The 144179-nt window shown below is 42.0% G+C and overlaps 1 protein-coding gene across 3 annotated transcripts; it reads right to left on the reverse strand.

Moving 5' to 3' along the window:
* Positions 1-30005: 30005 nt before the first annotated feature.
* On the reverse strand, positions 30006-118637 carry ELP2 (elongator acetyltransferase complex subunit 2). Of its 3 annotated transcripts, XM_075828492.1 has the most exons (22): positions 118441-118637; positions 116545-116623; positions 110078-110148; positions 108079-108229; positions 103485-103562; positions 101088-101152; positions 99774-99840; positions 94378-94527; positions 82104-82199; positions 81476-81576; positions 74194-74325; positions 65621-65770; positions 63314-63502; positions 56387-56456; positions 53877-53969; positions 50219-50276; positions 47980-48052; positions 47656-47848; positions 41438-41559; positions 36731-36873; positions 36130-36234; positions 30006-31025 (listed from the first exon to the last, which is right to left on the reverse strand). In XM_075828492.1, the coding sequence occupies exons 1-22, from the start codon at positions 118570-118572 to the stop codon at positions 30860-30862; spliced, it is 2484 nt and encodes an 827-aa protein (XP_075684607.1). In that variant the 5' UTR covers positions 118573-118637; the 3' UTR covers positions 30006-30859. The 3 variants fall into 3 exon arrangements, with proteins under 3 accessions (XP_075684607.1, XP_075684608.1, XP_075684609.1); XM_075828493.1 differs by lacking the exon at positions 53877-53969; XM_075828494.1 differs by lacking the exons at positions 116545-116623; positions 118441-118637 and having other exon boundaries at positions 110049-110126.
* Positions 118638-144179: the final 25542 nt, after the last annotated feature.

The following is a 144179-nucleotide window of genomic DNA, read 5'->3' on the forward strand; positions in this document are numbered from 1 at the left end:
TTATACTTTAAGTTAGTTCTAAAATTTTGTCGATACATTCAGTATTTTATTGTGAAAAACACCAACATTTTGCGAAAAACTGCAAAAACGTGCATTTTTCTAAATTTAAATGTATCTTTTTCTAAGACAGATCGTAATACCGCATAAAATAAATGCTAATTAACATCAATTTTTGTGCATCCTTTTATTTTTCTAGGACGTTTCAAGACTTAGAACTTTAGCAGAAATTTCTCACATTTTCAAGAAAATGTCAAAAGGCTATTTTTACAGGGATGAGTTCAGTTGTGAAGTGGTTTTGAGGGGCCCATACAATGCAAACCCCCATAAATCACCCCATTTTAAAAACTGAGCCCCTCAATGTATTCAAAACAGCATTTAGAAAGTTTATTAATCCTTTAGGAGTTCCACAAGAATTACAGCAAATTTTTTTTGCAGAAATTCATTTTTAATCCTTTTTTTCTGTAACACAGAAAGTTTTTGCAGAAAAACGCAACTCAATATTTATTGCCCGGATTCTGTAGTTTTTAGAAATATCCAACATGTGGCCCTAGTGTGCTAATTCACTGAAACACAGACCTCAGAGGCAAAGGAGCACCTAGAGGATTTTGGGGCCTCCTTTTTATTAGAATATATTTTAGGCACCATGTCAAGTGCAAACACCCCCAAAAAGACACAATTTGGCAAACTACACCCCTCAAGGAATTTATCAAGGGGTATAGTGGACATTTTGACCCCACGTTTTTTTTTTTGCTGAATTTCGTGGAATGAAGGCGTGAAAATGAAATGTTCTATTTTTACAAGGCACAAAAGGAGAAAAAGCACCCCAACATTTGAAAAGCAATTTCTCCCGATTACGGCCACACCCCATATGTGGTAATAAACTGCTGTTTGGACACACGGCAGAGCTCAGAAAGGAAGGAGAACCATTTGGCTTTTTGAGCTCAAGTTTTGCAGCAATGATTTTCAAGTGCCATGTTGCATTAGCAAAGCCCCTGAAGGACCAAATCAGTGGAAACCTCACAAAAGTGACCCCATTTGGGAAACTACACCCCTTAAGGAATTTATCGAGGGGTATTGTGAGCATTTTGACCCCACAGGTTTTTTGCTTTAGTGGAATTAGGCCATGAAAATGAAAATCTACATTTTTTTTCTAATAAAATGTTGACATTTTTAATTTTTACAAGGCATAAAGGAGAAAAAGTACCCCAACATTTGAAAATAAATTTCTCCCAATTACGGCAATACCCCATAAGTGGTCATAAACTGCTGTTTGGACACACGGCAGGGGTCAAAAGGGAAGGGTCACCGTTTGCAGCTCAAATTTAGCTGGAATGGTTTTCGGGTGCCATGTCACATTTGCAAAGTGCCTGCGGGACCAAAACCGTAGGAACCCCCCAAAAGTGACCCCATTTTGGAAACTACACCTCTTAAGGAATCTATCTAGGGGTATAGTAAGCATTTAGACCCCACTGGTCTTTTGCAAAATGTATTGGAATTAGGCCGTAAAAATTAATATCAGCATTTTTTTCAACTAAAAAGTTGAATTTTTTCATTTTCACAAGGGATAAAGAGGAAAAAGCCGCACAACATTTGTAAAGCAATTTCTCCAGAGTACGACAATACCCCACACGTGGTCATAAACTGCTGTTTGGACACACGACAGGGCTCAGAAAGGCAGGAGCACTATTTGGCATGCAGATTTTGCTGGATTGGTTTTTGGGTGCCATGTCGCATTTGCAAAACCCTGGAGGTACCAGAGTACAGTGGAAGCCCCCAAGAAGTGACCCCATTTTGGAAACTACACCCCTCAAGGCAGAGGCGTAGTTAGGTTCTCCAGCACCCAGGGCAAAGTTTCAGTTTGGTGCCCCCCCCCCCCCGGAACCTCTTTCCCGACATATCCTTCCCCCTCGCCGTGTTTATTTTCTCTACCAATCAATGACGTGTAATTTATTTTTATGTAACCCGAGCATAAAAACATTTGTACATTTTACAAGCAATATAGTTCTATACACAGCCCCAGAACCAAGCTCAGTACATATATACAGCACCAGCATAAATACAGCTCAATTTAGTGCAACCCCTGCCGTATAGGTGTGTACGGCGTAAAACTACAGCTCCCAGCATGGCCCGAACAATGGTAAGGATATGCTGGGAGATGCCGTTTCACAAAAAATAAATCATATCATAATCACACCACCCATCATCTCACTGCAGATCACACAGTGACTACAGTGCTGATTAGAGGCAGAATAAACATTTACATTAAGTGACTCACCGGTGGCATCTCAGATTCTAGTTCTTTTTCTCCATCCGGTCCAGACCTCTATGATGACTTCTCTCGGTCACAGCCCATTTCTGCAGTTTGCCGCTCAGATGTCTTCAGCTTCTCACTTTCAAACATTTCTACAGCTATAAACAAAGATAAAGTTCTCATTATACCACACACTACGCCCCTAAATATAATAGCACCATACACTGCACCTCTAATTATAATAGCACCATACACCATGTCCCACACACACACCATGCTCCCTGTAGATAGTGCCCCATATAGCCCACCCCTGTATATAGTGTCCCACAAATAGCTCCCCCTATAGTGCTCCACAAATAGCCCACCCCTGTATATAGCCCCCCTGTAGATATAGCCCACCCCTGTAGATAGTGCTCCACATATAGTCCACCCCTGTATATAGTGCTCCACATATAGTCCACCCCTGTATATAGTGCTCCACAGATAGCCCACCCCTGTATATAGTGCTCCACAGATAGCCCACCCTGTAGATATAGCCCCCCCCCCGTAGATAAAGCCTCCCCCTGTAGATAAAGCCCCCCGTAGATAAAGCCCCCCCGTAGAGAAAGAACCCCCCCCCTTCCGTTAAGCCCCCCTTGTAGATAAAGCCCCCCTTGTAGATAAAGCCCTCCCCCATAGATAAAGCCCCCTTTTTGGATAATGCCACACACTTTTTATTACAATAAAACAAACAATTTAAACTCACCTTAATTCCGCTCCCACGCCGTCCGGCAGCCATGGAGACCTGCTCTCTTCTGCGCAGGTCTCCTGGGGGTTGAACGAAGCGTCTATGAAATGCACTGATTGGCTGGGCAGGATGACTTTCCCTGTCACTCAGCGTCTTTCATCTTCGGAAGCGCGATGTCAATGTTTGTGAAAACCTCTGTAACAGTGATCATAATATAGTTATATTTTACCTATACTGTAAGAAACAAACACAGGCTGGGAGGGCAAAAACACTTAATTTTAAGAAGGCCAATTTCCCCAGGATGAGGGCTGCAATTCAGGATATAGACTGGGAAGAACTAATGTTAAATAATGGGACAAATGATAAATGGGAGATTTTCAAATCTACTTTGGGTAATTATAGTGCAAAATTTATTCCTACAGGTAACAAGTATAAACGACTAAAATTAAACCCCACATGGCTTACACCTTCGGTAAAAAGGGCAATACGTGACAAAAAAAGGGCATTTCAAAAATACAAATCTGAGGGTACAGCTGTAGCGATGCCGATGCCGATCGTGTCGATGCCGATCACTACAAACCAGTAAGATGCCACGATCGTGACATCTGAGAGGTTAATGGCAGGGATCGGAGCTAGCTCCGTTCCCTGCCGTTACTGCACGGTGTCAGCTGTAACATACAGCTGACATCAACGGCTGATGTCGCAGGCTCAGCTTCTGAGCCTGCGCCATCTTCAAACTGCGGCCGGACACCTTTTAGGCCCCGCCTCTGGGTGGGGCCTAGCAGGCTTCCGTTCTAGGCAGACAGGAGGCCATTGTTAGGTCTGCCGGAGCAGTCATCGGAAACTCGCAATTTCATTGCAGGGTTCCGATCGGCTTGTAAACACCATAGATGCAGCTCTCGGTTTTGAGGGCTGAATCTAAGGGGTTAATCGGCCGGATCGGAGGCTAGCTCCAGTCCTGGCCTTGAAGCAGTGATAGCGTTAAGCTATCACTGCTTTAAAACTGTGTCTGCCGACACAGTGCTCTTAATGCTGTGACGTAATTGTTCGTCAGTTTGCATTAACAGGACAACTCCTGTGACGGACTATTACGTCACATAGCGGGAAGGGGTTAAAACTGTAAAAATAAAAGTCATAAGTTACATAAACAAAAAATGCTTTTTTTCCCTATATATATCTCATATTATAGGAAAAACAAATGAACACGTTAAAAAAGTACACATATTTGGTATCACCGCGTTCGTAACGACCCAAACTATAAAATTATTTTTCCCGCACGTTGAACACCGCAAAATAAAAAGTAAGAAACAATGCTAGAATCGCTATTTCTTGGTCACCACCCCTCACAAAATAAATAAAAAGTGATCAAAAAGTCGCATGTACCCCAAAATAGTACTAATGAAAACCACAACCTGTCCGGAAAAAAAAAAGAAGCCCTTACTCAGCTTTTTACCTGAAAAATAAAAAAGTTATGGTGATACAGAAAATAAATTATTTTATAAAAAAAGAGATGTTATTGTGCGAACGCTGCAAAACATAAAAAAAACTATATACATATGGTATCGCCGTAATCATACCGACCCACAGAATAATGTAATATTGTCATTCGTACCCCAAAAAAAAAAAAGAATAAAAAACATTGTCAGAATTAATGGTTTTTGGTCACCTTGCTTGCCAAAGAATGTAATAAAAAGTGATCAAAAAAACTTGTATGGTCCTCAAAATGGTAACAATGAAAACTACAGATTGTCCTGCAACAAATAAGCCCTCACACAGCTCCGTTGGCAAAAAAAAATCAAGTTCTAGCTCTCAGAATATAGCGATGCAAAATGTGCAGTGTTCCAAAAGCGCACAAGATTGGGCACCATTTATCAGTGCCACACTGGCCACATATCTAGGAATTATTATTTATTTTACCCCATTATTATACCCTCTTAGTATGCCTTGATGTACTCTGCCCAGCTTACATATGCCCTCACATTATAAACTGAAATACCAGTAAAACTCCAAACAAAAACAACCACCAACCAAAATCTGAGCTCCAAAAGCCAAATGGCGCTCCCTCCCTTCTGAGCCTGGCAGTGTGCCGAAACAGCAGTTTACGTCCACAGATATGGCATCGCCATACCCAGGAGAACCCGGTTAATATTTTATGAGGTATTTGTCTTCAGTGGCACAAACTGGGCACAACATATTGTGCACTAAAATGGCATATCTGTGGAAAACTGTAATTTTCACCCCACACCATCCCCTGTGCATTAACTCTTTTGCACACCACGACTTAATATCATGTCGTAGTGCAGTGGGTGGTGTATGGAGCGGGCTCACGTGCTGAGCCCGTGCCATACGTTGAAGATGTCAGCTGTGTATTACAGCTGACACCCGGGACCAACGGACAGGAGAAGCCTGTAAAAATGACAATATACTGCAATATACTGCAATTGCAGTGTATTGTACCAGCGATCTAATGAACGCTAATAAAATGTGTAAAAAAAAAAGTTAATAAAGTTATTATTAGTGAAATTAAATAAATATTTAAAGTTCAAAAAACAACCCTTTTCAAATTTTTTCTCTAAAGTAATGTAAAAAATTTAAAAATACACAAAATTGGTATTGCTGCGTCCGTAAAAGTCTGAACTATTACAATAAACCATTATTTAACTCACACAGTGAACGCCGTAAAAAATAAAAAATTTACCTCACCCAAAATCGCAGTTTTTTTGGTCACCTTAGCTCTAAAAATATTTTTCTATAAAAAGTGCTCAAAACGTTGTATGTTCGTGGCTGTCATGGGGTGGGGTGTGGACCCACTTGGCCGCTCCTCGTAGCGGGATAGCAGCTGGCCAAACAGGTACGATGCAATGTCTATAGTTCAGAGAAGGTACCTGAGGCAATGTAGACAGTAGCGGTGGATTCAGGCTAAGACAGGTGCCACGAGCTTGATCTCTGAGGAGAGAGAGGAGTGTTTTGGGTGTGGTGCACTGTGCTTGGAGCAACTACCATCCCAGGGACTCTGCCTTTTTCACCTGCCCAGGTTTATTACACCTGCCTGGACTAGCAGAGTGCCACGAGTGGGGGCTCCATCTGGAGATGTAGTCCCGGTCCTCCACCCTCCGGAGAAGGCCGGTGGGGGGTGGAGGGACATCCCAGCCGGCTGGGAAAGTGGAGCCAGCCCTGGGGGAAAGAAGGACATCTCGAGGCAGTAACAGCGTGGCCTCGTCCTCTCCCAGGGTTGGGGCATCGCAGCATGCGGTGAGGGGAGGAGGAGAAGGACAACTGGGAATGGATCAACAAGGCTGCAGGGTCCCGTCCGAGTGGGGGTCAATGAGGCCAGGAGAAGACGCCGCCACGTTTGGCTCCCGCCTGGTGGCCCACATGGAGGAGTATAAAGACCTGGGGACCTGACCGTGGCCCGGCAGAGGGCGGCCAAGTCATCGGGCAGCAAGCGGGCGAAATTCACTGCACAGGTCCGTGCCCTGCTAAGGGAAGTGAAGGAGGTGGAGGAGCGGAGAGGAACGATAATGACCGGAGGGGGAGTCTTCGCCGAAAAACGAAGAAAGATTCCAGGCAATGGCTGACGCAAGCCAGAGAGGGGGGAAGCAGCAAGAGGAGGCAGCTGAGACCAGCATGGAGATCGCCGTGGGAGACACCCCTGACATGCCGGTGCCGATCCCTGACAGTGAGTCAGACTCTGGGGCACCGCGTGAGTCAGGGGAGCTCACGGTGAGGGAGGAGATCTCTCCCAACATGGCGCGCCTGCCAGAGTCCAGTTCCGGGTCGGAGGGAGAGCATCCCACCGGGATACTAACACAGATCTGGGATCAGGAGTCCCCCGTGTCTTTGGAGAATTTCAGCTTTGGCTCGGATCTGCCCCCGGAGGAGGAAGCACGGAGTGTAGCAGAAGAAGCGCAGAAGGAAGAAGCTGAGACAGAAGCAGAGGGAGGAGAGACGGCTAAAACAAGAGGTGAGGCTCGTATATGTTCATGGGTCTCCCCTGCACTCCGGGTCAGAAGAGATTCTGGTCCAGAGTGCAGGTCCCGCAAGCCCCCCAGCCCCGGCTTCTGCAGTGGAGTCGGGGCGGGAAAGCAGGAAGATTGAAACGAGGACGGGCAAAATGGCGCCGGACGCTGCTTACTGTGAAGTGGGCGGCGCTGGCAGCCAGAGCACAGCAGGGGGCGTGGTCCCAGACCCGGCTGATGGCAAGCCCCGGAGACCGGTGTGAGCCGTGCATCGGAGGAGGGGGTGGACCGGAAGTCGGCTGCAGCGCGGTCCCGTGGGTCGGGTGCCTGTAACGTGGCCGGTCCTGTCACACCGGGACCGGCCAGCGTGATAGGTCTGCAGGCACCCGATGCCTCGGATAAGGGCGGAGTCAGAGCCTCTGTGAGGGGCGGAGCCAGCCACTCCGGAGCGGAGGAGGGGAGTGGCCTGGCAAGAATAAGCGCAGAACAGCTGCTGCAAAGCAGCCCTGAAAAAGGAAAAATCGCTGATAACGTTAATGAAGAAAGTAAAAGAAAAATAAAGATACAGGAAAAAATGTTTCTGCAAATGAAGGAGTGTCTTTTCCTGCCCTGGCAAGCGATATGGACACCGATGATGCGGAGGGTCGCGTGGAGGTGCCGCTTATGTCAGCTGGCGGCCCCTCCATAGCTGCACCTGATGATGCAGAGGTGGGGGTTGGAGTCAGGGCAGGAAAGGTAACGGAAAAACAAAAAAATAAAGAACCTGGCTTGGCCAAGAATATGGTAGGATCGCGGGTGAATGTATCAGCTGGTGATGTGGGGGGGCCTGGTGCTCCTCTACCCAGTGCCCCAAGCAGGACTTATGCTGGGGTAGTGGGGGGGGACCATAAGCCCACCCATCCTCGTCCTCTGGCCCTGGGGAAGGTCACTTGCAACAGTGCCTCCAGCAGGCCTTAAGGGAGTGGAAGCAGTCCCTAACTGTAGGGGGTGTGCAGAGGAACCTATCTTTCTGGATAGATAGGTATGGGTTAGAGGCCTTCCGAGAGAAAAGAGGGGATCAGTGGTCACTCCCGACAACCAGGCAGGCTGTGGTCAGGAGGAATGTGGTCCGTCTCCGGTGGCGTGGCAATGAGATCTGTCCCCACAGAAAAACGGTGGTGGAGCTGCTGCTGGGGATGGGCTTCAGGGCACGTGACATCTTTGCCCTGATACACCCTCATGGCTTAGCTGAGTTTGACATCAGCTTTGTTCAACCAGGAGGCCTGGAGGTCTTCTGGGGGAATTATGGGCTGTGAAGGACGAGCCCGGCTGGCGGGATTTTGCTGCACAAGCAATATCCCGCCAGAATGGTCCCAAGAAGGTGACCGTTCTCACTCGTAACGAGTCACTTTCTTGTGTTGGCATCATGACCTGGTTAAGTCGGTTTGGAGAGGTAGCGGAGATGCCCAGGAAAAATCTGGATGAGTTTGGCATCTGGTCGGGGGCCTGGACGTTTATGGTGAAACTTAAGCGTCTGGGGCAAACTGTGTCCCACATTCCATCCTCTGCTTTCCTTGGGAGGGATCGCATCCTGGTCTTCTACCAGGGACAGCCGAGGCTGTGTCACCGATGTGGCGACCCCTCACACTTGAGCTCGGCCTGCACGGTGCAGAAATGCGCTCATTGTGGGGGGGTAGGTCATCTGGCTACATCGTGTGGTCAGATTAGGTGTCACCTGTGTGGTGACTTAGGTCACCCATTCAGTAGGTGTCCTCGCTCCGTGGTCAATGCTGTCGCCAAGCCTACAGGAGAAGAGAGTGGGGAGGCTCCTGTGGGTGAGGAGGCATGCAGAGATGGCGGGGCAAAAGGGAAAGTGAAGACATCAAGGAAAGGGCTCCAGCCTTGCTACCATTGAAGGCTGGAGAAGAGGCAAAAGGAGAGGGAGCTGAGGGAAGCCCAGGTAACTGGGGGGACCTCTGGCCCGAACCCGGAGCCTGCCCTGGAGACGGATGCCCTTGGGGATGCTGAACTGGATGAGGAGGTCAGGAGGATCCAGAGGGAGCAAGTGGCTGAGGACTCTCAATCCTCCCAATATGAAAGTGTTGGTGAGGAAGAGAGGGTACAGCCTAAAAAAACATCTGGGAACTAGGATAAGATCTTGAGGGGGCCAAAATAATCTGGCCAAGCCCCGGCCACGGAAGGTAAAATCTGCACCCCTCTGGTGCTCTCCCCCAACCGCTACCAAGCCCTCATGGATCTTCCAGCTCCTCAGCAAAGTGAGGAGGAGGGTGAGGTAGGGGTCTTAGGGGGTGCTGGGCCCCTTCCCCCGAGAGGTACAAGGGCCTCTGGGGCAGGGGTCAACCTGGGACAAGGGGACGAGGATGGGAGTGTGGGTGAGGGGGGGGGGAGGTCTGCCAAGAGGAGATGGACTCCACTACCTATAAAAAAAGAACTAAAGAGAAAGGGTCTGGAGGGTCCTCTTCAGATCATGACAGGGGAGGGAAGAAGAAAGCCGTCTAATTTTATCATCCAGGATGGCGGTACCCGCACCGTTGACGCTGGCTTCCATTAATGTTGCCAGCATTAAGTCAGATATGGCTAAATTTGCAGCCTTTGATTTTCTCAGCCGAGTTGAAGCTGACGTTTTGTTTTTGCAAGAGACCAGACTGTCACTTTTGGCAGATGTCGTAAAAGCCAGGAGGGATTGGCGACGTGGACCCTCCTACTGGTCTCTTGCGGCTGAGCCATATAGCGGTGTGGCGGTTCTTTTCACCGCACCGGTAAAATGCCGACGGATGATAGAATTAGAAATGGGGAGGTGCCTGATTTTAGATGTTCTCATGAAGGGACAAGAATTAAGACTAATTAACATCTATGGTCCCCAAACAAAGTGGGACCGAAAAAGTCTCTTTATGAGGATTAAGCCTTTCCTTTTTTCTAGTCGACAGGTCATCTTTGGAGGGGATTTTAACCCCTTCCCTCTTTAGCCACTTTTGACCTTCCTGACCGAGCCTCATTTTTCAAATCTGACATGTGTCACTTTATGTGGTAATAACTCCGGAATGCTTTCACCTATCCAAGCGATTCTGAGATTGTTTTCTCGTGACACATTGGACTTTAAGTTACTGGCAAAATTTGCTCGATATGTTCAGTATTTAATTGTGAAAAACAACAAAATTTAGCGAAAAATTGCAAAAATTTACATTTTTCTCAATTTAAATGTATCTGCTTGTAAGACAGGCAGTTATACCACACAAAATTGTTGCTAATTAACATCACCCATATGTCTACTTTAGATTGGCATCGTTTTTTGAACATCCTTTTATTTTTCTATGACGTTACAAGGCTTAGAACTTTAGCAGCAATTTCTCACATTTTCAAGAAAATTTCAAAAGGCTATTTTTACAGGGGCCAGTTCAGTTGTGAAGTGGCTTTGAGGGCCTTATATATTAGAAACGCCCAAAAAGTCACCCCATTTTAAAAACTTCACCCCTCAAAGTATTCAAAACAACATTTAGAAAATGTCTTAACCCTTTACACATGTCACAGGAATTAAAGCAAAGTAGAGGTGAAATTTACAAATTTCATATTTTTTTGCAGAAATAAATTTTTAGTACAATTTTTTTTATAACACAGAAGGTTTTACCAGAGAAATGCAACTCAATATTTGTTGCCCAGTTTCTGCAGTTTTAGGAAATATCCCACATGTGGCCGTAGCGTGCTACTGGACTGAAGCACCGGCCTCAGAAGCAAAGGAGCACCTAGTGGATTTTGGGGCCTTATTTTTGTTAGAATATATTGTCAGGTTTGAAGGGCTCTTGCGGTGCCAAAACAGTCAAAATCCCCCAAAAGTGACCCCATTTGGGAAACGACACACTTCAAGGAAATTATCTAGGGGTATAGTGAGCATTTTGACAGCACAGGTTTTTTACAGAAATTATTGTAAGTATGCCGTGAAAATTGAAATCAACATTTCTTCAAAGAAAATGTAGGTTTAGCGATTTTTTTTCTCATTTCCACAAGGACTAAAGGAGAAAAAGCACCGTAAAATTTGTAAAGCAATTTCTCCCGAGTAAAACAATACCCCACATGTGGTAATAAACGGTTGTTTGGAGACACGGCAGGGCTGAGAAGGGAAAGAGCGCCATTTGGCTTTTGGAGCTCAAGTTTAGCAGGAATGGTTTGCGGAGGCCATGTCACATTTACGAAGTCCCTGAGGAGACAAAACAGTGGAAACCCCCCACAAGTGACCCCATTTTGGAGACTACACTCATTGAGGAAATTATCTAGGGGTATAGTGAGCGTTTTGACCCAACAGGTTTTTTGCATAAATTATTGGAAATAGGCCCTGAAAATGACAATCTAAATTTTTTCAAAGAAAATGTAGGTTTAGCTTATTTTTACTCATTTCCACAAGGACTGAAGGAGAAAAAGCACAACAAAATTTGTAAAGCAATTTCTCCCGAGTAAAACAATGCCCCACATGTGGTAATAAACGGCTGTTTGGAGACACGGCTTGGCTTAGAAGGGAAAGAGCGCTATTTGGCTTTTGGAGATCACATTGAGCAGGAATGGTTTGCGGCGGCCATGTCACATTTGCAAAGCCCCTGAGGGGAAAAAACAATGAAAACGCCCAAAAAGTGACACCATTTAGGAAACTACACCTCTTGAGGAATTCATCTAGGGGCGTAGTGAGCATTTTGACCCCACAGATGTTTCATAGAATTTATTAGAATTGGGCAGTGAAAATAAAAACAATCCTTTTTCTTCAATAAGACGTAGCTTTAGCGCAAATTTTTTCAATTTCGCAACAAATAAAGGAAAAAAAAGAACCCAACATTTGTAAAGCAATTTCTACCGAGTACGGCAATACCCCATATGTGGTCATAAACTGCTGTTTGGGCAGACGGCAGGGCTCAGAAGGGAAGGACCGCCATTTGGAGTGCAGATGTTGCTGGATTGGTTTCTGGGCGCCTGTGGGCCCAAAACAGTGGAAACCCCCCAGAAGTGAACCAATTTTGGAAACTACACCCCTCAATGCATTTACCTAGGGGTGTAGTGAGCATGTTAACCCTGCAGGTGTTTTGTAGAAATTAGTGTGAACTCGATGTTGCAGAGTGAAAATGGGATTTTTTTCCATAGATATGCCAATATGTGGTACACAGCTTGTGCCACCATAACAAGACAGCTCTCTAATTATTATGCTGGGTTTCCTGGTTTTAGAAACACCCTACATGTGGCCCTAATCTCTTGCCTGGACAGTCGACCAGGCTCAGGAGTGAAAGCGTACCATGTAAAATTGAGGCCTAATTTGGCGGTAGACACTCTACCCTTACGAGAGACTCCGTATATGTCGACCTACATTAAGGAGAATCTTGAGGGGCTTCATACAGAAATCCTCATCCCCGTCAAGAAAAAAGATGGATCCCTGTGACCCTGTATTGACTACGCGGGTCTCAACCAGATCTCGGTAAAGAACAGACACCCATTGCCTTTAATCTCTGAACTCTGATCGCATTCGGGGGTCAAATTTTTTTTCTAAACTAGACCAGCGTGGGGCCTACAATTTAATCCGGCTTCATCAGTGTGACAAGTGGAAGACTGCGTTTAATACACGTGATGGGCACTACGAATACATGGTTATGCCCTTAGGCCCGTGTAACGCCCCCGCAGTGTTTCAAGAATTTGTCAATGACATTTTTCGTGATCTCCTCTATGTCTGTGTTGTATCTCGGTGACATTTAGATTTTTTCCCCAGATCCAGTAACTCATCAGAGTAATTTCCGCCAGGTTCTGCTGCGATTAAGGGAGAATCATCTTTATGCCAAGCTAGAGAAGTGCGTATTTATAAGAAAGTCTCTACCCTTCCTGGGCTATATCATCTCCGATCAAGGCCTCAGGAATGGCTCCTGAGAAGGTAAAGGCTGTCCGGGAATGGCCACACCCCCAAGGCTTGAGGGCCATACAACTCTTCCTAGGATTCGCCAACTTCTACCAGCTGTTCATTCCCAACTTCTCTTCATTGACTGCTTCCATCTCTACTCTTACCAAAAAGGGCATGAATGCCAAGGTGTGGACTCCGGAGGAAGAGGACGCGTTCAAAACCTTAAAAAAAGGCCTTCACGTCAGCCTCTATTCTTCATCATGCCAATGTATCCCTACAGTTTTCGTTGGAGGTGGACGCCTCCTCTGTTTGTGCTGGCGCACTCTTGTTCCAGAAAGGTTCGAAAGGCAAGACTGTGGTATGTGGCTACTACTCCAAGCTGTTTTCTCCCGCAGAGCGCAACTACTCGATTGGGGATCGGGAGTTACTGGCCATCAAGCTGGCCCTGCAGGAATGGAAATACCTACTAGAAGGCGCAGCGCATCCTATCCTGGTCTTCACGGACCACAAGAACCTGACCTATCTTCAGACGGCCCCACGGCTGAATCCCCGTCAAACCAGCTGGTCACTGTTCTCTGCTCGGTTCCAGTTCGAGCTCCACTACCAACAAGAATGTAAGGGCCGATGCCTTGTCTAGGTCGTTTGAAACAGAGGACACTGTGGAGTCCCCACAGAATATTATAGACCCTTCCTGCATCTATTCTGTTAACCCTCTGCAAGTTAGTGGCATTCCTCCGGGAAGGACTTTTGTACGTCTGGCAGACAGAGGAAGAATCCTTCGCTGGGGTCATAGTTCTAAGCTGGCAGGCCACGCGGGTGCCCGTAAGACCCGAGACCTAATTGCCTGTCAGTTCTGGTGGCCTACGCTGCCCAAAGATGTCACGGACTTGGTCTCCTCCTGTACGGTATGCGCAGCAAATAAAGTTGCCCACTCCAGACCAGCTGGTCTGCTCCAACCACTGTCTGTGCCGGATGCCCCATTGCGACATATTGCAATGGACTTTGTTACTGATCTGCCTCTCTCTGTTGGATGCAGTGTGGTCTGGGTGGTGGTTGATCAATTTTCTAACATGGCTCATTTCGTTCCACTGACTGGCCTGCCTTCTGCTGCTCGACTGGCTGATCTCTTCATTCAACACATCTTCCGGCTGCACGGCTTGCCTCTGCATATTGTCTCGGATCAAGGGGTCCAGATCACCTCGAAGTTCTGGGGAGCACTCTGCGGCCTCCTCGGTGTAAAGTTGGACTTCTCCTCGGCTTATCATCCTCAGTCCAATGGACAAGTCGAAAGGGTTAACCAGATTATGGAGAACTATCTGCGGCACTTTGTCTCCAGATGGCATGATGACTGGGTGCAGCTGCTCCCGTGGGCTGAGTTCTCCTATAATAACCATACTAGTGAGTCCACCACCTCCAGTCCGTTCTTCATCCTCGTATAGCTCTTCCTGTCTCTACTATGTCCCAGGTGGCTGCAGCTGACTCTGCCTTCAGGGATTTTCTGAAGATATGGCAGCAGACACTATCTATTCTGCTGGCGGTGGACCGCATGAAGAGAAAGGCAGACACTAGAAGACGAGAACCTCCCCAGTTTCTTCCAGGTATGAAGGTCTGGTTGTCTTCCAGGAATATCCGGCTGAGGGTGCCGTCTTGCAAGTTTGCTCCCAGGTTCCTCGGACCCTTCGAGATTCTGCTACAAATCAATCCTGTGTCTTGCAAGCTTCGGCTGCCTCCTACCCTCAAGATTCCTAACTCCTTCCATGTCTCCTTGCTGAAGCCTGGGGTCCTGAACCTCCAGGGAGACGCCGGCACTCACTTCCGGGTTCGGAGACGGCTTCCAGCAGGGCGCACGCGCCCGTGCACGGCCTTAAAGGGCCAGTGCGCGTCCAGTTGTTAAAAATCAGTAATTAGCCAAGAACAGTGTTTTCCAGTTCCCAGTGTTACCCGTTCCTGCTGCCTGTACCCTGTATCCCATGCTACCGTGCCTCTGTGCCATCTACAGTGAAAGTCAAGTCATGTCTTCCGCTGCATCTACTGTGCCTTCTACAGTGAACGTCAAGTTGTGTCACCACTACTGTCTACATTGCATCAGGTACACTTTCTGGACTATTGACATTGTATTGTACCTAGTTGGCCAGCTGCTATCCCACTACACGGTACGGCCCAGTGGGTCCACACCCCTCGCCGTGACCCTTTTATTTCTCGAGGACGTTACAAGGCTTAGAACTTTAGAAACAATTTCTGACATTTTCAAGAAAATTTCAAAAGGCTATTTATACAGGAACCAGTTCAGTTGTGAAGTGGCTTTGAGGGGCCTATACAATACAAACCCCCATAATTCACCCCATTTTAAAAACTGCACTCCTCAAAGTATTAAAAATAGCATTTAGAAAGTTTCTTAACCCCTAGACGTTTCACAAGAATTAAAGCAAAGTAGAGGTGAAATTTACACATTTCATTTATTTATTTTTTGCAGAAATTCATATCTAATCCATTTTATTTGTAACACAGAAAGTTTTACCAGAGTAACGCAACTCAATATTTATTGCCCAGGTTTTGCAGTTTTAGGAAATATCCCACATGTGGCCCTAGTGTGCTAATGGACACAGGCCTCCGAAGCAATTTTGGGCCTTCTGGTCATAAACGGCTGTTTGGACACACTATAGGGCTCAGAAGCACCATTTGACTTTTGGAGCTAGGATTTAGCTGGATGTGTGTGTGGACGTAATGTTGCTTTTGATATAATAAAGGGGTAAATGAAGGATTACCTTCTCACTACTCACAGTTTGCGGATGTCTTCAGCAAGAAGGAGGCGGAGACGCTGCCTCCACACCGTATTGACTGCCCTATTGATCTGGTTCCTGACGCATCCCTTCCCCGTTGAAGGGTATACCCTCTCTCCTTTACAGAGACTCAGTCTATGTCCGCCTATATTTATTAGAATTTGGAGCGGGGTTTCATACGGACATCCTCCTCCCCGGCCGGGGCCGGGTTCTTCTTCGTCAAAAAGAGGGATGGATCTCTTCGACCCTGCCTCGACTACCGAGGTCTCAACCAGATCACGGTCAAAAATAGATATCCGTTGCAATTGATTTCAGAACTGTTTGATCACATACGAGGAGGCAAATTTTTTTCTAAATTAGACCTGCGTGGGGCTTACAACCTAATCCGGATTCGCCGGCGTGACGAATGGAAGACGGCATTTAACACTCGAGACGGGCACTATGAATAGCTGGTAATGCCCTTCAGTCTGTGTAATGCTCCCGCGGTCTTCCAAGAATTAGTCAAGGACGTCTTCCGAGACCACCTCTATGTCTGTGTTGTGGTCCATCTTGATGACATTCTGATTTTTTCCCCAGATCCAGTGACTCATCAGAGACATGTCCGTCAAGTTTTGCTGCGATTAAGGGAAAATTGTCTGTATGCCAAGCTGGAGAAGTGCGTGTTCAAGAGAAAGTCGCTACCCTTCCTGGGCTACATTATCTCGGATTAGGGTCTCAAGATGGATCCTGAGAAGGTAAAGGCCATCCTGGAATGGCCACGCCCGCAAGTCTTTAGGGCCATGCAGCGATTCTTGGGATTCGCCAGCTTTTATCGACAGTTCATCCCAAACTTCTCACTAACCGCTCCCATCTCTACCCTCACCAAAAAAAGCATGAACGCCAAGTTGTGGACTCCAGAGTTAGAGGCCACATTCAATAGCTTGAAGAGTGCCTTCACATCAACCTCAATTCTCCATCATCCCGATGTATCGCTACAGTTTTCGTTGGAGGTGGACACCTCCTCTGTTGGTGCTGGCGCACTTCTGCTTCAGAGAGGTCCTAAAGGCAAGACAATGGTATGTGGCTATTACTCCGGGGAGTACTTTTGTGCATCTGGCATACAGAAGAAGAATCCTCCGCTGGGGACATAGCTCTATACTGACAGGCCACGCGGGTATCCGTAAAACCCGAGACCTGATTGCCCGTCAGTTCTGGAGGCCCACGCTGTCCAAAGACATCATGGACTTCGTCTCTTCCTGCACGGTGTGCGTAGCAAACAAAGTTGCTCACTCCAAACTGGCTGGCCTGCTCCAGCCGCTGCCTGTGCCCAATGCTCCCTGGCAGCATATTGCAATGGGCTTCGTCATGGAGCTGCCTCCCTCTGTTGGATGCAGTACGGTCTGGGTGGTGGTGGACCGATTCTCAATGATGGCTCATTTGGTTCCGCGGACCGGCCTACCTTCTGCTTCTCGACTGGCCAACCTCTTCATCCAACACATCTTTCGCCTGCACGGCCTACCTCTGCATTTAGTGTCTGATCAGGGGGTTCAGTTCACCTCAAAGTTCTGGAAGGCCCTCGTAAACTCCTCGATATAAAGTTGGACTTTTCCTCAGCCTACCTCCTCCAGTCCAATGGCCAAGTTGAGAGGATCAATCAGTTCATGGAGAAATACTTACAACACTTCATCTCCAGGCAGCATTATGACTGGATGCAGCTTCTTCCTTGGGCCAGGTTCTCCTATAACAACCACATAAGTGAGTTCACCGCCTCCACACCATTATTCATAGTCTACGCCCAGCATCCATGTATTCCTCTCCGTGTCTGCTTCGTCCCAGGTGCCTGCAGCTGACTCTGCATTCCGGGACTTTCTACAGATCTGGCAGCAAACCCGGTCCTCTAATCTGCAGGCTGTCGGCCGCATGAAGCGAAAAGCAGATATGAGAAAAGAGCCGCCTCAGTTTCTGCCGGGTACCAAGGTCTGGCTGTCCTCCATAAATATTCAGCTGAGGGGGCCATCATGCAAGTTTGCTCCCAGGTTCCTAGGACCCTTTGAGATCTTGCAACAGATCAACTCTGTCTCCTACAAGCTTCGGCTGCCTCCTACCCTCAAGATCCCCAACTCCTTCCATGTCTTCCTCCTACACCAAAGATTCCAAGTCCTCCAGTTGCTCCCAGTGGTTCATCGGATACATTCGAGGTTAAGGAGATCCTGGACACCAAGAGAGTAGGAGGAAGAACTTTTTATTTGATGGATTGGAGCGGGTTTGGTCCAGAAGAGAGGTCCTGGGAGCCAGAAGAGAACCTCAATGCCACTACTTTCCTGAAGAGATTTCTCTCCTGCTCTCAAGAGGGGGCGTAAGAGGGGGTATACCATAACGTCCGCAGTCGCAGACTTCTATCTTCCTGCAGACGTCGTCCTCTCCAGAGATGCCAGCACATGCAGCCGTCCTGTAGTGACCACTAGGGTGCGTGCTCTAGCTCATTCCCGGCCTCAATGAGTCAGAGCACACACGTTTTAGATTTCAGCTGATTGCTTTCAGATCACCCTGGACTATAAGAAGGGCCCTGCCCCTTCCTGCATTGCCTGGGCGTTGTTTGTACCTACCCGTGTCTGTCTTTGCAAATGGTCCCTTGAGGGTTTCCCAGTTCTAGTGTTCCCGTTCCTGCTACCTGTACCCCATGCTATCTTGTTGGAGTCGTGTTGTGCTGTATACTACACCTGTCTTGTTACACCACGCCTGGTGTCTGCCTGTTGCGAAGGTCCCATCCGAGCCTATCCTGCTACTATCTGAAGTTACCACAGGTACACCTATACGAACTATAGACTTTGACTTGTATCCTGTTGGCCAACTGCCATTCCGTCAAGACGATACGGCCCAGTGGGTTCACAATACCCACAGATCGTGACACCCTTCTTTGCAGTTTGGGGCACTTCATTGGGGAAATATTACCCAGGTACCATACGTGGACTATCGCTACCAGTAGATGTGCTTGGGCCCTCCCGTGCCCGTTTCCCAAATAGAAGTGCCTTGATCACCACCTCTTGAAAGTTAAGGAATGTCCCTGTCCGGCCTGCACATCCGGATAGCACGTAAGCGTTATACAATGCCATCTGTATAATGTGCCCAGCCAGCTTTTTGTAGCATACCTTTGTTTTCCACAGGGCACTATACGGCTTCAGCATTTGATCAGAGCGATCAACCCCTCCCATGAACTTATTGTAGCTCAGGATGCAATATGGTTTGTGAGTCACTGTGGTGGTACATCGTACAGGGACGCTGCCGTCAATTGTGGTCAATATAAGGACATCTCTCTTGTCCTTATATTTGACGAACAACATGTTCTCGTTGCATAGTTCCCTACTCTCACTCCTTTTGAGGCTTCGGCTAAGCAGTGTTTTAGTAAGGCCTCTCTGATTTTTGTGCACAGTACTGCATGCTGCAGTACTTCTGGCAGAAAGGCACCTAAATAGTGGGATGCTGGTATAGAAGTTACCACGTAAAGGTGATAACCCTTGTCCAGCAATGGGTGTATTAAATCCCACACTATGTTCCCACTAACTCCCAGGACGGGGGCACATTTTTGGGGTTCAATAATAGAGTCCTTCCCTTCGTAAACCCTAAACCTGTGTGTATACCCAGATGTACTATCACACCATTTGTACAACTTAATTCCATACCTTGCCCACATATTGGGCAGGTATTGGTGGAATTTAAGCCTCCCCTTAAAATGAACAAGGGACTCGTCTACGGAACTATATTTATTGGGGGTGTACACTTGTGAAAATTTGCTTCTGAAATGATCAATGGCTGGCCTGATTTTAAATAAAATGTCAAATGTGGGGTCGTCCTTGGGCGGGCACTGTGCATTATCATTATAATGCAAGAATTTTAAAATCTCTTCGAAGTGTGTTCGGGTCATGGCCATGCGGTAAATTGGGGTGTTGTACAAAATATCTTTAGTCCCGTATTGCCTAATCTCTGGCTTCCTCACTAGTCCCATATGCAGCACAAGGCCCCAAAATGTCATCATCTCCGCTGCATCTACTGGGGTCCACCTAACAAATGATGAAGTGGGGTTTTGGGTTACAAATTGTTGGGCGTACAAATTAGTCTGGGCAACCATTAAATTAACAAAGTCCTGAGAGAAAAAAAGACCTTGAAGGGTGAATTTCTGTGACGCATGCAGTGTCAAACCGAATTCCTAAGCGGCCTATAAAATCTGGAATTTGAGGCTCAATCAATGGGGTTGCCTCAGCTGCTCTCCTGGGTCACCTTTGGGGGGGTTCCTCATCACTGGAGGAGGAAACAAAAAGGAGTGGGGCATATTCCTCGTCACCCTCGCTGGCCGTATCAGTGTCAGAGGCAGTGATGGCGTATGCCTCCTCGACTGAAAACATTCTTCTGGACGTTTGAGACATTTTGATTTATTACAGGGGAGTGTGTGGTGTTTTAACATGTGTAGTCAACTTTTATTGTGTGTGTGTGTGTGTGTGTGTGTGTGTGTGTGTGTGTGTGTAGTATTTTTACACATGTATAGTGAACAGAAATTCAAAGTTAAGATTAAAAAAAAAAAAAAAGAATGGGCTGATATAAAAAGTAAGACTAAAGAATAAAATTAAACTGTAACAGTAGAAAAATGACAAACAGTATATCTACGTTATGTAAATCTACTGTACAAACGTTAGTTAAAAAAAACCTGAACGTCCGTCAGTAATGGACGCTATCTATTACTATAAAAACTGTAGTCTAACTAATGTGCTACAGTAAAACTAGACTCTAAAAATCACTAACTGACGCTATCGAATACTAAAAAAAAAACTGTAGTCTAACAGTGAACTACAGTAAGTTTATACTAAAACGGCAGAAAAAAATTGCTAGATATATCTATCTATATCTAAAACTAAATTAATGTTTCTAACGCTAGCGTATGCTACCCTAACTCCCTACCTACACCTAACTACTATTATATTTTCTTTTTTACTGCTTTAGAAAAAAAACCTGCGCCAGAAAAGATGCTGATCAGTGATGTGAGTTACTGATCAGCACAGGACGCACACTACGCAAAAGTGCGGGTGAAAAAATATAAAAAGACCAAAAAAAAACCTGCGTCAACAAATTACCACAGATGCTGATAACTAATCAGCAGTCTGTGGCCAGGAGGGTGCACACAGGAAGATGGTGCAAATTTATAATGGACAAAAATAAAAAATTCCTGGAACAAAAATTTAGCACAAATGCCAATCAGTGATGGCGGTCAATGATTAGCGCTCAGCGGTCACAGGACACAGGTAATTTGTGAAAAAAGGCAAAAAAAAAAAGTAACAAAAAAGAACCTGCGGAAAAAAACAAACAGACGCTGATCAGTGATGGCGGTCACTAACAAGCACTTCGTGGCCGCAGGGCGCACACAGGGAGATGGTGCAAATTAAAAAAACATCCTGTGCCAAAACTTGAGCACAGATGCTGATCAGTGATGGTGGTCACTTAACAGTGCTCAGTGGGCACATGACTGACAGAGAGGGGGTGGGGTGGGAAACGGGGGATGGATTGGAAGAGGGACAAGGCAGGCCCAAGGACAGGGAAAGGGCCAAAAAATCTGTCGGATCACAAAAATCTGTCGGAAAAAAAAAAAAACTAAGACTGATGGTGATCAGACAGCAGCAGCAAAAAAAAGGACCTTATTTTTTACACAGTAGTGCGATCTGCACTACAAATCCCAGCAAAGCACACACAGTCTCTTAATCGTTCTTTTCGCTGCCTCAAACCGGAATGGCAGCGTGCAGAGCGGTGTCGGTAATCAAAACACCCGCCGGTGCGCTGATTGGTCGGTCATTACAGACCGACCAATCAGAGCGCTCCTAGAGGTGACATCACTGCCACCTCCCTAGATGACACTGGTGGTGACGGGTGCTGTCTCGGACAGAACCAATCACCACCGTTTTAACAAAATTGGCAGCGATTGGCCGGTCAGAATTGATCGACCAATAGCAGCGATCGTCAATGCGGGGGGGGGGGGCAAAATTACACACTGGGCAAGTAGTAGAGATGGCCTGCTGTCAGGGACAGCAGCCATCTTTACTTTGTCACAGCGCAATTAGCACCGGTGACCGCTTCCCGACAGCGCCGTATATATACAACGCATGTCAGGAAAGGGTTAATACTACAATTGGTACTAATCCTCCTAAAACGCCTTATGAATTGTACTTTCACCATTACCACAGAACTGCAAAGGGAGTTTCTAAGGCGTATTTAGCTATTTCGGAGATTCTACAGAATAAAGCTATATCCTGCCTATGACATTGGGAATATGATCTAAACCTGACCCAAGGCTCTATAGATTGGGACTCTACTTTCCTTCTGGCACCTAAGTTGTCTAGATCCACTCAACACTTGAAAGCTACAAGGAAACTGTTGTATAGATTGTATTTAACACCTTATCGTTTGTCTTTGATATACCTGAACTCTTCCAATATGTGTTGGAGATGTCGTACTTCTGTGGGTACTCTCAAATATGTTAACTACATTATGGAAAGAAAAATGTATTTTGTACAGAGTTATCGATTATCTCAAAACTTGACTTGGGACAAATGGCAATTATTATGTGGATTCTCTTCATACTTGACCTTTGATTTAATTTTTTCTTGTATCATCTATAGTAGTGAGCTTCTATTCTGTTTTGTTTATTTACTTATTTGATTTTATTTCTATAATATGCGTAAGTATTGTATTTTATGTATACACATTTTCCTATGCACAGAAATGTATAATGTAGCCTACTTCTGTATGCTTTATGGTGTATTTCAATGAAGAACTTTATCTCGCAATTGTTATTTATCGCTACACATCTTAAAATTTTATTTTGTATGATCCAATGAACGACCTCATTGCTCTCAAAGTGTGTTGATGCAAAAATTTTTTTTTTACTTTGTAAAAGTAGTAACATATATATAAAAAAATATATACATTTGGTATCACCGTAATTGTATTGAGTCGCAGAACAAATTTAAGTTGCCGTTTTTACTGCATGGTAAACAGATTAAAAACAAAACCCCAAAAACTGATAAATCACAATTTTTTCCAATTTCTGCCTGCAAAGAATTTTATTTTCAGTTTCCCAGGACATTAAATGGTACTTTATATGGTGTCAATAGAAACTACAACTCCTCCACAAGAAATAAGCCCTCACACCGCTCTATTCACGGAAACTAAAAAAGTTATGGCTCTTGGAATGCGGGGAGGGAAAAAAGAAAAAGAAAAAAAATGGATCGGAAAGGGTTAATTAATTTCTAATAAAAAAAATACATTTATGACCACATGTGGGGTATAGCCATACTCTGGAGAAATTGCTTTACAAATGCTCGGGTGCTTTTTCCTCCTATTCCTCTTATTCTTTGTAAAAACTGAAAAAATGCAACATTTTAGTGGAAATAATGTTGATATTCATTTTCACGGCCTAATTGTAATAAATTATGCAAAACAGCTGTGGGGTCTAAATGCTCACTATACCCCTAGATAGATTCCTTAAAGAGGCTCTGTCACCAGATTTTGCAGCCCCTATCTGCTATTGCAGCAGATAGGCGCTGCAATGTAGATTACAGTAACGTTTTTATTTTTTTTTAAACGAGCATTTTTGGCCAAGTTATGACCATTTTTTTATTTATGCAAATGAGGCTTGCAAAAGTACAAATGGGCGTGTTTATAGTAAAAGTACAACTGGGCGTGTATTATGTGTGTACATCGGGGCGTTTTTACTTCTTTTACTAGCTGGGCGTTAGGAATGGGAGTGTATGATGCTGACGAATCAGCATCATCCACTTCTGTTCGTTAACACCCAGCGTGTTCTCGAGAGATCACGCTGTGACGTCACTCACTTCCTGCCCCAGGTCCTGCATCGTGTCGGCCACATCGGCACCAGAGGCTACAGTTGATTCTGCAGCAGCATCAGCGTTTGCAGGTAAGTAGCTACATCGACTTACCTGCAAACGCCGATGCTGCTGCAGAATCAACTGTAGCCTCTGGTGCCGATGTGGCCGACACGATGCAGGACCTGGGGCAGGAAGTGAGTGACGACACAGCGTGATCTCTCGAGAACACGCTGTGTCTGCACTGCCAGAAGCTGGGCGTTCTGAAGAGAAGTGGATGATACTTCTCGTCAGAACGCCCAGCTAGTAAAAGAAGTAAACACGCCCAGATGTAACACACATAATACACGCCCAGTTGGACTTTTACTTTAAACACGCCCAGTTGGACTTTAGCAAGCCTCATTTGCATAAATACAAAAATGGTCATAACTTGGCCAAAAATGCTCGTTTTTAAAAAATAAAAACGTTACTCTTATCTACATTGCAGCGCCGATCTGCTGCAATAGCAGATAGGGGTTGCAAAATCTGTTGACAGAGCCTCTTTAAGTGGTGTAGTTTCCCAAAAGGGGTAACTTTTGGGAGGTTTCCACTGTTTTGGACCCTCAGGGGCTTTGCAAATGCGACATGGCACCCGAAAACCATTTTAGCTAAATTTGAGCTTCAAAAGCCAAATAGTGCTCCTTCCCTCCTAAGTCCTGCTGTGGGTTCAAACAGCAGTTTATTACCACATATGGGGTATTGCCGCAATCGTGAGAAAGTGCTTTACAAATGTTGGGGTGTTTTTTCTCCTTTATTCCTTGAAAAAATACAGAATTTTTAAGTTTTTTCAGTAAAAAAGTAGATTATCTTCACAGACCAATTCAAATACATTTAGCAAAAAAACTGTGGGGTCAAAATGCTAACTATACCCCTAGATTAATTTCTTGAGGGGTGTAGTTTCCAAAATGGGGTCACTTTTGGGGGGCTTTTACTGTTTTGGCACCACAAGACCTCTTCAAACCTGACATGGTGCCTAAAATATATACTAAAAAAAGGAGGCCCCAAAATCCACTAGGTGCTCCTTTGCTTCTGAGGCCTGTGTTTCAGTCCAGTAGCACACTAGGACCACATGTGGGATATTTCTAAAAAAATGCAGAACCTGGGCAATAAATATTGAGTTGCATTTCTCAGGTAAAACCTTCTGTGTTACAGAAAAAACTGTATTACAAATGAATTTTGGCCAAAAAATGTTATTTGTAAATTACACCTGTACTTTGCTTTAATTCCTGAAAAACGCCTAAAGGGTTAAAACACTTTCTGAATGCTGTTTTGAATACTTTGAGGGGTGCAGTTTTCAAAATGGAGTAAATTATTGGTGACTTTCTAATAAAGAAGGCCCTCAAAGCCACTTAAGAACTGAACTGGTCCCTGAAAAAATAGCCTTTTGAAATTTTCTTGAAAATATGAGAAACTGCTGCTAAAGTTCTAAACATTGTACATCCTATAAAAATAAAAGAATGTTCAAAAAACGGTGCAAACAAAGTAGACATATGGGATATAGGAAATAGTAACTATTTTGCGTGGTATTACTATCGGTCTTACAAGCAGATACATTTAAATTTAGAAAAATGCTAATTTTTGCAAATTTTCTCTAAGTTTTGGTGTTTTTCACACAAATATTGAATTTATCGACCACATTTTTTTACTAACAAATTACAATGTCATGAATCAACAGTCTCAATCACTTGGATACATCAAAGCATTCCTGTAAAGGATCTACCAGACACAGCTTCTGTGTCGACGCCCGTGGTTAATCAGTCTGCACCTGCTCCTATGTCTGATAGTGACTCGATCTGCTACCACTCAAGCTGGTAGGCTCAGGAGTGGGAGAACCGATCACAGCCTGGCCATACGGTTCTAGCTCCGTCCCTCGGTCTATTTATACCTTCATTTTCTGCTGGTCTTTGCCTGGGATTCTATCCCGTTTCCTGGCTCTGCTGCTCCTGCTATTATTCTATCCCGTTTCCTGGCTCTGCTGCTCCTGCTATTATTATTGACCTTGCTTCATTTTTACCCTGGCCTTACGGACTACGCTCCTGCTCTGCGTTTGGTACCTCGTTCACTCCTGGTTTGACTCGGCTCGTTCTCTACGCCTGTTGCTCACGGTGTTGCTGTGGGCAACTGCCCCATTTCCCTTAGCTTCTGTGTACCCTTGCCTGTTTGTCTGTCGTGCACATATTGAGTGTAGGGACCGTCGCCCAGTTGTACGCCGTCGCCTAGGACGGGCCGTGCAAGTAGGCAGGGACTGAGTGGCGGGTAGATTAGGGCTCACCTGTCTGTCTCCCTACCCCGTCATTACAATTCCAAAGTTATTACCACATAAATTGACGTCAGATTTGAAAAAATCGGCTTCGTCCTCAAGGCCAAAACAGGCTCAGTCCTGAAGGGGTTAAGGGTGGCACAATTAGTAAAATAAATAAAGACAAAACAAGATAAATAAAATAAAAGAAAGTATAAAAATAAAACATCACCATTGCTAGCCCAAACCGCAGCTTCTAGCCCAGTCCCCAACCATTTAAAACTGTTATTACCTATATAAAATTTACAGTAACGAAAAGGGGGACACAGTTTAAGAAATCTATTTCAGTGGCACTCCGTGCAATGGACGCCTTCAAGCACCAGGACATGTCGGTACGTCCTGATGCAGGGGTTGAAGTATGGAGCGGGCCATACGCTGCAGGCGTCAGCTGACACCCTGCAGCTACAACCAGGAACAGTGATCGCTCTATTCTTGACCGTTTAACCAGTTAGGTTGGCACTATCGCGGGGTGCCGATGGTTGTCATGGCAGCCCGGGAGCCTAATGAAGGCCCCCAGGCCTGCCTTCTTTCTGCTCTTGTTAAGCCCTACCTCTGGCAGGCCAAACAGAAGCCTGTAAAAATGACAATATACTGCAACACACTAGTATTGCAATGTATTGTACCAGTGATCTGATGATCGCTGGTTCAAATCCCTTAAAGGGACTAATGGAAAGTGTAAAAAAGAATTAAAGATTTCAGTAGTGTACCAAAAAAAAATATATAAAAAAAAAAACCTTTTCCAATTTTTTATCTAAAGAAACGTTTGTTGTTTTTCTAAAAGTTAACATATCTTGTATCACATCTGTAAAAGTCCAAACTATTACAATATAACAGTATTTAACCTGCTCTATGAACGGCGTAAAAAAAATAATTAATTAAAAACTCAACAATTGCGGTTTTTTGGTCACCTTAGGCCTCCCAAAAAATTGAATAGAAAGTGATCAAAAAGTCGCATGTACCCCAAAATGGTGCAATAAGACCTGCAGCTCACCCCGCAAAAAATAAGTTCTCACACCGCTGAATCGGTGGAAAAAGAAAAAAGTTATGGCTCTCAGAATATGGCGACAAATTTTTTTTTTCACCTAATCGGTTTTTTTATTTAGAAAAGTGGTAAAAAAAATAAAATAAATTTGGTATCGCCATAATCGTATCAACCCGTGGAATAAAGTGAACACGTAGTTATTACTGCACGATGAACGGCATGAAAACGAAACCCGCCAAAAAATGCACAATCGCTGTTTTTTGCCAGTTTTACTCCACAAATTTTTTTTGCAGTTTCCCACTACATTATATGGTATAAGAAATGGTGCGATGAAAAACGACAACTTCTCCCGCAAAAAACAAGGCCTCATATGGCTATGTTGATGTAAAAATAAAAAAAAAAAGTTATGGCTTTTGGAATGTGGGGAGGAAGAAACGTAAGTGAAAACCCGAAAAATGGATGCCGCGGGAAGGAGTTAACGGGGGAAGATAGCCTGGTCTTGAACTGGTTAATAGTGCCTCCTACAAGGTCAATTTTAACTATAAATACTTTACTAATTGCCAAAACGACCTCCAGCCAGCCATGCTGATGGGCTCCATCTGAATTATACTGTATTTTATGTGATCATGTAACACTATGGTTGTGTGAAGGGAAGCAGGGAATTTGGAGCTATGGATCAGCAAATTCAGTATGGGCCCATACAATTTTGTGGGTGCCATACTACGGATACACATAGCTCCCAACATTTGCAATCCCATGTGTGGGACACTTTTAAGCCCGGCTCTGATACACCCCAGAACGCCCACAAAACATCCAGAGAACACCCTTTTTTTGCACATTTGCAGAAGACGAGCCTAATTTTATGGCCTTTTGTAGGAAAATCCTGCAAAAAACGGGACGGTTGGCAGATTACAGATCTGTAATGTGGCCATGCATATGAGCACAAATAAACAAGAAGCCATTACTTTCTTCTCCTGTTTGAATTGGCAGTGTGGGCACCTATCTACAGGGGACACTGGAACTATCTACAGGTGGCAGCGTGTGGCACTATCTTCAGGGGACACTGGCACTATCTACAAGGGAGCAGTGTGGCCACTACAGGGGGCACTGGCACTATTGACATGGCACACTGTGGCACTATTTACAGGGCACACTGTGGCACTACCTTTAGGGGCCACTGTGGCACTACCTACAGGGGGCAGTGTGGCACTACCTACAGGGTGTAGTTTGGCACTATCTACAGGTGGCACTGGCACGATCTACAAGGGATACTGTGGCACTATCTACAGCGGGCAGTGTACTATCCACAGGGGGCTGTTACTATCTACAGGGGGCAGTGTGGGGATCTACAGGGGGCACCATCTACAGCGGGCAGTGTGGGGCACTATCTCCGCTGGTTTTTATGCTACCAGTAGTGGTCAGCACACATCAACTAGCTTAGCCCTTTTCTTTATTAGAGCTTGTAATATAAAGGGCTAGGCTACATAGTACAATAACACTGTTCTCCTTCAGCCTGCTGAAAGGTGAATAGACTCCTAGGGGCACCAACTAAAATATCGGAGCAGAGGTCACATATAAAATCATAATATACCAAGAGCTACTATATTCACTAGCCGCCACTAGATGGAGTTTCCAGCTGATATTGTCATCCTTGGTTGTTCTTGTAAACTCCTTCCAATTCTGTAGCTCTGCACCCTCCAGCAATTGGCAGCCGCCTCTGCGCTCCTCTCAGGTGTTCAGCAGCTCCAGCAATGGATGAACCGCTGGGTTACCATGACAACAACGGCTACAGCATCGTTTAGTCACTTATACCTAGGTGAAGTCTAATTGGTTGACAGTGTGCTCACATGACTAAAATTAATCCACAAAAAAAAAAGCATGGGGTTTCTATGTAGTTGCTGTATGTGTATGAAAAACCTGGACACACTACTAGGGACATCTACCAGGCAAAGCTTTATTTAACTAGAAATACTTCACTTCGCCTCTGGCATGGCCTAATAGGCAGTTGCTGAAAGCAGACCTGGGAGTCTTTGTTAGGTCCCCGGCTGCCATGAAAATCCAACGGCGGCCCGCGATTTCTTTGCGGGGCACCGATGGTGTGACAGAGGGAGCTCCCTCCCTCTGTCAAACACATAGATGCCGCTGTCGCTATTGACAGTGGCATCTAAAGGGTTAAACTGCCGGAATCGGAGCGCGCTTTGCTTATGGCAGTTGGGGCAAGAGCCAGGCTGTGTTTAACAGAAGTGCTCCCGCCGCTGATCGCGTGGGTACACTGGCAGTACCCACCCAATCAGAGTGACAGATATATCCGTCGCTATGCGGGAACGAATACCTGCTTGCGACAGATATATCAGTCGTTAAGGGGTTAAAACGCAGGAAAAAAAAAAAGTGTGTGAGAAGGAAGACTGTTCACGATCCGGGGGGGGGGGCACCACACTGACAAATGTCTCATGCTTCTCATTCACAGGCCGCAGGACTGGTTGTCCTAGATTGGCTGCTGCATTAGAGGTCAGCTGATAGGTATGTAGAAAATCAATGGCATCCTGTCCTGTGCACTGCTGTCTCCTGGCCACCTCCTCTTCTGTAGCTGCTGAGCAGGGCTATGTTCACATTACATTACTTTTGCCAGTGTTTGATGTATACGTTGGAAAAAAAAAACCTCCCAGCATATACATGTGGCCTTTAATAGGGGTGTATTCAGGCTTCGTGCTTAAAACAACATGAGATGTAAATATGGCCCTGTGTGTAAGCACCATTTATAATCCGGACTAATTGAATACTAGTTGAATGTACGTAATGGTTGAAAACCGATGGGCATAGTAAATGTTCTCTTTGAAGTTACTCATTCAGGGAAAAAAAAACCTGAAATCCTCTCATATAGAATTATTATTATCATCTCCTTCAAGTTACTTGAAAATCTGTCCTGTTCCCCACATCCATAAATGTTATTATTCAGACACTACCACGGTTAGTGAGAGATATTGGTAATAACGTTATACTAGGGATTTAGTACTTAGAAGAAATTCCCTGATACTTTCAGAACCGATTAACCATATAGGGTCCTCCATGGACATGCGGTGTACAACTTTACAGTGTGTTCACATAGGCAGCTATATAGAAACGTGTGTAAATGAACTCCGCATCAGCCTGTAGACAGGGGCCCTGAGATGTAAGCTCAATACAATACAATACAATAGCACATTTGCTGCCAAAAATCTGAAAGAAAAAGTTAGTAGTTTTCGTTATTGTATTTTTTTATTCTTTAAACATTTTGCTGAAAATATAAACTTCAGGCATATAATGGAAAAATGCATGTAAACTCCGATAAGTGTATCTCGAATTTTCAGGAAGTAAACGAAGGCTATAAAAGTAAATAACCATGACGTTTCCTTGTGAATTTCTAAAGTGGAAAATGTTACTTTATCTTTGTAGTTGCGTTTTACAACCACAGCGTACGCAGAGAAGTGATGGTCTGTGAGAGAAGCGGGCCTGCTCCTTGAATTCTCCCTGATGCCAGGCAACTGCCAATCATCTTCCCGGCTAACAATATTAGGAATAATTCATAAGATAGGTCAACTCTTAGGGTGCAGTCGCACGTTGCGTATTTTCCTTGTATTTCGCAGCGTAAAAATACGCTGCAGAAAACCGTACAACGTCCATTATCTCAGTTCTTGCATGCACGAATTATGTTTCCCATAGGCTTACATTGTAAAGTTTTCTGCAGCTGGCAAATAAGTCAAGTGTGACTGCACCATTACAGACTTTTACGTTTAAACCGTGAACAATGAAGAAATGATGGAAAAAGCGCATGCTCTCCATTTACGTGATCCATTCATCAGTATGATAAAAAATGTGGCACGATTTGAGCTTCCAGGACACGAACCGCCAAAAGTACGATTCCGGAGTTAGTTCTACTCCTTTGCTGGGAATGTTATATTTAAAGACAACATGCAAATGCCAGTTGTCCTATAGATTATTTATTTCTGCATTTTATAAAGTACGCACCAGACCTGCAATTGTAAGTAAAATGGCATTTAGCTTCTTTGAAGCCATGATCTATCAGCCCTGGCCGTGCCAGCTCATTTATAAGTTATGTCTGTTACTCCACGTAGCTTTTATAATGAGAATATACTCTTGTTAACATTGAATATCTTAACGCCATGATCTGCTCCGCAGCTTGCCAGCTGCAACCAGTCTCCATTGTCCGCATCATCATCATGTCCAGCACGACCTGGCTTACTCCTCCAGCAGAGCTGCTTGACAGTCAGGGTGTGACAAAGGCTGAAAGAGATAGAACAGAATAAAGGAAAAGGATCTGTGTGACAACAGGAAAATGTCAAACTCAGCTGGACTGCAAGATCCAAATACCATCTAACATCTAATTAGTGGACTTTATCTCACTACTGCCAACCGGGAGAAATTGACTTGTCACAACCGGCAGGTACTAAATATGCCGGAGATGCTAAGGTTATTAGCAACACTAATGACATTTTATCCCTTCGCTTGTCAATAATTGAAGCTGCAAACTCTTCATCATTTTTAAACATTCAACACATTAGTGTCAGGTCACACATTACAATTACCATTTAATGATTTTGGGGGGTAATGATCTTACGTCGCAAAAAAATAAAAAAATGTCATTTTCCTAGACATGATAACTATACTATAGTCAGTGCCGCAATTTTAAGCTTCACGTACACATTTTTACCAGCTAAAATTATTTTATTTTTTTTAGAATATTGAGTCACATACAATTAGAAGCTGCTTAAAGGGGGAAAAAAATACATCTAATTACTGAGAGTTCAGAAAAAATGTTTCAACGGGTTTTAAAAAACCTAGCAACAAGGGTTTTTGTTCCCTGCCCTTCATGTTTTTAGTGGCATGGTGCCTCGCCGGTGCTAGATGCGGTCACTAACAGCATGAGGCTCCTCCTCTGTGGCAGACCGTTCCTGTGGGAAGAGAAAGCACACAGCGCCTTTCAGATAATGTCAGCGCTGGGTGCTCCTCCTGCGTTGGTCTTTTAATAGAGACTGATGCTGAAAGCTACATATAGCAACTGGCAATGTGCTGCTCGTATGCAGCTACCTGCCAGCAGATGGTGCATCTCTTAGGTGTGCAGAAGTTGACTGTATAAGGGTGGTGATGTCTTGCATTGACTACTAGGAACTGAGGGGAGGGAATTCTGTAACTACCTGCTAAGGAATATGGGTTTGGAATAGGGGTTTGCTGTGAATATCGGGGAAGTGAGGGAGGCCGCTCTGTCTATTGGGGAAGTGGAAAGAAAGCGCGCTCTAATGACTGAGAAAATGGGTGGTGGGCGGGGGATGTGAACACAATTTTTAAATTACTAGAGGTAAAAGAGGAAGGGGGGGACACGACTATTGTGACTACCATTAACCCCCTCCCGCACCTTGGCGTAAATGCACATCCAGGTGAGCAGTAACTTCGTGTATCTGGGCGTGCAGTTACGTCCGCGCTTTAACAGTTAACCGCCGCGCGGCGCTACACCGCAGCGGCGGTTAACTGTGCAGGGTGTCTGCCCTGCTCTCCCCGTTGCCGATCAGCGGCCTGTCGCCGCTGAAATCGGCAATTAACCCCTTCGATACGGTGGTCGATTGCGATGACCACATTGAAGAGGTTTACAGCGGATCGGCAGCCCTCCACATGCATTTGCGAGGGCTGGCGATCCTTATCATGGCAACCAGAGGCCAGACAATGACCTCCGGGTTGCCATGTATGGAAGCCTCGGAGGAGCAGCCTCCGGCCGGTGCTCCGATGCTTCCTGTCAGTTACGTCACAATGACAGTTAGAACACATTACACTACGTGTGTAGTGTAATGTATTCCAGCAGCGATCAAAGCTGCAAGTCTAAGTGTCCCCTAGTGGGACAAGTAAAAAAAGTTAAAAAAATATAATAAAAATGTTTTTCAAAAGTGTAAAAATAAAAGTTAGAAGTGACATAAACAAAGAATGCTTTTTTTCCTATAAGTCTTTTGTTATAGGAAAAAAATTAACACGTTAAAAAAATTACACATATTTGGTATCACCGCGTTCGCAACGACCCCATCTATAAAACTGTAGTATTATTTTTCCCGCACGGTGAACACCGCGGAAAAAATAAACGAAAAACAGTGCCCGAATCACAATTTTTTGGTTACCACCCCTCCCAAAATATACAATAAAAAGTGATCAAAAAGTCGCATGTACACCAAAATGGTACCAATACAAACTACAACCCTGTCCCGCAAAAAACAAGCCCTTACACCGCTTTTTTGACTGAAAAATAAAAAAAAGTTATCGCTCTCAGAATATGGTGACACAAAAAATAATTTATTTTATAAATAAGTGATTTTATTGCACAAACACTGCAAAACATAAAAAAATTATATACATATGGTATCGCCGTAATCGGATCGACCCGCAGAATAAAGTAAAATGGTCATTTATAGCCCAGGGTGAAGGCCATAAAAAAAAGAATAAAAAACATTGCCAGAATTGATGGATTTTGGTCACCTTGCTTGCCAAAAAATGGAATAAAACGTGATCAAAAAAATTTCTGGTACCCCAAAATGGTACCAATGAAAACTACAGATTGTTCCGCAACGAATAAATCCTCACACAGCTCCGGTGGAGAAAAAATAAAAAAAGATCTGGCTCTCAGAATATGGCGATGCAAAATGTGCAGAGTGTTCCAAAAGCAGAAAAGATTGGGCGCCATTTATCAGTGCGACACCGGCCACACATCTGCGGATTATTATTTATTTACTGCATTATAATACCCTCTTATTATACGCTGATGTACCCCGCACAGATAACATATGTCCCCACATTATAAACTGAGACACCAGTAAAACCCCAAACAGAACAACTACCAAGCTACATCTGCGCCCCAAAAGCCAAATGGCGCTCCCTCCCTTCTGAGCCCTGCAGCGTGCCTAAACACCAGTTTGCGTCCACAGATATGGCATCGCCATACCCGGGAGAACCCGGTTAATATTTTATGAGGTATTTGTCTTCAGTGGCACAAACTGGGCATAACATGTAGTGCACTAAAATGACATATGAGTGGAAAATTAAAATTTTCACTCTGCACCATCCGCTGCACATTAACCCCTTCGCGCACCACGACATAGCATGTCTTAGTGTGGGGGGTGATGTATGGAGCGTCTCACGTGAAAAATAAAGAATTTAAAACGGCAAAATCGCTGTTTTTTGGTCACCTTCGCTCTACCTAAAAATGTAATAAAAAGTGCTCAGAAAGTTGTATGTACCAAAAAAATGGTACCAATAAAAACGACATCTCGTCCCTCAATAAATAAGCCCTCATACCGCTCTATTGACTGAAAAATAAAAAAAGTTATGGCTCTTGGAACGCGGGGAGGAAAAAACTAAAAAGGAAAAGAAAAAAATGGATCAGTCCAGAAAGGGTTAATTACTTTCTAATGAAAAACCATTTATGACCACACATGGGGGGGTATTGTCGTACTCGGGAGAAATTGCTTTACAAATGTTGGCCAGCTTTTTCCCCCTTTATCCTTTGTGAAATTGAAAAAATGCAACATTTTAGTGGAAGAAATGTTGATATTCATTTTCATGGCCTAATTCTAATAAATCCTGCAAAAGACTTGTGGGGTCTAAATGCCCACTATATCCCTAGATAGATTCTTTAAGTGGTGTAATTTCCACTTTTGGGGGGTTTCCACTGTTTTGGCCTCTCAGGGGCTTTGCAAATGCGACATGGCACCCAAAAACCATTTCAGCTAAAGTTGAGCTCCAAAAGCCAAATAGCGCTCCTTCCCTTCTGAGACTTGCTGTGGGTCCAAACAGCAGTTTATTACCACATATGGCATATTTCCGTAATCGGGAGAAATTGTTTTACAAATATTGGGGTGCTTTTTCTCCTTTATTCCTTGTAAAAATTAAAAATGGCTACCTTTTTTCAGAAAAAAAAGTAGATTTTTACCTTTACAGAATAATTCCAATGAATTCAGCAAAACAACTGTGGGGTCAAAATGCTAACTTTACCCCTAGAAAAATTCCTTGATGAGTGTAGTTTCCAAAATGGGGTCACTTTCCGGGGGTTTCCACTATTTTGTTCCCTCCAGTGCATTGCAAACGCGACACGGCACTGAAAACTATTCCAGCTGTGGGTCCAAACAGCAGTTTATTACCACATATGGGGTATTGCTATAATCGGGAGAAATTGCTTTACATATGTTAAGGTGTTTTTTCTCTTTTATTCCTTGAAAAAATGTCTAAGTTTTTTCAGAAAAAAAGTAGATTTTCATCTTCACATACTAATTCAAATAAATTTAGCAAAAAAACTATGGGTTCAAAATGCTGACTATACCCCTAGATAAATTCCCTGAGGGGTGTAGTTTCCAAAATGAGGTCACTTTTGGGGGTCTTTATTGTTTTGGCCCCATAAGACCTCTTCAAACCTGACATGGTACCTAAAATATATGCTAAAAAAAAAAAGGAGGCCCCAAAATCCACTAGGTGCTCCTTTGATTCTGAGGCCGGTGTTTCAGTAAATTAGCGCACTAGGGCCACATGTGGGATATTTCTAAAAACTGCAGAATCTGGGCAATAAATAAAAAGTTACATTTCTCGGGTAAAACCTTCTGTGGTATAGAACAAAAATGTATTACAAATGAATTTTGTAAAAAAAAAAAAATGAAATTTGTAACTTTCACCTCTACTTTGCTTTAATTCCTGTGAAACGCCTAAAGGGTTAAAACACTTTCTGAATGCTGTTTTGAATACTTTGAGGGGTGCAGTTTTCAAAATGGGGTGATTTATGGGGATTTCTTTCGAATATATAAGGCCCTCAAAGCCACTTCAGAACTGAACTGGTCCTTGTAAAAATCGCCTTTTGAAATTTTCTTTAAAATGTGAGAAATCGCTGCTAAAGTTCTAAGTCTTGTAACGTCCTAGAAAAATAAAAGAATGTTCAAAAAACGATGCAAACATAAAGTAGACATATGGGAAATGTTAACTAGTAACTATTTTGTGTGGTATTACTATCTGTTTCACAAGCAGATACATTTAAATTTAGAAAAATGCTAATTTTTGCAAATTTTCTCCAAATCTTGGTGTTTTTTACAAATAAATATTGAATTTATCAACCAAATTTTTTCACTAACATAAAGTACAATATGTCACGAGAAAACAATCTCAGAATCGCTTGGTTAGGTAAAAGCATTTCAGAGTTATTACCACATAAAGGGACACGTCAGATTTGAAAAATCGGCTTCGTCCTGAAGGCCAAAACAGGCTCAGTCCTGAAGGGGTTAAGCAGAACTCTATTCTGACTAATGGAGGATTAAAAAAAATGCAGATTGTGTGCAAAGTACTACAAAACCGCTAGAAAAGTCATACTCACCTTTGGTCTATCTCAAAAGCTTTTATCCAGTCATTAGGTTCAATGTTGTGTTCCCATTTGTACAAATTTATCTTGCCGCAGTCTAATCCAACAGCAATGATGTAGCTAGGACATGAGAGCAAATGTTGTAACTCCGCATTTCTCAAAGCAACATTGAAACCAACTAAATAACCCATAGCATACACAAAAAATTTAAATTATAAATACTAGAAAGGACTTAATTACTTATATTTATCATATAACTTAAAAAAGGTCTCATCACTGATAACACCTTAAATATGGAAACCACTTTGGCTTTCTGATTTTTCCAGAGGAAGCCACTGCAATCCAAACATTTACCATGCAGTGGAAAATCTAGTATTACAAGGCAGCCATTTAGAATGGGGTCTATGTTATACACGGACAGCTTGAGCCTGCCAGAGCGAGAGACTCTGCTGTTACAGGGCCCCCTTTTTGACGTCCAGATGTGCCAATAGGGCTGGGACTAAATCTTATATAAAAAAAAAAAAGTCTGCTTTATCTTTTATATCAATGATCCATATGGGAAGACAAGACACATATTTAGTTGCATGTTCATCAAATATTCTATTTGCATGATTACCTTCCCTGAGAAGCGATTACTTGGTTCACACTGACAGTAGTGACCGAATCTTCTGTATCCAGAAGTGTGGAGCAAGGTTTGACAGATGTGGCGCTCTTCTCACCCAAGAGATCATGCTTCTGACAGTCACCCCACACAATCACCTAAATAATGTATGCACAGAATGCAATTACTATTATTAACAGCACAAAAGAGTTTATACTTTGACGTGTAGTTCCACTTCCACACAAATTTATGTTAGATACCAGCAACATTTGTGTGTAGAGTGTTATCAATCAAACAATTAAATCGTTGTCTATGTAGGGAATTTGGAGCTCCGAATCCGAATAATGGAGCTCCAAATACCTATAAAGATATTGAAAGTAATTAATCGGCAAATAATGCTGTAACTTTAACCTCTTAATGACTGGACCTGAAAAGGCCTTAATGACCAACTAAATTTTGCTGTTTTTGCCTCTCTGCCTTTCAGCAGTCATAACTTTTACATTTTTTCTTTAATGCGGCTGTATGAGGCTTTGTTTTATGCGGGAGAAATAGTATTTTTTTTTTCTCTCGCAGTTTGGGGGTAGAAATATTTTTATTTTTATGGAGTGAGTATAGGAAAAAGCGATTCTCGGCATAGTTTTTCTTGTTTATTTTTTATCCCGTTCACATTTCACGCTGAATAACTTGTTAAATTAATTCTTCAAGTTATTACAGTCGTGCAGATACACAATATGTGTAGGTTTTTTGTTGTTAGGTAATGTAAGGGCAATAAATATTTGATACAAAATAATGAAATTTTTTTTGGGACATTTTTTTGATCTCATTAATGGATAACTTTATTTATAACTTTATTTTTTACTTGTAATGTATTAGCATACTCTTGTATGCGAAAACATCATACTGTGTTACTATGATACAGGCTGCTGTTAGGGCAGCACATAGTGTGCCCTAACAGCAGGCAAACTGAACAGACAGCCCTGGGGTCCTATTTAGGTCCCCAGGGCTGACTGCAGAGGGATTCCCTGGTCTTTGATCACGTCACCGAGTTTCCGGTGACGAGATCAAAGAGGGGAGTTCCCTTCGATCTTGCCGCGGTCACAAATGTTTTCTGACTCCAGCGGTGTTCAGCAGGCTGCTCTTAGATCAGGAGCTCTTAGTTACAGCTCCTGCTTAGCGGATGAGCGCTCATCAGCCTCTTCTACAGCGATGCCAAAAGACGTCGCTGTAGACAAAGTACTTGCACCGCCTGCCATCAAAGACGGTGGGCGGTCGTTAAGGAGTTAAACACATCCTCACATGATGATAAATCAAACATATAACCAGCGCTAATAAGCAGTGTATTTCCTATACAGACAAGGCCTAGCAGAGTTGGGACATGCTGTATACAGAGTCATAATTCAGGGCAAAATTAGAATTTTTAGTTTGTGCTCAAGGTTATTTCATATTTCCAGTGTTTTAGAGTGCCACTAAGTTATATGGAGTAAAAACAGTAAATTACTAGTATGTTTTTCAAAGAAAAACGTGAAATAAAGTTAAAATAAATCTGGATACACAATAGTATACATGGAACATTTTATGTGGTTTTTAAGTTATGGCTGAATGGTGTATATGTCAATACAGTCTAAGGCCCCATGCACACGACAGCAAAAAACCTCAGTTTTTGCGGACCGCAATTGTGGTCCGCAAAAACGGAGCCATTCACTTTCATTGAACACTGACACCTTTCTGTAGCACTACGGAAGGGTGTCAGTGCCGTGGAAATGTTCCGGGAATTATGGAACATGTCCGTTTTTTCGCATTTTGCGGGCCGTGCTCCCATACTTTGTATGGGAGCACGGCCCGAAAATGCGGCTGTCAGTCAGCGGCCGGCCGTGCCCGCAATCGCGAGCCGTGATTGCGGGCACGGTCGTGTGCATGGGGCCTAAGTGAATGGAGTGGGTGGGACAAGCTGGTGAAGTCACTAACCAGCATCTGCACATTCACTCAAATCTGAAGTGGCGCACCGGAAAAGTAGCTTCAGTGAACAGATGTTCCTGTGTTTATTTGTAAACACCAATCAAAGCTTTGCAATGTAACTGGGGGCCCAAAATAAGTCATTTTTACAGTGCTGCAAAACATAAAAAGTTATTGCCTCTCTCCCAATTTCTTTTATTTTTGCATATCTTTTACACTGAATGTTTCAGCTGATGAAACTATTTTTAATACAAGATAAAGATAACCCAAGTGAACACAAATGTTCGGAAACGTCCGTTACTTTAAGGTTGTCATGACTACTAGCCAAGTTTCTGGGTGGCCCTGGTTTTGAGATGCAGAGACAATCTCATTCCTCTGTCTGCAACCTATCAGAGCCAAGAGTGGAGTATTTGAATCTTTTCAGTTCTCATTGTTGCTTGTGATTTTCTTGTGAATACTTGTTACTGATCAAGCTCCTGGTTACACCCTGAATTACCTTGTCTGCTTTGACTCTTTGAACTGGACCGAATTTACCCTCTGCTCAGTGACTTTTAGTATCTCCTGGTTTTGTACTCTGCTGGCTGCTTACCCCTCTGGCTTGTCTGGTAATCCATTCTGGTATTGCCTGCAGTTGCACCTCCTGTCCAACACCGTATTCTGTAAAAGCAACCTGGGTTCCCTGCAGTCAAATCCAACCTGCCTGGCGGTGGGCTCTGGTGAAGACCATGGAGTAGCCTTAGACTCTGCTGACCAGAGTGGTGATGGACTTGAGGTAGCTGAATTACCTGCTCGCTTGATCCAGACAGTCTCCAGCTGTCTTTGGCGAATTGCTTGTATTACAATTACATAAACTTGCACTCTGGGAAATTGCTCAAGTAGTGATTCCTCGACAACAAAATGATGTTTTTATTTATTGAAGGAAAAATGTTGTTCAGCCCTACCTGGCCCTATGTGAAAAATAAATTGCCCCCTTAGCTACGAAGTCAACCATTTAAGCAAATTCAATGACAATTGGGTTCAATTTCACTAGCCACACCCAGGCATGATTACTGCCAGACCTGTTGAATCTAAACATCACTTAAATAGAACCTGTCTGGTAGTGTGGAGGAGACTAGAAGGTCTTAAAAAGCAGCACATGATGCCACGTGATAAAGAGATTCAAATACAGATGCCAAAGTCCTTATAACCTACCAGTCTGGAAATTGTTACAAAGCCGTTGCGAAGGCTCTGGGACTCCAGCAAACCACAGTGAGAGCCATCATCCACAAATGGAGAAAACTGAGGTGAACCTTTCCAGGATTGCCCGGCCTACCAAAATTTACCAAGAGATCATTAACGACTCATCCAGGAGGTCACAAAAGAACCCAGTCGAACATCTAAAGATCTGCAGGCCTCATTTTCCTAAGTTAAGGTCAATGTGGACGACTCCAGAATAAAAGAAAAGACACTAGGCAAACTTGGCAATTATGGAAGAGTTGCAAGGCGCAAATCACTGCTGACCAAAAAGAACACAAAGGCTCGTCTCACATTTTCCAAAATAAATCGAGATGACCCCCAAGGCTTTTGGGATAATATTCTGTGAACTGATGAATCAAAGGTGGAACCTTTTTGGAAGATTTGGGTTTCGTTACATATGGCGTAAAGGTAACACCATATTCCACCATAAGAACATCATACCAACAGTCAAACATGGTGGTGGTAATGTAATGGTCTGGGGCTGCTTTGCTTCGGCAGGACCTGGACGACTTCTCACATTTGATGGAACCATAAATTCTGCTCTCTATCAGAAAATCCTGAAGGAGAATGTCCGCCCATCAGTTTGCTACCTAAAGCTCAAGTGCAGTTGGGTTATGCAGGGGGACAACGATCTAAAGCACAAAGCAAGTCTACCTCTAAATGGCTCAAAAGAAACAAAATTATAGTTTTGTAGTGGTCGAGTGAAAGTCCTGACTTGAATCCCATTGAGATGCTGTTGACATGCCCGAAAACTCCCCAACGTAGCAGTTTTAAAACAATTCTGCAAAAAAAAAAAAAAGAGCCAAAATTCCTCCACAGCTATGTAAAAGACTGATGGCAACTTATTGCGAACATTTGATTGCAGTTGTTACTGCCAAGGGTGGCACAACCAGTTATTAGGTTTAGGGGGTTATTACTTTTCACATTGGTGATATAGGTTTTGAATAAAACTTTATCCTCAATAAATGGTCATTTAAAAGCTGCATTTTTTGTTTACTTGTGTTGTCTTTATCTTATATTAAAATTAGTTGGATTATCTTAAGAATTTAAATGGGACAAATTGGCAAAAATAGTAAAAAAAAAAAAATCGGGTGAGGGGCAAATACTTTTTCACAGCATTGTACATAATTTATAGCATTTTTCTAGGACTACTACATACATGGCTAAGTCTCCAACCTAAAATTTAGAACAGTGTAATGGGAATGTGTATCACTTCAGCCTTACACACGTTTTGCACGCCAATGTAATTAAACTATAAAGAAATATAGTAAAATATTTCATATTCAACAAAAAATTACTTTTTTTTTCTGTAGTGTCACATACTGTAGAGTCTTTTTGTCACGAGACATCACTCTAGTCCCTAGATCCAGGCACTAAGCAAATCGGACTCACTGGTGCCATATAACAAATTATTTGATCCCATGACAACTTCAGCCTGTTTCTATGTCGTCGTTCGTGCATTAAGTAATGATAAAATCCCCAGCAACAGGTGAACTGTAGACATTATCCATGTACAAATGGATTCATACGCACCTTTTTATCTCTGCTTCCTGTCACAAAGAATTTGCTGTCTGGAGTCCAGTCACATGACCAAATGATTCGCGTATGAACAGACGTATTCTTATCAGTGTTTGCATACAACATGAACTGGGGTACTGCTTAAAAAAAGAGAGCGACAACATACTCAAATAAGATAATGCATAGCACTAGAGCGGAGATGTGTCAGGGAGTCTAGTGGGCATTGCGGCAGTCCATTTACAGTAGGTGAACATAGTCCCTGTATTCTGCTAATAGTGCCTGCACTGCCGGGACTTAACCCTTTCACGACCAAGGACGAAAATGCACGTCCTGGTCGGCTGCTAGTTCCCGCACCAGGACGTGCATTTTCGTCCGCATTTCAAACTGTCACTCTGTGTAAACACAGAGTGACAGACCCGCGCTGACAGCTGTCCTAGACAGCTGAGACATCAGTCTCGCCGGACAGCGGACCATCGCCGCTGCTTTCGGCAGTTAACCCCTTAAGTGCGGCGACGGATTGCCGTCGCCGCATTTAAGTGGTTTGAAGCACATCGGCAGCCCCCACGAAGTGATCGTGGGGGCTACCGATGCTTGTCACGGCAATCGGAGGTCAGATAATGACCTCCGGGTTGCCATGTACGGAAGCCTCGGAGGAGCAGCCTCTGGCCGTTCCTCCTCTGCTTCCTGTCAGTGTGACAGTCACGTCACAATGACAGTTGGAGTACATTACACTACGTGTGTAGTGTAATGTACTCTAGCAGCGATCAAAGCTGCAAGACTAAGTGTCCCCTAGTGGGACAAGTAAAAAAAGTAAAAAAAAGTAATAAAAATGTTTTAAAAAAAGTGTAAAAATAAAAGTTATAAGTTCTATAAACATGAACTGCTTTTTTTCCTATAATAAAACTTTTATTATAGAAAAAAAATGAACACGTTAAAAAAGTACACATATTTTGTATCACCGCGTTCGTAACGACCCCAACTATAAAACTATAATGTTATTTTCCCCGCACGATGAACACCCCCAAAAAAAATCAATAAAAAACGACGACAGAATCACAATTTTTTTGGTCACCACCCCTCCCAAAATAAAGAATAAAAAGTGATCAAAAAGTCGCATGTTCCCAAAAATAGTACCAATAAAAACTTCTATCTGTCCCGCAAAAAACAAGCCCTTACACAGCTTTTTTGACTAAAAAATAAAAAAATTATGTCTCTCAGAATATGGTGACACAGAATTTTTTTTTGTTTATAAATAAGTCATTTTATTGTGCAAACGCTAAAAAAAAGGACCAAACCTATAAACATATGGTATCGCCGTAACCGTACCAACTCGCAGAATAAAGTAAAAATTTCATTTATAGCGTACGGTGAGCGCCGCAAATAGAAAACCTAAAAAACAGTGTCAGAATTCCTGTTTTTTGCTCAGGATTGCAAAAAAATTGAACAAAAAGTGATAAAAATAAATAAATCGCATGTACCCCAACATGGTACCAATGAAAACTACAGATTGTCCCGCAACAAATAAGCCCCCGGTGGAGAAAAAATAAAAAAGTTCTGGCTTTCAGAATATGGCGATGCAAAATGTGCAGAGTGTTCCAAAAGCGGATAAGATCGGGCGCCATTTATCAGTGCGACACCGGCCACATATCTATGAATTATTATTTATTTACCCCATTATTATACCCTCTTATTATGCCCTGATGTACCCCGCACAGATTACATATGCCCCCCACATTATAAACTAAAATACCAGCGAAACCCAAAACAGAAAAACTACCAAGCAAAATCTGCGTTCCAAAAGCAAAATGGCGTCCCTCCCTTCTGAGCACTGCAGTGTGCCCAATCAACAATTTGCGCCCACACATACGGCGTCGCCATACCCGAGAGAACCCGCTTAACGTTTTATGATGTATTTGTCTTCTGTGGCACAAACTGGGCACAACATATTATGCACTAAAATGGCATATCAGTGTAAAATTGCAATTTTCACTTTGAACCATCCGCTGTGCACTAACCCCTTTGCGCACTATGACTTAATTGCCCGTCATGGTGCGGCGGTTGATGTATGGAGCCGGCTCACGTGCTGAGCCCGCTCCATACGCTGCGGGCATCGGCTGTGTATTACAGCAGGCCCCCTCGGTACTAACGGACAGGTACAGCGATCGCTGTTACAGAAGCCTGTAAGAATAACAATATACTGCAATACATTAGTATTGCAGTGTATTGTACCAGCGATCCAATGATCGCTGGATCAAGTCCCCTAAGGGGATTGATTAATAAAATGTGTAGAAGAATTATAGTTATTAGTAGTGAGAATTATTTTTTTTAAAGTTAAAAAAACAAAACACCTTTTCGCATTTTTCTTCTAAAGTAATGTAAAAAAATTAACAAAATTGGTATCGCTACGTTCGTAAAAGTCTGAACTATTACAATATACCATTATTTAATTTGCACAGTGCACACCTTAAAAAAATGTAATAATTGAAACCGCCAAAATCTCAGTTTTTTTTTTTTGTCACCTTCGCTCTAAAAAAAAAATGTACTACAACTTTTGAATCACTTTTTATGTACCAAAAAATTGTACCAATAAAAACTGCAGCTCCTCCCGCAAGAAATAAGCCCTCACACCACTCTATTGATGCAAAAATAAAAAAGTTATGGCTCTTGGAAAGCGGGGAGTGAAAATCTAAAATATGAAAGCAAAAAATGGATCAGTCCTGAAAGGGTTAATTCATTTCTAATGACAAAACGTATGACCACATGTGGGGTATTTCTGCACTCGGGAGAAATTGCTTTATAAAAAATGGTTGTTTATTTCTCCTTTATCCCTTGTGAAAATGAGAAAATTCAACATTTTAGTGGAAAAAAATTTGATATTAATTTTCGCGCCCTAATTCTAATAAACTCTGCAAAAGACCCGTGGGGTGTAAATGCTCACTATACCCCTAGAAAAATTCCTTGAAGGTTTTTCAGAAATGGGGTCACTTTTGGGGGGGTTTCCACTGTTTTGGTCCCTCCAGTGCATTGCAAATGCAACATGGCACCGAAAACCATTCCAGCAAAATCATAAATCCAAATGGCGCTCCTTCCCTTCTGAGCCCTGCTGTGGGTCCAAACAGCAGTTTATTACCACATATGGGGTATTGTCGTAATCGGGAGACATTGTTTTACAAATGTTGGGGTGCATTTTCTTCGTTATTCCTTGTAAATAATAAAAATTTCTATGTTGTTTCAGAAAAAAAGTACATTTTAATTTTTACAGACTAATTCCAATATATTTAGCGAGAAACCTGTGTGGTCAAAATGCTAACTATACCCCTAGATAAATACCTTAAGGGGTCTAGTTTTCGAAATGGGGTCGTTTATGGGCAGTTTCTATCGTTCTGGCAGCTCAAAGCTTCTCCAAATGTACAGTGGGGCCTAAAACATTTTCAAGCAAAATATGAGTCCTGAAAGCCTCCGGGTGCTCCCTTCCTTTGGGGCCCTGCCGTGTGTCCAAACAACGCATTAGGGCCACAATGTGGGTATTTTTGAAAACAGGAGAAAGAGGGTGATAGATTTTGGGGTGTGTTTCTTCATTCTCATGGTCGCTTTACAAAGAAATCGGTCTTAAAACAAATACTTTTATGAAAAAAGTGAAATTCTTTTTTTTTTCCACCTGATATGCATTAAATTTAGCAAAAAACTGTGGGGTCAAAGTACGCACTACACCCCTAGATAAATACCTTAAAGGGTCTAGTTTTCTAAATGGGGTCGTTTATGGGGAGTTTCTATCGTTCTGGCAGCTCAAAGCCTCTCCAAATGTACAGTGGGGCCTAAAACGTTTTCAAGCAAAATATGAGTCCTGAAAGCCTCCGGGTGCTCCCTCCCTTTCGGGCCCTGTCGTGTGTCCAAGCAATGCATTAGGGTCACAATGGGGGCATTTTTGAAAACAGGAGAAACAGGGTGATATATTTTGGGGTGTGTTTCTTCATTCTCATGGTCACTTTACACAGAAATCGGTCTTCAAAGTGATACTTTTATGAAAAAAGTGAAATTATATTTTTTTACGCCTGCTTTGCATGAATTCTTACAAAAAAACTGTGGGGTCAAAATACTTACAACACCCCTTAATAAATACCTTAAGGGGTGTCGTTTTCAAAATGGGGTCACTTGTGGGGGTTTCCACCATTCTGACACCTATGAGCCTCTGAAAACCTGGCTTGGTGCAGGAAAACAAAATGTACTTCAAAATGTATAAAATGATTACTAAACTTGTAAGTCTTCCAAATTGCTAAAAAAAAAAAATTTTTTTTCAAAAGTGCTGCCAAAATAGAGTTAAGAGATGGAAATATATATTTAATTAAAAAAATTGTACAGTATGTATGTACATATGTGACATATTGCAGTTAAAAATAGGGAAAAATGATAATTTTTAAAAAATTTCTTCAATTTCTCTATTTTTTAATTAATTTCCGCAAATCGTATCAGTCTACTTTTACCACTAAAATAAAGTACAACATGTGACGAAAAAACAATGTCAGAATTACTTGGATATTCAAAACTTTCACAGAGTTATTCTCTGATAAAGTCAGACATACCAGATTTGACAAATCTGGCTTGGTCATTAAGGTACAAACATGCCCGGTCATTAAGGAGTTAATCTACAACAGCCCCGCAGGCTTATTATTATTGGTGCTGCTGCTTCGGATTACAATAACGTTATTTTAGGGATTTCAGAATAGGACAATGCCCTTGTGTAAACTTACAAATACACCTTTGTGGCAGGACTCTTCTCCAGTTGGAAAAAAAAGAAGCCAAGTGACTGAGGTATTTCTATAAAGTGCAAAAGTCACACAGCATACATAACAGTTCTGCCCCAGCCTAAACCATAAAATTACCGTACTTACAAAATGCGTACATTAGAATGGTTTTTAAGATGATAAATGCAGTCATTCTATGACCTATTTTGGCAAATAAATCCTACAAAACAAGCAATGAAAAGCACAGTACTGGCTTCATATTAGAGGTTAATACAAATCAAGGAATAGTGTAGCACTTAAAGGGGTTTTCCCCTGAAAAAGACAGACATTCCGCTGCTGCAAAAACGCACCATTTCCTGCGGTTTTTGCGGCAGAAAATGGTGCGTATTTTGCTGCGTTTTTCACAATGCTGGGAGATGGTGACATCTCCTCTGAAAAACAAGGCAATTCTTGCCACTTTCCGGAGCAAGAATTGACATGCTGCGGTCCGAAAAATACACACCGCAGGTCGAATTCTGCTCTGAATTTTTACGCAGCGTGTGGATACGATTTGTTGAATCCACTATGATGCTGCTGTATTCTGCTGCATTTTTTCTGTCCAAAATTCCAGCTGGAAAAAATGCTGCAATTCCGCAGCGTGTGGACAAGCCCTAAAAGTTCACATGTAGAGGTGCTCAGGTCATGCCGGAGTGTGGCCATATGGTTTAGAACACCTCTTATTCTAGACGACTTTGGCTACATGCCCACATTGCGTAATTTGGGGCAGTCAATCCTCATCAAAACCGCAGATAAAAACACAGTTAATTCCGCAGGTAAAATCCACACTTCACGGTGCGTTTTTGATGCGTTTTTTTACATTTTGATAGGGAAATAAGTACGATTTTATGATGCGGATTTTGAAGCCTTTTTTTTTTTTTTAAATAAACTTGTCGGATACAATTCTGAGGCGGAAATGCAAGATAAATTGACATGCTGTGGATTTAAAAATATGCACCGCAGGTCAATTTACGTGCGGGAAAATTCTGCAGCATGTAGAGGAGACTTCTTGAAATCTCATTAACTTTTCTGGTATTGTATTAGGCCCCATGCACACAACCGTAGAACTCGTCCGTAATTACGGATCCATTCACTTCTATTGACGGAAAGGCGTCCGTGCCGTAGAAAGGCTCCGCAAAAGTTAGGACATGTCCTAATTTTTGCTTTTTACGGACCATGCTCCCATAGTTTATATGGGAGCACGGCCCGCAAATGCAGGTGGCTGTCCGCGGCCGTCAGCACCCGTAATCATGGATCAGGTGCACTTGACCTACGTGGGCTAAATAAATCAAAATTAAAAAAAATAATGAATACATCACATATCCTATCTAAGAAGCCAATGACGTGGTAAACTTGGCATAACAGTCATAACATGGACACATGACACATTTTACCTTATTTTATTGGGCAGGACAAGCAATTAGCCGAGCGCACACAGGCCCATCTGCCGCTCACCTGACTCTGTTGGAATTTCCTCTTGCTTTCTCCACAGGGACCAATTTCTATCTCTGGAAACTGCTAATAGGAATTTGTCATTGGGAGAAAATGCCATCTGAGTGACAGTCAGGTTGTGAAAAGACAGGCTCTGGATCTGCTTCCAGCTTGTGGTACTCCACAGGACAATTACTGCATGCTCTTTTTTGGAAGCCTAAACAGGGGGAAGGAGTTTGAATGTGGGTCAAACCTGGGAGAATAAATTCTAACGTCTTCTATTTATACCAGGAATATACAAATGGGATATGTGCTTATACAGTGGGAGACTTGAATTATTATTATTACCTTACACGCAGAAGCAATGATTGTTCTAGCACTGTTACAAGCTACAGAGAAAATTTCATAGCCGTGTCCATACCTGGAAAGTAAGACGAACACATTTAGAAAAACATTCAACTTAGATTTCAGTCCAATAATGTCAAAGTGAGTGGAAAACATTATCTATTATTCCTGACTTCAAATGTAGGCCCCACCGAATATACTAACAACCTACCGGGAGCCCACTTAGGTGGTGTCCTACTGCCTGGAAAAATATTCCAGTTAAAGGTTTACAGAATATGAATTTGTTATTGACTTTAATGAGCTGTAAAATCCATAAGCCGTGAGCTCCCCCTAGTGGCAACTATAGGAAGACAACATTTATCTCGTTACACTAAGAATCTGTGAAGGGAACCAGCGGATTTGGAGTGATTTATAAAAATAAAAAAAACAACAAAAACAGAGCTCTGACCTTTAGAAGAATTCTGGACTGATTTGATATTTAAAATTAAATTATAGCTAAATAACGCAGACTGAGACCACCAGTAACCCCTGCTCCAGCCTAAAAAATCTATTATAAAACAGAGGACGTGGTGTCCGAAGCTCACATAGAGCTCCGCCCACTTAGAGTACCGCCCACAGCCAGAAGACTGAAGGAGATGTGAGTGATTAGTGGCATAGCTATAACGCCCCCTCTCCCATACACACTATAATGCTCCCCTCCCTCCCATACACAGCATAATGCCCCCATCTCCCTCCCATACACAGTATAATACCCCCATCTCCCTCCCATACACAGTATAATACCCCCATCTCCCTCCCATACACAGTATAATACCCCCATATGTACGGACCTAATAGAAAAATAATAACATACATACTTAGCTATCCCCGTTCCCCCACCAGATGGAGGATCCTTCTCCTCCTCCGGTCTGTGCGATGGGAGTGACTCGGTGCAGACAGGCGCGATGACGTCACTACATCGCGCATTCCTTCGCCGAGCCGCTCACAGAATGCGGAGCACAGTGCAGAGGAGGAAAAGGATTCTCCACTAGTCGTGGGAACATGAATAGGTAAGTATGTATGTTATTATTTTTCTATTTGGTCAGCACATATGTTGGCATTATACTGTGTGGGAGGGAGGGGGGCATTATACTCTGTATGGGAGGGAGGGGGGCATTATACTGTGGGGGCAGCTATGGGAAGCATTATGCTGTGTGGGGGCAGCTATGGGAAGCATTATGCTGTGTGGGGGCAGCTATGGGAAGCATTATGCTGTGTGGGGGCAGCTATGGGAAGCATTATGCTGAGTGGGGGCAGCTATGGGGGGCATTATACTGTGTAGGGGCAGTTATGGGGGGCATTATACTGCAGGGGCAGCTATGGGGGGCATTATACTGTGTGGGAGAAGCTATGGGGGGCATTATACTCTGTATGGGAGGGAGGGGGGCATTATACTGTGGGGGCAGCTATGGGAAGCATTATGCTGTGTGGGGGCAGCTATGGGAAGCATTATGCTGTGTGGGGGCAGCTATGGGAAGCATTATGCTGTGTGGGGGCAGCTATGGGAAGCATTATGCTGAGTGGGGGCAGCTATGGGGGGCATTATACTGTGTAGGGGCAGTTATGGGGGGCATTATACTGCAGGGGCAGCTATGGGGGGCATTATACTGTGTGGGAGAAGCTATGGGGGGCATTATACTGTGTGGGGGGAGCTATGAGGGACATTATACTGTGGGAGGAGCGGAGATGGGTGCATTATACTGTGTGGGGCAGCTATGGGGGGCAATATACTATGTGGGTGTAGCTATGGGGAGCATTATACGGTGTGGGGGAAGCTATGGGGGGCATTATACTGTGTGGGGGGAGCTATGGGGGGCATTATACTGTGTGGGGGGAGCTATGGGGGGCATTATACTGTGTGGGGGGAGCTATGAGGGACATTATACTGTGGGAGGAGCGGAGATGGGTGCATTATACTGTGTGGGGCAGCTATGGGGGGCATTATACTATGTGGGTGCAGCTATGGGGAGCATTTATATATATTAACAGACCACTGCATTCCTCTTACTAGAAAACCTGTGTAACGGGTTTTCTATATTAGTGTAATATATAATAATATAAATACCATAAATGGTTACGTGTCAAGAATGAAAGCACCATAGACCTCCAGGGGTATTAGATATTAACCCAGAACCACCATGTATAATGGTTCAATACTCCTAATGCTAATAAACAAATGACTGACTTGAACGGGAATACTTACAGCTTTTGAACCTCAGGCCACAGTGTGTTCTGCAACAAGTGATCTTCTGTAGGGGGCTCTGCCGAGAAGACATTTTATTTACGAATTGTAATTTTGCCAAACAATGCAAACTATTGTACTTATATCTTCGGTGGTATTAGGGGATTGCTTACCTAGAAATGTCAAAACAGTTTAATATCCACAAAAAGTAGTGATAATTATAAAACTACCCTTCTTTAAAGCCTAATGATTGTATAATGAAAAGTAATCCAACATTTTAACATCAATTTAAATTCCTCACCATCCTGCAGTCAGTGAAGGAAAACGTCCTTGTTTACATAAGAAGCTAAAACCCCATACAGACCTGAGGCTCTATTCATATCTGCGTCAAAGGCTCTACTCATATTTGGCCAAATTTGATGGAAGAAAAATGGCTGCATGCAGCTCTTTTTTCACGTCAAAATGATGGAAACCACCCTGGAACCTAAAAGAGCCCATTGTAACACCACGCGGTCCGTCAGGCGCCAGCTGTTTATGTCGAACGACAGATCCGGCAGAGCGTTGTGGTGTCGGTTATGAAAGTAAGCCACAACACAAAATATGCACATAGTCTTACATTGCAGCAAATCCACATTTTGTGAGTATCAGTCCAGGTAATACTCTGAGCTAGACACATCAGCAGCACAAATCTGTCTTTGGTAATGGCCAATGATCAGTGTAGGTAAAAGCCATCAACCTAGAGTCCAGACTGTTAAAACTAGATACATTGAAGCACACCCAAAACTGAGAGAAGTTTTGTAGAGGTTTTCAGGATCTGGATGTAAATAAGAACATTCTCTCATTGGAGAGAGAATTCTCCATTCATCCCTATGGAGAATGATGGTACATTTCACTTTTTTTTTCTAAAATTGAGTTTTGGGGACCACCCTTCTAGGCAATGGTGGGGGTTACAGAGGTTGGACCACCAACTAACTTTAATTTTATGTATGTTTCATTGCGTTTGTTGTCCACTGGAAAAATCTAATTTTGGGCTTTACGGCCTCACCAATCATAAAACCCTTACTATTTATTTTAAAATGACCATTTACTTTATTTCTACTCATCATTTCAGAGGTAGGAGATGTCAGTGCTGCTTTCTGGGCATGAAGTTCAGACAACTTGCAGCAGGAGATTGAGATACAGGATCTCTTTATATACAATAGATGTTAGGCGGCAGAGGCTCCGCACTGACCAGACACGGTCTTCCCACTGAAACATTTCTGGATTTTAAGGCCAGTTAGCTGCACAGATATCAAGCAGTCCCTGCTGCTCTTTCTAAGGTAGATAGCTTAAGTTAACTATTATTTTTTGGGGATCACATGCCAAAACATAACATTTAAGCAATCGTGTCCCACATCAAGAGCATTTAATGTCATAACACAGCTTATCAGGGTCTCTTTTGGACCTAGGGCTTAATTTACATTTTTATTGAAATGGTGAGCACTGAAGTGATGTCATACTTTCTGCCTAATAATGAGAGAAGACAGATCAGAGCCAACTTCCCATGTTCACTGCATGGGTACCTGTCCAAATTAAAACTCTGAGTGATGTAAATATAAACCTCATGATAAGGATAGTAGTCCCAATCCAGGACACATACATTTTGTGCAGGGTTAAAAACAGATCCGTTGTATGTGGTAATAATATCTAGTAAGCTACATGGCCAAACACATATAAAAAAAAACTGAATATCACATCTGTATGTGATTGTTAGTCATCTCATCTCAAAATCGTGCGCATTAGTATGGAGGTGATGTTAGAGAAGGGTTTCCACTGGCTTATATTCCAATTCAGGAACTGAAGTGCACAACACAAACCATAAAGCTCCACAACATAGAATTATTCCTGTGCCACTAAACGTTACAGCTGGCAAGATGCATTCTCCTGGCATTCTAGAAATCCAAATTTCAACTGATTGTCAAACATGATTTATTACTTCTTAGAATGCCAGTGGACTATGGAGCAGAAGAAACGTAGTGTGGTTTACACATACAACACTTGGCATTGTGCCTGGTGGCGTCAGGATGTGGTTGTTCGGACATGGAAATCCATATTCCAGATCAGTAGTGAGTATTGCAACGAAAAAAAATGATTATTTTAGGCACATTAGTGCTGGGGTCACACATACACATTTTCATATAAGAATAACATTTTCATATAAGGTGTATCTAAACTTTCAGATGACTTTTCATTCAGAATAAGCGGTCATTTGTGTACTTGACGTGTAACACTATTTCTGACCATTATAGGACTTGAATTCTGATTTTTTTTTTAGCAGTTTTCCCCTCTGCAGGCTTTTTCACTAATTCTCAATGTCTCTAAGGTAGTGGGTAAAGCCTAACTGCTATCATGTCTCCTATACACTGCACACATAGAGATATGAGAGCAGGATTCCCCTGTTCTATCACTTATATATAGAAGCTGCAGCAGCATGGAGGAGACTGTCGTACAGCAGGAATGAGCAGTGTAGCGTCTTACTAGAATATGTAGCAGTGTCTGTGCCTCTCTTTCTCTCACTCTGCTCCCTCCTCCCCTCTCCGTAGGATTCTATGGGCAGCTGTAACCTGATTTAGTGAGCGGAGAGTCTGTCTTATGGAGAAAGCAGTAAATTCAGAATGAGTGAATGGTTAGTAACGGGCCTGATAAGTAGAGAAAGAGATATTTTTCTCTACAAATATATATTACAAAAAGTTTCTTATATTCGCTTATACTATTAAGTTATGCAACGTTTTTTCAACGTGCATTGCCTATTTAACTGAGAGCTATAGCAGGTCAGACATTTTTCAAACTGACGTTAAAACAAGCTTCAGTCTATATAAGCCTATGTGGGTCAATCAACCAGGACAAATAGGTTGACATAGGTTGAGTTTTTCTTAAAAAGGATGACTAAATAATGACAGATGTGTTTTTAAATCCACAAAGAACGGGTGGCTTACAATGCACTTATACAATGTACCAGAAGTTAAAGTCAACAATATTAGTGCAAACTGGTCTTGCAGCTTTGATTGGAAGGCCTTGACATTGGTATCCTGGTTTCTATCCAAAGTGCAGGATGCAGAACACTTGTGTCAAGAGGCTTGGGAGTGAAGGGGACGGTGCCAGCTCCCCCAGACCATTTCCTAAATGATTGGGCAGAGAGCATGTAAAGCACTTTGTTTTATCATACCGCAGAGCCTACTTTATCCGCTGCCCAGCGCTGATCTCTATGAACATTGCGGGGAAGGAAGCTGAATGTGATCAGCACATCTCCTTCAGCTTCCTCTCAGAGTCTGCAGAGACATCACTGATCTCCCGATCCTGGTGTTGTAACTGTAGACCGTCAGGACAACTACATCAGTCTATTAGACTCTATTGCTTCTCTATTAGCAGCTGATGACTAGGGGGTATACTAGTTCTGAGCATACAGTCCCATGTGATGGTGCCATCAGCATAAGGTACTCTGACACAAGGAACTCCTGGGGCCTACTAGGTAATCTACAGCGAGTGCATAATTTCATTGCATAAAATACATGTTTTAGGTTGGTAATATGCACCATAGGATTTCTTTGGGATCCTGAAGTTTTTACACTAAAAATTTCAACACTTAATTCATAAGACATAATGTCAGATGTTCTTTAAAGAATAGGGATTATTGACTGACCTTTAAGGACATGAGGCTGGAAATAAGGCTGAGAATACTGATCAGATGCACTGTTGAAGGTCTCTTCTTGAACAGACGGTGTACTCAAATCGCCTGGATTAAAGGAGGTAATAGTTAAGGTAGTAATTTCCTTGCCAAAGATATCAGACATACCCAAGTGTACTTAAATGCAGTTTTGTCTTTAAGGCCCTTTTACACAGGCCAATTATCAAGCAAACGAGTGTCCATATAAACGCACGTTCCCAATCATTGCCCTGTCTAAACAGGGCAATGATCAGCCGATGAAAGAGCAAACGCTCTCCGGCATGGCTTAGCAGAAGCCTGTAAAAATGACAATATGCTGAAATACATTTGTATTGCAGTGTATTGCACCAGCGATCTAACGATCGCTCGTTCAAGTCCCCTACGGGAACTAATAAAATGTGTAAAAAAAGTTAAATACATTTCTAAAAAGTGAAAAAAAAAAATACAAAAATATTCAAAGTAAAAAAAACAAAAAACTTTCGCCATTTTTCCTCAAGCAAAAAATAAAACAAAATTAGTATCGCCGCGTCCGTAAAAGTCCGAACTATTACAATGTACCATTATTTAACCCGCACGGTGAACGGCGTACAAAAAATTAATTAAAACACCGAAATCATTGTTTTTTGGTCGCCTTAGCACTAAAAAAATGAAATGAAAAAATCGTATGTACCAAAAATGGTACCAATAAAAACCACAGCTCGTCCCGCAAAAAAAATAAGCCCTCACACCGCTCAATCGACCAAAAGCTAAAAACGTTATGGCTCTCAGAATGTGGTGAAACAATACAATTTTTTTGTTAACAAATAGTTTTTTCTTTGTAAAAGAAGGAAAATATAAAAAAAAAAAGCTAAATAAATTTTGTATTACCGTAATCGTATGGAGACGCAGAATAAAGTTCAGTTGTTTTTACCGCACGGTAAAAGCCGTAAAAACAAAACCCCAAAAACATGGAGCAATTTCGCTTTTTTCAATTCCACCCCACAAATAAAAAAATGACAGTTTCCCAGTACATTATATGGTACTTTAAATGGTGCTAATCGAAGCAACAGCTCTGATGGAAAAAATAAAAACATTATGGCTCTTGGAAGGCGGGGAGTGAAAAAGTAAAACGTAAAAATGAAAAATGGCTGGGTTGTAAAAGGGTTAATATATTTCTGGCCTTTTACCACAGAGCCTGTACTCGGTGACGATCTGTATATAGAAAGCAGCAGAGAACCTAGCAATCATGTGTGAGGACATCTTATCCATAGTGACGTAACTTAAAGAGGCTCTGTCACCAGATTCTGAAATCCCTATCTCCTATTAGATGTGATCGGCGCTGCAATGTAGAGAACAGTAACGGGTTTTTTTTAAAAAAAACGTTCATTTTTGGCCAAGTTATGAGCTATTTTATATGCAAATGAGCTTTGAAATGGACAACTGGGCGTTTTTATTTCGTTATGTCCAACTGGGCGTGTATTGTGTTTTTAACTGGGCGTGTTTACGTGTCTGACGCTGACCAATCAGTGACCAGTCAGCATCATACACTCCTCTCCATTGATCTACACAGCAGCGATGTGCAGCCACATAAACAGAGATTAACGTTACTGCAGTGTCCTGATAATGAATACACATGACGTCCAGCCTGGACGTCATGTGTATTCAGAATCCTGACACTTCTGAATCTTTTCTGTGAGATTTGCAGCAAGGGAAACAAAATCTCGTTTACCTCCGAAATCTCACGAGATTTCGTTTCCCGTGCTAGAAATCTCAAAGAAAAGAGTCAGAAGTGTCAGGATTCTGAATACACATGACGTCCAGGCTGGATGATCATGTGTATTCATTATCAGGACACTGCAGTAACGTTAATCTCTGGTTTGTGTAGGGGGCGACAATAGAGAGTCCCGCACAGGGCGCCATCCAACCTAAGGCCGGCCCTGTATCCATATTGTTTTCACCATTGCTGCCAAATAAGCCAACTGCGGTGACAAATCTATGTTACTACAACTCATCATTCACAATTGTATTCAGAGAGCAGAGGGCGAGCAAGAATTGGTGAGTAAATTAAAAATATATATATTTCATACACAGACAGCGGTTGTTTATTCTGGGAAAATCCCTTAAAACCAATTATGTGATGCAGATATTTGAAATATAAAAGTTTACATATTCTATGTGAAGAATAAAGGTGCTTTCTAATTTTTGGGGATTTGCAGTTGGGTATCCTGTGAAAATCTGCCGTAAAAATAGAGTAAGTGAAATCCACAGCAACATCTATTCTTCCTGAATCCCAGCACGCACGGCTTGTTCGAGCATGCCTGTTTTTAATGGGCAGAGGGGAATAAGCCGCTGCTAGATTCTTCTAGCAGCAGCTTATTTCCCACAAAAACAAAGGATCGGGCATGTTCAAATCCCTACATCTGGCATGCAGATTTTTATTGTCACGGAAACCGGCTTCTCCAATAACACATGCGCTTTCCTCTTAAGGATAAAAACATCAATCTTACCATGAAAAACTGCTTTATTGGACAAACCTAAAGCGGGCACAGTAGCACCTTCTGGAAATTTGGTGTAGTCCTGCAATAGCACAAAAGTGTAAAATCAATAGTGTACAAAACTGTTTCACTTGGAAACAAATGATGATTTTATTTTCGACACCTAACAATAAGGGAGAGTACATGCTTAGCAACCCTAAGCAATAAAAGTATTTTAAAGTGCACATCATCAAAAAAACAGTTTTAATGCAAGCTACTGAAAAAAGATTAATAAAAGCAAAATAACAGGTCACGTGTGGGTGATTTTCTACATTTTATTATATATCTTGTACTGATTCTACGTTACAGCATGTGTTAGAGGTTTGTGGCAACAAGCTTGTCTGCTTCCTAAATAGAGCTCTGGGCTTTAACACACACTAGGGCCGACACCAAGGGGCAGGAAAAACTCTCTTGGTACGCTAAGCAGAGGTTTTAAGAATGCCCCTCCCCAATTAGGTCCCTGAATTTCATGATGATAGATTTCAGATGATCAATCATTTAGTTAACTGCCCCGTCACCCCCTCTTCTCCCCAATGCCTAGCATTTCAGTTTACAATACATACACTCCATTGCTCTCTACTCCTTCACCTTTTGTATTTCTCTATTCTGCTGCCACATATCTGTAATCGGGTCCGACGGGTCCTGAAGATCCTTTTCCAGGTTAATGTTCACCGTCTTGAATCAGCCACTTCCCTCTATTCTCTCACCAATGGACTAAAGGAAAACACTCATTGTACCCTGACATCTAGAACATTATCAGCCACTCGGACACCTTGTCCAATTGGTTATAGAATTTAAAAAACTAAAAGGAAGAGCCTTATTTTAAATCTCGCCCTAGGTGATCCACTATTCTAGCTACCCCAGTCAGTACCTGTAACAGGTGAGCTACCACAATGCAATGCTCCGTGGTGCTTTCTTGGAAGAGTCTGCTCTTTTCTTTCCCTTACTAAATCACTGCACTGTGCACTTTATAAAGAATGCAAATTACCAGAGCAAACGCTGAACACCAACGCAGCAGGGAATGCTGGGAAATTTAAGCTTTGACGCCTGCAAAACTGTGGATGCAGCTCTGGATGAGAATGGGCTATAATATAGGCTGTAACCCATGATTAGCATTGACTTATGTACGTACATTAGATGTAAAATGAATTTCAAAGATAAAGTGATGTTCACATCTGCATTGGAGGCTACTTTAGGAGTCTCCGTCGCAGATTCTGCCAAAAATGCTGGACTAAGTAGCTTCCGTTACTTTCGTTTTTCTGGCCCTACAACGGAACACAAAAACGGAAACAACAACACATATGTGAACATAGCCTTATATTCTGAAATTCAGTAGTATAGTGATGTATTTTGGAAAACGGAGTCTACTACACGAACGCGGAATACATAGTTTTGGTGTACAGACTCTAGTAGTGTCCAAATAAGTTCCACATAGAAGGGCTGATCAGGGATCGTGACAGCGGTGTCACAATGTGTTGGCTGTTGCCTTTTTTCTTTTTATGCCATTAATAAATGGTTTGATGACATTCTGGGGGTTTATTTTAGCGTTTCTGGTTTATTCCATGCTGAAAGAATGATGCAGTAAAGGCCCTAAAGTGGATTCGATCACATCATTTATTTACCACGGCAAAGGAATTGAGTTTCACAAGATTTAGGAATTATAACGTATCATATGGTCTTATGACATCAATTCTTTAATGGTTACCTCCTGAACTGTACATTCAATTTTCAATTACTTTAATTTAAACAAATGGAAACAATTTAGGCAAGTAAATTAAGCAAATTAAACTTGAAGGTCAATGGGTAGTCACATATGTAAGAAGCTTGACAGTAATCACTTTACAAGGTGACATCATGGAAATAGATATTAAGCTGGTTCACAGCCAAGATACTGTATAAGAAGGAACAGGAACTAGTGAATCTTAATGTATTAAAGTTTTCTAGTCAAGGAACATCAAACTAGAAAATCGGAGAATGGCTTCCAAGTATATGGCTTTAACCCCTTAATCACCAGCCCATTTGAAACCTTAATGACAAGCTATTTTTTGCGTTTTTCCATCGTCGCATTCCAAGAGCTATAAGGGTATGTGCACACACACTAATTACGTCCGTAATTTACGGACGTAATTCGGCCGCAAGTACCGGACCGAACGCAGTGCAGGGAGCCGGGCTCCTAGCATCATAGTTATATACGATGCTAGGAGTCCCTGCCTCTCTGCAGGACAGCTGTCCCGTACTGTAATCATGTTTTCAGTACGGGACAGTAGTTCCACGGATAGGCAGGGACTCCTAGCATCATACATAAGTATGATGCTAGGAGCCCGGCTCCCTGCAGTGTGTTCGGTCCGGGACTTGCGGCCGAAATACGTCCGTCAATTACGGACGTAATTAGTGTGTGTGCACATACCCTAACTTTTTTATTTTTGCGTCGACATAGCTGTATAAGGTCTTGTTTTTTGCAGGACAAGTTGTATTTTTTAGTAGCACCATTTTGGTGTACATATAAATTTATTGATTAACTTTTTTGGAAGGGGGGTTATTGGGAAAAAAAAAAAACATACATTTCGCCACACTTTTTTGCGTCTTAGATTTACGCCATTTACTGTGTAGTATAAATAACATAATATCTTTATTCAGTGGGTAATTATGATTGTGGCGATACAAAATTTATATAGATTTTGTATGTTTTACTACTTTTACACAGTAAAAACACTTTTTTCAAAATTATTTGTTTTTGTGCCGCCATGTTTTAAGAGCCATAAGTGTTTTATTTTTACGTCGATGCAGCTGTATGAGGGCTTGTTTTTTGCAGGACGACTTCTAGTTTTTATTGGTGCCATTTTGGAGTATGTGCGACTTTTTGATCACCTTTTATCAGATTTGTTTGAAGGCGGGATGAACAGAAAACAGCAATTCTGGCATTATTTTTTTACGTCGTTCACCGTGCAGGTTAAATAACGTAATCGCTTTATAGGTGGGGTCGTTACGGATGCGGCGATACCAAATTTGTGTAATGTTTTATTTTTTCATATTAAAGTATTTTAGAAGGGAAAAAGTGGGTTTTTAATTTTTTTTTACATTTATTTATTATTACCTTTTATTAAACTTTTTGTTAACTTTATTTTTAGTCGCACTGGGGGACTTCACTATGCGATCTCCTAATCGCTTTTATAATACACTGCAATACTTCTGTATTGCAGCGTATTATTCCCTGTCAGTGTAAAACTGATATGACCTAGCAGGTGCCTGCCTCAGGCATGGCTTAGCAGGCATCCACTACAGGCAGACCTGGGGGCCTTTGTTAGGGCCGCGGCTGCCATAGAAGCCATTGGCACCCTGCGATTGCAGGGTGCCGATGGGGTGAGAGAGGGAGCACCCTCCCACCCAAACCACTTGGATGCGACGCTCGTTATTGAGCGCCGTATCCAAGGGGTTAAACCGGTGAGATCGATGTTGAAATCGATCCCGCCCGTCAGTCTTTAGACAGCCCGACACCCGCTTTAGCTGGCACAGGACACCCGTGCCGAGCTTATGTCAGAGGGGTTAAGCTAAGAAGTTTTGTTGGCGGAGCATCATTTGTTATTTATTTCACTGGTGTAGTTTGTTGTGTTAAAGCCCCTTTAGAATGACGGAAACCAATCTTCCCTTATGTTTATCATATAAATAGGAAACCGCTGTAAAGACAGATTCGAAATATGTTGAAGAAGTCTTATGACAGTTCCACATAACATTACATACAGGGAACAAGAGAAACCCAATCATAACAGGACATGAATTACCCTCAACACCAAAATCTCATCAGTAGGAGCATTACCAATCCACTGTAGACATCACAGAATCATTGGGGTTATTTAATCATTACCACCTATTAGTTTGGGGGGCTTATACAGAATCCAATGTCAGAGAAAGGATACATTTAGACCAAGTAGGAGTTTCACCTCTCAAAAACCTAAGAATTATGATATATATATATATATATATATATATATATATATATATATATATACACACACACACACACACACACACACACACACCATTATCCAAAAAGCTTTGCTGTAACAACACAACTCAATGGATTATTGTCAAGTTAACCTTTTCTCGAGAACAATTGGGTGAGAGATGGTGAAAGTGGGGGACAGTATATGTGGCAGATTTGTTGCAAAAATCTGTTCCATATATTTGAATATGGGACAGATTTCTTCAGCTGCAAAGATTTAAGCGACAAAACATACCCTTAAAAAGAACCTGTCACGAGGTCACATAAGTTGAATTGGTTTACTGACCACTGTCTACTTGAGAGATATGACCCCCTGTTATTTTGGCTACCTCTAGCTCCACCCTGTTGGATAACTACAGCAAATTAGCATATAGGGAGCCAACACAACAGTAGGCCATATCTCTAGAGCAGGAGGGGTCCAGGAAAATATAAAAAACAGCTTTGGAATCAACAGACCGCACTATACAGGTCAGTTCAACTTATATGACCTAGTGACAGGTACTACCCACTGGTCACTGACTGCACTGTTGCTCCCCACTGTGGTACAGGAAACCCCATGATAAAGTAGCAAAGTCAATGATTTTCTATGGCTATGAGTATCCGGATGACAACATAACACTCCAACATCATTACATTAACTCTTAAATTAAAGACATATTGAACCTTAATGTCCCTTCTAAAAATGTCAAAGACATACATCCTCAAAATGAGGGGCCCATGGCACTTGCAAAGTGTCCAAGCCTTTCTCAGTGTGATTTACGGATACACCACGTGTAATCTTATCCTAACACAAAATATTGCCTTCTACCATTCCAGGTGTTTCACAATGATGGCAGGCAGCATTCTGGGGTTAGAGCTATAGTTTAGCTTTTTAGAGAGCAATTTTATCAATTTATTTTTATTTTATATAGGGTTAATGTTTTAGAACTAAATACGTCAAGAAATGCTTCACTACAACGGGCACATGCGTGGTGGAATATTTCATTTTTTACTTACTACTATATAGACACCTCAAACCATCTGAGCACAAGTCGGCATCCTTTAGCCCAGTTCCAACAAAAGTGATTTTAGAGTACTGGGAAGGTTTTCTTTATTTTTGTTCAATTGTCTCCCTTTACTAGAAGACAATGGAAACTGGAACTCTACAATGTCTGTATACAACTGACAACTATATAGGGAATTACATACAACACAATGCTAAAAGAATTACCTTAACCCGTTAGTGACCAAAACATAGTGTTTTTACAGCGGCCACTAACGGGCTTTATTCCGATGCATAGGGCTTTTTACGGCGCTGCATCGGAATAAATAACAGAGCAGGGAGCAGTTAAATCTCCCTGCTCTCAGCTACCAGAGGTAGCTGAGGGCATCCCTGCTCTAACGGGAGAGATCGATATCAGTATAGATCTCACCCGTTTAACCCCTCAGATGCGGCGCTCAATAGCGAGCGCCGCATCGGAGTTGTTTTGAAGAGAGGGAGGGAGCTCCCTCTCATCCCACCAGCACCCGGCGATAAGATCGCCGGGTGCCAGTGTCTTCTATGGCAGCCAGGTCTGCTTGTAGTGTATGCCTTAGCAGATGCAGAGGCATGGCTTAGCAGATGCCCGTCCGTTTTACACAGACAGGCATAATACACTGCAACACAGACGTATTGCAGTGTATTATAAATGCGATTGGATAATTGCATAGTGAAGTCCCATAGTGGGACTAGTAAAAAAAAAAGTTTCGTTTTAAAAAAAAAAGTGAAAAAAAATAAATAAATGAAAAACCCACTTTTTCCCCTTACAAACTGCTTTATTATTAAAAACCAAAATAAAGTAAAAAATGTACACTTATTTGGTATTGCCGCGTCCGTAACAACCGCAACTATAAAGTTATTACAACATTTAACCCGCACAGTGAACGTCGTAGAAAATAAACTAAAAAAACAATGCAAAAATTTACGTTTTCTTTGAATTCTGCCTTAAAAAAAATGTGATAAAAAGTGATCAAAAAGTCGCATCTACTCCAAAATGGTACTAATGAAAACTACAAGTCTTCCCGCAAAAAAAAAGCCCTCAGACAACTGCATCGGCGGAACAATAAAAAAAGCTATGGCTCTTCAAACATGGAGACATAAAAACAAATAGTTTTGAAAAAAAAGTGTTTTTACGATGTAAAAGTAGTAAAACATAAAAAATAAAAAAAAATAAAAATCGATATAAATTTGGTAACGTTGCAATCGCAACGACCCGGTAAACGTCGTAAATTTAGGACGCAAAAAAGTGTGACGAAATTGCAGTTTTTTTTCTACTCCCCCCTCCCCCCCCCAAATAAAAAAGTTAATAAAAGGTAATGAATAAATTCTATGTACCCCAAAATGGAGCGATTAAAAATGACAACTTGTCCTGCAAAAAACAAGACCTTACACAGCTATGTCGACGCAAAAATTAAAAATAAAGTTACAGCTCTTTGGATGAGACAATGGAAAAACGTAAAAAATAGCTTGGCCATTAAGGTCTAAAATAGGCAGGTCATTAAGGGGTTAAAGCTTGTGAAGAAACAACCCCGTTACAAGGATATCACAGTAGAAAACGGCAGCACTCAAAAAAAGTGAAAAAATAGGTATTTTCTTTATGCACCTAGGTTGTGACGTTTAAGTCTTTACATGGGCTTTTCTCAAGCCAGTTGGGGGCTGAAACGTCAGAAAATGGGTGAATAAAGAGAAATACCTATTTTACACTCTTTTGGAGTGCCGCTGTTCTCTATTGTGATCTTTGGTAAAGGGACTGATGGGCCAAGGCCCCTGTGGCTTGCCACCTTTGGATATCTACATAAACACGGTGCTTTATTTTTGGGATAATTACATACAAAATTAAAATCGTTGAATACACAACATAATAATGCGTGCTGGCACTTACATTTAAAAGGATTCTGTGCGTTGATGTATTCGAAATGCGACTGAAGTTTTCAATAAAGTTCCAGGTTGCAGAAAACACTCTGAGAACTTTCTCATCCGCTCCTGATACAAACTGAAAACTTCCAATCATGGCAATACACTGCATGTCATAGCCATGAATCTGAGGTCTTGCTATTTCATGCCAAGTTACCTATGTTAGAGAAGATCAAAAATCCACATGTAATATAAGACAGAAGTATAATGCCCCCCCCCCCCCCCCCATACAAAACAGAAATGGTCGGAGTTTGTAACAATTTCATTAATCTTATTACCACGTTCAACCAATTTTCAAGCAAGTGAATTAGACGTTTTGCAATGTAAAACTTTCTATTAAAGGGTTATTCCCATCTACAAAATATGCCAAAAATGTCTGATAGAAGTAGGTCCCACATCTCAAGAGTGGGCTCACTCAACCACTGTCCCGCCTGAGGCGGCCACCACATCCAGGCTAAGAATCAATGGAGAAGTGGCCACACTTTTTTTTTCTTTTTTGATTGCTATGGGAGTTACAGAACAGCCGCGCCCGCAGTCCTACAGCTGTGACCCGGAATCTTTAATCATTTATGGCATATCCTGTGGTTATGCCATAAATGTCTTAGAGAGGAATAACTCTTTAAATTTTCAATACTTCATGATCCACTCAGTTCCTTGTACTGCCACCTTGAATAATTTAAAATGCCTGGAAAAAAATGTCATCTATCAACACAAACCAGTCTGTATATCTGATAATTTAGTTATAAAAACACCCACTGCTCTGTATGGCAATCCTGCTACGCAGAATAAGACTTTAATAAAAGAACAGATTTCCCGCTGTCATTGTTGTAGTGCAGGTTGGTAGATGGTAGAATTGATCGATTTATGAAAACTCAACTAGCGCTCTCCATAAGTAATCACCACCTAAACATGCCCACAACAGCAGAGTTTGGGCTGCTCATTCTGGGCTCATGAGTCCAGAGGAGTGGGGGTCTAACTTAATGATAAACAGCTCATATTTTCGCACCAATACAGAGTTCTCTGTAAGGGCTCATGCACACGGCATTATTACGGATCAGTGTTGGACAGTCACCCATAGAAATCTATGGGTCCATACTGTACCTTTGTATACCTCCAATTTCAAACAGGGATTTTTCAAACAGATTCAAAGGAAATACTCTAAAACAAAAGAAAATGTGGCATGTAGTATTACAGAGCCGTACAGCTTTGCCGTGTGCTTGAGGCTTTAATATGCTGTTAAATTTATTGCATGTTTTTACAATTTTAGTAAAACCAAAAATGAAACAACCACTACATACACAGTGAAAAACAATCAAAAAGATGCATGCACCCTTCCTCAGTATATGAAATTCTATACATTATTTCAAAACCAAAAATAGATTTAAAGCGTACCACCAGTTTAAAAAAGCGACCATGTCAGAGGTATGACATACGTTTTTAGTGGTAAGGGGGAAGGAAGTCAGAGCATACGGACCGCTAATGATGGCAAGAATGAAGGGGCTGTGGCTCTCACCAGAGCATTGTGCCCCTTTGCCCACGTATTCCCCTTCGTTGTAACATTACACGTCCCTCACCAATGCAGAAAGAAGATCTTGCAGCTACCTAGAATGACCTGCTAATTGTTTGTATGACAGAGGGCAACAAACAGGCTCCGGCTAATGGGGCACAACAATAACAAAGTACCATACACTGCAGAGCAACAGAGTTGGCCCCTGGGAGAACAAAAGTAGTCACATCATTGCATTTAATTTGTTGTAGACGACTTGCCCCTCGTGCCGTCTTGTTGCCTAGCAACTAACTTGGCTCTTTCACAGACCTACTGAATAGATTTTTCAGCCATAAAACAGTTATTCAGCACATTATATAAAAAAACCTGATAAATAAAGACTTTTCTCGCAGCCACAAATCAAGCAGTGTTAAGATAGGGTAAACCCAAGGAAACAACTCACACGAAATAATATTAAAAGATTTAATGGCTAGGGCAGTATAACTCTCCAACATCATTACACTAAGGCTTCGTTCCCATCTGCGTCAGGGTCCCGTTCTGACATTCCGTTGAAGCTTCCCGTCAGAACGGGACCCTGACTGACACAAACGGAAACCATAGGGGACTTCAATGGTGATGGATCCGGTGCAAATGGTTTCCGTTTGTCTCCGTTGTACAAGGGCTCCGTCGTTTTGACGGAATCAATAGCGTAGTCGACTATTGTGGTAGAACTGGACATGAACCCAAAAGCAATAATAAATTTCTAATTCTAGAAAACCCATGAAATACCTGTGCCTGGTCACTTCTTTTCCAAGGAGCAAACAGTCTGGTAGTTTGGTCTGTGCCTACTGTTATTATAAATTCTCCATCAGGATCCCACCTTAGATCCTGGACACTGTTAAAATGTCCAGAGATCACAACCATAGGAATCCACTCCTCCTAAAAAGTATAAAATAAAAAAAGGATAAAAAAAAGGAATGGAACATATGTTAAATGTGATCCTAAGAAATGAATACCATCTAAGCAATACTTTATTAACTACTACGGTCGTCCTTCAGACAATTCATGCAATAAACTTATGGTCCAGTCTTATGTCTTGTGTAAGGAAAAATTTTGCAACTATTTTGTGCCCTAATAAATCATCATTTTCAATATTTACCTGCTGTCAATGAATGGAAATATTCTTCTCACCATACAGTGGCTGAAAAATAGTTCTGACAGTAGTACTGCTCACACAGATGAGAGTTTGTTACAATATATCCGTATAGGTAAGAGACAGGACAAGAGAAATCTGTGTTCATAGAGTATTGCCTAGACCAATTTCCCAATCCAGTCCTCTAGTTATCCTAATAGGTGATATTGAGGACTTGCACATTAATAGCCTTTCCTTAGGCTAGACCATCAATGTTTGATCAGTGGGGTCCGACCTCAGATATCCCACCAATCATTAGAATGAAGGGGCAAAGCTACGTGCCACGGTTCAGTATTCACTCAGACACAGCAGCTGGTCTGTACATATGGATGTGTCTGGTACTGCAGCTCAGTCCGGTTTAAATTAATGTTTTAGTCCTAAAAAAACATTGCACAGGTGGTTTAATAAGACAGAAATATCACCACAATCTATATAGTAGACGCAAGTCCCCAGTGGACCATTTCTATGAGAACCGGTTGAAAAAGTCCAACAGCTGGTGATTTCATACATGGGCAACATTTATCAACCTTTTTTCAATTTTACTTGTACGTATATGACTCAACATGTGTTGCCAATTTTACATTTTATCAAACAACTTCCCAATATCTACCTGCAACAGCGGTCCCACTTCCACTCATCATACCCGCAATGTTCCCTGCATACCCGCTTTGTCCATATATGGACAATGACTTCAGCAGCTCTCTAGGAGCAGAATCCCCGGTGTCAGATCAGGCTGTGTCAGGAAATCCGCTACTGGATAAGCCCCTGGTGTCACTATCCATATATGGACAGTGACGTCAGGGGCTACTCCCGGAGCAGAATCACCGCTCTGGCAGGGGATTCCTCTTTTAGAGTTAACCCCTGACGTCACTGTCCACAGAGACATCAGGGGCTTCCTGTAGGAGCTGAACCTTCGGCCAGAGATACAGTGGTGTTATTTACAGGAAGGGGGTGCGATTTACGGGAGGGGGGGGGGGGGTAGCGCTATCTGCCGCGGGGATATTGCTAAATACAGGGGGGATGTTGCTATCTACAGGGTTGTGGTGCTATATACAGGGGGTGTGACTGTGGTACTTAGGTACCACATAGGTACTGTGGCATTATATTGGCACTATCTACAGGGGACACTGGCTATGGGAACTGTGTATTGCACTATGTGGGCATTATCTGCAGGGAGAACTGTGGCACCCTACAGTGGGCACTATCTATGTGGGCAATGTGGAACTATCTACAGTGGTATTGCGTCACTATCTACATGGGCACTGAGGGTTTTTTGTTCCAACTCCAAACGAATAAAATTCACCCATTTTTTGAACGTCCATGAAAAACGGATAGCAAATGGCGGTTAAAAACTGACACACAGCCGGGAAATGGATTCAAATTTTGAGACACATTGATGCAAAACAGGCATGAAAATGAACAATTGATTCGTTGTTGACTACCATTTTGTTCACGGTCGTGTGTTTATATAGCCCTCTTCACTCTCCCCTCACAGCGATCCAGGGTGACGTAGAGAGAAGAGGACGAATTGTTACAGAGCTCTACAGTGTATGTATAGATAGATATACAAAGGAAGGCAGCACTCCAAAAAATGCAGTTTATTCACCTATAGACAGTGCAACGTTTCAGGCCCAGCAGTCTCAGTGCTTGAGAAAGGCCCATGCTGGGGCTAAACCATTGCACGGTCTATGGGTGAACAAACTGCATTTCTTCAGTGCTGCCTTCCTTTGTATCTGTAATGTCCATGGCTGCGGACCGTCGTTCAGACTTACCATCTGACGGCTCCGGCCATGGACGTCTGTGTTCTCGGCGGCATCTCCCTCCAGGGAGAGGCCGGCACTCACATCTGGGTTCTGTGACTGTTTCCCGCAGGGCGAGCACACCCGCGCGTGCACGGCCTTAAAAGGGCCAATACACGTCCAGTTGTCTATAATCAGTAATTAGCCCAGAATGCTGCTGGGCTATAAAAAGGGCTCTGCCCACTTGTTCCTTGCCTGAGCGTTGTTGTATACCTAAAGTTTGTCTCGCAAATGGTCTCCCCGTGTTTTCCAGTTCCCAGTGTTAACCGTTCCTGCTGCCTGTACCCTGTATCCCGTGCTATTGTGCCTCTGTGCCATCTACAGTGAAAGTCAAGTTGTGTCTACGCCACTGTCTACATTGCCTCAGGTACCCTTTCTGGACTTTAGACTATAAACCGTTTTGTACCTAGTTGGCCAGCTGCTATCCCGCTACGCGGTACGGCCCAGTGGGTCCACACCCAGTCATGACAGTACGCTCAGGCCATTGACCCCGCTGGTCAATTCAAGGGCATGTCACCCTCCCAAGCCATGCAGGTGGACCTGCAGGATCTGCGAGCATGACAGGATCAACTTCTTGTGGCAGTAGACTCCATGGCACAGCAGCTAGTGGCGCTGGCTACTTCCTTCTCTGCTCCTATTAAAGCTCCTCCGATCGACCCTCCTGCTACACCTCCTGGAAACTCCAATTCGGATCCTCGGTTCTCGCTGCCATTGCCACCTCGGTTCCGTGGAGACGCAAGTTCATGCAGGGGGTTTCTGAACCAATGCCATATCCACTTTACTCTGCACGCCCGAGCATTTCCTTCGGACGGAGCCAGGATCGCTTTCATTGTCTCTACTTGCCGGTAAAGCCCCGGCGTGGGCGAATCCAATCTGGGAACGACAGGGACCCGATACTTCCAGGGGTTCGTGTGGTTGTTCCGTACAGTATTCGAAGAGCCTGGACGAGTCTCATCGGTAGCCACTGTATCTTTAACCTTCGCCAGGAGGACGCCTCCATGGGCGAATACACCATCCAGTTCCGGACCCTGGCAGGAGAATTGTCCTGGAACAATGAGGCCTTGGAAGCATCCTTCTGGCATGGTCTATCGCCCAAGATCAAAGACGAACTTGCTGCTCGAGATCTACCAGCTGCCTTGGACGTACTGATTCTACTTGATACTCGAGTCGACATAAGGCTCAGAGAGAGATCTCAGGAGGTTCGACAGGAGAGACGGCTTCCTAGACTGGCGCCCAACTTCCAGCAAACCCTCTTGCCTTCTTCTTCTGCTCCGCCCGAGGTTCAGATGCAGATAGATCGGGTTAAACTGTCCGTTCAAGAGAAACCGCGCAGGCGCACCTCTGGACTCTGTTTATATTGCGGCCTCGCTGGCCATGTCGTGCATCTGTGTCCTCAGAAGCCAAAAAACCCCAATGCCTAGGATTGGTTGGAGAGACAACCCTGGGCGATACTGCATTTAATAGAGAACTCTCCTCCAAACTGTTCATTCCTGTGACCATCATTGCCGGCGAGAGACCCCATCCAGTCTCTGCCTACCTGGACTCTGGCTCTGCAGAAAATTTCATATGCCAAGACCTTGTGGATCTTCTTCAGTTGCCCACTGTTCTGCTGGAAAGGCCATTGATCGTTGTCTTGGTAGATGGACTGCCTTTGCCTGACCCAGTTTTGTCTGTGACCAAGCCGTTAAAACTCCAAGTGGGAGTTGTAAAGGATCTGCCAGACACAGCTTCTGTGTCGACGCCCGTGGTTAGTCGGTCTGCACCTGCTCCTAAGTCTGATAGAGTGACTCCTTCTTCTACCACTCAGGCTGGGAGGCTGAGGAGTGGGAGAGCCGATCACAGCCTGGCCAGACGGAGCAAGCTCCCGCCCTCTGTCTATTTATACCTTCATTTCCTGCTTCTCCTTTGCCTGTGATTCTGCTTGTTTCCTGGCTCTGCTGCTGCTGCTGCTTGTACTATTTGTCCTCTGCTTCATATTGACCCTGGCTTGACTGACTACTCTTGCTCTGCGTTTGGTACCTCGTACACTCCTGGTTTGACTCGGCTCGTTCACTACTCTTGTAGCTCACGGTGTTGCCGTGGGCATCTGCCCCTTTTCCCTTTGCTTTGTTTTTACCCTTGTCTGTCGTGCACATAGTTAGAGTAGGGACCGTCGCCCAGTTGTACGCCGTCGCCTAGGATGGGCCGTTGCAAGTAGGCAGGGACTGAGTGGCGGGTAGATAAGGGCTCATCTGTCTGTCTCCCTACCCAGTCATTACAGGAGTTCTTCACTCTGAACTCATCTCCCGGTTTGTCCTGCCCAAGGCCGTGAACCCCGTGCAGCTGGGTTTGCCTTGGCTCAGTCTACATTCCCCAGTCCTGGATTGGAACTCTGGAGAGGTTCTCCAGTGGGGCCCCAAGTGTCTCGACCGCCGTCTGGTTTAATACACGTGATGGACACTACGAATATCTGGTCATGCCCTTCGGCCTGTGTAACGCCTCCACGGTGTTTCAAGAATTTGTCAATGACATTTTTCATGATCTCCTCTATGTCTGTGTTGTGGTGTATCTCGATGATATTTTGATTTTTTCCCCAGATCTTGTGACTCATCAGGGTCATGTCCGCCAGGTGTTGCTTCGATTAAGGGAGAATCACCTTTATGCCAAGCTGGAGAAGTGTGTGTTTGAAAAGAAGTCTCTACCCTTCCTGGGCTATATCATCTCCGATCAGGGTCTCAAAATGGACCCTGAGAAGGTAAAGGCTGTCCTGGAATGGCCAAGTTCCCAATGCTTAAGGGCCATACAACGCTTCCTGGGATTCGCCAACTTCTACCGGCTGTTCATTCCAAACTTCTCTTCATTGACAGCTCCCATCTCCACCCTCACTAAAAAAGGACATGAATGCCAAAAGGTGTGGACTCCAGGAGCAGAAGTCGCATTTAAAACCTTAAAAAAATGCCTTCACGTCAGCCTCTATTCTTCATCATCCCGATGTATCCCTACAGTTTTCATTAGAGGTGGATGCTTCCTCTGTTGGTGCAGGTGCACTTTTGTTCCAGAGAGGTTCGAAAGGCAAGACTGTGGTATGTGGCTACTATTCTAAGCTGTTTACTCCTGCAGAGCGTAACTACTCGATTGAGGATCGGGAGTTACTGGCCATCAAGCTGGCCCTGCAGGACTGGAGACACCTACTGGAAGGCGCAGCTCACCCTATCGTGGTCTTCACGGACCACAAGAACCTGACCTATCTACAGACGGCTCAACGGCTGAATCCTCGTGAAGCCAGGTGGTCATTGTTCTTTGCTCGGTTCCGGTTCGAACTCCACTACAGACAAGAATGTGATGCTTTGTCTAGGTCGCTTGAAATAGAGGACACTGTGGAGTCCCCACAGATTACTATTGCTGCATCTTCTCTGTTAACCCTCTGCAAGTTAGAGACATTCCTCTGGGAAGAACTTTTGTACGTCTGGCAGACAGAGGGAGAATCCTTCGCTGGGTTCACAGTTCCTAGTTGACAGGTCACAGGGGCGCCCGGAAGACCCGAGACCTAATTGCCCGTCAATTCTGGTGGTCCACGCTGCCCAAAGACGTCATGGACTTTGTCTCCTCCTGTACAGTGTATGCAGCACACAAAGTTGCCCACTCCAGACCAGCCGGTCTGCTCCAACCACTGCCTGTGCCCGATACCCCCTGGCAGCATGTTGCTATTGTCTTTGTCACAGATCTGCCTCTCTCTGCGGGATGCAGTGTGATCTGGGTGGTGGTGGATCGATTTTCTAAAATGGCTCATTTGGTTTCTGACTGGCCTGCCTTCTGCTGCTCGATTGGCCGACCTCTTCGTTCAACACATCTTCCGTCTACACCGCTTGCCTCTGCATATTGTCTCGGATCGAGGGGTCCAGTTCACCTCGAAGTTCTGGAGAGCACTCTGCGGCCTCCTCGGTGTAAAGTTGGACTTCTCCTCGGCTTATCATCCTCCAATGGACAAGTCGAAAGGGTTAACCAGATTATGGAGAACTATCTGCGGCACTTTGTTTCCAGACGGCATGATGACTGGGTGCAGCTGCTTCCGTGGGCTGAGTTCTCCTTTATGAACTATACTAGTGAGTCCACTACCTCCAGTCCGTTCTTCATCGTCTACGGCCAACATCCTCGTATAGCTCTTCCTGTCTCTACTATGTTCCAGGTGCCTGCAGCTGACTCTACCTTCAGGGACTTTCTGCAGATATGGCAAAAGACACGATCTATTCTGATGGCGGTGGACCGCATGAAAAAAAAGGCAGACACTAGAAGACGAGAACCTCCCCAGTTTCTTCCAGGTACGAAGGTCTGGCTGTCTTGCAGGAATATCCGTCTGAGGGTGCCGTCTTGCAAGCTTGCCCCCAGGTTCCTCGGACCCTTCGAGATTCTGCTACAAATCAATCCTGTGTCTTGCAAGCTTCGGCTGCCTCCTACCCTCAAGATCCCTAACTCCTTCCATGTCTCCTTGCTGAAGTCCGTGGTCCTGAACCGCTACTCCAGGACTCCTAGTTCTACAGTGCCACCTAGCGGCTCATCAGGGACTTTCGAAGTGAGGGAGATCCTGGCCACCAAGAAAGTGGGAGGAAGGACATTTTATTTGGTGGATTGGAGGGGATTTGGTCCAGAAGAGAGGTCTTGGGAGCCAGAGGAGAACATCGTTGCTCCTGTCCTCGTGAAGAGATTTCTCTCCCACTCTGGCCCCAAGAAGAGGGGGCGTAAGAGGGGGGATACTGTAACGTCCATGGCTGCAGATCGTCGTTGAGACTTACCATCTGACGGCTCCGGCCATGGACGTCTGTGTTCTCGGCGGCATCTCCCTCCAGGGAGACGCCGACACTCTTTTCCTGGCTTCTGTGACTGTTTCCCGCACGTCGCGTACGGCCGCACGTGTACGGCCTTAAAGTGCCAGTATGTGTCCAGTTGTCTATAATCAGTAATTAGCCCAGAATGCTGCTGTGCTATAAAAAGGGCTCTGCCCACTTGTTCCTTGCCTGAGCATTGTTGTATACCTAAAGTTTGTCTTGCAAATGGTCTCCCAGTGTTTTCCAGTTCCCAGTGTTACCCGCTCCTGCTGCCTGTACCCTGTATCCCGTGCCTTTGTGCCATCTACAGTGAAAGTCAAGTTGTGTCCTCCGCTGCATCTACAGTGCCATCTATGGTGAAAGTCAAGCTGCGTCTCCGCCACTGTCTACATTGCCTCAGGTACCCTTTCTGGACTATAGACATTGTTTTGTACCTAATTGGCCAGATTCTATCCCGCTACGCGGTACGGCCCAGTGGGTACACACCCTGCATCGTGAGAGTTACTCTATATGTTTGGGACCGGAGGTCGGGGTCCTGAGGCTTGCACCCTATAAATCTCTACTAAGGCTTTGTGCCTCCACGTGCTGCTCTCATTTGTACTTTATAGATAGATAGATTTACAATTTTTTTTAAAATATTTAGTGATTTCTCTGCTCATAATAAAAACACTGAACTAAATTAATCTAGAAAATTAAAGCCTCATAAGTCTTGTAAAAAACAAAATAAAAATAGTTGATGCCAAGCGGTTCCAAAAATATCATTTAAAGAAGTGCATATCAAAAATGGAAAATTTGACCTTTGGTCACGAAAGGGTTAAGCCTTTAACTTTATCACGGACAAACAGCACACTGAAAGGTGTAATGCACCATGTCGCTCATAAGTTTTCTAAATAAAATGAAGTAGTGACAGTTGGACTTCTGTTGCAATCTGCTGTAATGTGCTGCCAACCTGATTGCCATATGCCCTGCATGGATTAGAATTGCCTCCCCACAGAAGGAAGATGATCTTAGCAGAGAATAAATCACTTGTGGGGAGGGGAGGTGGAAATCTCCCTTTGTCTTACACTTTTATTGACTAATTAGAAGCTCCCCGGTAATGATTTTGCCATGCTACTGCTATTAGTGGTCATACATATAAATATGGTTAAACAGTATAGTCTTGAATCAGCAAACACGTGTCATCTACAGCTTGTTGACAACCATTTCAATCCCTACATTGATGCATCTGTTGAGCAGGTGGCGTTCTCACTAGTGTCATCACTTGATAAATCCCAAAGAATCCTGGTAAATCCCGTTTGACTTTTAAAAGGGTGGGACTTCACATTGGCAGTTTTCTATTGTCTGTCTGGAATCTGGCATTTTGACAGCTATAATAGCGCTGCATGCTTCAGTTTTCTTGCCTTTAATAATACCAGAACACTGACAGAACATGAAAAAGCAGCATGTTAGGAGCAGGTGCAGACTGAGTAACCACGGGCGTCGACACAAAAGCTGTGTCTGGCAGATCCTTTACAATATGAAGTTCATAGCACTTAATCCTTTTTAATAAAAAAAAAAACACAGTCTTACATGTCTCTCTGGATTCCGACTCCACAAGTGCAGGGCTCCATGAAATGCGTGGGCAAGAATCATTGACTTCTCTGGGCTAAACTGACAACCATAAAATCCTAGAGTATTTCCTCCAACTTCTCCAACACGTACCTTCGTTTGAAAAAAAACCAAATGATTAGGCATTTCCCAAAAAGTATCTAAAGCATAAGGATACAGAAAATATTTAATTCAAATAATAATAAAAATAAATAAATGGAAAATCGTATCAACTGGATTACATGTTTAACCGGTCCATCAAGTTCAAACTTTCTAAGGCTGGATTCACATATTCAGTTTTGGTGTGGTTTTTTTAAGCCAAAGCCAGGAGTGAATACAAAAGAGGAAAACATTTCAGTCTTTCCTTTATACTTTTCCATCCTTTAGTATCCACTCCCAGAGTGAATCCAGCCTATAAATAGCCTTACACGTGAAGTTGTCCAAACCTAGACAGCAAAGGCTAAATATGGCTATGAGCAGCATCCACCGATCATGCTGCTAATAACAATAGCTTTTACTGTGGCACGATCGATCAAGATCAGCAAAAAGTTTTATAGTTTTTCATGACTTTTTCATGTATGCACACAAGCCAATTATCTTTAGGATCGCTCAGAAAAGAGCAAATTGTAACAACAATGAGACTTTGTAATCGGGCTTTAACTGAGAACAATCTTACAGATATTGGAATTGGTATGTACAAACCTAGCCTAGACAAATGTGGAACCAGGGCTAAATTTTTTGTATATGGTCTCCTTGGCGGGTTTATATTTTCAGCTCACTGTCCTCCTCTTAGCAGATGATGAATGTCTTGGTCATCATTTGTTTACTTCTTGTGCTAACCAAAGTTCTGCCTATATCTATGATTATTTCTCCTGAATTGATGTATTGATTTTTTTAGTAATGCATCCATTGCTACTATCATTTAATCATTACATTTGTTAAGAGGACATGAGACATTAACCCTTTTCCCCCTCCCTTCCCTTCTCATTTCCCTAGTTTTCCCCCTCCCTTCCTCCCTTCTTCTTCTTTTCTCCCCCCATCTATTTATTTTCCTTCTTTTTAATTTATAAACGTCTGGTGTTTTATTTCTTTGTTTCTTCATACTAGCTTATTTTGTGACTGATTACTTTATACAATGAATGTTTTATATGTATGATTCAATAATATGCACATTATATATTTTTTTCTGGTACTGTATCTTATAACCAATAAAACGGTTTGAAAAACAAACCTAGCCTAGACACATTATAAAACAGTTTGTGTAACGTCCGTGGTCGCTGACCACGAACTCCTTCCATCCAATCGACGCCCTTCTCTCAAGAGATGTCTGTACATACGGCCGTCCTGTTCCAGTGACCACCATGGTGCGCTCGCGAGCTCAGTCCACACAGAAGCCAAAGTGCACGCAGGTGGGAGATTGAGCCGATTGCGCCCAAAGCACCCTGGGCTATAAGAAGGGCCCAGCCCCTTCCTCCCATGCCTGAGCGTCGTTGTCGTACCCAAAGTTTGTCTATGCAAATGGTCTCCTAGTGTCTTCCAGTTCCCAGTGTTTCCCATACCTGTATCCTGTATCTCGTGCTATCCTGGTCAGGTGCCGTGCTGAGCTGTAGTCGTGCTGTGCTGCATACCACGCCTGTCCTGCTACACCACGCCTGACATCTGCCTGCTGCATAATCCCAGCCGGGCCTGGCTTGCTACTGTCCGAGCTGCCACAGATACCCTATACAAACTATAGACAGTTACCTGCGCCCTGTTGGCCAGCTGCCATACCACCAAGGCAGTACGGCCCAGTGGGTCCACGAACCCAACGTGACAGTTTGAAAAATAAACCTAGCCTAGACACATTAATGTCAGTCGATCAAATGTGTTTAGGGGCATCCTGACTGTCTCCCACTGCATATGTCAGGGTAAATAAGTTTGGCACTTGAATTTCAACATGCTTAATCCCTTTTTCTACCGGAAGACACTAATTTTGGTCGGTGGCTAGGTTATCTCCCCCAAAATCCCTATAAACATGCACACTTTTCAATAAGATGAATGAGAAATGACAATGCTACTAACCGTAGCATTTCTCCTGAAGCAGCATGCGGTTTTACCTGCAAAAACAACACTGCCATAAACGAGCATTGCAAAATCACCTTGATTAGTGTCAAAACCTCTTGCCAGAACAATTTTCACCCGAAGCTTGGCCTTAGAAAGTGACGGACTGATTTTCATGTTTCAAAGTAATATACATTTTAGTCAGTCATTCTCTCAATCCACCATACACAGGGCCGGCCTTAGGGGTGTGCGACCTGTGCCTTCGCACAGGGTGCATCACTCCAGCAGGGAAAGGGGGCGCTGTGCTGGCTCCCTTTCCCTGCTTGTTTCAGAAGCGCCAGGGCCCGGGCGACTCAGCAGTCGCCTTTCCGCCCAGGCGCTTCTTCACTTAGTGGCCGAGGGCGGTAGCGACGGCACTATAGCAGAGCAGGCAAGTATCTCCCTGCTCTATCTACTAGTGCCACTATAGCTCCCTGAAGGAGCGGAATCCTTATGTGGCCGGGGATTCCGCTCCTGTAGCGCTCCTTGATGTCTATGTCCATATATGGACAGTGACATCAGGGGAAACTCCTGAAGCAGAATCCTCGTCCACAGCGTTGCCTACTCTGTGACTGGGGATTCTACTCCAGGAGAAGCCAATGATGTCACTGTCCATAAATGGACACAAACGACAGGAGCTTCTCCTGGAGTGGACATGGGATTCCGCTTCTGGAGTTTCCCCTGATGTCACTGTCCATATATGGACAGAGACATCAAGGAGCCTGGCCACATGGGGATCCCGCTCCTGCAGCGAGCTACAGTGGCGCTATCTACAGGAAGGTGTGGGGGGGGGGGGTTATATCTACAAGTGGTTGTGGGCTGTGTGGCACGAACTACAAGGGGGCTGTGTGGCACTACAAACAAGGGGGCTGTGGATTGTGTGGTGCTCCCTGCCAGGGGGCTGTGTGGCACTATTTACAAGGGGCTGTGGACTGTGTGGGGGCTCTCCCTACCAGGGGGCTGTGTGGGGGCTCTCCCTACCAGGGGGCTGTGTGGGGGCTCTCCCTACCAGGGGGCTGTGTGGCGCTACCTACAAGGGGGCTGTGTGGCGCTACCTACAAGGGGGAATCTGAGTGGGGGGGGCCTATGGTCATTTTACTGTGAGTGTAGGGCTGATGGTCATTTTACTGTGAGTGGGGGGCTGATGGTCATTTTACTGTGAGTGGGGGGCTGATGGTCTTTAAGTGGTTTCCGCCTCTGACCTCCAATTGAAATTATTAGGAGGCAGATAATACCTGTGTTACCCATTTGGAGCTTTTTTTCCTGCGTCTTTTGCATTCGCTTCAACGGCTTAAGAAAAACACAAAAATAAAAGGTCAATTCCTGAAGATATTCTGAGGCAGGTTTTTTTTTGCCTTACAAAAAACGTTGGTGAACATACCCTAGCAGTGTAGTGCTTTTTTTTTTTAGCCATTTTCTGTCTCTCGAAACAGTTTTTGGTAGGGGATCCCTGAGGAAATTTTGTATGGCATGATCTACAAGGAGGAGGTGGGGGGGTTATGGCACGGTCTACAGGGAGGCTGTATGAAAACATGATTACAGTACGGGACAGTTGTCCTGCAGCGAGGCAGGGACTCCTAGCATCGTACATAACTATGATGCTAGGAGCCCGGCTCCCTGCACTGTGTTCGGTCCGGTACTTGCGGCCGAAATACGTCCGTCAATTATGGACGTAATTAGTGTGTGTGCACATACCCTTGGAATGTTAACATTTGTCTGATGCGATTTGCAATGGATTTTACATTTACAATAAAAGGCAGATTACTTTTTTCCGTGTGCCTACTCAGTAGTATATAATAAGTGAGAAATCTGAATCTAGAGTATGTTACTTTTGGATTCTAACATGTTGATTAGATTCTAATCAATGTCCCTAAATAGATAAAGGCTACGCACAGCTTTGGAAGCATTTTTTATTTTTTTTATGAAATCAATGTGTTCTGTGTTTTTAAGTAACTTTCAAATGGACTTCAATTAATTAATTTTTTTTAACTTTTTACGATACAGCTTCTACGTATCCTGTATACATAGAACCTGTATCGTCTCTCTCAGATGATTTCGTCAGGTCAGCTGAACGGACAGCTCGACTGAGGGCGGGTCCTGCGTGTCTCTAACACACAATCCAGCTAATATCGATCACATCTAAGTTAATTTATAACTTAGATGTGATCGATATTAGCTGGTTCCGCTGTGTAAGAGACACGCAGGACCCGCTCTCTGCCGAGCCATCAGTTCAACTGACCTGACGTAACCTGCTGAGAGAGATCGATACAGCTTTTATGTATACAGGATACATAGCTGTATCGCAAAAAGTTTTTTAAAAATGTATTAATAAAAGCCATGATTTAATAAAAATAAAAAATTTGCTTAAAAAAAAAAAAAAAAAAGTGTACGTAGCCTTTTACTATTTTTTTTTTTTTTGTAAAATCTTACATTTTATGCCTCTTTACTGTTTTTCCACAACATTAGAACGTCAACAAGCCGAAGTAAAGTTTAAAATAAATGATAGACAGCAATTGCCGGTAGTGGAAGAGTATTTTCATACCCCAGTGACATGTCGGAGCAGCACTGCTTTCAGGTTACCAGAGAACATGGCTTGAAGCTTTCTCATAAAGAATGGATAAACACACATACAATGCCCTATCACTATATGCCATAAACTAAATTCTGCCTGGTTTGCAACCGATTCCCATTTTCACAGCAGATAGCCTGCAAGCAAGTCGAAATTGAGTCCAATAGGAATGAAAGAACTGCCCTTGTATGTCTCCTTAAACATGACTGCACAATATATTCAACCAGGCAGCAGACTGAAACCTTCCAAATGGAAGAATTAAGTGTTGCACCCCTGGGGTCATATTCTAGATTCCATTCAGGAGTTAGTGTATTTATCCTTGAAATGAACAAAAACATTGTTTAATGTACTAGAGGATGTCTTGATCCAAGAGAATCTAACTACTGTACAGTACAATCCAATCTGGAAAACAAGCCTGAATATGAAAATGTATTCTGAAACACTTCTATTTTTTTTTATTCTACTTTGAGCTGTTCTAGAGATTTGCTTTACAGCAGGAACCTGGACATAAGAAAAACAACACATTAAAATTATTTGTAAGCGTGTTGTGGGCATGGTCTGTGTCAGGTGTCAGTGTGCTACGTCATTGCCATTGTTGTGATCTTTTGTTATCTAGCTGCCTTTCATTACATTTATAAAACCCCTGTGGATATGCCATAAATGTTTAAGATGGGAATACCCCTTTAAGGGTATGGTTATACACATCGTACTTATACTTTTTCTGCTGCTCTATTTTACTGCAACAACCAGATGATAAGCTTTGTTGACCCTAGAGTTTTCTGTTGGGGTTCTATTGTTTTTGACGGCAGACAAAGCTTTTCTTGCAGTCAATGTATCAGTTATTTAGACCTTGAAGTAAAGGCGAAATATGAGCCTGGCGCATACGCTGTAGGTTTACAAGGTGCCGAAGTAAGAACAGCTTTTTTTTTGCATTGAGGGGACTGTATTGAGATAGAACGCTGGTCCTTTGATCTTTTTTATAGCGTTTATAAATACTTTGTGAAAAGAAGGTGAAATTATGTTAATCCCTCCCCCTTTTGTACTATTGAAAGAGACCGCTATTACAGCTTGTGGTCAGTCCCCTGAGGAAGCAATTTGTTTATTGTGAAACGTCGAGCTCTTTTATTCTTTTAAATGCTCATAAAAAAATTTTTAACAGTCACTAGAGAGGACTTTGGATTTTGATCCGAAAATCCACCGGAAAATCTCTATTACGCTCAAAAGGAGAAGGGATGATTCCTTAAGCTTGATGTGCTCTTTACCCGAATGGGATTTTGTAAGTACAATTCTAACGGTCTATCTATCTAATTGAATAAAATACTACACTATCTGGCGCGGGTCTTTCCTCATTTTTGTATTTTCCACATAAGAAACCTGGCTGAAAACATTATAAGTCAATGGGATTCATCAGGATTCGTTTGAAAATGGATACAACGTAGCTGTCTTGGCTCCTTTAAAAATTGAAGCTGTAATGGTAATGCAGACAGAGCCCTACATTTACATATAGGGCTCCTAAAAAAAATTCTCGCAATAATCAGAGGAAATTATTATAAAACTGTGCCATTCATGTAGATACTAACCTATGCATGCCACCATTTAACATTTTTATTTCCCATTGTTCTGTAGATGATATCAAATAACCCTAAAGCTGTTAATTTGTTAACAGGGACAGGATGGGCTGCCCGTGCTTAAAGACATCCAGACAAGGCCCCGGGATATGATATTCTTAGTTACCGAGACAATCCAGCATTTGAAATTCATTAACCATTCCCTCAGGCTCTGTTCACATGGCATTTGGACCATTCAGTTCAAAAAAATATTTTTTTTTTGTTTAAAAGAAAGCAAAAAACCATACGCTGCAAGAAAATGGATGTAATGTATGCATTTTTAAAGATATGTTATCTTTTTGAGGGTTCGAATATTGGCTACATCAAAATAAAGTATACATTTGGTAAACTTTCCATACCCATTTAATAAGCAAATAGCAAATTATGTTGAAAGCTTCCAGTAGATATGCCACAGCTCAAGATACACAAGCACCTCATGGTTTCAATTGCTTTTTGTATGCCTTTCATCGTTCATTAGTATTTTTCTATTAGCAGTCAATCCATTTCTCATTGACTGTAGAAGCCTGCTAAATGGCTAAATAATGCACTATACTCACCCTCAGGCAAGGGCTGGGTTAACACTAATGCAATTAAAAGCTTCAGCTCACAATATAATGTATCGGTTTTAGATCCACAATGCACATAGCTACGTCTCATTAAATACTACTCTATTCATAGCAGAAAAAAAAAAATCGCTATCTTCTCTAAATAAATAATAGCATTAGGATTTACTGCATATGGCTGGATTTATGCGCAATAGACCTGATTTTTAGTTCGGTAAGATTGGTCTTCGTTGGTAGTTTAGACACAGCGATATTTTGTTAAGATATAAAATAAGATTTCCATATAAATATGACAGATATCTCCCTCCAACTAATGATATAAGATGAATGGTCTATAAAAAAAAAAAAAAAAAAGTTTTCATGGGGGGAGTCAGGAGAGACAAAGTTTAAGGCCAGCTTAATCCCAAGAAAAATGATCAAACAAAATGTATTTACACATTACAAACCTGTTCTAGCCATACGCCAGTCTCCTCATCTGGTTCCCACAGAATCATGGTTTTATCCATTGATGCGGATAAGAGGCTCATAGGCTGTACAATGCTGCCATCTGCAGGACAGTACACAACATTACTGAGCAGATTAAAACCTACCCTAGTGAACATGATGATATGTTTCATAATAGAGAAACTCAGATGCATAGGATTAAGACGTGTTATTTGTAAAAGAGCATACAGAAAAAAACGGTTATCTGTGAGAAATAAACATAAATTAGATAGACGCAAATATATTTTGTCCAATATCTAAAAAAATAAATAAAAAAATCAACCCATATTTACAAAACGTCAATGGGTACACTCACAAATCTTTTCATTCCGGCGTTCATTGCTTGGATTATTTAAATTTTTTTTTTTGGGGGGGGGGGGCAGGTTTTGCCTTTTGAACCAGTAAAATAATTATCAGAACTACAGCTATGTCATGCTTCCACAATAGATAATGTGATATTTCTGAAAGGTAACCTAAGATTTGGGTTTCAGAATTCTGTTACAAAGCAGGAGCAGGTATTATGCATTACAAAATACATATATATATATATATATATATATATATATATATATATATATGCTACAGGTTTACCTTTCAAGAAAGATGGCTGCCAGTGGACAGCGTACACAGAGTTCTCGTGACCAGCCAAGACAGACTCTAAGGTAACTGCATAAGTAAACTCTTCACCTAAAAGAAGAAGAACGATGACAAGTTGAATTGCAAATCACAGAGCGTCGGATTCTTTGATGTAACAAATGTAAGTGCCATTTGTTGTGCAAAGCTTAAATATCAGAAAGTGCAAGGCAAAATCTACTCAAAGTAGTCATCATGTCACATATTTCTTTTTATACCGCTGACCACTTTAGAGGGGAAATAGAAGCTCCATGGTATTAATAAGAAACTCTCCTGATAATTCTGGAAACAATCCAAATATAGTACAGGGCAGACTACAAAGTTATTTACAACACCAGTATGTAGCCTGCACTTCATTCATAGACTACGGACTGTCGTAAATTGGACCTGTTTTTAATCTTCTGTCAGATCTCTCCCAAAGGCAATGTAAGCATGACGGAGCCGTGGTGGTCTTCCAAACACCATCCCCCTTCGCCTCATAGCTTGGGATTTGACATCAATTAAGTTTTCACAAACATGGACAGGAGAGCTTTATGTCTCGATCTAACCCTGCTGTCCAGTGTACGGACCCTGTAAAACACAACACCAGATCGCAGCTTCAAAGACACCTAGGAGTATGAATAGTCATGATTGCTTGGAGCTGCCCTTTAAAGCTGGCGGCATTAGGTCAGGTACACACTGCATGACGCCTGTGATGCACATTCGACGTATACGCCAAGAAAATCTACTAAGATATACGCCAACATGCAGAGAGATTTTCACAGCCAGAAATATGCGAAGGCTATCCTTTTGACATACATTACCCCGGTATACGACGGGTTACAGTTGCCTCAACTGCATTAAAATGTGCAAATATGCAAAAAATAAATAAATAAAGCACAGTACTGTATAGGCATACAGTTGCATAGATTCGGCAGACACTTGCAAACGGTCTCGCCGAACACTGTGTAAACCTAGCTTTAGATAGCGGTCAATAGCTATCACCCCAGCGAACATTGTTGATAGTGGGTAACTTAACCCCTTAAGGACGCAGCCTAGTTTGGGCCTTAAGGCTCAGAGCCCATTTTTCAAATCTGACATATTTCACTTTATGTGGTAATAACGTCGGAATGCTTAAACCTATCCAAGCGATTCCGAGATTGTTTTCTCGTGACACTTTGGGCTTCATGTTCGTGGTAAAATTTGGTCGATATATTCAGTCTTTATTTGAGAAAAATTGCAAAATTTAGAGAAAATTTAGAAAAAATAGCATTTTTCAGAATTTAAATGCATCTGCTTGAAAAACAGACGGTTATACCACCCACAATGGTCACTAGTTCACATTTCCCATATGTCTACTTTAGATTGGCATCGTTTTTTGAACTTTCTTTTATTTTTCTTGGACGTTACAAGGCTTAGAACATAAACAGCAATTTCTCATATTTTTAAGAAAATTTCAAAAGCCTTTTTTTTAAGGTACCTGTTCAGTTCTGAAGTGGCTTTGAGGGGCCTATGTATTAGAAACCCCCATAAAGCACCCCATTTTAAAAACTAGACCCCTCAAAGTATTCACAACAGCATTTAGAAAGTTTTTTAACCCTTCAGGCATTTCACAGGAATTAAAGCAAAGTGGAGGTGAAATTTGCAAATTTCGTTTTTATTTCTGAATTTCAATTTTATTCTATTTTTTTTCTGTAACAAAGAAGGTTTTACCAGAGAAACACAACTAAATATGTATTGTCCAGATTCTTCCGTTTATAGAAATGTCCCACATGTGGCTCTAGTGCGCTCGTGGACTAAAACACAAGCCCCAGAAGCAAAGAAGCACCTTGTGCATTTTGGTGGTGCTTTTTTATTAGCATATATTTTAGGCAGCATGCCAGGTTTGGAGAGGTGTTGAGGTGCCAAAACAGTAGGAATCCCCAAAACTGACCCCATTTTGGAAACTGCACCCCTCAAGGAATTAATTTATGGTTATTGTTACCATTTTGACCCCGTAGTTTTTTCACAGCGCGTATTTGAATTGGGCTGTGAAATTAAAAGAATGACAATTTTTCCAATAAGATGTCATTTTTGATCAGAATGTCTTATTTTCACAGGGAACAAAATGCCCCATTTTGTTGCCCAATTTGTCCTGAGTGCGGCAATACCCCATTTGTGGTGATAAACTGCTGTTTGGGCCCATGGGAGGCCTCAGAAGGAAAGGAGCGCTATGTGTTTGTTGGAGTCCAGATTTTGCTGGATTGGTTTTCGGGTGCCATGTCGCATTTGCAGAGCCTCAGAGGTATCAAAGCAATGGAAACCCACCAAAAGTGACCCCATTTTGGAAACAAAACCCCTCAAGGAATTTATTTATGGGTGTTGTGACCATTTAGACCCCACAGTTTTTTCAAAGAACTTATTTGAATTGGGCTGTGAATTCAAAAAAATGTAATTTTTTCCAATAAGAGGTAGTTTTGGCTCAAAATTTCTTATTTTCACAAGGAATAAAATACCGCATTTTGTTGCCCAATTTGTCCTGAGTGTGGCAATACCCTATTTGTGGTGATAAACTGCCGTTTGGGCCCATGGGAGGGCTCAGAAGGAAAGGACCACCATGTGGCCTACTGGGAATTTTCTGGTGCTAAGTCGTGTGTGCAGAAGCCCCTGAGGTATCAGTACAGTTGAAACCCCCGAGAAGTGACCCCGTTTTAAAAACGACACCCCTTAAGGAATTCATCTAGAGGTGTAGTGAGCATTTTGACCCCACAGGTATTGTGTAAAAGATAATGTGCAGCAGTTGGTGCAGAGTGAAATTTGCAATTTTCTATACATATATGCCAATTCAGTGTCCGATATATTGTGCCCAGCATGCGCCACCGGAGATATACACCTCATAAACTGTAATGTTGGCTCTCCCGGGTACGGCAATACCCTACATGTGGCTGTTATCAGCTGCCTGGGCACGCAGCAGGGCTCAGAGGGGAAAGATGAGGAGGGGTAAGCTGTGCGAAGAGGATCAGAGCGAGTAAAACTGGGGTAAATTAAAAATAAAGGGATGGATGATAAATTTGAAAACACTCTTTCATACAGAGCTCTGGTTTTTCGGGACACGTGTCACATTGATATATTGTGTCCTTCCTTATCCCCCTCTTATAGCAGACTCTGCACCTCTTTTAACTTTTTCCCTTCTTGCCAGTTTGGGGAACTTCTCCTAAAAAGTGTTGCCCTGGTACGATGCCTGTGGTACTGTAAGGCTTCAGGACTTGATCTGACAAGTCCACCCCTCCCATGTACCTATTGTAGTCCAGGATGCAGTCTAGTTTGGGGGTCCCTGTACTGGTACCTCGTACAGGTACATGGGTACTGGTGTGGCATCTCCCTGGTCTTGCACTTGACACACAATATGTTGCTGCTAGATTTTGCCCTGCTCTCACCCCTTCTGAGTGTTTGCCCAAGCAGAGTCGTAGGGAGGCCGCTCAGGTTTCTTCTAGCAGTGCCACATGCCGCAGGACTTCTGGAAGCGAGGCAGTTGAAGAGTGGGACGCTGGTATAAAAATTATCCAGGTAGAGGTGGTAACCCTGGTCCAGCAGTGGGTGCACCAAATCCCACACAATTTTTGTATTAACTCCCAGTAAGGGGGGGCATTCTGGGGGCTGAGAACTGGTGTCCTTCCCTTCATATATCCTAAATTTGTAGGTATACCCGGATGCACTCTCGCACAGCTTATACATCTTCACGCCATACCTTGCCCTCTTACCCGGCAGGAATTGAAGCCTCCCTTTCAAATGTACCAGGGATTCAACTATAGAAATACACTTCTCGGGGGTGAATGCTTGGGAAAACCGGGCACTGAAATGGTCTAATAGGGGTCTCCGTTTATACAAACGGTCAAAACTGGGGTCATCTCGGGGTGGGCACGGCTCATTATCAGTATGATGTAAGAAGCCAAGTATTGCCTGATTTTTATTTTATTTTTTAGTTTCCAGCTCAGTTCTGAAGTTGCTTTGAGGGGCCCATATATTAGACACCCCTATCAAACACCCCATTTCAGAAACTAGACCCCTCAAAGTATTCACAACAGCATTTAAAAAGTTTATTAACCCTTTAGGCGTTTCACAGGAATTTAGAGCAAAGTAGAGGTTACATTTAATTAATTTAATTTAATTTATTAGGCACCATGTCCGGTTTGAAGAGGTCTTGTGGTGCTAAAACAGTGGAAACCCCCCAAAAGTGACCCCTTTTTGGAAACTAGAGACCTTGAGGAATCCATTGTAGTTTTCTTGGGGTGCATGCGACTTTTTGATCAGTTTTTATTCTATTTTTAGTTGGCGTGGTGACTGAATAAAAAACAATAGTAAAATTGCTGTTTTTTTAATTTTTTTTACAGCGTTCACCGTGCGCTATAAATGACATATTCACTTTATTCTGTGGGGCGATACGATTACGGCGATACCAGATGTTTATAGTTTTATTTTATGTCTTATGGCGTTTGCACAATAAAATACATTTTGTAAAATATAATTAATTTTTTGTGTTACCTTATTCTAAGAGCCATAACTGTTTTATTTTTCCATCAGGAAAGTCGTGCGAGGACTTATTTTTTGCGTAACGAACTGTAGTTTCGATCAGTACCATTTTTAGGTACATGCGACTTTTTGATCTCTTTTTATTCCATTTTTTGGGAGGTGAAGTGACCAAACAATTGTGATTGTGGTACGGTTTATTATTATTTTCTCTTACGGCGTTCACCGCGCAGGATAAATAACGACATCGTTTTGTAGTTCAGGCCGTTACGGATGCGGCGATACCAATTATGTATAGTTTATTTGTTTATTTATATATTTTTATTAATAATAAAGAACTGATAAGGGAAAAAGGGGGACTTTTACTTTTAAATCTTTTATTTTCTTATTTTTACACAACTTTTTTTTACTTTTTTACACTTTTTTTACTTTGTCCCACTAGGGGACTTGAGGGCAGGAGGCTCTGATCGCTATTCTAATACACTGCACTACATGCGTAGTGCAGTGTATTAGAGCTGTCAGCTGTTCGCTGACAGCAAGCATAGTGGGTCCTGATTTTGTCGGGACCCACTAGGCTTCCGTCGATGGCGTAGCCAGAGTCCATTGTTAGGATTCTGGTTGCCATAGTAGCCATCACGGCCCGCTATCGTGTAGCAGGCCGGCGATGGCAGCTTAACCCCTAAGAAGCCGCGATCGCTATTGAACGCGGCTTCTAAGGGGTTAATCGGCGGGGACCACCGCGATCGGTCCCTGCACACTAAGCTGTGATAGCCTGCTGTCGGAAACAGCAGGTATCACAGCTCAGACACGCGCCGGGATTAAATGGCGCCGTGTTTACTCAGGTCAGTAATAGTACTGACCTGAGCGCGAACGTTCTACTTAGCAGGACGTACTATTACTGACCTGAGCGCGAAGGGGTTAAGGAGCCGTCAACCAGTGTGTCTAACGTCCGGGGGAAACAACGGATCAGACAGGTAATGGAGTAGCACAGTGGACTACGGTATTCATCCCGTCAAAGCGACGGAACCCTTACCATTTGCACCGGATCCATTACCATTGAAATCAATCGAGATGCAAAAGAAACCCTGTGGTTTCCATTTGTTTCAGTTTGGATTACATTCATGGGTTCCCCTGACGGAAAGCTCCGACGGAACCCATGGACGGAGCCCCGATGCAGATGTGAACGAAGCCTTAAAAGCCATTCTGTCGAAGCCTTGTTTCTCCTGCTGGCACAAATAAGAGGACTTTTTAGAGGCACCATACACAATAGATTGTTGTTGCGCTTGCCAAAAGAAAAAAAAAAAGGAGAAAGAATATAGTAGGATTATAAAATAGAAGTTTGAACGCTGCAAGACAAAAAATGAATATACAATTCTTAAAAAGCATATGTCACCAGACATAGAACCTCATTTTAAAATGTTCCCAAATGAAAGAAAACGTAGCAGGTGGCTCTGCATTTACCTAAATGCCCTTAGGTCCTTCAATCATATACTAGGGAGCCTAAGCCATCATTATAGAGGGCATGACATTTTTCACCCTGACTTGAGGAGTGGGACTGCTTAGTGAGTGGCGAGCACCCTCTAACTTCACTTATCCACTAAGATAATCCCTAAAATGACAAGTTCCATCTCGTGACATATACTTTAAAACATTGTGAGGCCATTTTTGTACCAGCAAACACTGTATCTATGTAAATCACATTTCTATTTCCAGACCAGGTCCTGTATTAATGGCAAATGCAAACAATAAAGCTTTTGTTGTGATATGAAATGACTAGCTCTGGGTGAAAGCAGACGCTGGAGAGCAGCAGAGCCAAATGACTTCTAATCAATAAAATGACATGTGAAATATTTCCCCCAAGAGCTGACGGTAACCGTATCACTTCTGTGCTCTGCGGAATAACAATGACTACTTCAAAAGACCAAACTATTCTTCTCCCGGATTACAATCTTCCCTCTGACAATGAAGGGGATTGCACTGAAAAAGAAGCCGTCTACAAGGGAATTGAATATGTATTTGTTATCATGTAGAATGGCACTGTGGAATTCAATCATCTCTGGTAAGGCAAACACAACCGTTCTCCATATTCACAATTCACATATATGAATAAGCGGCTTACTTAAAAAAATACCACTAAATTAAAACTGCCTTTAAAAAATTGGGATCTACTGTAAATGTAGTCTAACATTTCTTTTTACAGTGTATATAATGATAATACAATGTTTAAGTTGCATGCGGAGACAGGCATTGGTTAGGATTGTGACAAAGTATAATTGCACTTATTGGAAACTTTTCGAAATGAAAAAGCATTAAAGTATACGCATTTCATTATTTATTACGGATTTTTTTTCTGTTGTATTCCATATGAGATATACAGAGGTACAGTAGGGGCCCCATGCCTCTACAGAAGCCCTTTTATAACTCCATCCAAAATGGAGCTGTAATACGGCCATATGCACGAGCCTTTAGGAGCATCATGCTGACATTGTGTGAGCCCCATCACTTTAATAGCAGAGTGCAATACAGCATACTGACTATTAAATATGACATGTTACAACCGTAGCAGGAAACGTCCATTAATGTCCAAATGCCAATAAGCTTAGGCAATTAAGGCGAGAATAGTCATAGGGCTGATGGGAACTGGTTAAAGAGAATAGATCTATAACCATTACTCTTCATATGACGGAGATGAAAGCTTTTATCCCTGCGGATACAAAGATATAATCTCTGCATCAATGGGAACGGAGTCTACTGGTTTACTGGTTTTTGGCTTGTGAAATTTAAGATTATCATGCAGTTCTGTGCTAGAAACCAGGGCTGGATTTTCAGAATTTCTGGTTTATCCAAGAACCCCTTCCAGATACCAATCTGTATACTTACATGTACTAACTGCCAATGCCTTGTGCAGTTAGGACATTATATACGTACTTTACATTAATGGTCAGATCACGTTCTATAGCACTCTGCCATTAAAGGGTTCGGGCTGACACAGTGTCCTATTCAAGTGATAGAGCTTAAATGATCAGTTCCCTGTCAAAAGTGACAAACACGGTGCTCAAAGTGAGAGCTTTGTTTAGCATTAGAACCCCAATGCAATAAAGAACTTCTGCATTTGGGTCATTGATTTGGGAAACGATGTCACAGACCTCCAGCTGTCACATGGGGGAGGAGGTTATCTCTGTCCACCCACGATGTATGAAGATGATCACCAATAGAGAACTAGGAGCAAGAATCTATTCGAGCACCATGATTTGTGATCTGCACATGGAGGAATGCTGGGAGGACAAAGATCATGTGATACTTGCTTTGGACAGTTTGCGCCAATGTATTTTTACCCATATCACAGAGAATTTATACATATGTTACCCCAAAGCCACGCAAATTATTTATTGTCATACATTTGAATTAATGCCTACAATAAAAATGTCTGTACATGTGAGATTACGTTTATACACAGGAGAGGATTCTTTTATTTTTGGTATATATTTTTTGGGTAAATTAATTATGAAAAGAAAAACAATCCTCTATATAAAACTAAGAATCATTGCATTATCTTAGTATGGTTATACTGTGTTTATTATCCCTATATTGTGACATCACTGCAGTCCACAGCTGTTAGCTGTGTCATTCCTATTGTTAACTCCGTTCTGTGACATCTCTCTGCGCATTTTTCCCTTATTGTGACTTCACTGCAATAACCCATTCCTTTGACTTTATTATCTCTGTATTGTAACATCAACGTGACTATTATTCCTAGGCAATTACTTCTTATTGGTAATTTCTCATCAATCACTCTGTAATGGCCATGAGCCTTCGGCATTACATACCTGCCGAAGGCCGCAGACCTGTGAGCTCGTGCTGGCGTCTCCCTCCTCTGAGACGCCAGCACTCTAAACTGTCCTCGGCTGCTGCTGTGCATACTGTGCGCACGCTCACCCCTGACCTTAAAAGGTCCAGCGCGCGCACCAAGTAAATCTCCCCATCCTATCCCAGCATACCAGGAACTATAAGAAGGACTCTGCCCTAAACCCTCTTGCCTGAGCATTGTTGTGTCTCCCCATGTTCGTAATTGCAAATGGTCCCTTATTTGGATCCTGTATCCGGTGTTCCCATACCCTGTATCCCGTATTCAGTAATTGTGTTTGTTCCAGTGTGAAGCCAAGTGTCATCTGTGCCACGTGTCTGCTACATCCAGTGACTGCCACGCCGAGTGTCTGTCAAATCATCTATAGACGGTTATTGACTATAGCTTGGCAAGCTGCTACTCCGCTACGGCGGGGCGGCCTAGTGGGTCCACATACCCCAGAGTCGTGACAGTACGCTCAGGCCATGGATCCCGCTGGTCAATTCAAGACCATAGTCCAAATGATGCAAGCCGACATGCGTTACCTCCAGGCACGCCAGGATCAACTACTACAAGCGGTAAACTCCATTATCACTTGTTTGGATCTTCCTCCTGTTCCTCCTCTGGCTGCTCCACCACCTGCCTGCCTTGGGTCTGCAATTTCGTTGCCTCAACCTCCTCATTACGACGGGGATCCCAAGACTTGTAGAGGTTTCATCAATCAGTGTACCATCCACTTCAGGGTACGTGCTTACCTCTTCCCCTCTGATGAGGCCAAAGTGGCTTTTATTATTTTTCTCCTCTCTGGCAAAGCCCTTGCATGGGTGAACCCCATCTTGGAACGAGAGGGCCCGGAATTCTCTGATCTGCCACTGTTTCTTGAGACATTCCGTAATGTGTTAAGAGAAACCGGGTCGAACATCTTCTGCCGCTGCCTCTCTGCTGACCCTCAATCAAGGGCAACTTTCTGGCAGGGTCTGGCCTCTCATATAAAGGATGAACTGGCAGCTCGAGAGTTTCCTGCTACCGCGGATGCCCATATACTTGACAACCCAGATCGATACGAGGATCCAAGAGAGTACTTTGGAGGTCCGTCGTGAGAAGAAATCTTGTTGACTGGCACCCAAATTTCAAAGGCCTCTACTGCCCGGTCCTGCTGCACCTTCGGAGGAGCATATGCAGGTGGACAGACTCCGACTGTACAATCAAGAACGGCAACGCAGACGTTCGACTGGTCTATGTCTGTATTGTGGCAATGCCCTCAAAAGCCAGGAAACTCCAGCACCTAGGTTTGATTGGAGTGACAACTCTAGGTGAATCTCTTTCTACTACTAAATTCTCTCCCAGACTTTCCATTGCTGTGTCTATTATTACCAGTGAAGGATTGCACTCTGTCCCCGATTATCTGGATTCCGGAGCAACCGCAAATTTTATCCACCAGGACTTAGTTGATCGACTTCACTTGGCCACAGTTCCTCTTGAGAAACCGCTGGCAGTCACCTCTGTAGATGGACAACCTCTGCCTAATCGTATCTGGTTTATCACTTAGCCACGGAGACTACAGACAGGAGTCCTCCATTATCAAAGCTGATCGCTTTTGGCAAGACATACACGCTATCAACCCTATTCTGCTGGGACTGCCTTGGCTTCGCCTACATGCCCTGGTCCTCGACTAGAGTTCCGGAGAGGTCCTCCAATGGGAGTCCAAGTGTATTCACCGCCGTCTTCCACAGGTTCGTCCTATTCTGCCTCAGTCACTCTCTGGACTACCTCCACTATGTGCCAGTTTTACGGATGTCTTTAGCAAAATGGAGGCAGGTCCTTCCTCCTCATTGTTCCTACGATTGTACTATAGATCTGCTCCCTGAAGACTCCACCCCTCGTGGACTGGTCTATCCTCTCTCCTTACCAGAATCCCAGGCCATGCCAACATACATCAAGGAGAAACTTGAGAGGGGGTTCATCAGGAAGTCTACTTCTCTGGCCGAAGACGGATTCTTCTTCGTCAAAAAGATGGATCACTTTGACTATGTATTGATTACCGAGGTTTAAACCAAATCTCGGTCAAAAAACAAGTACTCCTTGACGCTAATCTCCGAGCTCTTCGATAGAATTTGCGGGGCCAAGATTTTCACGAAGCTGGATCTACGCGGGGCTTATAACTGGATTCGGAACGCTGTGTCTGCACTGCCAGAAGCTGGGCGTTGTGAAGAGAAGTGGATGATACTTCTCATCAGAGCGCCCAGCTAGTAAAAGTATTAAAAACGCCCCGATGTACGCACCTAATACACGCCCACTTGGACTTTTACTTTTAAACACACCCACTTGGACTTTTGCAAGCCTCATTTGCATAACTACAAAAATGGTCATAACTTGGCCAAAAATGCTCGTTTTTTAAAAATAAAAACGTTACTGTAATCTACATTGCAGCGCCGATCTGCTGCAATAGCAGATAGGGGCTGAAAATCTGGTGACAGAGCCTCTTTAAGGAGGGACACAGAGGAGAGGTCGAAGGAGCCTGAAGAAAATGTGGATGCTCCAGCTCTCATCAGGAAATTCCTCTAATGCTCTGGACATAAGAGTGGGAAGGTACTGTAATGGCCGTGGTTGCAGATCGTCAGCATTACTTACCCGCCAACGGCCACGGTCTGTGAGATCGTGCCGGCATCTCCCTCCTCTAAGACACCGGCACACTAGACTGTCCTCGGCTGCTGCCATGCATAGTGTGCACGCGCTCGCCCCCAGCCTTAAAAGGCAAGCGGGCGCACACAGTAAATCTCCCCCATCCTATCCCAGCATACCAGGAACTATAAAAAGGACTCCCCCTTGCCTGAGCGTTGTTGTGTCTGCCCATATTCGTTATTGCAAATGTTTCCTTAGTTGTATCCTGTATCCCCATACCCCGTAATTGTGTTTGTTCCAGTGCGAAGCCACGTGCCCTCTGTGCCAAGTGCCATCTGTGCCAAGTGTCTGCCACGCCGAGAGTCTGTCAAATCATCTGTCCAGGTACTCTTGCCCTAGAGACTGTTATTGACTATAGTTTAGCCAGATGCTACTCTGCTACGGCAGAGCGGCCTAGTGTCCAGAAACCCCAGAATCGTGACACATCATTACCTGTGTGCAGAGATAGCACTGTTTATTATATCTGTATCGTGACATCACTATATTTATTATAACTATATGGCGACATCACTGTTTCTTATCTCTGTAACCTGACTTTACTGTGCTTATTATCCCCGTGGTGGGATATCATTGTTTGCAGTAATGCGGCTATATGGTATAACTGTAATAATTATTCTGCGGAGCAAAATCCCTGTGTGAATTTTCGGGAACGGATGTATATGTAGAGGTTGCACTTAGTCCCCTCTGGCACCAGTACCTAAGGAAACAATGCTAAAATGCAGGTAAAGTTGTTGAATCCTATTACAGATTTTACATCAGGGCCTAGGAGCTTTTAAAGTGTAGCTAAACGTTCGACAAACCTCTGACATGTCATAGTGACATGGCAGAAGTTTGTATTGGTGGGGGTCCGAGGTCCGAGCACGGAGACCCCCACCAATCGCTAGAACGAAGCAGCTGAAGCACTCGTGTGAGCACTCAGCTGCTTCGTGTCTGTTCAGCTTTTTCCGGAAATAAATGTATCGGTGTATGGACTCAATAGAAAGTCTATGAGCCCGTACTTCGATACATTGGCTTTCCGTAAAAAGTCGAACAGAAACTAAGCAGCTGAGCGCTCACCGGAACGCTTCAGCTGCTTCGTTCTAGCGATTGGTGGGGGTCTCCGTGCTCGGACCCCACCAATACAAACTTCTGACATGTCAGAAGTTTGTCGAACATTTAGCTACACTTTAAGTTACGCCTCTGCAAAATAGTTACAGGAATTTTATTGTAAAAGTTACTTACCCTTCTCTTTAACTGTAAGCATGTTCTCCTTGAGCTTAATGTAGTTTTCTTCATCGTCAATTTTGAGATTTTCAATTGCAGATTTTGGAAATATTTTCCACATCCGGATAAGAGAATCTTGAGCACAGCTTGTCAGGTACATATCCTGCCCTATACAGAAAAACAGCATCAATGTGAAGGCTGACAACTAGCAACCATACATTTATACAACCAATGGAAAAAATGATGGAATCACAACAATTACAGGATGTTCACCCAGGTTTTTAACTTTGGAGCAAATCCACAAATCTCAGATGTGACATAAAACAATGTTTAATATGAACATTCTGGCTTTGTGAAACATACAACAAATAAATGACATTTTAATTCATGGCAAATTTTATTTCAAATCAAGAACAGAAAAAAAAATTCTCAATGCTGAAAAATACAATTAGTACTTGCTTCTCCTAGGTCTTTTAGGATGGTCTGAATTCTATGAGGTCGTCATTTTGCTGGCCAAGTCATTAAAGTTGATAATCCTTTCCTGAAGAAAAGCTTTAAAGGAGTTGTCCCACGAAAAACATTTATCACTTATCTTAGAGTAAGACAGTGCTCGGCTATCTCAGTCATACCAGAGAATGAATTGAATGGTACAGTAGTGCGCACGCACGCACAACCACAGCTCCATTTAAACAGGAGACATGGGACCCTCATTCTCCTGATCGCTGGAAGATCAATAGCCGACTTGCAGCAATCATACATTCATCACCTATCCTGTGGCTAGGTGATTAATGTTTTTTTGTGGGACAACCACGTTAACACTCTTTTCTCTGTGACGAAATACATTATTATCCTGAAAAATTACTTTATCATCAATAAACCTATTTTCTATTGATGGAATGCATGGACTGTTGAGGTATTTGCCATCTCCCATGGTCCTTTACCTGACATGCACCCCTATATCATAAAGGAATGGGGAAATGTGATTGTTTTCTCCAGTAAGTCATCTTAATAGGTTTTATTAGAACAGCACCAGACAGAAGTTCCAGCATCTGGTCAATGCAGATTGCCAATTTATCCCAGAATATCACTTTTATCTCGTCATCCAAACGACATTATGGCTTCTCTCGTCCCTTGTAATCTTGTTTTATTCTGTTTAGGTGTTCGTGCTGGATTTCTACATGTAAATCCTATTTCATTCAGCCAAGTTCTAACAGTTCTGTCACAAACATTGACTCCTGTTTGTTTCCATTTGGTTTTAATTTGCTTTGTTGGGAATTTTCCATTTTCAATGCATATTGCTTGAGTTTTCTCTCAGGACGCCGTGACGTCTTCTTTGGTCTACCCGTATGGTTTTCCTTTTATAACCGATTTTATTTATACTTGAACCAAATTTTACACACAGCTAACTGGGAGCAACTAAGATCTTTTACCATACACGGTGTTGGATTTCCATCTTGTAGGAGTTCTATAATCTTTTCCATAGTTTCAATCGTCAACGCTCTTGTTGGGGCCACGTTTGAATTACATTTGTCCTACAGCTGGTTCAAGTATGAAAGCGCTCCCTTGCAGAATAACTTTATTTTTGGACTTGTAATTTGCATTTCTAAAACAAATACCTGCACAAGGTGATTCCATAAGTTTTTCCTCAACATTTTGTGATTTCATAATTGTTTTCTCTACTTGATTTGGAAAAAATGCCATTAAATTAATTTAATTTGTGTGCGGTATGTTTTAGAAGGCCACAATGTTCATCTATTAAACACACATTATGTCCTCTGTGAGCTTTGTGGATTTGCAATAAGGTAAAAAAGCTGGATGAACATCCTCTAACGTGGCGAATCCATCATTAACACTTTATATTCTACACAGAGATGTGTGCAATGCTGGGTCTCTTCTGGACTGTTGCTGCATAAGAGGCGGATTCATGTGCCCTTATAAATAATGAAGACATCAAAGTGTACGTTCATCTTTGCGGCATCGCATGGCTGCATGCAATTCAATCACCAGATCTCAACCCGATCGAGCATGCATTTTACTTGCTTAAGACAAAACTTAAAGAGGCTCTGTCACCACATAAGTGGCCTATCTTCTACATAATATGATCGGCGCTGTAATGTAGATTACAGCAGTGTTTTTTATTTAGAAAAACTATAATTTTTGACGGAGTTACGACCTATTTTAGCTTTATGCGAATAGTTTCTTAACTGGGCGTGTTTTACTTTTTGACCAAGTGGGCGTTGTGGAGAGAACTGTATGACGCTGACCAATCAGTGACCAATCGGCTTCATACGCTTCTCTCCATTCATTTACACACCACATAGTAATCTTACTAGATCACCATGTACAGCCACATACACACTAACGTTACTCAAGTGTCCTGAGAGTTAATAGACATCACTTCCAGCCAGGACGTGATGTCTATTCAGAATCCTGACACTTCGCAAACGTTTGTGTGTGATTTACAGCACAGCACATCGAGATCACGCTGGGCTGTCATTTACAGCGTAATCTCGCAAGATTATGCTTGCGGTGCTGTAAATGACACACAAACGTTAGCGAAGTGTCAGGATTCTGAATAGACATTACGTCCTGGCTGGAAGTGATGTCTATTAACTCTCAGGACACTTGAGTAACGTTAGTGTGTATGTGGCTGTACATAGTGATCTAGTAAGATTACTATGTGCTGTGTAAATGAATGGAGAGAAGTGTATGAAGCTGATTGGTCAGCGTCATACACTTCTCTCCACAACGCCCACTTGGTCAAAAAGTAAAACACGCCCAGTTGGGCTTTAAGAAACTCATTAGCATAAAGCTAAAATAGGTCGTAACTCGGTTTTCTAAATAAAAACACTGCTGTGATCTACATTACAGCACCGATCATATTATGTAGAAGATAGGGCACTTATAATGTGGTGACAGAGCCTCTTTAAGGCAGAAAGACCCACAAACAAGCAACAACTGAAGTCAGCTGCAATAATGGCCTGGCAAAGCACCACAAAGGAGGAAACCCAGCGTTTGGTGATGTCCAGGGGTTCCAGACTTCAGGCAGTCATTGCCTCCAAAGGATTCTCTACAAAGTATTAAAAAATAAATTTTATTTATGGTAATGTTAATTTGTCCAATTACTTTTGAGCCCCTGAAATTAGGAGGCTGTGTAGAAAAATGGTTGCAATTCCTAAGCGTTTCACAGGATATTTTTGTTCAACCCCTTGAATTAAACCTGAAAGTCTACACTTCAATTGCATCTCCGTTGTTTCATTTCAAATCCAATGTGGTGGCATGCAGAGCCCAAATCATGAAGATTGTGTCACTGTCCAAATAATTCTGGATCGAACTGAATATTCATATTAATATCACTGCATCTTCCCTGTCTTATATCTATTAGGGAATTGCAGTAAACAGTCCACCTTCGGTATGTGTACAGATTGTATCTTTCAAATGTGTTGTGACACTGAACAAAATATTATATATATATATATATATATTTATTATTTGTTTACATTTTTTTTTTTAAATCTTTTTTGCTTTATTTTTTTACACAGTAGAATGTAGAATAAAAGGAGTGAAGCTAATATACTAAATGTGGACTACAAAAGACAAGAATTATAATACTCCAAGAATAAACCTGCTGAAGCAAAAGAATCCCTCTTAAAAGCAAGAAAATATATTGGCAATCTCTATTAGTATAGTACACCAGAACACTATTAGAAAATGTACAAGTAAATCGACTTTATTGCACACTCTTGCACTCTCTGCTGATCCTTTTCCATTATTTTAATTGGACCATCAACAAAACAAGTAGCCAAATGATGTATGGACAAGTTACAACAGTTCCGAATAGCAACTGTCCTAGACTAGCACCTCAGGAAAGTACATTTCAGTAAGCCAATATTACCAATCCTCATTCAAGTACATATAGGCTTGGCACTCTCAATGAGGGATGATGTTGTATTAACTCAATGCATTAGCGGTTTTTATTTTTTTCCCAAGATAAGTTTTTGCTGTTCAGAGCAAACCTTGCAAAAATTTGCTTGCACATTACTGAAAAATGATGTTCCAAACGGAGCAGTAAATGGCTAGAAAAGCAGGACAGACAACCAAGAAAAAAAAAAATACAATGTGATGAGTCAACAAGCAATTTTATGCATTAGTAAAAGGTTAGAACGAAAGAATATAGAACACAGAGTCATCAGTTTATATAGTCAGGATTAGACGTACAGCCCTTCTCGAGAAAAAGAAGAAGAATTTACAGTTCACAGCACGGCGCATAAGAAACTAAAATAACAGGTTAGCAAGTCACCAGCAATAAACCAAAGCTAGACAATATTTTAACACATTTTAGATACCTGCCAGGTAATTATTAAAAATAAATCGCAGGATCACAATGACAAACAAACAACACACCAAACTTGCCACAAATAATGTGTAGCTTTATTTAATTGTATAAATATCCTCCCTGAGAATATTTTCACAATGTAATGTGCGACCTATTATAGTCTTGAGGTCAATGTATGGCTGGGATTATGCACTATTAGGCTGAATTCACACGAGCATGTTCGGTCCGTAAAGGACGGAACATATTTCGGCCGCAAGTCCCAGACCGAATACACTGCAGAGAGCCGGGCTCCTAGCATCATAGTTATGTACGTCGCTAGGAGTCCCTGCCTCTCCATGGAACTACTGTCCCGTACTGAAAACATGATTACAGTACGGGACAGTTGTCCCGCAGCGAGGCAGGGACTCCTAGCATTGTACATAACTATGATGGTAGGAGCCCGGCTCCCTGCTGTGTTTGGTCTGGGACTTGAAGCCGAAATACGTTCAGTCTTTTACGGACCGAACATGCTCGTGTGAATCCAGCCTAAGGGCAAACGTATTCCATATGGACACCCTTTAGGGATATATATCGGGCTGGGATCCCACAGCCCCAACAGTATTGAAAAACTCAAATGACTACGCTTCGTAATAAAAATAAATAAAAAATCAAATACAACACGCTATGTGTTTTTTTTCTTGCAGTCAACGTTGGACGTTTGCTACGGTATAGGAATAAACTGGCATACGTCATTTGGTGGTACTGAACGCGGTCTGAATCTCACAGGTTTGGAAGCATAACAAACCGGTTTCCCCCTGACACTTCCTTTTTGTAATATAGACATTGGGGTTCTGGGAGGCAGGAGACAACTCTTCTGATCTCTGTGCAGTGATCCATTGAGTACTTTAGGCTAGTAGAAGCTAAAAACCACATTCAAATTTAATTTTCATTTTTATGCTTGTTGCCAAAACAATAAAGTGCTTGCCTAACGTCATGCTTCTCTGTGAGATTTATTGCGGATACATAAAAATTAGAATAACTGTGCAAATATTAGCCACAACCCCAGAGCATTTTTAACATAGACAAGAGTAGTACATACCATTGATAGCGAATTCCACACCTCTAACCCAATCCTCATGTCCATGGAGGACTTGTGTCTTCTGAAACTAAATTTAAACATAATAAACACTATAAGATTTCTCACCATTTGTTTCCCCAGTGGCAAATAGTTCTCAATTATGAGTCCGCTGTATTCATGAGGGGAGAAGTCCCCCTGACCCCCCAGTGACTTTTCGGCTGCTGTGTATCTGCATGTAACCACGGCAGCATGTCAGTAACTGGTGGGCTGGGGCGCTCCCCTTATAAGTATCGTAGACTGATAACTAGGAGTCCGCTGTATTACTTATTAGGCTCCAGTAGCCACATAACACAATATATTTTTTAATGAATAAAAAATTAGCGGACCTCTCCCCATAATATGCTGTCCTTACATAGAACAGCACAGTATGACGGCAGATCCGCTTTAAACATTTGAGATTGAGATCAATCATTGACATTTTATGGAAATTCCTAAATATGTGTACATTGTGTAACTTATGACGTCGCTATAGTGCCAAAAACCCTATCTTGGCTTTAATGTTTTGGGGTTTTTTAACCTCATTTTTTAAACATTCTACAGTTTTATTGAATTATTTTTTTTACAATAGGTGCACATGTTAGAAGGAGCATGCCTCCAAGCCCTCTCTGCACAGGGAATCCATGTGACGTTATTACAGACGTCACGATGTTCCCTAGAAACCGTGAGGGAACAGTGGATTCTGCATTCAAATACAGTGCTTAATATGAGCGATGTGTCCAGGTTGTTTTTTTGAGGGATAACAGATTTCAGTTCCCTGTCACAGTACAGGATCATAATGTCTCTGTCACAGACCGATCCTGCAGATGGCACTTTGTGTAGTGGTGTAAATTAACGGGCTTCTGGCAAGGGGATCGGTGTGGGCGGGAAGGTGCCTTCTGTAAATCCAACCTTTAATCTACTCTTCAAAGCTCAGAGCAGCAGCTCAGGCAAGATGGCCAAAATGCTACTAGAATTTTGACACGGAGTGCAAAAATGTAACTATATATTAATGAAATGTTTGATACTAACTTTCCAGAGCCCAAGAGGAGTTTTTCTTATTATTCACTGAGAATATTATTATTTTTTTTACCTCAACACTCCAGCAAAAATCACAGATTAAAATGTATTAACCCAGGGGTTGGATGCGCAGAATTAATATTATGTAGATTTTGTATGGTGATCGTCTCGGGAGAGTTAATGTAGTTACAGTTGTAGCCGGGCTGTACATCAGAGCAGGTGAAAAATAATGCTAATTTCTACACATAAACCAATACCCACTGTGGAAGAAATAATTACCTGCCCGTCCTGCATTACAAACAAATGAACTCGGCTGTCATCTCCTCCACAGGCTAAAATAGGGACTATAGATAGAAAGAAAAAAAACGAGAAACTTATATTAGAAGGTGGAACAAGCAGGTAGTCAAGGCACAAGACAATTTTGCAGTGTTTGCTCTATGGTAGTGTTCTTTGTATTAATGAACCCATACTGATGCCATGCAACGACGAGATTCTAAATGAGTGTGAAGATTTATACTGTGAAACCCACTGACAAAGCACCAGAGGATAAAGAAGTGAAGGACTTCTCACAGGATTCAGAAACGTTCTTCTCTTCTGCCAATAACAATATTCCACAGCAGATTAAAACTTCTCAAGTCAAAATCAGGTCATTAAAAGCCGGAAATACAAAACTGTTATACTCAACAAGCCACAGGCCTCATGCACACGGCCGTAGCGGTGTGCACGGTCCGGGATTTCGGCACCGACTGGCCACAGTGTGTCATCCGCGGACCATCCGCAATTCACAGACCGTGCACACATTGATTTCAATAAGCCCGGACCGTCATGTCCTATTTTTTTGCGGTCCGGGCAATACACAGACTATGGAAACCATGGTTGTGTGCATTGGCCCCTAGGTTAACATAGGTCTTATACTGTCCGCAATTACGGATAGTACACAGCTACAAAAACACATTTTGCGCCAAAAAGAATTAAAGTTTGAGTGGCATGAGAACATTGAGCCACTTTGAGAGCATGTTCGTTAAATGGGCTGTTCATTTTTTTTTAGCCATATGTATGAAATGAAACTTTTTAAAAAGAAGAAAAAAAAAAAAAAGAAGAAGAAGGGGGATCAGCATGCCACTAGTGGGCTGACATAAAATGTAAGCCACAAAACTAAACCAAAAGCATCGCACCTTCTCCAGCATAAAATGTGACCAATTTAACAAGAGGGGTGCTATATTTCATATATTTTTGCTGCAAAAAAAAAAATCATTCGAAAATCTGCCACCAAATAAGTCCATACTGATACATCTCTATGCATCACGCCATCTCGTGAGACTTTGGCAATGCCACTATGATTCAATGGATATTTACGTTGCTATAGAAGAGGATGTTGGGAACATGCCTGGACAATCTGGTTGCAGCTATACTGCCAGGTCACAATTTTTATAAAAAAGCAGAAGCTACAAATAAATGTTTGGAGTGGTGAATTCTAAATTTATTTTTACTAACTCGCGTTTAAAAAAAAAATGCTTTTCCCCCTCAAAGCACATTGATTTTTAATATCATTAAATCAAACATTGGAGTGGCAACCTGAAACTAACTTAGCTTGTCCTTCATGCGTTCATATTTGCAGGAGTAGTCCAGAAATTCTTAGGATTACAGTAGACAGCGCATGCAGAATGTGTATTTTAAGATTAGGTGTTTTTTGGGGGGGGGCAAATGCGCTTTTTTTTTCTTTTTGGCGCTTTCAATCTTTTTTTAAGTGTATTCTTTTGTTGCTCCCGATTCATGTTAAATCACGTCAATTTATTAAAGAATGCAAGAACACCTCTTGAGAGGGCTGCATTGCTAAAAGAATGACATCAAAAAGCAAAAAAGGTAGAAGCAAAAAAAAAAACAAAACAAGAAACAAATTAGTATGAAACTGAAGAGAGACTAATTTCTCGCATTCGTTGACAAGTAATATTTGAATGCAACATTTTTAGTCATCGAAAAAAAGTAATTTGGCATCCTTCATCACATGCCGTATTACGGAGATATTCTCCCCTAGAAGCAGTGCTACTACAGAAGGATATCTCCAATAAAGGGCACCTGACTGAGCACCATATAGTGGCACATGCCGACTCGCCGGGTGCATGAGGCCTAAGGCCATTTTTACACAAGCATCATACAGTCGCAAATCCCAGCTGGAATGCGGGTCTAATGACCCGAAGGAACAGCATTATAGATCCCAATGATGCTGCTAGTTCGGGTCATCACACCCGGGGCCTGGCCAGGATTTGTGGCTGTAATAGAAATGCGCCTGTTTTACATTTGTGTGAAAGTGGCCTTATAGTGAGAGTCAGGCTGGCTACAGATGATAATGGTAATTAAAATTGCTACATAGATAGATTATGCCTTTGTTTTGTTTTTTTAAGGCTGGATTCACTAGTCGCGGTTTTTGCCACGGCAAAAAAAACGCATTTTGACCGCGACGTGTGAACCCAGCCTAATTCAGTGCCATTATTAACATGTATTTATTAGAAATAATTCACATTTTAAGTTTCAAACTTATAAACTACTAGAAAAAATGTCAGAAGAAAGTAAATTCCATTATTTTAACTGACAAGATAAACTGTAAATTGTCACTTTAGAGACATGTCACTTTCTGACTTCATTAGCGATGATAAGAAGCTGGTGAACTCTACTCACCTCCGCTGCCAGGTAAAACCGATAAGCAGACATCCAGAACAAATCCATTTCCAAAAGACAAAGTTTGAAGACATTCCGCTAAGAAAGAGCATCAGGAGAAATCCATTAGGTTAGTGGAGCCAAAGACAATATTACTACCAAAGGCTTGGGAATAGGATTAACAAGATAACTTTTAACGACTTGGCCTCAAGTGCTGAAACTATTTTGCACACGTGACCTTTCCGGTTCTCAATTTCATCCAAGCAGATAAATGTAATGAATATTACTCACGTTCCATCTCAGAGTAGTTTACTGATATTTTAAAGAATCCACCAAGACTGATAAGGTCTCATTCCGGGCAATAGACTCAGCATTTATCCACCGGAGTTTATTACTGCTGCTCAACACCCTAGAAAATTAATGTCGCACTGATCTAAACCCCATCAAAGTTGGGAATGAATTGGCGATATTGAAATATTATTAAAAAATGGTTTACCTGGTTTAGCGTGAAAGAACTTAACCAGCCTGTGTAGTAGATCCCGAATTGAGGTTCCCATTGATTTTTTTCAACACCTATTTTTTTATTAAGCTTTTTTATGGTTGTGCTTAAAGGCGTTGTCCGGGATTAGAAAAAAAGGATCTGCTGTTTTTCCCCCAGAAATAGTGCCACATCAATCCATGGGTTGTGTCAGGTGTTGCAGCTCATCCCTATTCAAGTGAATGAGGCCGAACTACAATACTAGACACAGCCTATGGACAGATGTGGCAGGGTTTCTGGAAAAAAATCCTTTTTTCTAAACACAGACAACCCCTTTGAATATGAAAAGGCCTTCCTCACACAGCGTGCAACTATCTAGAATGTCATTGTGTGCTGTAGTATTAATCAAAAATAGTCTAAGGCCTGATTCACACGAGCATATTTTATGTCCGTGTTACGGATGAGAAAACAATGGCCGTCACACGAACCTATATAATTCATTGGGGCTATTCAGACATTCGTTGTTTTTCACGCAGTGCGTTTCCGCTGCCTGAAACTTACTGCAGGTCCTATTTTTGCGAGTTTTTGCGCACCATGCTGCCCATTGAAGTCAATGGGTGCATCAAAACAGCGGACAGCACACGGACGTCATTCGTGTGCGGTCTGTGACTCACGCACCAGTTGGTAAAGAAATGAGGAAAAAAAAAACCCTCCTTCAGTTTTTTATGCAGACGTAAACAACGCCTTACATATGGATGACACACGCGCATAAAAAAAATAAATGCACCGTACACGGATTCCACACGGAACTGCAAGAAAAACACTGCGTTTTTTACGTGTGCAAAACCAACACGTTTGTGTGAATTTAGCCTAGGACCACTAGAAGTTTCAAGCCGGTTCTGGGAAGAAAGCAGATTCCTTTTTTCACGGCCAAGCACAGATTCGTCTGTCAGAGTTTCAGATGATGAATCATAATATCACTCCATTTTACAATGATGGTGTGCTTTACAGCACTCAGATTGACACTTGTTAGGGTATGTTCACACGCAAACTCAAAAACGCCTGAAAATACGGAGCGAAAGCAGCTCTTGATTTTCAGACGTTTTTGTAACAACTCGCGTTTTTCGCGGCGTATTTTACGGCCGTTATTGGAGCTGTTTTTCAATGGAGTCAATGAAAAACGGCTCCAAAAACGTCCCAAGAAGTGTCCTGCACTTCTTTTTCGCGGGCGTCTTTTTTACGCACCGTATTTTGACAGCGACGCGTAAAATTAAGACTTGTGGGAACAGAACACCGTAAATCCCATTGCAAGCAATGGGCAGATATTTGGAGGCGTAATGGAGACGTTTTTTTCAGGTGTAATTCGAGGCGTAAACGGCCTGAGTTACGTCTGAAACCACTGCGTGTGAACATACCCTTATTATTGTGAATGGTGTTCACACTGTTCAACCATGGAAAACATATCCCTGAAGCTCCCAATGTATGGTTTTTGGATGGATGTTGCTTCCATAGGCAGTTGGGAACTTGTGGTCTCCTATGAACTTTAGTGGTATGTGGCTCTTAGATCTTTCCAAATCACAACCGGAACAGCATATGTGATGGACTAACACGTTGAATAGGCGGCACCACATGAGTCACTGAGCTTCAGTCCAGTCCATTCTACTGCTAACGGTCTACGGAGAATGCATGACTATGGCGCACTAGCCGACAATGGATTTGGCTGAAATGGCCATTCAGTAGGAGGCTAGTTCATCACTCATTGTAACTAAAGCTATTTTTAAGGAAATGAGACCCAGTGTCCGTTATTTTAAATACCATACTTCGTTATAAAATATAGCGGGAAAACAAACAGGGAATATTTCCAAAACTAAAAACTATACTGGGCCTGAAAGCAAACATTCATTTTCTGTAAAATGTTCTGCTGTCCTCAGCTGTGGTAATATACCAAAAACAATAGTTGTACCTAGTTAATTTAGTGATAATGTCTCAGGAGGAAGACCAGTCCATTTGTGTGTGCGGCTACTACTGCCAGGTGCATTTTATTTAGTAAATTCTGAGGTAATTTATGAAACAGTCATGGAAGTCAGGAGTGACCAGAGGGCGGTCAATTCCACAGTAAATCCACATGTTTGAGGGGTTGAATTCTATGGTTATTTACAGGTAAAATATGCGCTGCTTGGGCAAATACTGGATATATATGTAAATAGAAGACGGATATCCAAAAAGGATGCAACCCAAAATATGTATTTCCACACTCCTTCCTTTTATGTAATTGTATACTGTGACATATTTTATAGGAGACTGCAGCACCGATAATGAATTGCTGTATCCACATTAAAATACTTCATGAATACGCAACACAATTGAAGAGCCATGAACTAGACATCAACGCAAAGTATTTCCTACCTACAGTTCTATCATTACGATTACAAAATAACTACGCCAGCTCATGTAAACAGAATTCACTTATACAAGGTTTTTTTATATGATCGGAACAATTTTTGTTAAATAAAAGCATTCCAGTTATTAGTTTTTGCAGAATTAGATCGTTCTAGGGCAGTTTTAAGATATTAGGCCTCATGTTTAACCAGTTCAAGACCGGGCTATTTTGAGCCTTCAGGACCAGACACCGTTTAGCCATTTTTAACACGCGTTCGTTGAACAGCTATAACTTTTTCATTTGCTGGGCAAGCTACATGATTTTTGCGATTTTTTTTTTTTTTTTCATAGACAATGCATGTTTCTTTTATCATTTTATACACATTCTTTTTGCTATTTTGGAATTTCGACGCTTAAAGCTATAGTAAGAAAAAAATTTTTTTTTTACGTTTTAGATATTTTTTTTTTGTAATAGTTTCGTTTTACCCTATAATAGACCTTTTATTTGTAATAGTCATTGTCTCTGTAAATTTTGATATATTACAGGTCTATTTTGGAGTAATTGGTTCTGGACTAGCATTACAAAAATGATTGACTTTTTTTGGGCGGGTATCTGATGTGTCATTTTTATTAACTTTTTTTGCACTTGATTTGACTCTTATTTTTTTATTATGGTCTGTCCCTCAAATGTCAGAAAGGACCTTTGTGGGACTTTATTTCATTTTTTTCCTTCTTTTACACCTTATTGCCGCTGCCTCTATTCATATACACAGCGCTCATTGAGCGCTGTGTAGAAGAGATCAGAGAAGATAGAAGCAGCAAAAGCTGCTTCTATCCTCTCCTCAGGTTCCCTAGGAGTCACTGACAGCCGGAGACCCGACATTCACTCGGGCAGCAAGCTAAAACCTGCGCCGTAATTACTCTAGGACGCGGGTTTTAAGGACCCTGACTGCCGGATGTATATATACAGCCGGCTGTCGGGAACTGGTTAAAAACTAGTCAAGCAGTAGCCCATCTTTCTGGTTGCCAGGGGCAACAGGTCCCCTTTTTAAATGCTAGTTTATAGACAAGGCCTGCTATTGTTTACTATGGCGGACGGATAGAAAGATACATTTTGGTGGAACAGATTCCATTATGGCTCGTGACAGGTCAGGGCCAATATCATCTACTGTCTAATATGGTCTCACTACATACAGTACAACGCATAACATAAGAGTTACGTTACCTGGCAAAGGTGTTTTGATAAATACTTTGCTTGGGTTTCCTCACTGGTGTGGTCATAGTCCAAGTGAAAAATAGGACCAACTCTTCCATGAGGCCTTGTACTAAAACATCCAGTAAAACAGTGATCTATTGCAAAATTTCAAACTTTGCAAGATTTTATTACATTATCTTAGAACCATAAATAGTGTGTCCATTGCCAAGTTTATGTTCACTGCCCCAGACCTGAATCTAAATACCAAAGGCAAAGTTGCTTGTTGGCATCTCCTCCCAGTACCCAGGGCACATGCCCAGATAGCCCTCCAAGGCTATGCTCCGAATAATATTCTACCTAAGCTTTTCTTGAGATCTTACTCATCTTATTCCTTCTTTCATGGTCTAAATACCTATGATGACACGGCTACACTTTACTGCCACCTTCTATTAGATAGCAGTCTACATGTTCAGCTTATAGATCTACTTCTGGTTGTGAAGGATAGAATATATTTAGATAGTAAAGAGTTAAACACAAGTTGGCGAAGTTATCAAAATACTTACTTGTCGACTGGTTTCTTGACCATATTCTTACAGTGCAATCTGATGCGGCAGAGGCCACGAGAAGACCATGCTCAGAATTTGATGTATTGTACATAGCATGGACTGCACATACAGCCTCAGCGTGACCAGCCAGTACTTCACTATGAACAAGCTATAAAGAAGAAAAGCATAGAGTAATGTTACCGGTGATATAAGAACGGATAAAGGGTGTAGACAACATGCTCCTGACAGTCAATGCTGTTAAAAAAAATTATTAGATACAGAGTATAACGGACTTCAACTGGGGGTAGTTCAAGAGATAAATTGGTTGGTAACAGCCTTTACTATAGTAACTATTGCGAAGGGCTAACCCACATAGATCGAAAGCTCCTTTTGTCTCATTATTTGTTCATTGGTCTTAAAAAATATATATTTTACTTGTTTGTTACTTTCCTAATTGTTCTTTGCTACAGTATAGTTACATAGTTTGTATGGTTGAAAAAAGACACGTCCATCAAGTTCAACCAAGGGACGGGAAAAGGGAAGGAAAAAATTTCTACACATAGGAGATATTGTTGGCGGCATATAAAGATTATTACGATAATAAGGAACAGGGGTTTATTTTTTTGCTATGGTGAATTCATTTTTCCAAACTATTTCCACGTGAATACAAGAAAAAAAAACAAAAAAAAAAAAAACGGTTGCATTATCTAGGGGGGGCACTGTGGCATTATCTACAGGGGGCACTATCTACAGAGGGCACTGTGGCACTATCTTAAAGGGAACCTGTCACCAGCATTTTAGCTATAAAGCCAGCAATACCTGGTGAAAGTGGGTGAAAAATCATTGTCATCTAAGCTATAAATATGTTCTAAGTAAGCTCTGTAGCTTTAGTATTCCGTTTTTCAGTGGTCCCACACCGTATGCAAATGAGCAGAAGAGTGTCAAATCTTCATCTGAAAAGAGTCAGATTTTCATTCCTCCAGCATCTCAGAGTGGATTCCACCTCCTTCTTTTTGATTGACAGCTCCTTAGCCAGTCAGGGCCAGACAGGTGGCAACGGTGGGCGGGGTTAAGAAGCTGCATCCCAGAGGGAAAAATAATTACCATAAAAGGCGGGAAGAGTTTAAACGACGATATTTACAGACAGAGGATGACTTCAGGAAAGAAGAGAACAGGAATGAACTCTGGACAGCTGCGGCCCTTGAGGGGTCAGGTGAGTTTAACAGGTAAGATGTTGATGACAGGATCCCTTTAAAGGGGGCTGCCCTATCTTGATATTATTGTGTCTGCCAAATGCTGCCAACTGAGCAGCCAGACTGCATTTGGAAAATTGGATTTTTAAAATAAGAATGTGGAGTAAACTCGCAAATTTCCGGTAAATTTAAACCTAGCACTATTATTAGGGCTTATTGTCACAGGCGTGTCCGTTTTGCGCGCGCAAAAGGTCCGTGTGGCATCAGCATATGGTGCGTGGCTGCGTGATTTTCGCGCAGCCGCATCATTATGACACTCTGGTTTTATGTTTACAAACAGAAAAGCACGTGGTGCTTTTGTTTTCATTCATTCTTTTTACTACTGTAGGGCGCATCACGCGCGGCACCCGGAAGTTCTTCCGTGTGCCGTGCGCGATTTGCACGCACCCATTGACTTCAATGGGTGGGTGCTGCGCGAAACACGGCCAAATATAGGACATGTCGTGAGTTTTACACAGCGCACATACGCTGCGTGAAACTCACGGACAGTCTGAACGGCCCCGTTCACTTGCATAGGTCCGTGCGACGCGCGTGAAAATCACGCGATTTGCACGGACATATAACACGCTCATGTGAATAAGGCCTTATAGTAATGTAGTATTGTAATTTACGTAGTATTATTATGGTAATGTAGTATTGTTATAGTAGTTCGAATAACTAATCGATTAACTCCTCAGTGACTGCTAATGTTCTCATAAATCCCAGTAGGAGGTTCATTATTCCATATTTTCTTACAATTAAAATAAATTCAAGATCCTAGATACCTGATTGTCCTTTGTCTTCCAAATAATCACTTTCTTATCAGACCCACCAGAAACGATCTCTGTTTCAGCACCTTAAAAAAAAAAAAAACACCTGGAGAAACATTTGAGGCACTCACTATTTATTTAACATAAGGTACATAAATTCCCGTCATCTGTTCAACCATATTAGTAAGAAAATAGACCGAAGTTACATGTTGCAGAAGGTTCAGCTACAAACTTAAAATTAACTGTCATTAACCCCTTAGTGTCCAAGCCTGTTTTGGCCTTGTGGACACAGCCGATTTTTGCAAATCTGACATGTGTCACTTTATGTGATAATAACTCCAGAATGTTTTCTCGTGACATGTTGTACTTTATGATACTGAAAAAATTTCGTCGTTAAATTCAATATTTGTCAAAAACACCAAAATTTCGAGAAAATTTTCAAAAATCTGCATTTTTCTAAATTGTAATGTATCTGCTTGTAAAACAGATAGTAATACCACACAAAATATTTACTAGTTAACATTTCCCATATGTCTACTTTATGTTTGCATCGTTTTTTGAACGTGCTTTTATTTTTCTAGAACGTTACAAGGCTTAGAACTTTAGCTGCAATTTCTCGCATTTTCAAGAAAATTTCAAAAGGCTATTTTTTCAGGGACCAGTTCAGTTCTGAAGTGGCTTTGAGGGCCTTATATATTAGAAAGTCCCCAGAAGTCACCTCATTTTGAAAACTGCACCCCTCAAAGTATTCAAAACCGCATTCAGAAAGTGTTTTAACCCTTTAGGCGTTTCACACGAATTAAAGCAAAGTAGAGGTGAAATTTCCAAATTTCATTTTTTGTCTTTGAAAATTCATTTGTAATACATTTTTTCTGTACCACTGAAGGTTTTACCCAAGAAATGCAACTCAATATCTATTGCCCAGATTCTGCAGTTTTTAGAAATATCCCACATGTGGTCCTAGTGTGGTAATGGACTGAAGCACCGGCCTCCGAAGCAAAGCAGCACCTAGTAGATTTTGGGGCCTCCTTTTTTTAGAATATATTTTAGGCACCATGTCAGGTTTGAATAGGTCTTGTGGTACCAAAACAGTAAAGACCCCCCAAAAGTGTCCCCATTTTGGAAACTATACCCCTCAAGGAATTTATCTATGCCTATAGTTAGCATTTTGAACCCACAGTTTTTTTGCTAAATTTATTTTAATTCGTATATGATGATTAAAATCTACTTTTTTTGTGAAAAAACTTAGAAATTTTAAATTTTTACAAGGAATAAAGTAGAAAACACCCCAACATATGTAAACCAATTTCTTCCGATTATAGCAATACCCCATATGTGGTAATAAACTGCTGTTTGGACCCACAGCAGGCCTCAGAAGAGAAGGAGCACCATTTGGATTTCTGATTTTGCTGGAATCGTTTTCAGAGCCGTGTCGCGTTTGCAATGCACTGGAGGGATGAAAACCGTGGAAACCCCCCAATAGTGACCCCATTTTGGAAACTACACCCCTCAAGGAATTTTTCTAGGGGTAAAGTTAGCATTTTGACCCCACAGCGGTTTTGCTGAATTCATTGAAATTAGTCTGTAAAGGTAAAAATCTGCTTTTTATCTGTAAGAACTTAGACATTTTTAATTTTTACAAGGAATAAAGGAGAAAAAGCACCCCAACATTTGTAAAACAAGTTCTCCTGATTACGTAAATACCCCACATGTGGTAATAAACTGCTGTTTGGACCCACACCGGGGCTTAGAAGGGAAGGAGCGCTATTTGGCTTTTGGAGCACAAATTTAGTTGGAATAGTTTTTGGGTGTCATGTCGAATTTGCAAAGCCACTGAGAGACCGAAACAGTGGAAGCCCCCCAAAAGTAACCCCATTTGGGAAACTACACCACTTAAGGAATCTATCTAGGGGTAGTGAGCATTTAGGCCCCACACGTCTTCTGCAGAATTTATTAGAATTGGGCTATGTGCACACGTAGTGACCAAAAACGTCTGAAAATACAGAGCTGTTTTCAAGGGGAAACAGCCCCTGATTTTCAGACGTTTTTTGAGCAACTCGCGTTTTTCGTGGCGTTTTACACGTCCGTTTTTGGAGCCGTTTTCATTGGAGTCTATCAGAAAACGGCTCCAAAAACGTCCAAAGAAGTGTCCTGCACTTCTTTGACGAGGCAGTCATTATACGCGTCGTCATTTGACAGCTGTCAAACGACGACGCGTAAATTACAGGTCGTCGAAACAGTACGTCGGCAAACCCATTCAAATGAATGGGCAGATGTTTGCCGACGTATTGGAGCCGTATTTTCAGGCGTAAATCGAGGCATAATACGCCTAGTTTACGTCTGAAAATAGGTCGTGTGAACCTAGCCTTTCACAAAAGGATAAAGGAGAAAATGCACCCCAACATTTGTAAAGCAATTTCTCCCGAGTACGGCAATACCCCACATGTGGTCATAAATGTTTTTTCATTAGAAAGTAATTAACCCTTTCCAGACTGATCCATTTTTGCTTTTTCTTTTTTCCTCCCCGCTTTCCGAGAGCCACAACTTTTTTATTTTTCCGTCAATAGAGTGGTGTGAGGGCTTATTTTTTTGCGGGACGAGCTGTAGTTTTTATTGGTACCATTTTTTGGTACATAAGACTTTTTGAGCACTTTTTATTGCATTTTTGGTAGAGCCAAGGTGACCAAAAAAACGGAGATTTTGCCGTTTAAAATTCTTTCTTTTTCACGGCCTTCACCGCGTGAGTTAAATAATGGCATATTGTAATAGCTTGGACTTTTATGGACGCAGCGATACCAATTTTGTGTATTTTTTTTTACATTACTTTAGAGAAAAAATGTGAAAAGGGTTTCTTTTTGGACTTTAAATATTTATTACATTTTTTCCACTAAGGGTATGTTCACACGAGGGCGTCCGTAACGGCTGAAATTACGGGGATGTTTCAGCCTGAAAACATACCCGTAATTTCAGCCGTAACGGCATGTGCAGGCGCTTGAACGCCGCGTCCATTACGACGTAATTGGCGCTGCTTTTCATTGGAGTCAATGAATAACGGCTCCAATTACGCCCAAAGAAGTGACAGGTCACTTCTTTGACGCGGGCGTCTATTTACGCGCCGTCATTTGACAGCGGCGCGTAAATATACGCCTCGTGTGAACAGACAAACGTCTGCCCATTACTTTCAATGGGCAGATGTTTGTCAACGCTATTGAGGCGCTATTTTCGGACGTAATTCGGGGCAAAAACGCCCGAATTACGTCCGTAATTAGTGCGTGTGAACATACCCTAATAATAACTATTTACTTTTGTTTTTACATATTTTATTAGTCCCCATAGGAGACTTGAACCAGCAATCGTTAGATCACTGGTAGAATACACTGCAATACTAATGTATTGCAGTATATTGTCATTTTTACAGGCTCCTGTAACAGCGTGATCGCTGTTTCTGTCCGTTAGTCCTGGGTATCAGCTGTAATACATAGCTGACACCCGCAGCGTATGGCGCGGGCTCAGTACGTGAGATGCTCCATATATCACCCCCCACACCATGACATGCTATTAAGTCATGGTGCCCGAAGGGTTTAATGCGCAGCGGATGGTGCAGAGTGAAAATTACAATTTTCCACTGATGTGCCATTTTAGTGCACTATATGTTGTGCCCAGTTTGTGCCACAAATACCACATAAAATATTAACCGGGTTCTCCCGGGTATGGCGATGCCATATCGGTGGACGTAAACGGCTGTTTGGGCACGCTGTAGGGCTCAGAAGGGAGGGACGCTATTTGGCTTTTGGAGCGCATATTTTGCTTGGTAGTAGCTCTCTCTGGCGTTTTGCTGGTATTTCAGTTTATAATGTGGGGGCATATGTAGGCTGGGCAGAGTACATCAGGGCATAATAAGAGGGTATAATAATGGGGTATATAAATAATAATCCACAGATATGTGGCCAGTGTCGTGTGAGGGCTTATTTGTTGCGGGACAATCTGTAATTTTCATTGGTACCATTTTGGGGTACATGCGATTTTGTTGATCACTTTTTATGCCATTTTTCGGCAAGCCAGGTGACCAAAAACCATAAATTCTGACAATGATTTTTATTTATTTTTTACAGCGTTCACCCTGGGCTATAAATGACCATTATACTTTATTCTGCGGGTCGATTATGGCGATACCATATGTATATAGTCTTTTTTATGTTTTGCAGCGTTTGCGCAATAAAATAACGTCTTTAGAAAATAAATTATTTTTTGTGTCACCATATTCTGAGAGCCGTAACTTTTTTATTTTTCAGTCAAAAGAGCTGTGTAAGGGCTTGTTTTTTGCGGGACGGTTTGTAGTTTGTATCGGTACTATTTTAGCGTACATGCGACTTTTTGATCACTTTTTATTGCATATTTCGGGAGGGGTGGTGACCAAAAAAATTGTGATTCTGGCATTGTTTTTCGTTTATTTTTTTTGCGGTGTTCACCGTGCGGGAAAAATAATATTATAGTTGGGGTCGTTACGAACGCGGTGATACCAAATATGTGTACTTTTTTTTTAAATGTTAATTTTTTTCCTATAATAAAAGACTTATTATAGGAAAAAAAGCAGTTCTTGTTTATATCACTTATAACTTTGATTTTTACACTTTTTTAAAAAAAAAATTATTCTTTTTTTTACTTTTTTCACTTGTCCCACTAGGGGACACTTAGACTTGCAGCTCTGATCGCTGCTGGAATACATTACACTACACTCGTAGTGTAATGCATTCCAACTGTCAGTGTGACGTCACAGTCACACTGACAGGAAGCCTACGACGACCACCCTCCGGCTGGTCCTCATAGGCTTCTGTACATGGCAGCCCGAAAGCCATTGTCCGGCGTCCGGTTGCCATGGGTACCATCGCCAGCCACCGTGATTTCACGTGGGAGCTGCCGATCGGCGCTAAACACCTTAATTGTGGCGTTCAAAATCGAACGCCTCAATTAAGGGTTTAACTGCCGAAATCAGCGGCGATGGGCCGCTGATCGGCAACGGGGAATGCAGGGCAGACACCCTGCACAGTTAACCGCCGCGGTTAACTGTCAAAGCACAGACGTAACTGCACGTCAAGGTGCGCGAACTTACTGCTCACCTTGACGTAGTTACGTCAAGGTGCGTTAAGGGGTTAAAGGGGTAGTCTGGGCCTTTATTTTTTATTTATGACGTATCCTTAGGATAGGACATCAATATCTGATTTGTAGGGGTCCGACTCCCGGCAACCCAGCCGTTTGTCGCCACAGCCTTTTCCCAGTTTACAGGCACAGCGCCGTGAACTTCGGTACCGGCTGTGCCCGGGATTGCAGTTCCAGTCAAATGAATGGTACTGAGCTGCAATACCAGGCACAGCCGCTATGGTTGTGTACGGTGCTGTGCCTGGTAAACACCGAAGAGGTCACAGTGACGAACGCCGCGGCTCTGATTGGCGGCGGCGCTGGGAGTCGGACCCTTACTGGTCAGATTCGGATGTCCTATCTTAAGGATAGGTCATCAATACAAAATGCCCAGAGAACACTTTTAACTCTACTATTCCCTTGTTTCTATATGCAAACACTTGGCCTACACGCAAGCTTTTCCATCTACCTGGACTGCTAACAAACCTGCTGCAACACAACATGCCACTTTACTCTTCTCATCACATACAACCCCTCTAATTTGAGACCCTCTGTGGCTGTTTGCCAATGGTCTCTGTAGAAGGACCTGCGACCGATTTTGCTGGTGGGGGGGGGGGGGGGATTCAGCTGGTCATGCATTTTTCTTGCAGCTGCTGTTGAATGTAGCATTACATGGCATTCCTTCAGATCAATGAAAATAATGTGTCCATCCTTACCTTTGCTTGAATCTGGGTAAGGGCTCTAATTTCTCATGAAACCAATTCAACAGAATATAGCGACATGCAAGCAAAACCCTTGACAGGCTGCAATTCACACCACAACCACTGAGTGTCCACACAAAGACACATATAGCATCTCGTGACAGAGTATGGCGATATCATGTTTTATTTCAAAGCTGGTCATATCGCACTACACATCTCAGGATATATGGAGATAAGAGAAAAGGTAAGGAAGGACACATCTGTACATGGACAGCTCGAGTCTGCCAGAGCCGCTTCTTGGATTCCCACCCCTGCTAGGATGTCTGTGTGCCCCTTATAGGGCATATGAACAAGGGTTGCCCTGATAGGACAAACCCTTTAAAGATAGAATAGATAGATAGATAGATAGATAGATAGATAGATAGATAGATAGCAACAGTAATACAATAAGGATACATTTAGGACAGAATCCCTATATACAGTAACACATTTAATCCAATACACAAGATTTCCTGCACAAATAAACTGACTGAATAGAGCTAATAGATCAGATGTGCAAATATCAGAAACAGTTCCTAATATTATTCGTAGGAAGAACATAATTTGCTGTTCAATCCCTCGGGTAACACGATTACTGGTACTTACTGCAATCAGGTTTCCTAATCCACCGCACACAGTTAACTCGCCCAGTGTGTCCATTTAATGTAGATACCATTATATTTTTCTGAAATTAGAAGACAAAGGTTTATTTCAGTAGATATCCTAAGGGTATGTTCACACAGAGTTTTTTGACGCGGAAACCGCTCCGCAAAACTCGCCAATAAACGGCCGAAAATGCCTCCCATTGATTTCAATAGGAGGCGGGGGCAGGTTTTCTCCCGCGAGCGGTAAAACCGGCTCGCGGGAGAAAGAAGGGACATTCCCTATCTTCGCGTGATTACACCTCTGACCTCCCATTGACATCAATGGGAGACAGAGAAAGCGTATTGCGCGGCGTTTTATGCCCGCGGTGCTCAATGGCCGCAGGCGAAAATCGGCGTGCAGGGAGAGGAAAATCTGCCTCAAACTTCCAAACTGAATTTTGAGGCAGATTTTCCACCTGCAAAAAACTCAGTGTGAACCCAGCCTAAGAATTTAAAGAATTTAAAGTTCATCCATTTTTTTTAAGTGGATCTGTAATGAAAACATAATCTCCTATTTAAAAGCAGCATATTATCAGGATTATATTAAAATATATATATATATATATATATGTCTCAACTTTTTTTTTCATATCAGTAAGATAATACATTGCAATTTTCTCGTTAATCAAACAGGCAACCTGTTAGGGCCTGCTACTTTGTTACGCCCCCCATTTGTCACGGCAACCTATCGTCACCCCAACAGAGGGAGCCCTCTACCTCTATCTAACCACTTAGATGCTGCAGTGGTTATTGACAGCGGCATCTAATAAGTTAAATGCATGGGATCAGAGTTATCTCCGATCCTGGCTGTTGCAGCAGGATGTCAGCTGTATATTAGAGCTGACATCCACTGCTGATGACGTGGGCACAACTCCTGTGCTCGCACTACTCCCCTGATGTGTATTTATGGCACTATGCGAGAAGTACATGTTGTCGTAAATGTACAGTGCGATGCGGGTTAGGGTTAAGATGATGAGCCAATCAGAACCACGGCTCATTCACGGCAGTACACAAAGAGCATGCATACCAAATAACATCTGTCAACAGCAGCTTGTATTTCTACCTTGTATAGAGTAAAAACGGCCATAGACATTTTCTAAGCAAGTCAAATAGGATATGGACATTGATGCTCATCGTTCCTATGACAAACATAAACCACCGGAGATGAGAAGATAAACGCATTGACGCGGGGCAGACGTGTTGCAGGTAGTTTGAACACTTTTATATAGATACTGACAAGTAGCTGGTTAACAGGCAGAGGACTTCTGCAAAAGGCTCTGTTCACACTGGTGTCATGAGCGCATTATTTCCAGGATTCATGATGGATATGACAGATCTGTTTTGATCCACTCTGTAACAGATCCCAACCTACTGGACTTATAATGGGATTATTCAGGGGTTTTTTTTACCTGAAAAAATAGCGCAGCCAACGGAAAACCTGCCAAAACATGAAATTATATGTACTCATACATGATAAACAAGTCAGCGTCACCCAGCTCTCCCAGACTTCTGCAGGGCACACTCTGCTATGTCTGCAGGTTCACCATTCAGGAACTTGTGGAAGCTAAGTGACAACTTGCGTGTGAGCGGTCACCCATAGCCGTCATGTTGATTGTCAACTAGTTTTCCTAGAGACAGATACAACTAAGAAACTGAATATAAAGTGTGGGTGAGAGAAAAAGACTTTATATATACTTTTCATCTGTGTCGCGACATGTGACAGCGGCAGTGGTGACGTCACATACTGACCGATGAATTGGGAGAGTGACAAAGCTTGCAGCAATACTCTTTGGTTACCTTCCTCCACCTAACAGGCTGTTAATAGACACATGTAGTCATAGAGTCACGTTGTGTTTACCTGAGGGCTGTACAATACTACGGAGTGACAAGTCCCACATGCCAGCACATCACCGCCGCTCCAGCTCACACAGTGCGGGCACCGGTTGACAGAAAAAGCAGCATGTGCAAGATGAACTGAGGAAGCAGCCATGTTTGATCCTGGAAGTCGCGGTAACAGCAGATGCCAAAATAGATCATAATAAGCTAAAGGACCTTTGATGACATCATGACCATGTGATCAGTCACATGTGTGGGAGGACTCCAGTCAGTACTGCTGCAGGAGTGTCATGGTGGTTTCACTTGATGATGTCACTATGAGCTGGTCTGCTGGAGTGTGCTTCATAAAGGAGAAACACATCAATGCTGCCTGCTCTATCCTGTGATAGATAGATAGATAGATAGATAGATAGATAGATAGATAGATAGATAGATAGATAGATAGATAGATAGATAGATAGATAGATAGATAGATAGATAGATAGATAGATAGATAGATTAGATAGAGATGTCTATATATATATATATATATATATATATACCTCAGCTTTCAACGATCGTAAAAGGGGACAACTCACGGCTCCCTGTTCATACACACCCAGTTCCCTTTGCGCCCCCACACAATATCACGCCCCTAGAGTGCCCCCACGCCGTATCATACCGCAGTAGTGCCTCCCACACAATATCATGCCCCCATAGTAATCTATAAGAAGGAGAAAAAAGGACATGCACGGCGCCACATGGTGCAAATAAACCAGATAGGGTGATCAGAAAGGTAGCGACTGAAATGTGCCCACCTATACCGGTTGTGCTAATTCAAGCACAACTCTGATGCAGGCGAAGGGTGGATACATCCAGAGAGTATGCTGCTGCCACGGTCCGATCCGGTAAGAGGATGTGTTACTGCAAAAATTGGGAAGAATTGTCCTTAGAAAAAGTTGGCGCTGCTATACATAAAGCCCCAAGTCAATGTATGATAATAAATGCATATTTTATTGCTAAAAAGGCTACGCGTTACGACGTTGAACCAACATCTTCATCAGGCCATGCAAAGGACAAGTATTGCACCCATAGTGCCTTCACTCAGTATCATGACCCTATTGAGCCCACACACAGTATTGTGCCCCCATAGTGCCAACACTCGCAGTATATGCCCCTATAGGGCCCACCACACAGTATCCTGCCTTCTTAGTACCCCCACACAGTATGGTGCCCCCCTAACATTATGAATCCCCCATAGTGCTCCGGCATAGCGAAGACACAGATACAGTTGAAACCGAAAGAGCATGCAGGCCTCCTGCAGAGCTTTGTTTGGCAACATGTGTAACGTGCAATACAGAACTATGTGTGTAAGGCCTGATTTACACGAGCGTGTGCGTTTTGCGCGCGCAAAAAACGTTGCGTTTTGCTCGCGCAAAAGGCACTTGACAGCTCCGTGTGTCATCCGTGTATGATGCGCGGCTGCGTGATTTTCGCGCAGCCACCATCATAGAGATGAGGCTAGTCGACGCCCGTCACTGTCCAAGGTGCTGAAAGAGCTAACTGATCGGCAGTAACTCTTTCAGCACCCTCGACAGTGAATGCCGATCACAATATACACCAACCTGTGAATAAAAAAAGACGTTCAAACTTACCATGAACTGCCTGCTTCCTCCAGTCCGGTCTCCCGGCCGTTGCCTTGGTGACGCGTCCCTCTCTTGTCATCCGGCCCCACCTCCCAGTATGACGCGGCAGTCCATGAGACCGCTGCAGCCTGTGATTGGCTGCAGCCTGTGCTTGGCCTGTGATTGGCTGCAGCTGTCACTTGGACTGAATTGTCATCCCGGGAGGTCGGACTGGAGGAAGGAGCTGGGACTTATCGGTAAGTCCGAACTTCTGTTTTTTTTTTACACGTATATGTATATTGTGATCGAAAGTCACTGTCCATGGTGCTGAAACAGTTTAAGTCTTTCAGCACCGTGGGCAGTGACTGTCTCCTGACGTCGCGTACCCGAACATTTTTTGCCGGGTTCGGTCAAAACGAGTTCGGCCGAACCCGGTGAAGTTCGGTGCGCTCATCTCTAATTTGACACTCCGTTTGGATGTTTGTAAACAGAAAAGCACGTGGTGCTTTTCTGTTTACATTCATCCTTTTGACAGCTCTTGCGCGAATCACGCAGTTCGCACGGAAGTGCTTCTGTGCGGCATGCGTGGTTTTCACGCACCCATTGACTTCAATGGGTGCGTGGATGCGCGAAAAACGCACGATTATAGAACATGTCGTGAGTTTTACGCAACGCACTCACGCTGCGCAAAATTCACGCATCGTCTAAACTGCCCCATAGAGTAATATAGGTGCGTACGACACGCGTGAAAAGCACGCGCGTCGCACGCGCGTATATTACGCTCGTGTAAATGAGGCCTAATGCATGCAGGGAAAGATAGTGTGGGGTAAGTGTTTGTATAAAGTATTCACCCCATACCTCCCAACTTTTGAATTCGGAAAAGAGAGACATTTTAAGCCACGCCCCTAACCACGCCCAATATCTTGCATAAACACATCAAATCACGGCCAGATCCTTCTGCAAATAACAGGCGCAAATTCTCACTGCGGATCTCTAGACTGTCTGGATATTACAGATATTATGGATCAGGTTATATCGTCTTTGTGTTACTTTTCCTATCTTGGGTATAACATTTGCTCATCACGGCAGCAGCTGCAGGACAAACCAAACGGCTGAGAACAATGAAAGTCAAGAGGGAGACCCTGTGGACATTTCAATTGACAGGTAGCAGAGTTACATGATGGGGATTTTTTTTTTCCAGTTGTGTAACCGGTCAATGGAAAAATCATCCACCAGAGCCCCCCTGTAGATAGCTCCAGATACAGCCCCCCTGTAGATAGCTCCAGACACAGTCCCCCTGTACATAGCGTCAGATACAGCCCCCTGTAGATAGCGTCACACACAGCCCCCCTGTAGATAGCGCCACGCACAGCCCCCCTGTAGATAGCTCCACACACAGCCCCCCTGTAGATAGCTCCACACACAGCCCCCCTGTAGATAGCTCCAGACACAGCCCCCTGTACATAGTGCCAGATACAGCCCCCTGTAGATAGCGCCACACACAGCCCCCCTTGTAGATTGTGCCACACACAGCCCCCCTGTAGATAGCTCCAGACTGGACTGGTCCACTCCTATGCCGAAATCGATCCCAGTGATCCCAGTGAGAACACCGCCGCAAGACTCCTGCCTTCTTTAGTCAGCAGCGATCAGCTGTTTTGATGCAGCGCCCAGCGGGATATTTTGCAGACCGTCTGGGACGGCGTGACAGCGGTGAGAAATCGGGACTGTCCCGCCGGATCCGGGACGGTTGGGAGGTATCTTCACCCCCCGCCCCCTCCTGTGTTTTTCCCTTTTTGTTGCAGTACAACATGGAATTAAAATAGATTTTAAATTTGATTTTATGAAATGTACCTGATAAAATAGTCCACAATGTTACAACGGAATGAAAAAAAATGCCTTTTTTAAAAAAAAAAAACAGTAAAAACTAAATGTGAGTGCATACTGTAGCAGTGCAGCTACTAAGGGGCAGGATTTGGGCCCAGAATTATATATTTAACCCCTTCCCGCCGCAGCCCTTTTTCAGATTTTCATTTTCGTTTTTTCCTCCCCACCTTCCAAGAGCCATAGCGTCTTTATTTTTCCGTCGATATAGTACTATGAGGGCTTGATTTTTGCGAGACGAGTTGTAGTTTTTCGTAGCACCATTTATTTTGCCATATAATGTACTAGGAAACAGGAAAAAAAATATTTGTGGGGTAAAAAATGAAAAAAACTGCGATTCCTCCATGTTTTTTTGCGTGCCGTTTTTACGGAATTCACTGTGCAATTAAAACAACATGTTAACTTTATTCTGTGGGTCAATACGATTACGGTGATACCAAATATTTATAGTTTTTTCTATATTTTACTACTTTTACAAGTAAAAACCTAAGTGTAAAAAAGAAAATGTATTTTGTGTCGCCAAATTCTGAGAGCCAGAACTTTTTTATTTTTCCGTCGATTAAGTGGTATGAGGGCTTATTTTTTGCGGGATAAGCTGTAGTTTTTAATAATACCATATTGGTGTACATGCGATGGTTTGATCACTTTTTATTTCATTTTTTGTGGGAGATAAGGTGACCAAATAATAGAGATTCTGGCGTTTGCAATAAAAAAGATTTACGGCATTCACCGTGCGGTTAAAGAGGCTCTGTCACCAGATTTTGCAACCCCTATCTGCTATTGCAGCAGATAGGCGCTGCAATGTAGATTACAGTAACGTTTTTATTTTTAAAAAACGAGCATTTTTGGCCAAGTTATGACCATTTTTGTATTTATGCAAATGAGGCTTGCAAAAGTCCAAGTGGGCGTGTTTAAAGTAAAAGTGCAACTGGGCGTGTATTATGTGCGTACATCGGGGCGTGTTTACTTCTTTTACTAGCTGGGCGTTCTGACGAGAAGTATCATCCACTTCTCTTCACAACGCCCAGCTTCTGGCAGTGCAGACACACAGTGTGTTCTCGAGAGATCACGCTGTGACGTCACTCACTTCCTGCCCCAGGTCCTGCATCGTGTCGGACGAGCGAGGACACATCGGCACCAGAGGCTACAGTTGATTCTGCAGCAGCATCAGCGTTTGCAGGTAAGTAGCTACATCGACTTACCTGCAAACGCCGATGCTGCTGCAGAATAAGCTGTAGCCTCTGGTGCCGATGTGTCCTCGCTCGTCCGACACGATGCAGGACCTGGGGCAGGAAGTGAGTGACGTCACAGCGTGATCTCTCGAGAACACACTGTGTGTCTGCACTGCCAGAAGCTGGGCGTTCTGAAGAGAAGGGGATGATACTTCTCGTCAGAACGCCCAGCTAGTAAAAGAAGTAAAAACGCCCCGATGTACACACATAATACACGCCCAGTTGGACTTTTACTTTAAACACGCCCACTTGGACTTTTGCAAGCCTCATTTGCATAAATACAAAAATGGTCATAACTTGGCCAAAAATGCTCGTTTTTAAAAAATAAAAACGTTACTGTAATCTACATTGCAGCGCCTATCTGCTGCAATAGCAGATAGGGGTTGCAAAATCTGGTGACAGAGCCTCTTTAAATAATGATATATTGTAATAGTTCAGACTTTTACGGACGCGGCAATACCAATTATGTTTATTTATTTATTTTTTTACTATGCTCTAGGGGGAAAAGTTTTTTTTTTTTAACTTTTAATTTTATTTTATTTTTTTTTACACAAAAAAAAAAAATTTATTTCATTCATTTTTACTTTTTTATTAGTCCCCCTAGGGGACTTCAACCAGCGATCGTTAGATCGCTTGCATGATATACTGCAATACTAATGTATTGCAGTATAACGGGATTCTGACAGGCAACTATTAAGCCCTCCACCCACATCGTATGGAGCGGGTTCACTCCATGAGGCCGTTCCATACTTCCCGTACCCGACTTTGGCGTATGGATACGTCAAATGTCGGGAAGGGGTTAAAAGGTCTGGGTTGCTGGAGTGGAATAGAATAGTAAAGTTCCACTCCATCTGGAGGACAGTCCAGGGTTTGGATTGCCTTATGAGTCTCATTAGCGGCCAGCTCTTAAGGAAAGGTGTGATCTATTCACACAAGGCTTCCAGTCTGAGGAAGACAGGTATTGCCAGCCTGTGGGAGTCAGAGGTTCTGGTAAGAACATATGTTTGTTGTGAGGTGCTGGGCAGAAGGCCTTTCACCCAGATAGCTAGGGAAGCTGTATGTTTAGTTAGAGGCTGGACGGCCTAGGGTTTATTTTTGAACTGTTTTGTAAAACTGCTTTTCCTGTATGAAGTTAATAAAGCTGGTTGCGGATAGTTTCATACTGAATCCACTGTGTTGGAGTGAAAATTCTTAAATGTGCCAACCATCTTACCCTGGAGATGGCGATCCTGTGAGCCAACTTACCCCAAGTTGTCACAATATTCACCCTCTTTCCAATGAAAACCCTAAACCAGGTCTAATCAAACCAATTAATTTTAGTAGCGACATAATTAGTAGAATAAGGTCATACTGTCTGCAGTCAAAGTGTCTATAAATACACCTGTTCTGAAAGAGTCTGCAACACTACTAAGCAAGACACATGAAGACTTAGGGTATGTTCACACGTAGTGACCAAAAACTTCTGAAAATACGGAGCTGTTTTCAAGGGAAAACAGCTCCTGATTTTCAGGTGTTTTTCACAGCGTTTTCGCTACGTTTTTTACGGCCTTTTTCTGAGCTGTTTTCAATAGAGTCTACGAAAAACTGCTCCAAAAACGTCCCAAGAAGCGTCCTGCACTTCTTTTGATGAGCCGTCATTTTACGCGCCGTATTTTGACAGCGACGCGTAAAATTAAGGCTCGTGGGAACAGAACATCGTAATTCCCATTGCAAGCAATGGGCAGATGTTTGTAGGCGTAATAGAGCAGTTTTTTCAGGCGTAATTCGAGGCGTAAAACGCCCGAATTACGTCTGAAAACAGTGCGTGTGAACATACCCTAAAGAGCACTCCAAATAGGTCAGAGACAAAGCTGTGGAGAAGTATAGATCAGGGTTGTCGACTGGATGGAAGGAGTTCGTGGTCAGCGACCACGGACGTTACAATACTGCTAAAGCTACACTAGAGTGGTTTAATAGAAAATTTAAATGTCTTGGAATGGTCTAGTGAAAGCCCGGACCTCAATCCAATTGAGAATCTGTGGCATGACTTGAATACTGTTGTACACCAACACAACCCATCTAACTTGAAGAAGTTGGAGCAGTTTTGCCTGAAAGAATGGGCTAAAATCCCAGTGTCTAGATATGCTAAACTAATACAGAAATAACTCAAGAGACCTGCATCTGCAAAAGGTGACTCCACGAAGTATTACCATTCACGAGGAAAATACTTATGCACAATTTGTCCCAATAAAAAATATTTTGCACCTTCAAAGTGGTAGGCATGGTGTGTAAATCAAATAGCACAAACCTCCCAAAAATAAATTTTAATTCAAGGTTGTAATGCAACAAAACAGCAAAAACACCAAGCGGGGGTGAAAACTTTCGCAAAATTTAGAGGAACATCCCTTTATCAAGGCCAGATTTCCTGATACAGGTTTTTATTTCGCAATCTACTTAGAGAGGACCACCCCTCTAAAAGATCATTTTCAATGCAATGTTTTTGTTACTGTCAGCCTCGTAGACTTTGGAGTGGCACTGTGCATGCCCAGCCTCCGCTCCATTCAAACAGCTCCAAGCCGCCTTCTTATGGCCGGGGAGGAAGGGGGATCAGGTTCCCCTATTCTGGCGATCAGGGGGGTCCCAGCATTCGGACCCCCACCGATCTAGCATTTTCCCTTTCCAGTGGATAGGTAAAAAATTCTAAATATATGACCGAAAAGAGAACAGATGCCAATGCACAAGAACAGTTAGAAAAATGAGCAAAATATTTTATTCAAAATGACATATACATACAAAATGATAAAAAGAATCCATAAACCAACAGGTTAAAAAGACCAAACCGCCATACAATATATAAGGAAGGTAACGTCTGAAGTTGACGTACAATAATGACAACCAAAAGATATGATCTAATAATCAGGGTACATAAATGCATAAGTATGAATGATACATTAGTGAATAAATGCAAGAAAATGTATGAACATCAAGCACATACCCATTGATCAACCAGATGGAAGCACGGCGATGTGTCTGCCCCAACGCGCGTTTCGGCGCAACTGCCTTCGTCTGGGGGTAGCATTTTAAATGATGTGTATACCACTATATATGGGGATGGGCCAGCCGATCGTAGAATAAAAGAAAGGGGGAGAAACCCAAGTATAAACATGTAATGATACATGTTTCGCTGCATGTTTACCGGTCGCTTACCTCGTGGTGAAGCCGGTGGCCGCACCTACCAGAAACGCCAATCACGAGAGGCCAGGGTCGGATGCACGTCATCGCGTCAGAGGACGCGGTCACGTGGATCCGAAACCCGGCGCATCATGAGGGCGGGACGGAGGCCGGGCACCCCTCTACCAATCAAAAGGAGCGACACAGCGAAAAGGTAAGTAACCCAGGATAGGACAGTATATACAGAATTGGCCGTGAAGCCAAATTATTCAAAACGTCAAAAACAACGTATGTTTCAGTATAGCACACATATAAGCAGACAAATTTGAATGAAGTGTAACATTATGAAGTGCCAAATTATTCAAAACGTCAAAAACAACGTATGTTTCAGTATAGCACACATATAAGCAGACAAATTTGAATGAAGTGTAACATTATGACAAAAGACAACTTAAAGAAACATAAATGCTAAATAGCTCTATGGTGAAAAGATGATAAAATGATGTGAACCGTGAAATTATACCGAACGAATTTTAATAAATCGTGAGGAAAAAGACAAATGCACTGAAAAACAGTGCCCAAGTACTAGGAGCAAGAAAAAATAAAAATGATAAATAAATTCCTGCATCAGTGAAATAATAAATGATGAAAACATGCAAAAATACGTGAAAAGAATATATGTAATGAAAGTGAAGAATATATTAGATAAGGGAATATGTGTATGTGTATATATGTGTTTTGTGAAAGTAAGTGAATGAATGAATATAGAATAAATGAAAAATATATGTAAAAATATTGGGCATTACTCACTCTACTTATTTTTACATATATTTTTCATTTATTCTATATTCATTCATTCACTTACTTTCACAAAACACATATATACACATACACATATTCCCTTATCTAATATATTCTTCACTTTCATTACATATATTCTTTTCACGTATTTTTGCATGTTTTCATCATTTATTATTTCACTGATGCAGGAATTTATTTATCATTTTTATTTTTTCTTGCTCCTAGTACTTGGGCACTGTTTTTCAGTGCATTTGTCTTTTTCCTCACGATTTATTAAAATTCGTTCGGTATAATTTCACGGTTCACATCATTTTATCATCTTTTCACCATAGAGCTATTTAGCATTTATGTTTCTTTAAGTTGTCTTTTGTCATAATGTTACACTTCATTCAAATTTGTCTGCTTATATGTGTGCTATACTGAAACATACGTTGTTTTTGACGTTTTGAATAATTTGGCACTTCATAATGTTACACTTCATTCAAATTTGTCTGCTTATATGTGTGCTATACTGAAACATACGTTGTTTTTGACGTTTTGAATAATTTGGCTTCACGGCCAATTCTGTATATACTGTCCTATCCTGGGTTACTTACCTTTTCGCTGTGTCGCTCCTTTTGATTGGTAGAGGGGTGCCCGGCCTCCGTCCCGCCCTCATGATGCGCCGGGTTTCGGATCCACGTGACCGCGTCCTCTGACGCGATGACGTGCATCCGACCCTGGCCTCTCGTGATTGGCGTTTCTGGTAGGTGCGGCCACCGGCTTCACCACGAGGTAAGCGACCGGTAAACATGCAGCGAAACATGTATCATTACATGTTTATACTTGGGTTTCTCCCCCTTTCTTTTATTCTACGATCGGCTGGCCCATCCCCATATATAGTGGTATACACATCATTTAAAATGCTACCCCCAGACGAAGGCAGTTGCGCCGAAACGCGCGTTGGGGCAGACACATCGCCGTGCTTCCATCTGGTTGATCAATGGGTATGTGCTTGATGTTCATACATTTTCTTGCATTTATTCACTAATGTATCATTCATACTTATGCATTTATGTACCCTGATTATTAGATCATATCTTTTGGTTGTCATTATTGTACGTCAACTTCAGACGTTACCTTCCTTATATATTGTATGGCGGTTTGGTCTTTTTAACCTGTTGGTTTATGGATTCTTTTTATCATTTTGTATGTATATGTCATTTTGAATAAAATATTTTGCTCATTTTTCTAACTGTTCTTGTGCATTGGCATCTGTTCTCTTTTCGGTCATATATCATGCTTTGGATGCCCCATGGGTATACACCCCTGGATCTGGTTCATATTTAACATGCTTGCTGACAGCCGCATCTTTACTTTATTTTGAACCACTCTAGATCCATGCTGTGCTTTTTGGTCATATAAAAAATTCTAAATGCTGGAATACTTCTTTAAGTTTTAACATGCCGAATCTTTAACAACCCTGATCTTATTTCCTTCAACATTAAAAATCAGGGGGGAAAGTGGGGTTGCCCTCATACCCATTAGATTGCCATCAGATCCTGGCCATCCGCAGGATCTGTTGACAAATATCTAATGTTTATGAACAGCATTAGTTATCCATATATATCAAAATCCATTATATGACTGCTACTGGAGAGGGGACCCCTACCCACTTTCTTGTCCAAGAACCCCCCCCCCCAACCGTGGGCCGGCCCTTACTTTATGTATATTTTTAATATACAGCCTTTCTTTGCACATCATAGCAGAAGCAGGGAAAGATCTTATAACTAATTTCACTAATTGTTTCTTATTGTATCAGCATTCTCTACTAAAACACATCAGGTATCTCAACATTAACCCATAGGCGCACCACGACGTAACTGTACGTCCTGGTGGCCAGTGACGTACAGTTACTGCGCGGTTCCCGGTGCACACTGTCGGTAACAGTGTGCACCGGGAACCGGGAGGTCAGCTGTCGCCGATCAGCGGCTCATTGCCACTGATTTAAGCAATTAACCCCTTAAATGCAGTGATTTATTGCAGTCGCCGCATTTTAGGGGTTTCTAGCACATCGTCAGACCCCACGATAAAATTGCAAGGTTTATAGATGGTTAGCATGGCAACGGGAAGCCAAACAATGGCCTCCGTGTCTGCCATGCACGGAAGCCTATCAGGACCAACCTCCTGATAGTCTTCTGTCCCGATGCACACTCCACTGTTGTCGATCAGCGGCTCATCGCCGCTGATTTTGGCAATTAACCCCTTAAATCCGGCTATCGCCACATTTAGAGGGTTTGTAGCACATCGGCAGCCCCCATGCAATCGTGGCGGTTGCCGATAGTTGTCCTGGCAACCGGAGGCCAGACAACGGCCTCCGGGTCTGCCATGTATGGAGGCCTATGAGGACTCTGGCTGACGGGTCCTCTTAGGCTTACTGTCAGAGTGACTGTGACGTCACACTGACAGTTGGAATACATTACACTACCTAGGTAGTGTAATGTATTCTAGCAGTGAGCAGTGCTGCAGGTAAAAAAGAAAAATGTAAAAAGTTAAAAAAAAAGTTAATAAAAATGTTTTATAAAAGTGTAAAAATAAAATTGTTTTTTTCCCATAATAAATATTTTATTATAGGAAAAAAATGAAAACGTTTTAAAAAAAGTACACATATTTGGTATCACCGCTTTCGTAATGACCCAATCTATAAAACTATCATGTTAATTTCCCCGCACGGTGAATACCGCAAAAAAATAAATGAAAAACAATGCCAGAATCACTGATTTTTGGTCACCACCCCTGCAAAAATATAGAATAAAAAGTGATCAATGTACCCCAAAATAATACAAATAAAAACTACAACTCGTCCTGCAAAAAACAAGCCCTTACACAGCCTTTTTTGACTGAAAAATAAAAAAGTTATGGCTCTCAGAATATGGTGACACAAAAAATAAATTATTTTATAAAAAAGTGATTTTATTGTGCAAATGCTACAAAACATAAAAAACTATATACATATGGTATCGACTTAATCGTACCGACCCACAGAATAAAGTAAAATTTACTTTATAGCGCACAGTGAACGCCGTAAAAAATAAAGAATTTAAAATGACAAAATCACAGTTTGTTCGTGACATTAGCTCTAAATAAAATGTAATAAAAAGTGGTCAAAAAGTTGTATGTACCAACAATTGGTACCAATAAAAACTACAGCTCGTCCCGCCAAACATAAGCCCTCACACCGCTCAATCGACCAAAAAGTAAAAAAGTTATGGCTCTCACAATGTGGTTAAACAAAAAATATTTTTTTTTTAACAAATAGTTTTTTCTTTGTAAAAGTAGTAAAATATATATTAAAAAAAACTATATAAATTTGGTATCACCGTAATTGTATTGAGACGCAAAATAAAGTTAAGTCTATTGTCTATTTTACCGCACGGTGAAAGTGGTAAAAACGAAACCCAAAAAACAATGGAGGAATAGCAGTACATTATATGGTACTTTAAATGGTGTCAATATAAACTATAACTCCTTGTAATGGTATGGGGTGGGTAGAAGACAGGTGAGCCCTAATCTACCCGCAACTCAGTCCCTGCCTACTTGCACGGCCCGACCTAAATGACGGCGTACAACTGGGTGACGGTCCCTACGCCCAGTAAGTGCAAAGACAGACAACACAAGACAAGAAAAAAGTAGAAAAAAACAACAAAGCGCACAATAGTGCATGAAACTGTGATTTGCACGTGTGAACAAGGTGCAAGTGGTGCTCACCTGGTGCGGTTATGCTGGGAGCATAACATCCAGTATAGCAGAATCCAAATAAATAGCCTCCACGGTATGTTGGTAACAGGATCAGGTTGCAGCCCAGGACCCGGTTTGAGAACTTAGGCAAAGAAGTCTCAATGTAGATATGAAGGAATAAAGGAAAAAACGGGTACTTTCCAGGCGCTACCGATCGGGGTGATCATCCATAATAAGTAAAATCCAATTTCCTCAAGGATAAAGATGAAATCAGTGGTAAAAATGATTTATTAATATGAGTATAAAACACTACAGTAGGCTGTTTAGCAGCAAACTGTTTCGAAACCGGACCGGTTTCTTCCTCAGGTAGCATATAAATGAGTGAATGGATGGGGTGTCGGTTAAATAACCGAATTAAAGGTCAGTTTAGGGCAAGAACTACCGGATCGGGTATACAGGTCAAAACAGCTAAAATTACGTATCAAACAATACACATAATTATACAAATAGTTACAAACAGTTAAAATAAAAGATATATATATATATATATATATATATATATATATATATATATATTAAATAAAACAATGTCTGCATTCTATTAAAACTTAATTGACTTCCAGATATTATAATCGGGAGATAACTAACAATTACAAAGAATCCTTTATTAATCGGGATTAAAAATATATATATATACAGATATATATATTATATATATATATATATATATATATATATGTATGTGTGTTATGTCTTAAAAATTCTGTTTAAAAATTGGATAAAAGAGATCTTTAAAAATAACTACCATAGTTTTCTTATCATTTGGGATCTATATATAGTTTAAAAATTGTTTATTTCCCAACCGTGGTTATCATAGAGGGAGCTTAACATACAAATGGAGTATCATCTTATTTTTTAGTTGTTTCTAGGGATTGTACTAGAGGATAAATTCCCCTTTTGCTCATTTTATTCTATTCTTATATTTAACTATATAAATTCGTAGGTATTAAGCTGAGAAAGTTTTTGTATATATTCTGTGTGTATATATATATATATATATATACATTTTCATATGTGTTTTTCTTATAATTGTGCTATTTTCATAACAAAATGATAATACTGATTTTATTCTTTCACTAGTCTTAATGTTACTTTCAAAACTTTTCTTTGAAACGAAGTGATCATATTTTGTGGTTCTTGTTATTAGAAATATATAATTTCTTCTTTGGTGCGATCTTTGCCGGTTATTGAAAAATATATTGTAACATATAACGAAATATATATTGTAACATATAACTAATTTATTGACTATTTATGTACAATGGGCCTCATCTAGAGTAAATTCGTTTTATTAAATTATGATCTCTGTAATTTCATTCAGACCTTCAGGTTTTAGAGTCTTGAGTTTGTATATCCAATAAATTTCCCTTTTACAGAGTGAATCGAACCTATCCGCTCGGCTTTCGTTTATGTGTTCAATAGGTGTAATATTAAAACATTTAAAATCATCATTGTGAAATAAAGTACAGTGTTTGGAGATACTATGTAAAAGGAATTTTTTTCTACAGTTAGAACGATGCTTGTTTAATCGACAATGTAGAGGTTGAATGGTTCTTCCCACGTATTGGAGACCACAAATACAGTTGATGAGCTATATAACATAATTTGACTGACAGTTTAAATGTGTTTCAATTTGATACTCATTTTTTGTTTGGTTTGATCGAAAAATATCTGTAGTAAGTATGCTAGAGCAGCATAAACATCTCTTTTTTCTACATTTGGAACTCCCTTTTATGTATAGACATGGAATCATAGTATTTTGTTGAAATATCTTTTGTTTCCCACCAAAATTAATCCGACTCGGTGCCAAAATATTCTTCACAGTTTTTGCTCTCTTAAAAGTTATCATCGGTTTCATTGGCAGACTATTTTTTAAAAAGGGGTCAACATGTAGAATGTGCCAATGTCTGTTCATAATGTCTTTTATATTTTTATGTGCTGCATTATATTTGGTTATAAAGTTGAAGGAAAAATATTTTTTTTGTTGTCTCTCCTTCACTTTTATTGTGTCTATTATATCCCTCACTTTGGTTCCATTTGATATTGTATCCTTAGGAGGTAAACAATCCTCTTGGCTTAAAATTACTGTTTTTTTATATGCATCTGAGAGAAGTGTCTGTGGGTAGTTTTTTTCTTTAAATCGTTTTTTGCAAAATACGGCTTTGATCATTGAAATCTTTGTTTAATGTGCAGTTTTTTCGGATTCTCTTGTACTGACTGTATGGTATATTTTTTTGCCATTTATGATAGTGACTGCTCTTATAGTCCAGATAGCTGTTGCTATCAACTTTTTTAAAATGTGTGCGGGTAATAATTTTGCTTGTTGTTTTTGCTATTGTAAGATCTAAAAAATCAATTTCAGTTGGTTGTATATTAAAAGTGAATTTTATCCCCCAGGTATTGTTATTTAATGTCTGACAGAAATCTGTCGCTGTTATAAAATCACCTTCCCAAATCAGGAACAGATCGTCTATGTATCTTCTAAATAATAAAATATTAGTATTTGCCCATGGATGTTGCCAGATGTGTTCTTCCTCAAACATTCCGATAAAGATATTTGCAATTTGAAATCTAGCCATGATTAAGAACGCAGGAAGCGTTTGAAACGCGTAGGCTCCTTCAATTTCCCTCACATCTCTCCTAAGCACCTCAGGACATCGTACAGATTGTTCCTGATTTTTAAAATCATCTTCATTAAACTTGGAACAAGTTCCGTTTTATTCACAGCAACGCTGGATCCACCTCGTCCTTGTCTTCTACTCAACATATATCGCGTGCCGACGCGAGGATCCGTGCGGTGATTCAAAGTGCAAAATCAACATACTAAAGGTGAGCTGGAGGTTTCGTCTCCCCCTCTTGTTTCTCCAAAGATATTTGCATAGCTGGGAGCTACTCGTGTCCCCATGGCTGTGCCTTTTATCTGGTAGTACAGTTTCTGGTTAAATGTAAAAATATTATTTTTTAGGATAAATTCCATACTCTTACAAAAAAAGTTGGTTTGTGCAGATAATAGTTCCGTATCCCTCTCCAGTCTTATTTTCAGTTTTTCCAGACCTAATGTATGTTCAATATTGCTATAAAGTGCGGTCACATCCAAAGTAATAAATAATAAGTTTTCTCTAATTGAAATTTTATTTAAATCCCCTATCAATTGTGTTGAGTCTTTGAGAAAGCTTGGAAACTCCATCACATATTTGTGTAAAATTAAATCCAGATAATGAGAGAGGTGGCAAGTGGGATATTGCATACCTGATATAATCGGTCTCCCTGGGGGATTGATTGGATTTTTATGTATTTTTGGTAAATGATAGAAAAAAGGCATATTAGTATTTACTGGGATCAGATAATTTTTTTCATTTTTGTTGAGAATATTATTGGAAAAAGCTTGGTTAACTATGATTTTGAGATCTTCCATAATTGTCAGTAGTGGATTATCTATAAGATTGATATAATAATTCTCATCTGATAGAATTTTCATGGCTTCTGCATGATAGTCCGTAATATTTTGTTTACCTCCTAAGGATACAATATCAAATGGAACCAAAGTGAGGGATATAATAGACACAATAAAAGTGAAGGAGAGACAACAAAAAAATTATTTTTCCTTCAACTTTATAACCAAATATAATGCAGCACATAAAAATATAAAAGACATTATGAACAGACATTGGCACATTCTACATGTTGACCCCTTTTTAAAAAATAGTCTGCCAATGAAACCGATGATAACTTTTAAGAGAGCAAAAACTGTGAAGAATATTTTGGCACCGAGTCGGATTAATTTTGGTGGGAAACAAAAGATATTTCAACAAAATACTATGATTCCATGTCTATACATAAAAGGGAGTTCCAAATGTAGAAAAAAGAGATGTTTATGCTGCTCTAGCATACTTACTACAGATATTTTTCGATCAAACCAAGCAAAAAATGAGTATCAAATTGAAACACATTTAAACTGTCAGTCAAATTATGTTATATATCTCATCAACTGTATTTGTGGTCTCCAATACGTGGGAAGAACCATTCAACCTCTACATTGTCGATTAAACAAGCATCGTTCTAACTGTAGAAAAAAATTCCTTTTACATAGTATCTCCAAACACTGTACTTTATTTCACAATGATGATTTTAAATGTTTTAATATTACACCTATTGAACACATAAACGAAAGCCGAGCGGATAGGTTCGATTCACTCTGTAAAAGGGAAATTTATTGGATATACAAACTCAAGACTCTAAAACCTGAAGGTCTGAATGAAATTACAGAGATCATAATTTAATAAAACGAATTTACTCTAGATGAGGCCCATTGTACATAAATAGTCAATAAATTAGTTATATGTTACAATATATATTTCGTTATATGTTACAATATATTTTTCAATAACCGGCAAAGATCGCACCAGAGAAGAAATTATATATTTCTAATAACAAGAACCACAAAATATGATCACTTTGTTTCAAAGAAAAGTTTTGAAAGTAACATTAAGACTAGTGAAAGAATAAAATCAGTATTATCATTTTGTTATGAAAATAGCACAATTATAAGAAAAACACATATGAAAATGTGTGTATATATATATATATATATATATATATATATATATACACAGAATATATACAAAAACTTTCTCAGCTTAATACCTACGAATTTATATAGTTAAATATAAGAATAGAATAAAATGAGCAAAAGGGGAATTTATCCTCTAGTACAATCCCTAGAAACAACTAAAAAATAAGATGATACTCCATTTGTATGTTAAGCTCCCTCTATGATAACCACGGTTGGGAAATAAACAATTTTTAAACTATATATAGATCCCAAATGATAAGAAAACTATGGTAGTTATTTTTAAAGATCTCTTTTATCCAATTTTTAAACAGAATTTTTAAGACATAACACACACATACATATATATATATATATAATATATATATATCTGTATATATATATTTTTTTAATCCCGATTAATAAAGGATTCTTTGTAATTGTTAGTTATCTCCCGATTATAATATCTGGAAGTCAATTAAGTTTTAATAGAATGCAGACATTGTTTTATTTAATATATATATATATCTTTTATTTTAACTGTTTGTAACTATTTGTATAATTATGTGTATTGTTTGATACGTAATTTTAGCTGTTTTGACCTGTATACCCGACCCGGTAGTTCTTGCCCTAAACTGACCTTTAATTCGGTTATTTAACCGACACCCCACCCATTCACTCATTTATATGCTACCTGAGGAAGAAACCGGTCCGGTTTCGAAACAGTTCGCTGCTAAACATTCTACTGTAGTGTTTTATACTCATATTAATAAATCCTTTTTACCACTGATTTCATCTTTATCCTTGAGGAAATTGGATTTTACTTATTATGGATGATCACCCAGATCGGTAGCGCCTGGAAAGTACCCGTTTTTTCCTTTATCCCTTCACAACACAAGACAAGGGCACACAGAAGCAAAGGGGAGTAAGGGCAGTTGCCCACGGAAACCGTAAGCAACAGGCAGTGGTGAACGAGCCAAATCAAACCAGGAGAGTTCGTAGGAGCAAAACAGAGCAGGAGAATAGTCAGGCAAGCCAGGGTCAAAAAGTTACAGCTCTCAATCAGGTAAATAGCAGGAATAGCAGAGCCAGGAAATAAGAGAATCACAGGCAAGGAACATGCTGCAAGTGAGGGTATAAATAGACCAAGGGCGGGAGCTAGAACGTCAGGCCAGGCTGTGATAGGTTCTCCCTCTCCTCAGCCTGCAAGCGGTAACAGATCGCGTCACTCTAGCAGACCTTGGAGCTGATGAAGGCTGATGAAGGCTGATTAACCCCGGGCGTCGACACAGAAGCTGTGTCAGGCAAACCATTTACATTCCTCCTGCAAAAAATAAGCCCCCACACCACTCTCTTGATGAAAAAATAAAAAAGTTTTAGCGTTTGAAAGGTGGGGAGTGAAAAACTAAACTGAAACAGCAAAAAGGATTAATTAATTTTTTGCCGTACTCAGGAGAAATTGCCTTACAAATGTTGGGCGGCTTTTTCTCCTTAACCCCTTAAGGACGCAGCCTAGTTTGGGCCTTAAGGCTCAGAGCCCATTTTTCAAATCTGACATATTTCACTTTATGTGGTAATAACGTCGGAATGCTTAAACCTATCCAAGTGATTCTGAGATTGTTTTCTCGTGACACTTTGGGCTTCATGTTCGTGGTAAAATTTGGTCGATATATTCAGTCTTTATTTGTGAAAAATTGCAAAATTTAGAGAAAATTTACAAAAAATAGCATTTCTCAGAATTTAAATGCATCTGCTTGAAAAACAGACGGTTATACCACCCAAAATAGTTACTAGTTCACATTTCCCATATGTCTACTTTAGATTGGCATCGTTTTTTGAACATTATTTTATTTTTCTTGGACGTTACAAGGTTTAGAACATAAACAGCAATTTCTCATATTCTTAAGAAAATTTCAAAAGCCTTTTTTTGAAGGTGCCAGTTCAGTTCTGAAGTGGATTTGAGGGGCTTATGTATTAGAAACCCCCATAAAAAAACCCCATTTTAAAAACTAGACCCCTCAAAGTATTCAAAACAGCATATAGAAAGTTTTTTAACCCTTCAGGCATTTCACAGGAATTAAAGCAAATTGGAAATGAAATTTGCAAATTTCATTTTTTCTGCTGAATTTCAATTTTATTCAATTTTTTTTTAGTAACAGAGAAGGTTTTACCAGAGAAACACTACTAAATATGTATTGTCCAGATTCTGCAGTTTTTAGAAATGTCCCACATGTGGCCCTACTGCGCTCGTGGACTAAAACACAAGCCCTAGAAGCAAAGAAGCACCTAGTGCATTTTGAGGCCTCTTTTTTATTAGAATATATTTTAGGCAGCATGCCAGGTTTGAAGAGGCGTTGAGGTATCAAAACAATGGAAACCCACCAGAAGTGACCCCATTTTGGAAATTACACCCCTCAAGGAATTCATTTATGGTTTTTGTTATCATTTTGACCGCACAGTTTTTTCACAGCACCTATTTGAATTGGGCTGTGAAATGAAAAAAATGATATTTTTTCCAATAAAATGTCATTTTTGATCAAATTTTCTTATTTTCACAGGGAACAACATACCCCATTTTGTTGCCCAATTTGTCCTTAGTGCGGCAATACCCCATTTGTGGTGATAAACTGCCGTTTGGGCCCATGGGAGGGCTCAGAAGGAAAGGAGCGCTATGTGTTTGTTGGAGTCCAGATTTTGCTGGATTGGTTTTCGGGTGCCATGTCGCATTTGCAGAGCCCCAGAGGTATCAAAGCAATGGAAACCCACCAGAAGTGACCCCATTTTGGAAACTACACCCCTCAAGGAATTCATTTATGGTTTTTGTTATCATTTTGACCGCACAGGTTTTTCACAGCACCTATTTGAATTGGGCTGTGAAATGAAAAAAATGATATTTTTTCCAATAAGATGTCATTTTTGATCAAAATTTCTTATTTTCACAAGGAACAACATACCCCATTTTGTTGCCAAATTTGTCCTTAGTGCGGCAATACCCCATTTGTGGTGATAAACTGCCCTTTGGGCCCATGGGAGGGCTCAGACGGAAAGGACCACCATTTGGCCTACTGGAGCTTTTCTGGTGCTAAGTCATGTGTGCAGAAGCCCCTGAGGTACCAGTACAGTTGAAACCCCCGAGAAGTGACCCCATTTTAAAAACTACACCCCTTAAGACATTCATCTAGAGGTGTAGTGACCATTTTGACCCCACAGGTACTGTGTAAAAGATAATGCGCAGCAGATGGTGCAGTGTGAGATTTGCAATTTTATATATGTATATGCCATTTCAGTGTCCAATATAGTGTGCCCAGCATGCGCCACGGGAGATATACACCCCTTAAATTGTAATGTGGGTTCTCCTGGGTACGACAATACCCTACATGTGGCTGTTATCAGCTGCCTGGGCATACGGCAGGGCTCAGAAGGGAAAGATGAGGGGGGTAAGCTGTGCGGAGTGCATCAGGGTAAATTAAAAATCAAGGGATGTATGATACATTTTAAAACAATCTTTTATACAGAGCCCTGGTTTTTCGGGACACGTGTCACATTGGTATATTGTGTTCTTCCTTATCCCCCTCTTATAGCAGACTCTGCACCTCTTTTGATTCTTTCCCTTTCCACCGGTTTGGGGACCTTCTCCTGGAAAGTGTTGCCCTGGTACGATGCGTGTGGCCTCGCTTCCAGAAGTACTGGGTGCCCCCCCTTCCTGGTCCCTAAAGATTAGATCTTGAAATTCCAGGAAAGTTCCCCTCTGGCCTGCACATCGACGTAGCACATACGCATTGTACAAAGCCATCTGTATGATGTGCCCGGCCAGCTTCTTATACCACACCGCATGGCGCTGTAGGGCTTCAGGACTTGATTTGACAAGTCCATCCCTCCCATGTACCTATTGTAGTCCAGGATGCAGTCTGGTTTGGGGGTGGCCTTTCCTTCATATATCCTAAATATGTAGGTATAGCCTGATGCACTCTCGCACAGCTTATACATCTTCACGCCATACCTTGCCCTCTTACCTGGCAGGTACTGGCGGAATTGAACCCTCCCTTTAAAATGTACCAGGGACTCATCAATAGAAAAACACTTCTCGGGGGTGTATGCTTGGGAAAACCGGGCACTGGAACGGTCTAATAGGGGTCTCCGTTTATACAAACGGTCAAAACTGGGGTCATCTCGGGGTGGGCACGGCTCATTATCAGTATAATGTAAGAAGCGAAGTATTGCCTCATTTTTTTTTTTTTTTAGGTTCCAGTTCATTTCTGAAGTTGCTTTGAGGGGCCCATATATTAGAAACCCCTATCAAACACCCCATTTTAGAAACTAGACCCCTCAAAGTATTCACAACAGCATTTAGAAAGTTTATGAACCCTTTAGGTGTTTCACAGAAATTTAGAGCAAAGTAGAGGTGAAATTTACTCTTTTTATACCATTTTTTTTATAACACAAAAGGATTTATCAGAGAAACACAAATTAATACTTATTGTCCAGATTCTGCAGTTTAGAGAAATATCCCACATGTGGCCCTCGGGCGGTAATGGACTGAAGCCCCGGCCTCCGAAGCAAAGCAGCACCTAGCGGATTTTGAGCCCTCTTTTTTATTAGGCACCATGTCCGGTTTGAAGAGGTCTTGTGGTGCCAAAACATTGGAAACCCCCCAAAAGTGACCCCAATTTGGAAACTAGACCCCTTGAGGAATACATTGTAGTTTTCATGGGGTGCATGCGGCTTTTTGATCAGTTTTTATTCCATTTTTAGGTGGCGTGGTGACTAAAAAACAGCAATTCTACTATTGTTTTTGTATACTTTTTTTTTTACAGCGTTCACCGTGCGCTATAAATGACATATTCACTTTATTCTGCGTGGCGATACGATTACGGCGATACCAGATGTTTATAGGTTTTTATTATGTCTTATGGCGTTTGCACAATAAAATACGTTTTGTAAACAATCATTCACTTTTTGTGTTACCTTATTCTAAGAGCCATAACGTTTTTATTTTTCAATCAATAAAGCCGTGCGAGGACTTATTTTTTGCGTAACGAACTGTATTTTCCATCAGTACCATTTTTAGGTACATGCGACTTTTTGATCTCTTTTTATTCCATTTTTTGGGAGGTGAAGTGACCAAACAATTGTGATTGTGGTACGGTTTATTAATATTTTTTTTTACGGCGTTCACCGTGCGGGATAAATAACAAAATAATTTTGTAGTTCAGGCCGTTACGGACGCGGCGATACCAATTATGTATAGTTTATTTGTTTGTTTATATATTTTTATTAATAATAAAGGACTGATAAGGGAAAAAGTGGGACTTTTACTTTTATTACTTTTAAAACTTTTATTTTCTTATTTTTACACATCTTTTTTTAACTTTTTTTTAACTTTATTACTTTGTCCCACTAGGGGACTTGAGGGCAGGAGGCCCTGATCGCTATTCTAATACACTGCACTACATGCGTAGTGCAGTGTATTAGAACTGTCAGCTACTCACTGACAGCAAGCATAGTGGGTCCTGACGTTGTCAGGACCCACTAGGCTTCCGTCTATGGCATAGCCGGACGCCATTGTTTGGTGTCCGGTTGCCATAGTCACCATCGCCGGCCGCTATCGCGTAGCAGGCCGGCGATGGCAGCTTAACCCCTAAAAAGCCGCGATCTCTATAGAACGCGGCTTTTAAGGGGTTAATCAGCGGGGACACAGCGATCGGTCCCCGCTGTAGGAGCTGTGACAGCTGCTGAACAAGACAGCAGCGTCACAGCTCCTGTATGTGTCGGGAGGACGGCCGAAACGGCCGTTACTCCCGAGACGTACTATTACGGCATGGAGCGCGAACGATACAGCTGCCATGACGTAATAGTACGTCAAGGAGCGGGAAGGGGTTAATCCCTTGTAAAAATGAAAAAATTCAACATTTTTGTGGACAAAAATGTTGATATTCATTTTCACGGCCTAATTCCACAAAATTCTACAAAAAACCTGTGGGGTCTAAATTCTAACTATACCCCTTGAGGTGTGTAGTTTCCAAAATGGGATCACTTTTGCGGGCTTTCCACTGTTTTAGACCATCCAGTGCACTGCAAACGCGACATGGCACTGAAAACCAATACAGCAAAATCTGTGCTCCAAAATCCAAATGGCGCTACTTCCATTCTGAGCCCTGCTGTGGGTTCAAACAGCTGTTTATTACCATATATGGAGTATTTCTGTAATCGGGAGAAGATGCTCTATAAATGTTGGGGGTGCATTTTCTTCTTTATTCCTTGTAAATGTTAACATTTTCTATGTTTTGTTTTTTTTTTAAAAAGTAGAGTTTCATCTTCACAGACTAATTCAAATACATTTAGCACGAAAACTGAGGGTCAAAATGCTAACTATACCCCTAGATAAATTCATTGAGGGGTGTCATTTCCAAAATGGGGTAACTTTTGGGGGCTTTCCAATGTTTTGGCACCACAAGACCTCTTCTAACCTAACATGGTGCCTAAAATATATTATAAAAAAAGGAGGCCCCAAAATCCACTAGGTGGTCCTTTGCTTGTGAGGCCTGTTTTTCAGTCCATTAGCACACTAGTGTCACATTTGGGATATTTCTAAAAACTGCAGTATCTGGGCAATAAATATTGAGTTACTTTTCTCTGGTAAAACCTTCTGTAAAAAAATTATTACAAATTAATTTCGGCAGAAAAAATGAAATTTGTAAATGCCCCCTCTACTTTGCTTTATTTCCTGTGAAACGGGTTAAGAAACTTTCTGAATGCTGTTATGGATACTTTGAGGGGTGCAGTTTTTAAAATGGGGTGATTTATTCATGGGTTTTCAAATATATAAGGCCTTCAAAACCACTTCAGAACTGAACTGGTCACTGTAAAAATAGCCTTCCAGGAGAAAACTGAGGAGGTATTTTTCTTTTCCTATCTGCATATCTCTTCATGCAATCAACTGCCTGAAGGATCGCAGACTTAGTTTGTTGACAGATGTGAGGGATACCCCCGAAGGAAGAATTGGCTGCAGGCTCTTCAGACGCTATAGCTGGCACAGGAAGAGGAACACATGGATGTTGACTGTACACAATGTAGAATGGAGAAGAAGCAGTAGATTCACTAGTATGATTGTTGTAGGAGAATTCGGGCCATGGGAGAAGCTGAACCCAATTGTCTTGTTGAACTGAGAGAAAATGACGAAGATATTTCTCAAGTACCTGGTTGATCCTTTCATCTTGGCCATTAGACTGCGGGTGATAAACAGGAGAAAAGTCCAATCTCACATCTAAAATTCTACATAGGGCTCTCCAGAATTTAGATGTGAATTGTACACCCCGATCTGAGACAATATGGAGAGGAAAACCGTGCACACGAAAGATGTGCTGGATAAACAAAATTGCCAGACGAGGAGCAGAGCGAAGACCGGTTAAAGGAATGAAATGTGCCATCTTGGAGGAGCGGTCCACCACAACCCAGAGCGTAGTACATCCAGAAGAAGGAGGCAGGTCAGTAATAAAATACATGGAAATGTGTTGCCAGGGAGCATCAGGCACTGGCAGAGGTAGGAGCAGAACAACAGGTTTAGATTGAGTAGGCTTGAAGCAGAGCGACCCCTTCTGACCTCCCCCACCCCCTCCCCTAGCCATCACACTTCCATCAGCCACGCAAGAAACAGAAAGAGTTTTAAACTCTCTCCAAAGACTCTGGACTCTGCACAGAATGAGTGATCCTTTCTAACTCCCTCCCCCAGCCTCCATGCTGCCGACACTACAGACAGGAGAAGCACGGCCGACGGGTCACAGAAATGACACAGCCCATCGGAAGACATTCCAAGCTGCACTAAATCCCTCCTGCACTCCCCTGCTTTGTAATAATAGCAGAAAAAAGGTACCTTCACTCCATAAGACGCAGTCAAATTCAAACCCCATTGGGTTAAAAACTGCCTCTTACTGTCAGAAAAATACGGTACGTAAGAGTTTTGTGATCTGTGAAGATGATGATAGGATGAGCAGCCCCCTCCAGCAGGTGTCTTCACTCTTCTAAGGCCAACTTGTCGCTGAGTAATTCTCGATCCCCCAATGGAATAGTTGCGCTCTGCAGGAGAGAAGAGTTTGGAAAAAAATCCACATGATACTGCCTTACCCTTGGAATTCTTTTGAAACAGGATGATGAAGAACAGAGGTAAAAGTGAAGGCGCTCTTGAGGGTGGAGAATGCCAACTCCGCCTCAGGGGTCCAGTCTTTAGTGTTCACTCCCTTCCTGGTAAGAGCTGAGATGGAGAAAACCATTCGATGATTTTCTGAGCTTCTCTCAGCTAGTGCGCGCTGATTGGTCATGTGACAGCGGAGTAGCCGGCGCTGATTGGCTGTCGGTTTAGCACATGGTTCAGCGAGCTGCAGTGTGTGTATGGGGTTTTCAGGCCTGCTGTGGAGGCGCCTGTCCCGGGTCATTGCCATGTCTCAGCAGAAAGGAGACCCCCTAGTGGCTGGCAGGGATAATTAAACAATGAAGAGAAATGTGCCTAGGCACAAAGTCCCAATTTCCCAGCCACCAGTCAATTAGTCGAAAATGTCAGTAAAGGCAGTTAAAACATAACTTTTATTAATGTATCAAACAGACAAACGACACTGAAGGGTTAAAATTGTATCAGAAGACGGCCAGTATGTAGCAAAAGGGTCAAAGTGCATGCATCCAGTACAACACTGGACGCAGTGAGAGAGACTGATTCGGCAGCTGCAGACTGCCGTGCATAGAAACAGTTCCCCCGAGTAGAGGCAATAACTGGACC

This window comes from Rhinoderma darwinii, chromosome 5, assembly GCF_050947455.1.
Source record: "Rhinoderma darwinii isolate aRhiDar2 chromosome 5, aRhiDar2.hap1, whole genome shotgun sequence".
NCBI lineage: Eukaryota > Metazoa > Chordata > Amphibia > Anura > Rhinodermatidae > Rhinoderma > Rhinoderma darwinii.

Coding starts and splice junctions, on each gene's coding strand:
- ELP2 (XM_075828492.1), bottom strand. CDS start 118,572: ATGGCTGCTTCCTCAGTTCATCTTGCACATGCTGCTTTTTCTGTCAAC. Junction 99,841..101,087: donor TTGTAATGCAGGACGGGCAG/GTAATTATTTCT, acceptor GTTTAAATTTAG/TTTCAGAAGACACAAGTCCT. Junction 36,235..36,730: donor GTAATCGCTTCTCAGGGAAG/GTAATCATGCAA, acceptor CTCATGTCCTAG/CTACATCATTGCTGTTGGAT.